The following is a 144179-nucleotide window of genomic DNA, read 5'->3' on the forward strand; positions in this document are numbered from 1 at the left end:
CCTTGCCAAAATTGCTGATGGCTAATGCGCTGATAAAGTACTTCGCTTCTTCCTAGATCCAGCCAGAGCGCCTGTATTTCTATTAGCATTACCCTTGGGTAGTACTAGGTGTAGCCAATTCAGTCGCCTGCCTAGTTGATAGTCATTCTTCCTTGTCAATCATTCCCTAATTTGTTCAGTGTGTATCCTCCTCCCTGTAGCTATGTCTTTTAGGTAGGGATGACCTCATGCCAGGATGTTAATCTTGGTTAGCCTTTGTACTCTACAGGTTTGGACATGATTCTAGGCACCAAGAAGTGAGAGATGTCTGCTGGAAGAGTTTTCCTTCTGAGAAATATTTCTTAGCTCTTCAAAAGAGACTTGAGGGACTGAGCATGGTGGGTCATGCCTGTAATCCCAGTGACTCAGGAGGATCACAAGTTTGAAGGCAGTCTCAGCAATTTAGCAAGGCCCTGTCTCAAAATAAATGAAAGGGGTTGGAGATGTAACTCAGTGGTAAAGATACCCCTGTGTTCAATGAACACAACCATGAAGGAAGCAATCCAACCTAATGTAATTGGCAGAACCCAAAGATGGCAACCTTGATCCTTCTTAATAGCATTGAGAATTAATCATCCCCGTCTACAGCCATACCACCCTGAACGTGCCCGATCTCGTCTGATCTCGGAAGCTAAGTAGGGTCGGGCCTGGTTAGTACTTGGATGGGAGAATTAATTATTCCTGAAGTTTCTTTACGTCATGGTTTCTTATTATATGAGATAATAAATCCCTTATTGTTTAAGTCATATTAGAATTTGATTCATCATTCTTTGCAGTCAGGAGCATCCTCTATAACATGACAGTCTTTGAAGTGATCTCAAGGTAACATCACTCTTTTAATCCATAGGGGCCTAAGGGAGAAGATTAGAGAGAATAGGCAATGGGAGTATTTAGAAGCACCCTTTCCTTCCAACACTGATCTGCGAGCAGCCGCATAACCTGATCCTCCCCAGAGTTTCCCTTGTGGCGTGATAATCTTCAGGTGAATCCATGATCCTTTATAGAAAGAGCCTCTCCACACATGGCTGGCCTTTTCTGGATCCCAGGATATGGTGGAATAACTCAGGTTCTATTTAGACGTGCTCCTGAAGCGTGGAAAGAGGCTCGCAGTCCAAGCAACTTACCTGACTCCTTTCCTCTGGGTATTTCTTTGGAAGTTCTCCAACTGACTGCCCAAGAGGGATGCTAGTCAAGCTCCAAATCCCAGTGGTTAGACAAGGGATTCTCAGGGTGGTCTCCCAACCAGTAGTATCACCTGGAAAGTTGGTAGACATGCAAATTCTGGAGACTTATCCCAGAACTACTGTATCAGAAACTGGGGATGGGACCTAGCAATCTGTAGCTTCTCAAGGACTCCACTGTGTTCTGATACATGCTCAAGTCAGAGAATGACTCACCTAGACTTTGGATGCTGCCATGGCTGCTAAATAGGGATGCAGTGTTCCTAGGGTTGTAGCTGGATTCTTCTGCACTGTGAGGGTCTGATTTTCATCTGCAACTAGACTTTGATTGCTGTGATTGATTATCTAATCTCTCTCGCTAGTGGTGAGCTCCAGCAAGTCTATTTCCTTCCTTGCTGCCTCCCAGTACCTAGCACAATGCTTGGCACACAGTATGAACTCCACCAGTGTTGGTGAAATAGGTGAAGTAGGTCTGCCATGAGACACATAAATTTCTAGGTAACGTATTTTGCTCCAAACTAAATTCAGCAAATTCCTAAGGCAATTACCTCATTAAGATCTTTAATTTTTATAGTACGTTTCCTCTCTAGATTGGGTACAACTGATAAATTGGCTTTCAGATTTTCCCAACCTGAACTCAGCAATAAAGACAACTTCAGCTTATTCCAGAAAGTAATCGCCATCAGACAACTGTCACGCTAAGACATCGTGGATCAATGTGTCCTGAAGGATACTTCCATTGTTTTCACCAAAGCCTTGAATGTGCAAAACAGTAAAGACCCAGTCTAAGAGGATATGTGTAAATTCTCTAAAGGGACCAAGAGGACCTTTGGATGACACCAACTCACTTGTACCCATCCCCCACTTTCAAAGACCACTTTGGATCCTTTAGGGGAAAATAGATGGGAATCAGATACTGAGAAACAGTTATGCATAGCTTTATGCCTTCTTCCTGTCAACCCTGGAACCAGAGAAACTGGTATAACTTTTCTGTGCAACCAGGAGAGAAGAACTTTAACTTACAAAGAGGATGACACCTTCCCAGTAACTCAGTCTGGTAGGAAATTGGTGGAAGGGATGGGGTAGGAGAATGAGTAATCGAGAGACAATCACCTGAGTTTCCTGCCTGCCTCCTAGGGAAGAGGCTTAGCATGTAGAATTCTTTTACCCTAGATGCATTGATAGAAAAGAATAGAAATGAGGAGGCTGAGGCAGGATTGTGAGTTCAAAGCCAGCCCCAGCAACATAGTGAGGCCCAAAGTAATTTAGTGAGACCCTGTCTCTAAATAAAATATATAAAAGGACTGGGGATGTGGCTCAGTGGTAAAGTACCCTGGGTTCAATCCCCTAATACCTTCCCCCACCCCCAAAAGAAAAAGAGTAGAAAGAGGTATGTGTTAGGGATAGAGGAAGGTGAACAGGCAGAATAAAGGGAACATTAGAAGTTTTTCCTGTTTGGAATGCCTAAATCAGAAGACATCATTATTAGAGATTTATACTCTTTTCTTGCCAGGAAGAACTAGGCTTCACACTCCCATCTGTTCATTTTCTAGAAAACCTCAGACATAAAGGTTTGATCTGAATCAGCCCTCCTGGTATCACTTGGCAATGACAGGTGCACACAGACAGGCTTTGCAGGCAGGTTGCATTCTAAGTGGTATCAGTCCAGAGCCCAGAGAAAGGTGCCAAGAGTACAGATGGGGCTATGGTCTGTCTCAGAGTCCCTGAAGCAAGAAGTTCCTTTCTGCCTAGGAACTCCACTAGTGTTGGTGAAATAGGTGAAGTAGGTCTGCCTGGGGGTGCTCAGTGGTCAGGTCTCAGAAATGCAGTCACCTCCACATCCAAAGGCCTGAGGGGCCATTATACCTGGTGAGCAAGGCACCATAAAATAGCCACTGCTCTGGGCAAAGCCCTATATTAAAGCACCTTGTGACACTCATGAAGGGCACACCTTACCTTGAAGCACCATTATCCTTCCAGGTCCCAAGGGTACTGTTCTATAGACGTTCCCAGAATATTCTCATAACAACTTTATTGCAGACAGTGCCAGAATTATCCCATTTAAGAGAAAATTCCAGAGAAGTTGTCAAACTGTTGCTTTGTAGTTTTCCAACTATGATCTAGGGTAGAAACCTGCCATAAGCCAACTGGGGCAGAGAGAGACAGAGCAAGCAGGCAGGACTCTACCCCTCCACCCCCTCATCAGAGTGGTTCCTTCTTAACTTGATTTAAACTAGGCCCATTCATCCCTCTAGCTCACTACCTAATGCCAGAAGAGCTTTCCCAACTCCTGTGCAATGCCAGGTCCCTGCAGGGTGGTATCGGAGGAAGCAGACTCCAGGAATCTCTCAAGAGGCAGGAGGCCAGAGCACAATAGGGTCTAGGATCTCTGGAATGTCTCTGGGGGCAGAACTGGTGTGGGGGAGCTGGAAGCAATGTTTGAAGATTTGGGGAAGAATGTGCATGTGGCTGGCCCAGAATTCAAAGGTATGATGGGGCAAGAGATTGGAAGGATCACTTTTAACATGTCTCACTGCATTCCAAACTTGAATGTCTGAAAGACACTCCTTGTGTTGAAATGAATTGTCTTCACCAGAAAGCTCCAAATCAGGATCATTCTGGGGAGGCTAGAGTGTGTGTGGTGTAAAGGGAGCTGAACCCCTTCAGATTGTACAGCATTGAGCACATCATCAAACCCAAGGATGACTCTTTTTTTTAATCCCTTTGTTGATTTAGTTTTTCTATGTGGTGCTGGGGATCGAACTCAGTGCCTCATGTGTGCTAGGCAAGTGCTCTACCACTGAGCCACAACCCCAGCCCCACAAGGACAACTCTTAATGCACCCTGTGCATCATGCCAGGTTCTGCTCAAGAATCTGCATTAGAACCTGCCCACTTGAATTTTTAGTGACCTAGCTTGGTTTTTAAGGGCATCAAATTCTAATCCCATCGTTCACAAGTTTTATACTAGAAAATCCTTCACTTCCGTCTTTTAAACACATATCCTTTCTTCCCCCTCATAATCCACACCCATCCCACTAAGCAAACCCAGACATTTAGCCCCACCTCCCCCCTTTCCCCCTACAATCCCAAAGCAGCCAGGGCTTTATCGACTGTGAGGCAACAGGTAACACCCAAAGAACAGGAAGAACTAGTGATGGGTCCTGCCTACAAGGAGCTCCAGAGACAATCCCCTTCTCCCTTTTCCATACTCACTGAAATCCTCCCCTTCTAGCTTGAGCCTTGCCTCCCTCAGGAAGTCATGGTGACCATTCCAGTGTGCACTGCCCAGTGTCCTCGACCTGCAGACCAGCTAAGAGCAAGTGCATTCACTGGCAGGTTTCCTGGGGAGCTTTGTCTCTCCAAGGACCTTATGGGCTTCCCAGGGGCAGAGACTCCATCTTACTTACCTTCCTTCTGATACCCCATGCAGAAACCAGGGTAAGACATGTGAGAAATCATAATACAGCCTCAAATTCCACACATCCTCAGTGCTAGCTAAAGACTGGCCTCTGTAGACGCTTCATCTTGTGTGTGTTTCACTGTGTCAAGGGTATAGGGCCTTCGAAGTCTTTGGTAGGAAATTCATTACAATTCTCCAAAAGGGAAATTGGTGGACAAACTATGCAATGTGGGTGATGCAAGGGTCCATCAGCCCTGGCTTACATGTAGGCCGATGGCTCAAGGAGCACGATGAGGCAGTCATTAATCCCAATGTCTTGACTACCCCTTCAGATGCTGCCTCCCACCCAATCCCACTCAGACTCTCCAGAGATTCTGTTCACCATCACCTGATCACCATCCACCTACAGGATCTTCGGTTTGCCCAGTCACCTAGCTCAGTACTCGCTGAGTAAGGCAGAACTTCTGTTTATTCAAAATGGATCATTTACTCTTCTAAGGGGCACACAGTCCTGATTCTATAGGTTGGAGATGCATGGACTGTTTCTCATTTCACACTAATGAGGTGGAGCCCTCTATTCCTGCTGCTCTATTCCTTTCTGCTCCTCCCTGGATCCAGTATGAAGGTGGAAGCCTAACACTGGAGTCCAGAATCTCCCGAGATCAGATCTTTGCCATTCTGTTTGGCACCTACTGCCTGATGGCAACGCTGGTACCTGTGTTCAGAAAACCAACAAAAGCACCTAGTTTCTTCTCTGGATAGGAAATGGCAAGTTAAATCTCTCCTCCCTAAAACACGGGAATGGTCTTTAGGTGTTGTCTCTTCTATTGCACACTAAAGCCAGCCCAGCAGAAACCTGTTTGTTAGACTCCCCAGCTAAGAGTAGTGCCTGTTCCTCTTCTTTTGCCCACTCTCTGACCCAAGTGTAGCTTTCAAGATGGGATCTTGTCAAGGGCCCTTTAAGAAGCCCAGATTGTTTCCTGCATCCCACTTATCCTGAGATGGAGCCCCAGCTGATTAAGCAGGTATGAATTTTCCCTACATAAACCATGGTGTTTTTCTCAGCAGATTGCATTTGCTTAATTATTAAGTGACATGAGCCTTCCCAGCACCGCAGCTGACAGAGTACCCCTGGGACCTTTCACATAGGGTCCAATGAGGTCGTCCTGGAGAGAGTGGACAGGATCACTTGAGTTGACATTGCTTCTTCAAGAACTGACATGCAGATGTCACTTAGGCCCCATGCATGATCAGCCCCAATCAGTTTTGAAGTTGACAGAGCAAGGAGCCACTGTGAGGTTAGAAACCCTTTCCATCATCAAGCTGTCTCCTGGTGGCCCTTGACTCCTTCACCTGGCCAGATTCAGGTCAGCCCAGTCAACCTGGGCCTTCCATGGCCACTAATCTGACCCTTCTTTAGGGCCAGGACAGCTGTACAGGTAGCAAACATGACAAGCCTTGTCTCTTTCAAATAATTCAGACAACATCGAATAACTTTGCAACCTTTCTCTCATCTATAAAATGGAGTGATTCCTACTCTGCGGGGTTGTATGAGATAATCAAAGTGGCCTGGCTCTAGTGCCGGGCACACAGTTCTTCTCAACCCACTTCTCATTCCAGATCTTACAGGTGAATAAACAACAAATAACTCAGAGTTCTTTGTTGTTTTCTTTTCACAATAAAATATGTCTAAATGACTGTTTATTGCTGCTGCCAGAGCTTGTTGTGAAGTATTCAGCACAGAAACAGCAGACTAAAAACCTTTTTCATTCCACTTTAAAAGAGGTAAGAGCAATGGCACGAAGGACTTTTAAACCCAAATGCAGTGAAAGAAGGTTGAGAAAATCAGCCACTGACAATGATTATGTCTTTGTGGACAACCTGGCACCAATATGCCCTGTACAGTGAGTCACCATCAATAGTAGGTTATAGTCAGCAAATCCTAGGCAGTGGTAAATCTAAGAAATTCTATTTGGGCTCTGGAATGCATTTTATGTGTGTGTATTTTTTTTCCTGGCAGACTTACCTTCCCAATTATGTTTGCCTTAGGCTATTATTAAAATTAGTCTGCATTCCCTAAGCGAACACCACTGACAGTTAGAGGGAGGCAGCCCGTAAGTGACAGGGTTAGGCCTACCTGGGACTGAGTGTCGGAAAATACACATCAAATAAATAAATGTATGTATGGAGGGTGCCTGTGTATTCACACACCCACAAAGATGCTTTTTAATACTAACACACAAAAAAGAAAGGATTAAGAAAACTATGGAGGAGTGAGGCACGGTGGCACACGCCTGTAATCCCCATGTCTCCGGTGGCTGAGGCAGGAGGATGGTGAGTTCAAAGCCAGCCTCAGCAACTTAGTGAGGCCCTAAGCAACTCAGTGAGACCCTGTCTCTAATAAAAATATTAAAGGGGGAGTGGAGACGTGGCTCAGTGGTTAAGCACCCTTGGGTTCAATCAGCAGTACCAAATAATAATAAAAGTAGTAATAATAATAATAAAAATAGTAATAATAATAATATGGAGGGACAAGGAAATTGTTACAAAAGGTTTCCCCAGAGACCAGAATCACACACCCTTCTTGGATCATCATACATGTGCCTTTATCTTTATTCTGGAACCATACTATTATCTTTCATCAGTTTTACCTGGTAGGATTGAAGCATGAAGATCTTTTTCTTTCCAACAACCCTGTGACTTTTTTTTCCCAAAATTTCTACCAGGGCTGGGATTGCAGCTCAATGGTAAGGCACTTGCTTAGCGTGTGTGAGGCAGTGGGTGAATAAAATAAATGTCCATCAACAACTAAAAAAAATTCTAAAAAAATTCTACCAGTTAAATGTCAAAAGAAGCCAGGTGCAGTGGGGCCCACCTATTGTCCCAGCTATTTCGGGAGGCTGAGGCAGGAAGACAACTTGAGCCCAGGATTCAAGACTAGCCTGGGCAATATGGAGACTGCATCTCAAAAAAGCAAAATATCAACAGTAGAGTGAAATGTGCATTTAATTCCACAGGTGGATGCACATGCTGAGAAAGGGACTTCTATATATTTTGTGGATTAGTGGTGAACCCAGAAGTCTCTTAAAACATTGATCCCCAAAATTCAGATTTACCTAAAAACTGAACTTGGTCCTTTTTGTTTTGATTTTGTTTGGTACTGGGGATTGAACCCAGACATTCTTCACCAACTCCCAGGCTTTTTTATTTTTTGAGACAGGGTTTCACTAAGTTGCATAGGCTGGTCTCAAACTTGTGATCCTCTTCTCTCAGTCTCCCAAGCCACTGGGATTATAGGCATGTACCACTGAGACCAGCTAAAAACTGAACTTGGGAAAATCACTTGCATATTCTAACAACTCATTGACCACTGGATAGGAAATTCACAGTCACCAAGATCTAATTACACATCTTCCTAATATTCTCATCTCCATTCTGTGTGGTGGCTGGTGCTCTTTTTAGGTATCCAGACTTGAGAAAGCAAGAAGGGTACTTTATCCTAGCCAGGTGTGGTGGTGCACTTGGGAGGCTGAGGCAGGAGGATCACAAGTTCAGCCTCAGCAACTAATTAAGACCCTGTATCAAAAAAAACGAAACAAAACAAAATGGGTTGGGGATGTGGCTCATTTGCGAGTGCACCTGGGTTCCATCCCCAGTACCACACACACACACACACACACACACACAAAGAGTACTTTGTGTTAAAAGAATCTGCCATACCCTCCAGGTCAGAACAGTTCCTCTGATCCATATCCAAGCATTACCAGTGGTTCTAATGTACTGTTTTAAGAGGATCTTCCCAATTGCTTTGGTCAATGTCTTCTTCCTCAACAACAAAAGGAAAATGAACTACAAAGACTGAACTAACAAAAAGAGGGCATTCCAACTTGCAGTCTGGGATTATAGTACCATAATTCCAAACTGCTCCTCATTCTGGTCAATGTTAGTTTCCTGAAAAACTACCTAGATTAATTTGGGCCAAAATACAGTAAAAATCAAATTGTGGTAACTTCAAGCAGTCAAGCTTTTAGAATAGAATTCAAAACTTACTGAACTATATGTCTGTATCTTTAGGGGTTCCTACTTCCAATATTTCTTTTTAACTAACCCAAAGAAATAGGACATGTGGTGCATAAAAGACTACCTTTTGTATAAAAGAGAAGAAAAATCAATATTGATATTTGCTTATAAATGCAAAAAGAAACTTTGAGAGATGACATACATAGGCAATTAATACATTTAGTTGGAATGTGGGGTAACTGGGTCAATGGGTACAGAAATGAAAGTCAAAGTAAGTACCTCTATGCATGTTTTGGCTTTTAAATCCTGTAAATATATTACCTAACTAAAACCTAAAGTAGACAAGTAAATATTTTACGCCATTTGCCTCACTGATGGACTAGAATTCCTATTGCCATGTTATCTTTCAGATATTTTTCAAGGGATTTTTTTCAAAAAGATTTTTAGAAGAATTTGGAGTTACAATGTAGAAAAACCTATATTCTTAAAGTACATCACAGAAAGGAGAGTTCCATTTTCCCCACTAAATTCTAAGTTAAAAGAATTTTCTCTCATTTTGAAAAAGGTAGGATGTTGTATTTTCACATTTGTTTAGCAGTGAGATCACACACACACACAGACAACCTCCTCTAGCACATACTGCTGTTACTACTACACTTTAGTAATTATGTAAATAGACAAATTCTGCTAACACCAAAGGGGAAGTACAATTTTGTATAGCACCATTGTACACCTACTTTAATTTTGGTTCTGTGATCACAAATGACAATTTTTACTCATGTAAACTGTTAGGTTTCTAACACTCTAAAAGTGCAAGTCAAATTCTTGCAGCTCTTTTTCTTTTATTAAAAAATAATAGGTGTTAGTGCTGGGACTATAGCTCAGTGGTAGAGAACCCGCCTAGCATGCATGGGCTCTGGGTTCCATCTCCAGTACCACAAAAAGGTGTTAATTACTATTTTAAAAATAAAACATAAATCTAAGAGTCATAAAATGTTTTTTTCCGAAGGTAAGAGTGGGTGAAGTGTTTGAAAGAAAAATAATTTATAAATGACTTTGTAAAACACAGCCCTTTCACATGCTATTAACTTTGGAAAAGTTAGGTCTTCTCCTAACAAGGCTTTTATTCTACCTCATACTCCAAACTCTTAAGGCTTTAAAACATTCAACTTGCCTTTATTCTTTTTGGGGGGGAGTGAGGGTAAGCCTGCCAGCTGGTTAGAAGCCAAGAGTTATCCAGTCAGACCTGAATGGAAAAATCTATGATTTGTTTATTTCATAGTTCAAGTTCAAAAGCAAGAGACAATTTAAATAATAAAAGGGTAACAGGAAAAAATGCACAGAAAGAAAACAAATCAGTAAGAGTCCAAAAGAACCTTCAAGAATATTTAATTCGGAAAATGTTATTGGTTTAGAGAACTTGACTGAAAGAAAACAGCTGGACAGAGTTCAAGGTTTTAAATTAAAAACAATCTAACAAGGTCTATGGGGATAACTCTTTGGGCCATATTTTGGAGACCAGATTCATTTCTACCAAGTAAAAGTAATAGCAGTCTAAGCTAAAAAGGAAATTCCTCACAACTGAGGTAGTTACTAAGTATCAGCACATTTTCCAAGTTCTCTCAAGGCAGCTTAGCTATTTACAATCTATTTTTCCTCATACATAAATGGAGTGCCTTTTCAATTTTATGTCCTCTGTGATTTCTTAGAAAAAAAACACTTATACACACCAGCCAGAATATGCCTATTTTATTAACATCATGCTTTAATAAATAACTGGCTACTTCTAATAAAATTAAGCCTCTGTTTACAACAGCCCCCAATATTTTATTTTGACCATTCTGCAGAATTTGGTGTAAAAAGTTGAATGAAATGTAGACCCTGAGCTATCAAGTAATTATGTTTCAATATAAAAATAGAGAATTACTCTTACAACTGAAGATTGAACAATAACACAAACGACTTCTCTGTGGGTTTTCGGTTCTGTAGAATTGCTTGGGATCTTAATGGCTGTCTAAAGCAGGAAGAGACTTGCAGAATTTCAGTCTTTCTGAAAGGGAACCCCTTTTAAAGTGATTTGTTACATTCTCATAGTTTTATGAGCTGTCATTTGGTAAGGACACAAGGAAAGGGGTCCTAAGGGGGCAAGGCAGTTGTCAGTCTTTGGCCTGGGACGACAGATATGGCCTTTGCCAGTTCACCCACATGGCTAAGGGTCACTGCTAAGATGTGGTCTTCTTAGCTCTAACTACTCCCATCCCTCCCCCACCCCACAAAAATAACATGAAAAAAATCTGGACACCTAGTTCTCTCCTGAGGGGGTTCCTTGGCTGGTATGGTGAGCACACAGCTGCAAACCATGACAAGTCCATGCTTTACTGATCAGAGGGGGCTGGGCAAGAAAAAAGGCTCAAATCAGACACCTTACACTCTTAAAAAATGGAATCCGGAAACAAATGCAAATACACATGCAGAGACAAAATCTTTGCTCGGGTGTTGACAGCCATTCCCTGAGCCCAGGCTGTACCCCAGTTCTGGCTAGCTCCCAGACAACTCCCTTATATAGCTGGGTTTGAAATTTGGATCATTCTGACAAAGGGGGGGGGGACACCAAATGAGACTGTTGGTCACTTACTGCTGCCCTTAGATAAAAAATTAAAGAGTGTCAGTGTGGACATGAAACGTGCACACAGTGGTTTGCTAACTGCCTGATTTAAAGAAAAATGGACTCCCCCACAAACCCAAGGATGAACGTGTGATGACCGGAACATCCTGAATGCCTTTTACCTTTCAAGGGAGACTACAGCAAGAATCTTTTTTTTTTTTTTTTAGATAGGCTACACTCTAGGTTTAAGAAGGTTCAAGAAACAGAGTGATGCATGGTCTTAACTTAAGCAAATCAACTCAACCAAAATGGGTAGTCTGCAGTCTCTTCCAACCACCTGCTATAAATGAAGAGTAACCTTCTCGTTGTACAGATGCTTGAATATAATCTGACAAGTGGCCCAGAAGCCCACTTGTGCCTTCACATTCTGTCCTAACTTAATAACAACAAAAATCCCCCAAATCACCTCCACTTCTCTCCAGATAAGGCAGCTAAAATAGCAGGGATAAATGGAACTTTTACTGCTTGTTGGGCTTTTTCTTTTAATAAGATAACATGATAAATAAAACCTGCTTCTGTACAGCTATTTAATATTTCAGAAATATGTACGTTACATGCCAAGAAATGACCCTGGTTTTCTTGTAAGAAACAAGGTGAGATTGTAATTGGGAAAAAAAAAAACCCACAAACAAAATGAGGAAAAAACAAACAAACAAACAATAGAGTGATAAAATCACAAATGCACAACTAACTACAGTTCTGTACCTACACTGTTAGCCACGTTTAACATGATTTTGGAGGAGCAGGAACCAACTTAACATAGAAGTCCCTTCTGCCCCCAAAACTGAATGAAAAAACAAAGTCAGCATTTTTTAAACCAGTGGCCACATAGTAAAAACTGTACATTGTTGTCCATTCATTTTAAAAAGCAAAGTCACTAGGATGGTATAAAAGTGATAAATGGTGCCTTTTAACTTTCTGATGATGAACACTTTTTTCTCAGAGTTTGAGAATTATCTCCACTCTCTCTGCATAAACAGGAACGAGATGCAGAAGATGAGGAGGAGGTAGAGCTGCGGCCCTGCACGGGCACCAGCACTGTCGGCCTTCTCGCTGCCACTCTTCCCAGCGTGGTCAGTGGCATTGTACTCAAACTCCGAAGGACACTGCTGATACTCACATCCACTTCCACTTCCTTCTCCACTGTTTTCGTCACCTGTGTTTATAAAAAGGAACAGAGATTTCATTCCACTTGTTCTCATCACAAGGCACGTGAGAGCAACGCAGGTTTTAAAACAGCAAAGGCTTACTGATATCAAAGAAGTCCACATCATTCCCATTGTAAGCATTCTTCATTTTACTAGTCATGACGCGAAGAGCCATAATTTGACGAAGAATCAGTGTGTCTTGTTTGCTGGTGTTAACCTGGACCTCTGGGTTATTGCCCTGGTTGGCTAATCCATTTCCTGTCACTGCAAACAGGTACCTGAAGTGAGAAACAACCCCATTAAGATGATCAGTAAAGCAAAAGATAAGAGACCAGGGAAGATTTCTGCCACATTCTAGTAGTTACACAGAGCACGATTAAGTGGAAGTTCTTCCTAATGAATTCTAATTTCTCTGTATCCTGTGCATATGTCTTCTTTCTCCAATTTGACCATGACCTTTTTCCAAAGGTGTCTTCTTTGTGGAGGTTGATGGGTCACAGTAAAGTACCTTCGGAATGGGTACTTATCTAAGTTACAGAGTGTGGGGAGGTGTGGGGGGGGGGAGGGAGAGGGGGCACCCAGGCCATCACTAAGAAAGAGAATGAGACCTTCTGAGAACTGGTACTTTATGAGGCCAGGCCACTGGGCATTAAATTTCCTTTTTTAAATAATGACACTAATTGGAACAGCCTAATACTAGAATATAACCACTGTCAAACTTTTGACCCAGTACTCTGTAAGTCACTGGGTGCCTTTCCAACACTTCTACTGCAAAGCCCATTTCGAAGAACATCTAGAAAGCTTCCATGCTATTGCTACCTACTGTGAACTGCTTCCTGATGCCTCCACCAAAAACTGGGACGCCCTTCTCGGAAGGTCACCCAGCCACCTAGGAAGAGGGGGCCTGCCATCCGCTCAATGGCGGCTCACCTGCTTTTGCCTTTCCCATTCCAGCAGTCGTCCTCATTGCCGTTTCCTGCAGCCATCCTCTCATCATTGCAAACATTGGTAGGGAGAGAGGACCAGAACTTCTTGGCTTGTTTCAGTTTCTCCTTGACATCAGTAACCTAATCAGGAACATTAAAAAAGACCTCTGGAAAACCACACGAATCTCCCTACAGATGTGCCTTTTGATTTTCCTAAGTATCTCTGAGTGATAGGCAATTCATTTTCCACTGTAGTCAGAAGGAAAATACGCAGATCGAATTTAGAGGTTTAAGTACAGAATCACACAAAGGAATTAATTTTTGAAATGCAAACTCTGAAATTTCAGAGTTGCCTAGAGCTACTATCTACTCTACCTCCTGACTTCTCTCTGAGGCCCACCATGGCCTGTGCTCTGTAGATACAACAAGAATGCATAGTTTCTTCGCCCACGGATTGTATAGTCATGGTCAAGCTACTGTATTATCCACTCTGGGAAACTTGCCTGCTAGTGCTTTTCCTCCCCGCCCACCACTATCTCCTCAGGCTCTCCACTGTGTGTTCCCTCCTTCTACTATTTTAACACTCTCTTACATTTTTATAGCACATTGCTCTGTATAAAGCAATTTTCCTATATTCTACTACTCTTTTCCCACCATAGCATTTACCATATATCACCTTATGTTAGGAAGCCTGGTCCATCTGCCTCTCTCCCTTTGTTGGAGACTCTTAAGAAAAAAGGACTTTTCTTATTCCTCTGAGCCTCCCTGTGTGTAGCCTAGTGATAGGCACATAGTAGATACTCAGTAAATAAATACATAGTAAAACTAAAGGGAAGTTTTGAGATGAGACTTATTGCATCCCATTCCCTTGACTGTATAGGAACTTTCTGAGCTAGAAAATACCATCGTCATACAATTTGCTTGAAAAGTTACACCTGAAAGACCCCTGTTTGTAAGCCTTCCAAATAAAAATTCATTTTGAGCAAATGTTCTCAGTTCTTTGTCATTAAACATGGCCATTCCTGCCAAAGCACTCACCAGTCGGTCCAAACTAGTGCCAGCAGCTGTGGTTGGGCGTTCCTCGGGATGATATGGTCTGAAGCGAGCACTGAAGGCACTTTCAGAGATGGAACGAGAAATTCGTCCAGCTGGGAGTGGCTTGGGGGGTCCACATCCCTGGAAAACCTGCACAGGAGTAGGAGTAGTCACATTAGGGAAGTCACACAGAAGTACTGGGGAACCTCCAGCTCTCCTCAGTATCCTGCCTTCATTACCTTCTGAGACACCTGCACACTATTCTCCTGCATGTTCATTATAGCATCAGAAATCTTCACATCGATGGGATCCATGACCGACTCAATGTTGAAAGGACCCTCCAGCCTCTCTGCCACCATCAGCATGGCATCTAGTTAAGAGATGTGGGGAACAGCCAGGATAAAAAGTAAATCATTAGTTCAGCCTTGGGTGATACATCTGATAATATTCCTGCCTGTGTTTCTTGCATAGGGTTGGTGGGGAGTCACTCATCATGATTAATTCTTGCTTTTACATCTATTTCTACACCAAACTGTGTTTAGTCATTAAGTATCACTAGCTCCCTAAAGTGTGGAACGGCCAGATGAATGCTTTGTTCTACAGTAAGGGAACCCAATCAGGAATCTTCCATTATACTGATTATTCATTCCTTCGAGTGTCAGCAGCTGTCCCTATAAGGCTCTGAGCTAGCACCCAGTTCACAAACCTAAGGCCTGAGGCAGAATGACATGCCACTTCTCCCAGAGACTTCCCTAGGATCTTTTCATTTCAGGTTCCTTATATGAGAGATGAAAATGAAAATCAGTTAAAATCCTGGTGGTACCAATTCTTTTCTTTCATTTTTTTAAATGAAACCTTTCAAACCCTTGAGTACATAGTTGGAAAAATAAAAATGAAAGTGTTCTAGGCATTCTAACAAACTTTCAAATAATGAAACTTTGAATAATGCAATTTTTCTGTTAAGATAAATTTCCTTTTTCAAATAAGGGCCTCAATTTATTTTAGAGTAAAATATGTACCTCTTTTTTATTCAAGTGAAAAGACAACACAAGAGACAGTACACAAAAATTGTGTGCTCATAATGTATATCTCCAATTACTTACAAGTCACTTTTAAGTTTTGGAACAGTCTAACATATTCTAGGAAACATTAAAATCCCTTGAACAAATTAACTGTACTTGTTTCCTTGACGTATGTGTTTGTTGGGATTAAGAGGACTAGTGTTATTACTGATACCCGTTTGGGCAAAATTAGAAGAACATGGAAATGAAACCCCCAAAAGAGAAAAAGGACACTTCATTAATGACAAGTAGCAGACTTTTAAACTAGATTTTCCACTTTGACACTCTGGTGCTGAATGCATGGCAAGAAAAATAATGTTAGACCCCCATGATCCCCTGCCTTCGTGTAGTCCAAGGTCAACTACTAGAAAGAAGGGCTACTTTCCAAAAGATTGTGTGTCCTTCTCCACTGCAGCCCCAGCTGAGCTTCTTCTTGAGCTTTCTAGTGGAAAGGAGTTTAAGCATCAGCACACCGATGAACCCAAATTTGGTCATCAACCTTTCCACCTTTCACCTAGATCAAATGCTACACAGCATTTTAAAGTGTGAGCTCATTTCTCTAAACTACAATTCTGATGTCACAAACAACAAATAAATTTCCATGAAATGCATTTTTTAAAAAGTAATAACAAATGAAGTTTCAAATGGCATTGTGGTAAGCGCCAATAAAGTGACGCTTCTAACCTCGAAGTAAAGGCTGACAGCATGAATATACCATTGTGCTAGAGGAGAGAAAAATGCTTTTGATGTACGAGCAAAAGGAGACTTTTGTAAACAAGTGGAGCACAACTTAAATGTGTTCATCATTGTCAAACATCAGGGCTGCCACGTACAGAAAGCACATTCTTTCATAAGCCAAGAAGAAATCGCTGGCTCCAAATAAAAATATTATGAATAGACAGATAATAAACATCCAAAATGCAGAGGTTTAAACAAGAAAAAACAGGGCATTTGGTAACCACTTGTTCCCCTAGTGGCGAGAAAAGGCCAGATCACTAATGTGTTTGTGAAAGACTGAAAGGAAACATAAACCCCAATTCTTCTGGCTGTTTGGTGTCTTTGTAAACTCTGAGCCTGCCGGCCATACACAAGGGCCTGGGAATGGAGAGTGAAGCCGAGCCTTTGTTGGGGCCGGTGCCATGGCGTCGTGTGTTGCGCAGCTGAAGAATGCGACTCAGGACGCGTTCTGCCTGCACCCCACAGCCCGGGAGCCAAAGCTGCCGCTAACCCCTGCGGGAAGTCACGATTGGCTATCAATCGACTCTTCCGTAACAGCAACCAGCCCTTATAAGAAGCCCCAAGAGAAATTCAAAGATGTTTAGCTTGGTGTTTTGGTTTTCTTCTGGTTGATATAAGCCACAGGTCTCTTATTTGTGGGATATCCAACTGGCTCCTGCCTCCTGCCAAGAACTGGCTGGTGTCCCTGCCAGCAACCCCGATACTAAATTCCCACTGGCAGCAACATGTGACACTAATAGTGTTGTCTATGAGTCCAATGAATGTAACGCTGCTCCAGTACCTGATGGAGAACAAGCTGCACCCAAGAGTAATCTGTGATTCTCTACGAATGGATTGTTTGTTGTTGCAGGTTGGCGGGGGCAGGCATTTGGTTTAGTTTTCAAACTGAAGGTTTCAGGTGAGTCCAAGGTGTTTCAACTATTTGGATCCATCTTGATAAAGACTGCCAAGACCTTCACATTTACTACAGAGTCACAGTTCATGGCAATATGCAGATGCAATTGGGAGGACAGAGCAGGCATGGCAGTGAGGAGGCGGACTTGGAAAATCCTTCCTTAGTTTTCTAAAGGGTCTAGTCCAACTGCAGGGTTGTGGTGCTCAGCATACTGGCATTGAGTTGCTGCCACCCCCCCACACTCTGCCCTGCAACAAAGCATCCCCTTCTCACTAGGGAAAACAATTCCTTTTGCATTGTACTGCCAATAATCAGAAACCCACATCTTCAGCCTCCTGACCTGACTGGAAGAACAAAAGGCAGTTTCCCGACTTAACTCCAAGATCTGATTTAAAGAAGGGGTGAAAAAAGCCCTTGACCATTCATTAACTGCAGTCATTTAAAGGGGAAAGAAAGATTCCTTGCAGGGGCGGGGGAAGGAAGAAGACAAGGAAAAAGAGAATTTACAGCAGAGGCATGTAAATTGGGACTGAATCCTACAACCTCAGAGCAGATTAATTAAACCCTTGTTAAAAATTAATGAAAAAGCATTAGAGATTAATAATGTCTATTACTCTTGGCCTTTTATATCAGCTTATTAGAAATAAAGACTAGTATGCCCATTAAAAATGAAGTTTAAATACAATTACATACCTCATCCCTCCAAAATGTACCATTTGAAATGACTGGGGAAAATTGATTCAGAAATTCCATCCATTTCCACTTGGGTTTAATTGTACTTCTTCAAGATAACACATGTGCTTTTTAAAATACACTACAATAACATCAGCAACTTAAGGCCTCCTTGTTTTAGAGTAACTGGCTGAAAACATTAATTACGAAGCCAGAGTATGGTTCTGATTTGATATGGATTTGTGAACTCTTAGAAAAATATTCAGAAGAATTTGTATTTTAATACAAGGATATGAGGATTTTTGTGACAGCTGTGGCTGGACATGACAGAATAATAGAACAGTATGAGGGAAATTCCCCTCCGTACCCCATACCAGATGTGTGTGTGTGTGTGTGTATATATATATATATAGGAAATTAGCAAAGCTGGGTCACTATTGACATACAGCAGTTTGTACTGTATGGCAAATTCTACTCCTTTTCCCAGAGAAACAGATGATTATAGGGAAAAGTGGAAAGGCTTACCAACTTTCTCTATAAACCCAGTTTAGCAAAAGTGAACTGAAAACCTGACATTTTGGTGTGGGGATAGGGTGGGATGGGCAGTGCTGGTGTGGGGGGGCAGCAACTTTACATCTGGAAATGCCATGGGCTATTATTTTCATGAGAAATATTTTGAAGCAACAATTTCTCCCCTGGCTTCATTCTGGGCATGATGTGCTATTTGTTCCCGTGTGTATTTGCTGGTCTTATGCTTTCCCTTTCATGGGATTCTGCTTTTCTGTGTGTAGAAGATTTTTTTTTTTCAGGTCTTCCAGCTTTGAGCTATTTAGGCTACAATTGTGCTGAAGTGTTTAATATTCACATCTTTTTTTTTCCTGTGTCACTGTTCTCAAGAATCTGTTGGAGCCAATTTATTGATGCACTTTCAAACAGAGTTAATATGGTAATTAGCTCTCATGCAGACTAAAAAGCATTCCCTAACCATAACCCCCCAACCAAAAAAAAAAAAAAAAAGCCAGTAAACTGCACACATGTTCCCATAAGGACAAATAACTAAAAAGTAGGTGCCTATAAGACAATCAAATTCTGCAATTATGCAAATGTGACCTGGGGGTGGAAAATGAGTTTGTTTTGGGGAGGTGTTAGTATGTGTGGAAGGTCCTACTAACACACAGCACTAGGAGTTCAGCACTGTCGCTGATGTTTCAGGGCTAACAGGCAATAAGTAGGCATCAAGGTAGTTGATGGCTGGCTATTTCAATTGTGCTTATTTTGTCTTCCCATCAAATCATAATTAGCCATTTCAGGAATTGGCCACTGTTGAATGTTGTCTAGGTTCTAAGTAACGGTTTCCCAGATGGAAAGTCTATGCAGGAACACTCGTTTCTTAAATCGTCCGGGCAAAAGTCCTTCCATTCTCACCAGAGCAGTCTACTATGGCTAAATTCCCTATAGAAACAAAACCTTTAAATTTTCATAATCATAATTCTCTTGATCCAAAGAACAAGTGAGCACTGGGCAAATTTTAGGAGATTTGTTTGCAGTGTGACAGACAGACCATTTGAAAAGTCACTTGCGGCTCTGAGAGGGCTGTATACCATCATTTACATAGATACAAACCTATGATAAATAAGTAAAACTCATCTTTAGGCAGAAAATACCAAAAAAGCACTTTCTCATTAAAAATTGGTATTCACTGTATCTAATGTCTTGAGAAATGCCACCAATGGCTCAAGGGAACTTTTATTTGAAGTATGATTTTTACTATCCTCAACATACTGAGCACAGCATGGTCAGGAATCTGGCAAACCCTTAAACAGCTAACACTAAAATGAATAGAAATTTCACAGCTGGCAATTACAACATTCTTCATGGCCAGAAGTGGAGCCATTTCCAGCAACACAAATACACTGATCACTTGCTCACCTATGAAATTGTTCCACTCGATATCAAGATCCCCTTGGTTAGCCAAACAGCCTCTCATGATGTTTGAGCAGTAGTTGTAACATGGTTTCACAGTCACGAGACCCTGGCAGTGGGAGCAGTAGATCATCTTCAACAGGGCGTGGGTACACTGTGCTGTGGGGTTTACCTAATGTGCAAGAAGAAAGTCAGTAGAGGGGTGGGTTAAAATAGTCATAGAAGAAATTGCAAGTCTAGCCAAGTGACATTGAAGCCTTGGCCATGAATTTCATTTATGGATATGATCACAATTAGCAGGCCTGGACTACCTCCAATGAAGTGAATGAGATTGAGATCAGATAAATGGAAGATCTGTGCTGAAAAGTGGAAGAGGGAGGTGGGGAACATCACACCACCTTCAGCAACCAAGCTGCATATTATCTCCCACTCTATAAATGACCAGTACCCCCTGATCCCCTCCTTCCTGTTTCCCAATCTCTCATACACACACACTCTCCATACTCATTTTCAATTGCTCAATTACTTCAAAGTTCTTTTATAAATAACCTTCCAGAATCAACCATGAGACACAGTCATGGAGGTGACCTTCTATGGCCACTACGATCATTACTGGTCTTTGCCAGACTGGAACACAGGCACATCTTTACAAACACATTGACTCTAAGACTACCCTTTAAACCTTGACCCCATAAGTAGGACTGATTGAAAAGGGTACAATGTGTGTACTGTTTTATGTCAAACGCTGTGCAGAAGGCAAAGGTAATGTATTCTACAAGGCAGATTGTGAGTAACTTTAAACTTGGGAGTATGTGAAGGCCTTCCAGGGTTGGGAGCAACAGAGCATGAAGTGCTCAGGGAACAGCTGACAGATGAGGTGAGGCTTCTGTTAAATTTTGAAGAAGGGGTTGGATTTAAGTGGAGAAGAAGCAAAGGGAGATCTTTTCAGATGGGGACAACAAAATGAATGAAAGCCATTAGAGAGTGCACTGGGCATATCGTGGAATTTCAGAACAGGGTTGAGAAATTTGGGGAAGTAATGTTGAATGCATAGTGTATGTGGCCAGAATTCAGAGGGGCCTGAACATCAGGCAGAAACTGAAACACCATATGGCAGCACACAGGGCGACTCAAAGTTTGTCAAGGAGGGATGCAGCATGGATGAAAACAGTAGTGAAGTCAGAATGTCCTAGCCACTCTCTGCACAGAAATGGGACTTGGTCCCATCTTTCTCATTGTAGAAGATGAAATTGTCTTGGGCACAGAAGATTCCATCCCATTCCCACTTGTTTCCATCAATGCTTAGAAAGGATCATGGCTAGGTATCCCAGGCTGGCAGCCGACTGAAAGTTCCTGCCTTACCCTTTCTGTCCCTCTCTCCTGCTTGTCAGAGATTAGTGCAGTCTTCCCTATTCATATCAACCAGTTTTGCAAAGTCTTTTAGAAGCAGATACCACCTCAGGGAACAGATGCTGGGATACAGGGTAACTGACAATGTACTTCACTTACTCTGCTGTGTTACTTTGGATACCTCTTATCAACAGTGCCCTTAGGAACAGGAACAGGGGATTATCAACAGTGCCCTTAGGAACAGGAACAGGGGATTAGTACTGTCAGGAGAAAAACTTAACATTGTGAGGTTCCTATCTGGTACACACACATCGCACACACACACACACACACACACACACACACACACACATACCCCTCCCACATCCCAAATAGAACTCTAGCCTAAAAAAAGGAAATACATAAAACAACAAGATGGTAATTGTATACACTAAGGTCAACATTCTCTACAAAGAATTAGGACTTTTCCATAGTTTTTATTTTTGGGGGGGAGGGGGTGGGCAGTACCAGGGATTGAACTCAGGGTCACTCAACAACTGAGGCATATCCCTAGTCCTATTTTGTATTTTATTTAGACACAGGGTCTCACTGAGTTGCCTAGTGCCTCACTTTTGCTGAAGCTGGCTTTGAACTCGCAATCCTCCTGCCTCAGCCTCCCAAGCCGCTGGGATTACAGGCATGAACCACCAAGCCTGGCTGGACTTTTCCATAGTTTTAACCAGTCCTAAATGTTTTCCTAGGAATTAAATTAGTTCTTTTAGCTATGTATTAATGTACAGTAAAATGGTGGCTAACCAATACCTTGGAGGAATGGCCCTCTGGATAAACAGATTTTCTGGATAGGTAAAAGTTCATGCCTTTAAAGTCACAGATTGTTAGGACTTTGATACTTGTCCACCTCTCATTTTACAGATGAGCAAACAGGCCTCAAGAAGAGAGGTGGCCAGAGAATCACAGGATCACAGGCAGAGGCCTTAAAGATCACTGTATGCTCTGCTCACATTTAAAAGATAAGAAAACTGAAGCCAAAGACTTGCTGACAGTCACCCTGCTACATTTGATTCCAGTACTGCATCTTATCAAACTTTTGTGACAAAAAGATTTCCCAGATGTATCACATTTCCCTGCCTTCTTAAACAGAAGATAGGAAACTCTATTCTTAGGCATTGGTTATTTTCCTATTTTAGCTGGGGTCCACATTGGTGACTCTGTTAAATGACTGGATCTTAAGAGAGGTGAAGAGTTGTATAGATGACTATGAAAAATCATGCAATGGCACTTGGCATTGTTGACTGTAATGCTTAAGAGCAGACAATGCCCTGGTAAGAAGAAATGTAAAGAGCTAAGTGTCAACAAATAGTTACAGAGCACTACTCTGTGCCAGCGATTATTCTGCAATGTATCTGTGTTAGGTAGTAAGGCAAGTAAGAATTTCTGTGTTGAGATATGAAATCTGTTCTACAAAACACAAAGTACCATGGGCCTTTAGGAAAGGAGCAAAAATTTTAAACTCAAGGGAGTCATATTTGAGAAACATTTTGTTTTCAAACAAATCCTTTTTCCATTCCTCTTGTTTTCTGGCATGGGGAGTAGGAGGTAAGCAACTCTAGAAAGTAATGCAGTGTATTCAGTTACAAGTTACATCATATATGCAGTAGATATCGCAGTACCCTCCACTCTAACAGGCTGATGAAGGTTTCAGTTCGAAAATCAGAAAGAAAGTGAAATGATATAGTAGAGTTTTATTAAAGGAAGATTATTGAAGCTGGGTTTGGTGGAATTTTTCCATTTCATTCATTGTGGGGATGGATAATGGTGATGGAACCTGGGGTACTTAACCACTGAGCCACATCCCCGCCCTTTTTATTTTTTATTTAGAGACAGGGTCTCACTAAGTTGCTTAGGGCCTCACTAAGCTGCTGAGGCTGGCCTCGAAATTGAGATCCTCCTGCCTCAGCCTCCTAAGCTGCTGAGATTACAGGTGAGTGCCATTCCACCTGGCTCCATTTCATTCTTTGATTTTGTACTGACTCATGTTCTACTTGTCATTTGTTGTGTAACTACTAAAAAAGATCACAAGGAACTTGGCTATAATATGCTGTGGGAACACCAAATAATACCAGAACTGAAAAGAGAAATGGAGAAGTTATAAGAAAACTGGGATGCGAAAGAACATATAAACTACCAAAGTTAGAGAAAATCAGTCTTTTGTCTCACAACCACTAATCAGGTCACCATGCATGAAGGGAATTCAGGACCCAGGAAGCAAATCCCATGTGTCGAATGAAGTCTCAATATACAGGGAATGCTCCTACCCCTAACACTGGGGATTGAACCCAGGGGTGCTTAACCACTAAACCACATTCCCAGCTCTTTTTATTTTTTTTAAATTTGAAGACAGGGTCTTGCTTAGTTGCTGAAGCCTCAAACGTGTCATCTTCATCATGCCTTAGCCTCCTGAGTAGCTAGGATTATACCATACTTGGCCAAAGAGAAGACATAATTTTTTTTTAATTTTTACTTTTTATTAGTTTATTATAATTATGCCTAATAGTGGGGTTCACTCTTACAGATTCATACATGCACAGAATTTGCTCCATTTCATTCCCCAGTAAGGAGGATTTGAAAACAGTCATGAAGTCAGGTACAGTAGTGTCTGCCTGTAAGACCAGTGATTCAGAAAACTGAAAAAGGAGGATGAAAAATTCAAAGCCAGCCTCAGCAACTTAGTGAGGCCCTGTCTCAAAAAAAAAAAAAAAGTAAAAAATAAAAAGGGTTGGAGATGAGGCTGAGTGGTGGAGCACACCTCAGTTCAATTCCCAGTACCAATCAAATCAATCCAAAGAAAAAACAGTCAGAAGACCTAAAGAAAAGAGGAGTCTTGCGAGGCCTCATCCCCTCAGAAGGAGGGTCAATAATGCCAGCACTTCAGGACGTGGAGCCCCACCCTCACTGACCTGACCATGCTCACGATGGTCAGAGTGTCAAAGGCTAGTTCTACCTCCTGACTGTGTGTCTGCCCAGTGGGTAAACCAAATGGCTGCCTCTCTTTTGGATTCTTCAATGGCTTCTTAGTAAGAAGCAATGTAGGTTATAAAACAACCACAGATGTGCCAACCACCATAGAGAAGAAAGAGCCAGATAATGGGATATGGTATTATAATTTAAATTACCTTGGAATTTCTGGCAAATATCCAAGGCTTCTTGATCCAGGGATGGCTCTTGCTGTCACATGCTGATATACCACATACTGCTGGGTATTCCTATGTAGGTTCTCAGTCGTCTCTCCACACTCCCAGGGACATGTTTCACCCATAAGCAAATACAACCCATGTGGACCAAGTCATACTTTGTTCTGCGGCTTTATTCATTTTGAATAGAAATTCAAGTTCATTCTCATTCTATTCCCTAGTAACCATCAAAATCAATTACTTCCTTTGGGTCCCTCAAAACTTATTTACTGAAGTAGATTTACTTTGGAAGACCAACGGCCAAGTAGTAGATGATGCCACATAGGGATTAACAAAATGGTAACTATACTCCAAGGTATCCTTTGATCCAAAAGTATGCATTTGTCCTGGATGGCATGGCATGCCACTTAAAACATGCAATTTGGTTGTTACTCTGGGGCATGGTTCTTTTTTAAAAAATATTCTTTTAGTTGTTGATGGACCTCTATTTTATTTATTTATATGTGGTGCTGAGAATCAAACCCAGTGCCTCACACATGCTAGGCAAGTGCTCTACCACTGAGTCACAACCCCAGCCCTGGGGTATGGCTCTTAACTAACATTTGATGTGCTTTTCTTTTATTTAGAAGGGTCCACTGAGTCCACATGTCAGTAACTTCCAGAATCCTTAAGGCTGGGGATTATGACTGCCTTTTACAAAAGCCATGTTTTTCAGGCTTCTCTTAGAGATTTAATAGTTATTTCTCAAAATCATATGAAGAAAGAACCAGAAAAGAAGAACTTTATACTCTTGCCCTGCCCCACTTTCAACAAAAAGAATGGCCTAATGCTCTCAGAGAGAAAATGCTTACATAGCTTTCCTAGTTTTGTGGCTATGAGGCTCTTGATACCAAGATTCAAGAGAAAAAATGTGTTTTCTGAGAGTTACTACTGATAGTTTTTTGGGATTTTATTGATTTACAGGGTACCATTATAGAGTACTTAGTATGTGTCAGGTTCTTTTATTAGGACCTCACATGTATTAATCTATCTAAGCCTCAAAATAATATCATGAGGCATTTATCATCTCATTTCAAAATGAATCAGAGGAAGGCTTAATGAAATTGAAGGACTCATATGAGGTCTTCCAGTAAATGGTGGAGCCATGATTGAAACCAAGGAGTTTGGTTTCAGAGTATGTGTCCTTAACCTTCTCGAGTTGTGTCAAGTTTTATTTGTTTTTTGTTTTGCTTCTGTAGAGCTAAGGACTGAAATTAGGATCTCACATGCACCAGAGAAGAACTCTATCACTGACTTACACACCCTCAGGCCCCTTGATGTGTGTCTAAATGGCTTTTTTTGAGTGTAGACTGTAGGAAGCTTGAGGGCAACACTTGGGTTTGGTCCCTCTCCACAGCTCCCAGACCTAGTATAGTATTTCCACACACAGTGACCACTTAGCTATAGGGCTGGATGCTTTCTAGTGATAATTTGTAGTTTTCAGAGTTTACTGACCAAATGAACAGTTTTTATGTTGGAGGGCAATTTAGGATATACCTGCTCTACATGGAGCAATACTCACCAGACATTTGGATGAGAGGACAAATTGTTTAATAAAATAATAATGACTTACTAAGTCCCAGTGCTATGCCTTTAGAGCTGCTCAATGTGCTATAGAGTGAGGAAAAATATACAATTATAGTGTGCTACAAACCAGCCCTTGCTCACAAAGAACTCAAAGGTTCAAGAAAACACTGCAGGACATGGAGAGAAAAGAGCTCCCTTGAACAAAACAAACTGGAAAACAATTCATATTTTACCAAAGTTCTAAAATTTTGAATGAACTGCAGCTAAGTGTAGCAGAGATTATCAATTCCTACTAAAATGCAGAACCTCATTTACATAACAAAAAGGTTTCACATTATTCATGTTAAAATGAGAAAGTTTGTTTACTTTTGGAGGGAGGTCTGATAGAAAGGATATGTTATTTGGACTGAAGAGTTCTACATTAACCCAAACATCAAAATCCATTTGAGTTATTGACCCATAATGACAAAATGCTGAAACTCTGAAACTCAATTTCCACGTGTTATAGATCCCTTCAAGTCTGACCAAGGCCTTTCTAAATGTTAAGGTCATTCGAGGAGGTGACTTAGAATCTGAGATTTTCGGAGCGAGTCTATGTTCCATGGTAAAAGTCAGTGGGGAAAGAATTCTCATTTTCTTTTTAACTTAGTAAGACTTTTTAAAATAATCATTGTGGGCTGGGGATGTAGCTCAGTGATAGAATGTTTAGCTACAATGCATGAAGCCCTGTGTTCCATGCTTAGTATATCAAAACACAACAAGACAAACAAACCACACCTCCTTTCTGCCTTCCTAATGATATACATTTAACATGACATCTGCATGCCATATCTGCTATAAAAAGCCTTTGCAGAAAAGTTTCCTTCTCTGCAGAGACTTTTAACATAGATTGAGCTTTTCAACCAAATAACCTGCATTTCCCAAACACCACATTAAAAACTACTGCAAGCAGCATGCAAAGAGAAAAATGTTGGAGCAGAACTGCTCATGCAGCCTGGATTTCATTTCAGTAATTCAGAACGAGCCTTAAGCCACATTACACAGCGATGGCAGTCAACATGCTGCACTCAAGTTAGAAACACATTTCCTTTTAGTTTATTCCAGCTCCTAACATGCATTCGTTGCAGTAATTTTATTTTTTTGCACAGCCAATAGTACCAAACAAACAGAAAAGGTCTAGATTTTATCTGTTGCTTGGTAACATAAGTACTCAATAAAAATAACAGGAAATATTTCCCAAAATTATGGTAAGAGAAAGAGATAGGGAACCCACACTTGTCGTGGGATATGATGAGTTTATTCAGCAATTTCCCAGCTAGTTTTTTTTAAATATCTTTATTTGTTTTCATGTGGTGCTGAGGATCGAACCCAGTGCCTTGCATGTGCGAGGCAAGTGCTCTACCAATGAGCTACAGCCCCAGCCCTCCCAGCTAGTTTTGAATTCAACGTGCACACGCGCGCGCGCACACACACACACACACACCAAGAAAGGAGGATGAGAAGTTCCTATTTATCTGATAATAGAATGTTGAAAACATAACAAAATATATGGACCAAAAGAGGATTCATTCAGAAACATTTGTGTGCATGTTGTAGATGGAATTGAAGATGCATGAATACCTGAAAGTGCATCTAATTTTTGTCTGAAATGATTTGACGCAGTTATAACCTATGTATTGAAGCATCAAAGCATTATCACATTGTCCCCCTTTAAGAGGTCTCTATTTTTGTTTTGAGCATGTGCAATCTCAATTTATTAATCTCTGACACCTCCTACACACCTACCATTCCTAACCCCACTGTAGTTTGAATCCTACCTAGTCTAAGACTGTAAGCAACATTAAGGGTTGAATATATGTCTGCATTTGATTTCTTAAAAAGTTTTTTATACTGACTGATTTTTTTAAGTTTACATTTATAATGATTTTGAGAAATGGCAAAAGAAGCTATTTAGTATTCTTGTAGGTGTTGGGGCATTGCGAATAGAGAGAAATGATGAGAGAGTGAAGCACTGTTTTCAAAGCAGGACAGTCATTTAGACATCTCAATGGTAAGGCACAAATTTCTAATTATAGTCCCTGTAGTTTGGGGTGGGAGTGTAGATATAGTCCCATTATGTCAGTGTTAATTGAAACCATGAGAATGCAACTCTCTTTGGCATAGGAGCTATTAATTTTCATGGTGCATGTAACCACTTGTGCATTTCTGAAAGACCACAACAGACTTCATCCTTCCAGGCAAAACTGCTGCTATAAGCAGGTAAATAAGAAATGTATCATGAACCATGACAAATAAAGATGGAATAAGTAATACAAATACGTGCAGCACTAGGGTATTCTTGAACCATCTGCTACTAATTAAGAGGACTTTTCTGAAGTTTGAATGGAAAGCTCAATGGAGTGCGTTGAAATCACTGGATGTTTGGGTCCAGAAAACTGAAGCAAGGCAAGTCTATTTCAACTAAGCAGTGACTTTCTCTTGAAGTAAGTTAAGCTTGATTGTTTTAAAGGCCTTTCAATGATTTGGTTATGATCAAATCATTGCTCAGTTTAAAACTGCAAGCTTTTTGTTGCAGAAGTAAACTATAAGAGTAGAGCATGCACGTATAAACAGAAAGTGGGAACATCTCTGAGTTAAGTATGTAATCAGTAGCCCCAACACCAGGATGCTTGCCATATTTGACTTTAAAGACCTCTTTGTAGATAAGTGGGAAAGGTGGGTCTCTTCAATTAGCAAACATATTCCCTACTCTGAAAGGTCTTTTTCAGCTCAAGACAATTAATTTTATTGGGCACCAAAGAAGGTATGTTTATTTCTTGGGTTGCCCTAGTTGCACATGGAACTTGCTGGTAGGCAGGGGTTGGCAGGAGTGGGAGTCCCTATATATGAAAAAATAAAATTGCTTCTAGGCCCAAACTGGTAGAAGATTTTGATTATAAATTAATCAATCACATTGATTTTTTTTCAACATTTTCAATAGGTTTTAAAAACCAGGTCATTCATTGTCTTCCTCATGTCACTATACCTTAAATTCTGTTTAACTGGTAGTCATATTCCAACAATTCATGTAGTATTTTCTCAAGTGTGCAAGTATGCTTGGCATGTTTCTACACACAAACAATCCACAGATGATATATTTTGATACAATTCTTGCTTATGTACCTTTAGAAACTGATGTGATGCCTATGTGTCTTATTATTGTGCAATTTAGATAACATAAACCAACTTAGTTGAAGGATTTGATTTCAAGTCAATCCTTAAGTCTAGAAGCAGCTCAATGGTGAAGCCAAAACAGTATTTTTCTAAAAAGTTTCCGATTACAAGTACAATGCTTAAAGTAGTCAAAAAACATTATTTCTAACCTTACTGCCTTTTCAGCTTAGGGAAAAAAACAGGGAATTGTTGAAAAATGGCAAACATAAATAACTCTGATCTGGATTAACCACACACTATTTTAGGGACTCTGACATAAGTGTCTCCAAGATTAATAATGACATTGGGGTTGGCGGAAATTCAGGAATCAAATTATTCATTTACTTATAACAATAATCCCCTTACCCTGACCCCAGCCTCATATACCCCCACAGATACTTGAAATTTACAATAAAAAATATCAGAAGGAAAATGAGTGAACCAAAACATAGTGCAAAGAATTACTTTCTGACAGTTGATGGCCTGGAGATGAGACAAAAAAAAAAAAATTGAAATGCAAACAATCAACAAATCCTTATTATCACCCAATTCTAAGGTGGAAAATTCTATCAGCATCTAGTTCTCATAACATACTATGCTTTAGAATAATTTTCTTCATTCTGGTAAATAAAAGCTTCCTCTTTAACTAGGGTGACTATACATCCTGGGCAGTCCTTGTCACTTATTAATAAATAGTGACACCTGTTGCCTACTTATAGTTGCTAATAATAAGCACTTCCTGGTTTAGACAATACATTCTATGGGTATGTTAACTATATGAATTCTCTGATAGAGTCAGGTGCCTATTTTAGTGTTTGTAGTCCTGTCAGTTATTCTGTTGACCAGTCCTTAAAACAACCAAATGGTCTAAGCAGAGGCTGCTATCCTTATGTAAACAGCTCTTTAGCACTGACCTAAACTTTGACTTTGAGGGCCTAAAGGTAACACTAAGATCAGTCTTGGAAAGATAACTTTGCCCCAGTATATCTGTTTCTTCCCTGGTGTTGGGGTCATGGAAGTGGAGTGATGGATTGGCCTTGCAAAACTTTTCAGTGATAGAGGGCTTGCCTAGCATGCGCAAGACCTTGGGTTCCATCCCCAGCACCACACGCGCACACACACACACACACACACCATTACCACCACCAACAACAACAACTACAACAAGCTTCACTGAGGAAGGAAAGGGGGAAGGAGCAGCAGAATCTTTTGCACTTCGAAATCTTGCTCAAAACCCTACTGCATAAAAGCAAAGAAAACAAAGCTTCTCTGGTGAAAGTAGGAGGTGAAGGCAAAGATGCATAGTCTCACCCACTAAAAGACAGAAGATTCCTTCACCCCTTTGGAATCCCAGGAAGTACCTTCCAAGCTGACTTGAAGAAACATAGTCTGAAAAGATACTGCTCTAGTCTAATTCACTAAATTTACATTTGAGGAATCAGGTTCATTCCATCATCCTGCTTACAACTGCAATTGTATTTCCTATAATGTTAATCCTGTACATAATGTCATGGTCAATAGCTGTGGGGCCCATATTAATTGTCATGGGAAGCTCTGTCTACCAAAGGGCTCTGAGTATAACTTGTAATAAGGAAGCATGTGCTCATGGGTTATAAATTACTTTCTAGACTGTAACTCATAGCCTTCAACATAGTCACTCAAAACAACCAAATGTGGAACCTGTGTGCATATGTTTCTTTTCCAAGATGGAGAGTAGAATAAGAACTAAAGACTACAAAGGTTATTAAGCTCATTTTTAAAATTTAGAATTCCAGAGCAAATACATATCCTACTTCTAAGAATGGTTGCTCAGGAAACCATAGAAAAGAATAATAGTGATATATAAAGATGTTCATCATGGTATAGTTTAGCAACTCTAAAAAGTACATGTACAAGGACAAAGTGTGAGAGAAGAGGAGACAAGAGACAAAGAGAGAAGACTGACTTTTTGAACCAAAGGAATTCTAGTGATTCATTTTTGCACCTTTCCCAAACTTGCTTTTAGAATGAAACAAAATAAAAACACACACACAGAATGCGAACAGCACTTACCACAGAGACTTTGCTCACTACATCTCTTGCAACTGCTAAGCCTTGAGCAAAAGTACGGGCTGCTACAAATGCACGAGTAACCTGTAGCTTCAATTTCCGAGGGACGTCTCCAAAGGGCTTGAGTTGCTCAGTATACTTGCTCACACATTCCAGATACTCATCTGTGAAGTGGTACTGGGAGTTCACCAGGCGGAACATTCGCTCAAGAAGGCGAGCCCAGAAGTCATTAAGCATTTCTTCTAGGTTCACATTTCCCACCACATAGTAGTGCTTCAACTCCTTGAAGAGATCTTTAAATACCTCTGAATTTTGCATGTATAAGCGGCCATATGTCTTCACAAACATATCATTCAGGGATTTCTCTGCATTTTCAAGTAGTTCTTTGAAAAATTCTAAAAGCAAAACAAAAAAAAATGAAAGAAGCAAAAAAGATTTTTTAGTAATTAAATAATGAAGTGCTTTGCAGATAAATTTGAAAACTGGAAAGAATGAAGAAATTAAATTGGAAAACAAGTTTGCATACAGAGCAAATGTCTTCTGGGAATCTGTCATCTCAAATCATTTGTCAATGAAAGGAAAACCTCTGTCACAAAGTCACTTACACATGTATCTCTTTTAAGAAATGGGAAAAAATGAAACTTTAAACCAACAACTGCTCAAGAGTCAGTATAATATATACACATTCTCTCTCCTTCTGAATGAAAACCTGGACAAAAACAAACAAATGTCTAAAATATCAGATTTTCAATAACTTTTGATTGCATGAATCTAACCCCAAAGTGAATCACACCCCCTAATTGTAACCTAAGACCTGGATGGACATTCTCAAAAGTTGTTTTACTTGGGTGTCAGGCTTTTTCTTTTCTTCTCCTTATGTATCTATGTAGTGGAAAATTCTTGAAGCCAAGAAACACTGTGAAATAGCCATAGAAGCATGCATAGAAATTTTCTGAAAGTAAGTTCTTGGGTTCTCTGTGATATTAATATAAATTGGGGGTATCCAAGTTAATCTTGGTCTCCTAAAGATTCATACAGTGTCCTTTGTATGTGAAAGACAGAAGAAAAGAAAGAGACACAGACAATAAGAATATAAATGCAGGGCTGAGGCTGGGGCTCAGAGATGAGCACTTGCCTACCACATGTGAGTTACTGGGCTCCATCCTCAGCACCACATAAAAATAAATAAAAGTATTGTGTCCATCTACTAAAAAAGAATATAAATGCATAATGGACTTTATGCATCCTTTGTAAGAGGAAAAGGAAAAATAACTGAAAAAAATACAAACAGGAATAGCTATTTATTTCAGATTTATATTTTGGCTACCACACAGCCATGGCCTAGTGTTAAAGATTTTAATCCCTCAAGTACAAATGATGAATTAAGTTTTCTCCTCCTGAAGCTATTCTCAGGAAGTTCAGTAAAAAAGAGGAGCTAACACAGTATCTGTAACATTAATCATTCTTAAAGAATCTTTTGCCTGGTATAAAAATAAACACCTCATGATATCAAGTTTATAAGCCGGAAATATAATAAATACCAGAGCAAAATATAAGGACCACATCAAATAAGAAAAAGTGTCTCTAAGTGAACATGGAACAGAAAGAAAATGTCACATACTTCAAAGTCAGAACATTGGCAAGCTTATCAAGATACAACACAGCTACAAAACTGTTCTCTTCTCACACTGGGTGGACAAACCAGAGACTGATAACTAATTCCAAATAGTTTTCCACAAAACCTGAACTGAGTAACCTAAAGCCTTTTGGAAGGAGATAGAAATGTGTGACTTTCCTTACATGCTAAGAGATTCTCTAGTCTCTCAAGTTCCTAACTCATCACTTCGTGTTTCCTTGAGGCTTGGGGATAAAGTCCATAGTTTTTTATGGTACCAGATTTTCATATTTTGAATGTGTGTGTTTGTTTGGGTGGGGGGCTCTCTCCTTCTTTCATCTATTTTTTCTATTATTGCTGGTCTTTTATTTCCTGGGCTTGGATTCACTCTGCAGAGTAAACGAACATGCAGATCAACTCATTCCCATTGGCCTTTTTACCAAAGTGAGAGGGCAGAAAGTACAAAAAAAGCTAGAGGAACTACATTAGTCAGGGTTCTCCTAAGGAAAATAACCGATAGAATATATATAAAGGGGGATATATTAGATGAACTCACACAATCACAGAGGCTAAGAAGCTCCACAATGGCCACATATGGGCTGGAGAGCCTCAGAATCTGATAGCTGTTCAGTCCAAGAAACCGGAAGCCTTAGAATGAAAGAGGGGTCAATGATGCCGCCCCAGTCCTGGGACAAATGCCTGAAACTTCCCTAGTGCAAGTCTGCATTCAAAAGCTAAAGAACCCAGAGTCTGACACCATGGGCAACAGCAGCAGAAGAAGGGTCGAATGTGAGCAGTACCAACAACTAGCTTCCCTGCTTCTTTCATGTTTTTGGTCCATCTGGGCCCCCAGACTATTTGATAGTGCTGCTGTCATTCAGAACATGTCTTCCTCCACTCAGTTCACTGCTCCAAACACCAATCTTCTCTGGAAACATTTTCACAGACATACCCAGACGTATGCTTTACTAATCCTCTAGGCATCCCTCAATCTATTTGATAACCAAAACTCACCATCACAGGAACCATATGAGTAATCAACTATGTGGGAAGGCCTTTTATTCTCTCCAAAATCCTGAAGAATTTTCAAAGTGAGAGCTGGGGATCAGCAATGCATCAGGATCAGCTAGATACTTGTTAAAAACATAGGTGCTTGGTCCTACCCCAGGTTTACTGCATCACAACCCCTGGGGTTGGATCCAGCCTTGTGTGATTCTGCTATAGCCTGAGGTTGGAGAACAACTGTTCTACCTGATAGAACTTCTCCCATTTCACTTCTCACTAGCAATCACCAGCAGCTCAGGGACTACTGTGTTAAGTGTAGAGCATTTGGAGCAAGCAGTACTGTTTTAATCAAGGGGAAAGGTCTTTCAAATAAATTGCACTTAAAAAAATTTGTTGCAGCCCTAGAAGTTATTTTTATGGTGTCTTGGATTAAATGCAGCATTTTTCTACAATTCAAAGTTGGGCAGTCTGAGGATGAGAAGGAACCTTAAATGTCACCTGATCTATGTCTCGTACTGTGCTTGGATCACTAGCTTCCTTGCTAAGTGTTGTTAGTTGATCAGAAAAATAAAGGAACATGTGGATTGTGTTGTGACACATCCAGTGTGTGGCACACATAGCACTCACATATTGGAAAAATAAAGCCTGGTCATTGAGAACAATATGCAAGCCTTGTGTCAACTCCACACTAATAATGCTGCATGATCTAAAAGAGTGAATTCCAATAACAACTACAGGCTTTTCCCTTTATTACATTTTTATTATATTGCTCATAAAATTGGTACACATCAGAAAAACTGGGTGTTAAGAATTTTTTGGAAACAGAGAAACAAGATGTATCCCATTTGTTTACAATAAAAATGAATTTATAAAAAGAATTTTTTGGCTTTAGCTTTCATACTCATTTAATAAGTCATTCTCAAGACTTAACTTTCATTTTTAATGAATGGCACCTATAGTCATGGCTTTTTGGGGGAACTATGCATACAGAATGGCACATCAAGCTTAGTTTTAATTTAAAACTTCTAAAAATGTCAAGGTTCATCCTTTAGGTTTCAAAGTGCTGCAGGCCAAACAAACACTAAGACACTGAATGTTCAATGGAAAAAGTAAAACATTCTTAGAGTTCCTTGTTCAAGTCAGGAGTTTAGCAGTTGATATAGCTGCATAAAATATAGCTACTGTCAGTGTAAGAGAAATGATCTTATGTAGAGGAGACTGATTTGAAACTAACAAGCGCACCACCATGGACTTTATATTGGTTCCCATGACTCACAATCTGTCTAGGAAAATCTTATAGTGTGCATGTTTAAGTTAGTTTGTACTTTAAAAAAAATCAGCTTGGTGCTATATGCATACTAAATCCTAATTCATTTCATCATTCCGAAATTTTATTTCCTTTCCTTCACATTTTAAAAGAGTCTTTAATGTGTCCATATAAGTTGCAAATATAAAAACCATTTGAGTGGACATGTGGTTAATAAATGCTTGAGAAATTCTATAAAACTGATATAACAAGCTAAAACCTCACAATTTAATCTCTCCAAATGGCTATGCAATTTGACAAATATGTACTGAGTGGAGATTATGGGCTCAAATCAAAGCATACAGTTTAACCATGCATCTTAACCTTCCTTCTGCCCAATCAGACTGTAATGAAAATTTCTAGAAAGACAAATCCCCCCAATCCAATTCACCTTTATTATACCACCACTTTGCACATGTGGTTTTATGAGTGCACAAGAGATTTTTAAAACATCTGTAAAATTCTTAATCCTTTCTTTCATATAGCAAGTTCTTAAATATTCATCTATTTTGCCTATGGGAGTCAACAGAACAAAAATGATGAGATCCAGAAGACTCAAACTCATTTTTCCTTAGACTTATTTTCACTGGCCCTGTTGAATGGGACTATTCTGCCTGTGCTTTCATAGGAGATCTCACAGGATGGCAGATACAATTTTAATTTTAAAATCCATACCAGTTAGGTACAATGTCAGCCAGAGCTTAATAATTTCCTATTAGAAAAAAAATCCTTTGTATCTGTTCTTTCTATTAAATTAGCAGCTGTTCCCCTATGTTCTTACATAATTCTTTCACAACCTTGCTCCCCCACCCCTTTTCTTCCCATGACATTTCCTTCTACAGTGAAGAATGGACCATGAATTAGATGTTCAGGTCCTGGTCCAAAGCCATCAATAGCCACTTCATCAACGGCAGCGTTATTCATCTCCATTCCCACCCTGCATCAGATTCTAAATGATAAATAAAAGCTGTCTGAGCCAAAACACCTAGCAATCTTCATTCAGAATCATTATGCCTGAAACCAATGACAATGTATATGGTAGCTAAGAGAACCAGCCAAGAGTAGTGTAAACCAGAGTACCACAACAATCAGAAGCCAAACTCATTGGAAGTTAGATCTCCCTTGCAGCGATTGAGTGTACTCAGGAAAAAAAAAATGCTCAAAGAGTTTGATTTAAGTGAAAGTAAGTAAGTCAAGGAGGAGGTGTTCAAGGAGCACTTGAAAGATGGTGTCTATGATGAAGGTTTTTTTGCTCTTCAATTTTCAGTCTGGAGGCATAAGTACATATGTTCTAAAGATCAAGCAGCTGCTATTCCTTGAGCTCATGAATGGTCACTTAACACTAGAAAGGAAATAAGCACCGTAACATGCTATGAATCTAAAATCTGAAGCAGCATGACACAGCGCAGAAAGCATGAGATTCTTACTTGGAGCTGTGTGACCATGGTCGGGCAATAAGGCCTAACTTCTCGGAGTCTCTGCTGCCCCATCCACAAAATACGGCTACTACTAATGCCTGGTATGAAGTAGATGTTCAATATATAGACACTGTTAGAAGTACAGGAAATTATGTGATTGTAACCTTTTGAATTTCTTCATATGAATAATCATTTTTTTTAAAAAATGATCTTTTAAGACTTTTTATCTTTCCCAGTAGAGTTGAACATAATCCATCAGGGGAAATAAATGAAGCTCAAGGCTGCTGGAGGTCTGTTAAGAAGACCCAAGGCCTTATAAAACTGAGAGCTGTTTATCCCAAGGGAAATGTTTAATGGCTCTACCTTCCAAGGTTGTGAAATGTCCCAGACATCTAAGAGGGTGGGAACAACTCCTAAGCAAAAAATAAGGAATGGAGAAACCTCAACCCTAGCAAGACAGCTTACATTTCATTAAAAGAAAGAACACCATACACAGCATACACATGTAAAAATCACAAATTAGTCATCCAGTCAATTCTCACCCCTTTTTCATGTATTTCATTGGCATATTACCTTGTTTGTGAAAAGGCTGCTAGATACAAAGACTGAGTTAGGTGACTGTTAAGTATTTTTCAGTTTTAAAATGTAATTATTCTTAGTAGAAGTAGTATTGATTTAGCATGGGAAAAACTAGAGTGAAAAGGCAAAATTTTTCCATATAAAATTTTTCTATGTAAATATCCTGTCTTTTAAAAAAGAAGAAGAACATCATGTACTTCTAGAACGTCTATCGCCAGCCACTTTTCTTGCATCAAATAAACATTCAAAATTCTTCAAAAAGGTCAAAGGACCTCCAGTTCTGCTATTAAATGCCATTAGTTACTTTTTATAAACATTTGACTGGCCATTGATTAATGAGCTAGAATATATTCTAGAATCAACCTGTGACCTTAAGAGACTGGAAATGCTTTCTATTCAATCCATTTGCTTGGTGCTATAAACTACCACCTTGTATTTACATTATTAGGAAGCTATCTTTACATACAAGGATTAATTTCCCCTTTACTATAAATGCTGTTTTTCATAGCCCTGGAGTGTCATGCAAACATTAAGTCACCATATCAACAAAATTCCTAAGAAAAATAGCCTCTTGGTAAATGCTACAAATCATACTTTTCAAACCATTAAAAAAGGAGTTATACTCATCTATTCCTTAACCCAAGATCAAATATCTAATGAAGAACAGCTTACACAGGCATTTACAAATATAAGGGAGAAAGAAGAATCAGCAAGCATTTTACTGAGAAACTGAAAGTTTGGTTTATATATTACCTCCTCTTCTGTCTTGCCTTTTTGGGAGTGTGTGAAAGTTTTTAAAGAGCACTTTCTTCTATCATGGCAAAATCTCACTCTTCAAGAGTGCCTGATAGTGTATGGTGTGCCAAAAGGTCACATACTCAACTAATGTTTATCAGTGGAGAGAAAATTAATAGGCTGATCCTAGGTTGACAGGTCAATTACCAGCTGTGGCCCTCATTAGGGGCCGTTAGCATATCAAAGAATGCTAGGGGATCTTGCCAAAGTAGGATCACCCTTCCTTTCCAAGGTTAATTTTATTCCTTGAATGCATTTTGAGTGCCTCGGTTCTAAGGAGAAAGTACAACGTTTACCTCTCCCAGCTCCTGTCTTTGGCTAACATGGCCAGGGACACAGGCTCAGTACTGTGTACTCAGTACTTCTGCTGTGCATTATTCCACTTTATGAAGGGCACTCCCAGCACCAACTAAGCAATTCACTTCGGGACTCCCACAGCTGTGGTATACATACATAAATCACACACACACACACACACACACACACACTCACATTTTCTTTAACCATTCCTCTATTGATAAAAACTGAGTTTGATTCCATATCCTGGCTACTGTGAACAGTACAGCAATAAACACTGGAAAGTAGGTATCTTTTTGACATGTTGATTTCAATTCCTTAGAATACATACCCATCACCACAGCTGAACCAGCCAGTAGCAGACTTGCTTTCAAGCAACAGAACAAAAAACAACAGAGCCCAAGGAAACCCCTAACATATGATAGGGGCTTCCATTCCCATTGTAGGAGTAATCACAGACTGTGCACCCCATATACTCTACTGTCTACACCACACCTGCCTAAACTACCAGAGGAATTCCATTCTTAAAAGACCTACCAAGAAAGATGGTCCCTCAAGCTCTAACACAGTATGTCAAAACTCACCGATCACAGCCAAAGAAGTTTACATGATGAACTCCAATTGGAATTAAAATCAATACAACACAACAAGTTGATATCCCAGGACACATCAAAAGAAGTTTACTAAGAAGGCCCTCACATAAAAGTGGAAGAGATATGCATCCTAACACATGAAAATGTCAACACAGACACATAAAAAATATGAAAACACAGGCGCTCTGACACCTACTAAAGTTCCTAACTCTCTAGTAAATGGATGACAAAGATATCAAAATGAAGAAATGCTAGAAAAAAATTCAAAAGAATGATTTTTTAAAAAGTTTGATGAACTCTAAGAAAATCCAAATAAACAACTGAATGAATTTAGAAGATAATGCAAGTTATGAATGAGTACTTCAATAAAGAGATATATTTTGGAAAAAAGAACCAAACAGAAGCATTAGAAATGAAAAGTTCAGTAAATCAGATTAAAAACTCAGTTGAAAACCTTACCAATACACTAGTTCAAGTGGAAAAAAGAATATCAGGCTTGAAGACAAGGTTTATGAATCACCACATTTAGAACATGATAAAGAAAAAATAAAAATGAATGAATAGAACACAGAAAATCTCTGGGACATCATGAAAAGATCAAGTGTCCAAATATTTTGCAAAAGAACTACATGATGAGGGCACAGAAAACCTATGGAGTGAAATAATAGCAGAAAATGTCCCAAATCTTGGAAAAGACATGGATATCCAGGAACAGAAGACATTCAGAACTCCTAATAGGTGCTGGGGATAGAGCACAGTGCTAAAGAGCTTGCCTAGCATGCATGAGGCCCTGGATTCCATCCCTGGTACCGCATACACACAAAACGAGAACCCCAAGTAGATGTAACCAGAAGAGAATCTCTCTATAATTTATAATTATATTATAGATTGCCAAAATTACAGTAAAAAGAAGAAGTATTAAAAGCTACAAAAGAGAAGCACACGTCACATTTATAAGCAAACCTACAAAAATAACAGATTTCTCACTAGGTACTCTACAGGTCAGGAGAGCATGGAATTGTATATGTCAAGGCTTGAAAGAAAATAATTGTAAACAATATTGCTCTACCCAGTAAGACTATCCTTCAGTATAGATAGAAAGAAAGAAGGAAGGAAGGAAGGAAGGAAGGAAGGAAGGAAGAAAGGAAGGAAGGGAGGGAGGGAGGGAGGGAAGGAAGGAAACAAACAAGCTTCCAGTGGGTGTGGTGGTACATGCCTGTAATCCCAGAGGCTCAGGAGGCTGAGGCAGGAGGATCACAAGCTCAAAGACAGCCTTAGTAAGGCCCTAAGCAACTAAGCACTCCTGGGTTCAATCCTGAGTACCCCTCCCCAAAAAAGACACCTTCTATAATAAGCATCAGCTAAAGAAATGCATGACAATTAGGTCAGCATTAGAGAAGATACTTAAGGGAATCCTCAATCCTTACTCAAGAAGAGAAAGAAAGATTAACACAAGAAAGAGCAGAGAAGAGGAATAAAACATGAGAAGAACAGAAACACATGAGAAACAGTAAAGAATCATACATTATCAATATAGTAAACCATCAAAAGTGGCTGTTAAGCCATTAAAGTGCCCTTGTTTGAATTTAGATGTGCAGTAAGTATAAAACACAGACTGAATTCTGAAGACATAGTAAAAGAATGTAAAATGTCTCAATAATTTTATATTGACTGCTGTTGAAATGATAGTATTTCAGATATATTAAACTAAAAATACATTATCAAACTTTTTTAAGTCTAGGATGAAGGCAGGGGAAGGGGCATAGGGGTAGGAAGGATACTAGAGTGAAACAGACATTATTACCTCATGTACATATATGACTACATGACCAATGTCACCCTGTAATACATACAATCAGAAAAATAAGAAATTATACTTCATTGATGTATGGCTTATCAAAATGTATAAAGGCATTCTACTGTCATGTATAACTAATAAGAACCAAAAAAAGTCTAGGATGAATAAAACTGGAAGGAATGAACAAAGTACTCAAAAAGAACCACTTGAAAAAACAACAGTGCTCAGAACAACTACTCATCTTTCAAAATAAAAATAACCTTGAATATACGTTAGTATGTATATGTGTATGTACATAATGCATTTTTGGTGCTGGAATCCAACCCAAGGCCTTGTGCATGCTAGACTAGTATTCTGCCAATGACCTATGCCCCCAGTCCAACTCTGAATGTAAATTGCAACAGGTAACTGCTGAAATTCAAAGGATCATTAGGGAATATTTTGAAAATTTATATGCCATAAATGGAAAAATTTCTGGACATATGATATACCCAAATTGAACCAAGAGTAAAAAAAAAACAAAATAGATCAAAAACAGGTAATGAAATTGAAGCAGGAAAGAAGTTTCCCAAAAAAGAAAAGCCTAGGATTTAAGGGATTCAGTGCTGCACTTTATCCTTTTAAAGGAGAAGTGATACTACTGTTTCTGAAACTATTCCACAAAATAAAAGGAGAAGGAACCCTTCTAAACTCTTTCTATGAAGTTAATATTGCTTACCAAAACCTGACAATGACACAATATAAAAGTAAATTATAGACCAATATCCCGATGAACATAGATGCAAAAATCTTCAACAAAATACCTGGAAATCAAATTCAATAGTACATTAAAAAGAATATGTATCATGACCCAAGTTACTTTTATTCCATGGATACAAGTATGATTTGACATACATAAACCAATAACTTAGTACAGCACATAAAGAGTCAAGAGAAAGCAATCACAGTCATCTTAATAGATGTAGAAAACACCTTTGATGAAATTAAACATCATTTCATTATAAAAGCCCTGAATAAATTAAGTACAGAAGGATCATACCTCAACATAATAAAGCCCACAGATGACAAACCTTTAGCCAATATCATACTGAATGGGGAAAAATGATTTCCTCTAAAACCAAGAAAAAGCCAAGGATGGCTACTTTCATCACTCTTATGCTATATTGTACAGAAATTTTAGCCAGAGAAAAAACATAAAAGGGCTACAAATAAGAAAAGATGAAGTCAAATTATTCCTTTTTGCTGTGAAATTCCTTTCTTAAAAAACATGAAACACTCCACCAAAGGACTCGTAGATCAGATAAACCAATTCACCAAAGTAGAAAGATCCCCAATCAATAGATTTTTCTATACACCAATAATGAACTCACTAGGGAAAAATATCAGGAAATCAATCCCAATCACAATAGCCTCAGAAATGTAGAAATAAACCTAATGAAGGAGTAAAAAGACCTGTACAAAGCCCTGAAAAAAGAAAGATAGTAGAAGATGGAAAGACCTCCCATATTCATGGACTGGGAGCATTGATATTGTTATAACAGCCATACTACTGAAAGTGATCCGCAGATTAATAAAATCCCTACCAAAATGCCAATGACATTCATTATAGAACCAGAAAACCAATTCTAAAATGCATCTGGATGCACAAAATACCCTGAATAGACACAGAAATTTTGACTAAAGGGAGCATTGTTGGAGTCAAACCAATACCTGATTTCAAAATGTACTACAGTTATAATAAAGGCAGCAGGGTAGTGTCATAAATACAGAAACAATGACCAAGGGAAAAGAATAAGAGACTTGGTAATGAACCTAATTCTCAACAAATGTGTCAATAACACACACCAGTGAAAAGGACAGCCTCTTCAACAAATGGTGCTGGGAAAACTGGATATTCACATGTAGAAGACTGGAAAACTAGACTCCTATATCACACCCTGTACAAGTCAACTCAAAATAGATCAAAGATCTTAATGTAAGACCTGAAACAGTGAAACTTCTAGAAGAAAATATAGGGTAAACACCCCAAGATATTGGTATGGGCAACAACTTCCTGAATAGGACTCCAAAGCTCAGGAAAATAAAACAAGAATTAACAAATGAGATGACATCAAATTAAAGAGTCTACCTAGCAAAGGAAACAACTACCAGAATGAAGAGACAGCCTTAGGAATGGGAGAAAGTCTTTTTTTTTTCCTAGTATGGGAAGATTGAATCCAGGGATGCTCAACCACTGACTTACATCCCAAGTCCTTTTCACTTTTTAAGACAGGGCCTCACTAAGTTGCTGACGCTGGCCTTGAACTTGCAATCCTCCTAACTCAGCCTCCTGAGTTACCTGGATTATATATGTGCGACAGTATGCCCATCCAGATGGGAGAAAATCTTAGTAAGCTATTCATCTGGCAGAGGATTAAATATACTGAATATATAAAGAACTAAAAACTTAACAAAAGAACAAGTAATTCAGTCAATAAATGGGCAAATTATCTGAACAGACCTTTCTCAAGAAATACAAATGGCCAATAAATATATGAAAAAATATTCAGTATCATTAGTATTGGGGAAATGTATATCAAAGATACATTGAGGCTTGTTCTTAGTTCAGTTGGAATGGTTGCTATAAATAATAACAACAACAAATGTTGATGAACATGTGGAGAAAAAAAGAACTCCTTTGAACTACTGGTGGGAATGTAAATTAGTACAGCCACTATGGAAAACAGTATGGAGGTTTTCCAAGAAACTAAAAATAGAACTACTATATGATCCAGTTATCCTGTTCCTGGGTCTACCCAACTGCAATAAAATCAGTGTAGAAAAGAGATACCTGCACATTTATGTGTATTGCAGTACTATTCACAGTAGCTAAGATACGACATCAGCCTAGGTATCTGTCAAAAATAAATGGATAAAGAAAATATGGAATATATGCACATTAGAATATTATTCAGCCATAAAGAATAATAAAATGCTATCATTTGTAGAAAAATGGATGTAACTGAAGGACATCACGTTAAGTGAAACAAGCCAAACAGAAAGACAAGTATTGCAAGTTTTCACTCATATACGGAAACAAAATAAAACAAAACAAAAAAGATGACCTGAAAGTAGAAGACAGAAGGGGAAAGAGATTGGGTGACAGGGGAGGGTAAAAGAAGGCAAAAGGAGGGTAGACATGAACAGGGTGCAACACACAAGCATGTAAATGTTATGTGAAATGTTAGTAAAAAATTTAAGATAAATTATGGTGCCAAATATTCTTTTAAAAAGAATATTTTTTCTAAATATATCTTCCTTGTAAGAATTAAAAAAAAAACTATTAAAAGTATGAAGATACAAATTACCCATAATCCCATTACTGAAAGAGAATAACAATGATTTATCAGATTTCCTTCCTTCCTTTTCTTATAAAAATATCTTGTTACATAGGTGACATCATGCTACATTATTTATACCTTGTTCTCATGTGACACTGCCAACATTTCTTATGTGACTAAAAATTCAGAAATGTTATTTTCAATGACTACATACTATGACATCTTAAGGCCAGGTCAAAGTGTAGTGACTGTGGGGTGTTTATATTTATTTCCAATTTTTCACTCTTGTAAATAATGCTGGAATAGACATGCTGTTAAGAACCTACATATATCTCTATGCAGATATTTCTTTCCTTGGAATACATATACAGAAGTAGAATTACAAAATTATTCAGACATGTTGCCAAATTCACTGCCTGATAAGATGTGCCCATCGACTACCCTTGCTGTGTGAGACATATTTATTACAAGTGTTCTTAACTGCTCTGCTAAGAGGATGGAGATATGGCTGGGGACAACAAACAAAAAGGAGCTGAGGTGCAACTGGCTTGGGAATTCTCTAGGTCCATCAGTCCAAGTCAGCAGTGGATCAAATAAGTTTTTCTTTTTAAGGACAGAGAAAATGCATAGAAAGGGGGTTGCCAGAGACAAACAACAACATCCCAAACTCCCAGTCTAAAGCACAACAGACCAACAGAGTCAATAAAAGCAGTTCAGAGGAAGTTCTTCTATGTATTTACTTGCCTGCAAACAGATCAGCTGATTCTTGCTGATGTCATGACTTCTGAAGAAGTTGAAACTAATTGCAGAGACCCAAAGTAAAGTACTTTGAGCTCCACAGAAGCTGCACAAGCACTTTCAATCCAAGAGATAGCCAGTGTTAGAGCCACAATTGGTCACACTTCACATAACAACTCAAAAGGCACAAAACCTTTGTCAATAGAGAAATGTGTGCGTTTTGTCTGAGCTCTTGATTTGATTAAAGTAAGCTGGCATGGCTCATTCTCATCAAGTTTCACAGAAAGATATAAAAGAGATAGCAAAAATACTGTTTTTTAGTCTTTTTCACATGGAAGGAAATGAAAATAGAATTGTAAAGGAAAGAGTAGCAGCGCTTTCCAACTAAATCAAAGACAATTAGCATGCTCTGGAAGGAGCACTGCATCTGCAGAGAGGTCAGACAGCCTCATGTCTTTCTCTGTACTTGGGTGACTATTCAGCCTGTGAAATGTTACCCAGTACACTACAGCAGAGGTTTCAAAAAGCAACAAATCAAAAAAGTCTTTTTTTTTTTTTTTTTGCTGTGCTGGGGATCAAACCCAGGGCTTTGTGCTTGTGAGGCAAGCACTCTACCAACTGAGCTATCTCCCCAGCCCCAAAAAAGTCTTAATAAGCAAAATGTGAACCATGAATTAATAACCAATTCATGTTATGTTACACATTTCTATGACAAACTTATTTTGAGGAGGTTTTAGACATTTTTCAACCTAAAAACCTCCCAGATGATCTTTAGTAATTATAGCTGCAGGATAATAACAAATCCATATAGTTAAAAAGTAGTTAATGTCAGGGGTCTGGAAAATTCCAGAAATTTCACTTTGGCTGATGACCATGAAGGTGGATATGTTTTGTCTTTTAAGGTGAATGGAAGCTCACTTCCACTGAGGTCATTACTTTTACAGGACTATGAATTCAAATGCTTTTGACTCACTGAGCCTTTACACTGGATTTCCTACTGGCTTAATGAAGTAATGACCAATATGAACTACAGAAAAAATTCAATCAGTGATTAAAATACAGATTCAGCTAAAAGTCTGAAGAGTGCTTCATTCCCTGTCTCTGTGAAATGATAGGCAACAAGGGGGGCTTGAGGGCTTAAGAGAAGGGTAGCCACTCTGGTTTATACAGCCCATGTAGATAGATGGGACAGACAATTATTTCTTTTATGTGTGTTTTAAGCTAATTCAGAAAATTTCTACTATTATTCAAGTTAACAAGCTGCAGGCTCATGGGAGGGTTTTCAAAGACCTGGTGAGAGTAGCTGAGGGTTAAGAAATGATAGGGCAAAGAGACGGTACCATACAGATGGCTAATTAACATCTTATAAGACCTTTCACTAAAGCAGCTGGTCTAGTCACATGTTTAAAAGATTCACAGAATTTTTAGAATTGAAAGGGTTTTTAGAGAGCATCCAGCTCAACCCCCTCATTTTATGGATGGAAAAACTGAGACCCAGTTAATTGCCCCAGGTTGCAGAAGGTTCACTGCAGAGCCAGCCTGACAATTCATTGTGTTCTGCCACCCATCCAAAGGTGTTAAATTTGCTCCTTGATGACAAATTAAAAGAGTTTCTCCAGTAGACTACTATCAGAGAACATGTCTATTTTCTTAAGATTTCATTTATCATGTAAAATACATAGGAATTAGTTTGATTCAGGGAGATGTTTAGCAATAATACTTCTTCATAGCCATTTTATCATTTTACTATAAAATTCAGACATTTTTAATATAGCAGCTTTAATCATCTTAACTTATTTAGGTTTTTTATTTAACTATGCTGCTTTTAATAAACATTTAGTCTCTCACAAAATGCCAGATATTTTGGGGTGAGTCCTTTTGCTGTGATCCAAAACACAGATTACGCCCCACTTCTACTGTTTTTATTCCCTTTACCAAGCAATTCTTCCTAGCCCTTCTGAACTAAGTATTTGATTAGCATATTCATGAGACAACTGATTCAGCGATGTTAATTAAAAATTCTATCAAAAGCAAATTCCCAAAATTGGCCAACAGGGGGAGCAGTTAGCTCTGTCACTATCATGTTCTGGCTATATGTCTACAGCTTAGGAACATGCTAAGGTAAACAGTGCAAAAAAAAAAATTATAACTTAGAAAAACATTAAATCAGGTCCTTAAACCCAAAGGTTCATATTTAGAACATAAGAAACCTGAGAATTTTGGTGGTTTGCAGGGTGGGGGGTTCTACCAAAGGAAGTGTTCTCTTGTACTTCACCCAGGTTTAAACATAACATACATACATGGTTTATAATGTAAAAACTAATTTACAGACTCTACAGGCACCTGATAACTTGTAAATAGAAATTTTAAAGTATAAAACCAAAAAAGGACCTTAGAGATAAAGAAAATGTAACAGAGATCCATTCCTCAAATCCAATGACTCTAAAAATGCCAGGAACTAACACTGACATAGAGTCAATCGAGGCAGAATGATGGAAAACTAGGGCGATGGGATGATTTCTAGCAACAGAAGGTTAATTCCCTACAAGCCTTATTTTTAGAAACATTTATAATTTTAAAAAATTCACAATGAATCAAAATACATTCTGCTGTCATGTATAACTAAATAGAACAAACATTAAAAAGTAATTCTTCCTACCTTAGAAGGGAGGTGTATCTCATAGACATAGATAAGTTTTGATGATATAGGAAGTTGTCTTAGCTGAGGGTCACCACTTTGTATTACACCATAGGTTGGACATCAGAACAGATGCTCCATTGAAGTTGTCTCACCTAATGTTTCTGTGGGTCCTTTTGCTATGTCTTCACTACAGGTCCCCAGCTGTCTTTGTGCAACTTTGTTGCCCTATCTTGGTTCCTCAGTTGCCATCTTGTTAGTCTGCCCAATTTCCTTTCCCATTCACATCAAAGAGGCAGGGTTTGGCTTTTATAATAGTTTGGACAATTCTTGACCAAAGCACCCACCCTTGGATTTTGACAGTTGAGACACACCTAAAGCACTTAACTCAACATCTCTAGATCTGTAGCCTTGAGAAGTGCTGGCAGGTCCTAATAGCCAGTCTTAAAAATCAGTCAGTCAATCCATGTAGCACCCACAAGAGGAATTTGGTTTGCTGGGTGCCAGTCAACTGACGTTTTATCATTTTAAATTATTTCATCATCTCAGAAAATCTAACTTTAAGAAAATGTGCAAAGTATTCCAGCTTTGTTCTGATCTCCATACCAAACACATTTCTGTAACTACCCTGTCAAAAAATTAAACCAATGCTCATTAACTTTATTGGATATGCCATATTTTAATATGAAATCAGAATAAACCAAAGTGGAGTTTCATAAGCATTTCTCTTGATAAGTTCTAAAACTGATAAAGGCACAACTCTAACGTATTTGTTGAATGTGAAGCATGGTAAGAAAGGGCAAAAGAAATCGTTTTTCTGTCCTTTTTAAAAACATATGCTAACACTTACTGATAAAGTTTCTCTGTATGGCTTTCCAAAAAACCCCTACACATTGGAATCATAGAAGTAGTGCTATAAAACCATGGAAAGAGAGAAGGCGGAAGAATAGCTAAGCCAGCAGGCCCATAGGCTAGGACTATGGGCTCTGCTCCAGAGACATGGTCTAACAAGAAATGGGGTGACTTGGAGAAGGTGTCCTTGGAACTTGGAAACAATTTGTCTCTACTGGACCATGCTGCCAACAGGAGAGCCATTTCTAAAGAACAGGATTTTTGTTTCCTTCTGAATTTCATTATGAAGCCTCAAAATGATAATTTTTAAATCTCAAGTTTTCAAAGATGACCATCTGATTACCTAAGTTTGCTCTGCAGAGTAAAATAAAGTGTTTAGATTATTACCTTGAATGAGAAATGCCAAGTAAATACCATTTTTCCCAACAGTAATATAACAATAATTTTGTAATCAAGAGAAATGGAAGTGGTCTAATAATGTACTCTGCCAATAACACCCATTCTCAAATAGTGCTAAAATATTTCTAAACAGCCCATGTATAGGGAGGTTGGGGTAATAAGGAGGATATATAAATTTACTACCATCCATGTAGGAAAAGGGAATAGATCTAAGAATAAACATACTTTTGTATGCTTGAGAAAATGAGTAGGGTCACTGGTACATACTAAAATACACAGACAGTATTTTAGTTCAACTACATTATAGATTAAATGGGCCATTGTGGTCTAGCCTGGAAACTTAACTAACACTTATTAAATCAGTTATAAGTTTCAGATAACAAATCTCAAAGCCGACATTTGAAATACAACCTGTTCTATAGCTGGGGACTGCCTTATCAGCTATATCAAATCTAATTTAGTCTAACTTCTCACCATGGTAACAAGCCCTTTGCAGAAATACTCAAAGACATTTCACATCTAGAAAATTTGCCTTGTACTTCTTCACCACACATAATGTCAAGAAAAGCATGCTTCAAAGGTACTATGTAATTAGAATGGCCTTTAAAACAGGCACAAAGGAAATCATTCCTATTAAAATTAAATCTACTTCACAACAATCTTCATACTGAGTGAGCAGCACCAAAGAAAAGAATCCTGAGATGTTTTGGACGTCATATTCTATTTTTAAAAGTTTGTTATCTGTAACGTTGCTTCAGATCAGATTGAAGTACCTCTCATTTGACTTGTATTGGATATTTCTTAAAGTGTGCCTGTGAGAAGCCACGTCTGGCACAAGGGATTAGATAGAACAGACTCTGTTGTGGCTTTCCATGGAAAGACTATGCCAGACCCCTGCTAAGAATGAGGGTGGGGAGGGAGCCCAGCTTAATAAAGACCGTAGTATGGTAGCCACCTCTTGGTTGCTACTGCATGGAACTCAGGAGCTGAGCTTTAATCCTGTGTTCTACAGAGTTTCTAGAATTCTAGATGTCTTTGAGGATCCATTTTGAAATTTAGTTTGAAGACTAGCATCTGTAGAATCTCTAAGCCTACTCTGACAAAGACAGTTTTCAGATGCTTGCTTTTTATTAGGAAGTTCTTTTCTTAATAAGTGACTTGCGTCAACACTATGTTGTGTTCACCCAAGAAAATAAAGCATTTAAATGGAACGAATCTATTTTTTGGTTTCTTGTGACTATATTTCCACAATGACTACTATACAGATTCAGGTGCATCCAAAAGGGTTCTAGCAATAAAGCTGCAGGGCTTACTTGCACTTGGAAGCCAACAAAAGAACATCTTGGGATAAAATTTAAGCACTGAGGGAACAGAGGAGCTCTGAGAAAGCAATCATACAAATTTAACTGTCAGCTCTTAAGTGTGACTTGAATAACATACCATCAAACTTCTTGTAACGAGAAGCAAAGATGGCTTGCAAATGATTGCACTGTTCACTGACCACACTTTTGAAATCATCTTTACTTTGCAGGCTGTACTTCTCCTCCATCTCTTGAGAGCAGCAGGTATAACCCTGGAGACAGATCTTCAAATGATCACCTGGAAGATCAAAAGTAGGATGGTCAGTCTCTATCATCATTCATCAGGTCCAAGAGGGAAGGGTTTGATTTAGGTGCACACACGCTGCTTTTCACTCTGTGATATTTCTACAGAGGCCTAGGCATCATGTACATTGAAAAAAAAATCTCATGATGCCTAAAAATATTTATTCACTTCTTAAAAAAATATAATAAAGCCCACTCCAAAAGACACAAAAGCCTTCCAATCAGGGCTATGGATAAACCACAGACGAATCAGTGTGGCCAATAAAAGAAACACCACTCATTATCGATCAAAGTCTCTTATAAATTTGCTAAGATTTTATGAAAAATAAGTCACAAAAATGAGACATAGTTTTTCTGGATTTTGGATCTTATATTCCAAGAGAGACAATCCTTAAAAGAAGAATGAGTTGCCAGGTGTGGTGGCGCACACCTGTAATCCCAGCATCTCAGGAGGCTGAGGCAGGAAGATCACGAATTCAAACCCAGCCTCAGCAAAAGTGAGGAGTTGAACAACTCAGTGAGACCCTGCCTCTAAATAAAATACAAAATAGGGCTAAAGATGTGGCTCAGTGGTCAAGTGACCCTGAGTTCAACCCCTGGTACCCCCCAAAAAATGAGTCATAAAATATGTAATAACAGCCAAAGACTGAGCAAATACATGAGCACAAGTTAAAATGGGGAAACAAAGGGAGCCATACATTTCAAGTGGTTGTCAGCACAGAGGAAATTGTGGGAGTTTGTGCTGGATAATCCAAGTTTATGATAAATCACAAAGAGGTGATAGTAAATGATCCTCGATTTTAAGATTTCCTGTCCAGCATCTGTACAGATGTCAGACTATCTTACAATTCTATGTGGTGTAGCCCCCCATCCCAATATGTACAGTGATTTCGAAAAACCGTAAACCTTTCTATAGTGATACAGCCCTAAGAGTCAAGGAAAATGTCAAAGACACATCACTTCATAGCAGCCCAAGACATGAAGTATCTCCCACCTCTATATCAACTGCATTATGCTTGTAGTTTGGTATCTTAGGGTTTGGAGGGGGGTTCTTTCTATATGTCCCAGAGTTCCCTCATTATTCCTCCTCTGTCACAGAACAAAAATTAGGTTTTAAAGAGACAATCACTTTCTCCAGACAATAACCAAGAGATGTAGTACTACTCAAAAATAAGAACCAAAAGCTGGGTGTGGTGGTACATGCCTATAATTCCAGATAGTTGGAAGCTGAGGCAGGAGGATCACAAGTTTGAGGCTAGCCTCAGCAACTTAGAAAGACCCTGTCTCGAAATTTAAAAAATAATAATAAAAAGGGTTTGGGGGATATAACTCAGTGGTAAAGTGTCCCAGCTTCAATCTCCAGTACCACAAAATTAAAATAAAATAAACAACATTAATTGGCATAGTATAATTTTGTACATGTTTACAAAGATTCACTTTAACTATTCCTTCTTCTGCTATTACTATTCATATTCCATGTAATACAAAAGTGATCTGAAAAGAATTAAGATCTTAGGAATGTTAAGCCAAGTGTGGTGCTGCATGTCTATTGTTCCCAACTACTTGGAGACTGAGGCAGAAGGGTCACTTGAGCCAGGAGTTTGCAGCCAACCTAAGAAACGTAGCAAGACTCCATGTAAAGAAAATCTCAGTAATGAGTTTATTGAAGATATGTAAATCTGTCAATGGTAAGCGTGTTCAATAAATAAAGGGTTACGGAATGCAGAGCAAATCTTCCCAAAGAACACTGACCATGGAGAACAAAATGGGACATAAACTGGCCATTAGTGCTGCTTGGCTGTGTGTACTTACAGGAAATAGGCCTTCACCTAACACAGATGTCAAAGGAGCTTTGGGTCTGGGTGAGGATATATCAGTGAAGATTAGTTTGGCATCTTATTATCACTAGATTAGCAACTGCACATATGTGAATGATTATAAAATCATAATGTTCCACATTATTCTTCCTTGTAACAGAATAAGGAGGGTGAGGGGAAGAATAAAAATGCAGTAGATTAGACAATAGGGAATGGAGGGAAGGGAGGGGTGATAGGCAAAGGAAAGACAGTGGAATGAATGTGACAGAGTTTTCCCATGTGCATATATGAATATACCATAGTGAATCATGTACATCCATAATAATGGGGTCTTAATGTGAATAAATATATCCCATGCTTGTATAAGAACATCAAAATAAATTCTGCTGTAATGTATAAATAAAAAGAGCAAATAAATTTAACTTTTTTAATTAGGGAAAGTGTTACTTCTAGAAACAATGAGTATTCAATATTAAAGAATAATGTTCAAGTAAGTTCCCCATCCAGAAACTGCTAAGTTTCTTTTGGCATTTCTGAAAATCTTGGTCAACAGATAATTCAACTAACCCTCCCTCCTCAAAAAAAAAAAAAAAAAGATTGAAAACAGATCATGTAATATAATTTAGAGATATGAAGTTACAGAATATCTTAGAACTCAGAAAAAGAAGGGTTAGTAAAGCTCAGTTTTATGGGCACACCTTTGTTACAACCAAACAAAAGTCCCTCCTCTCTGGCTTAACAACTTTGCAGCAGGACTTTAGTCTAGGACACACAATTAATAGGGAAATACCCAGTTGTCTTCTGGTTTCAGGGTTAAGGGTTTCCACCATTAGTTAAGTCTTAACACATAAAACAATATTAAGGACTCTGAGCATATAGTGCTGTAGCTGTATTAAATAAATATCACACTCATACCCAACATAGAAAGTGAAATGGGGTGCTCAGAATGAGAACTTAGCAATTTAAGTAAATTACTTCACAAAAGGGAACAGATACTTTTTTAAGATTGTCACAGGCTTAACTTCATCCTAGGACATGCTGGTTTTCTACTCCTTGCAAAGATTCCATTGTGAAATGTATTGAATTTCCAAAGCAAAGCAATTCATGAGTTTGGAAAGTCATCTATGTGCATCATCTATGTGCACCTAATCTCAACAGAATTCACACATGTAACAAAGGATCATTTATTTGATGCTATCAAAATGGGCTTCTAAGTTCAAGGAAAAAGATCCCCTTTCCTAATGTGCATGTGCATGAGGGTGTGTTCACGACCTGAAGTCAGAAAATATTAAAAGACATCAGGAAAGAATCATTTTCTCCATTTTAAGTGTTAGACGTTGAGAGGTTTAAGCCTACCCACAGGAATTTTACACTGAGGATACACCCTTCAAAAATGGGCAAAAGCAATAAAAGTTTTACTGGTAACCTGCTGAAAGCAGACAGTGCAGTTTACACTGGCACACATAAAAGGCCCAGCATGGCCCAGGGCACTCCACCCACCTCATATCCACTAAGGCCTTCAGGAGGGCTTTACGGGGACCTGCTTATATTTTAACACTGGAGCACATCTTTGTTTTGGCAAAACCTAACAGAAAGGAAAAATGCACTTTCATAGAAGAGAGAGAGATCTTCCCAGGAAGACTTAGTGTAGTGGCTAAAGGCTTATCCCTTGTAAAGAATGACAACAGGGTAGGTAGTTGGCTGCTTCAGCTTGCAAAGTCATTTTCCTCTCAATGCTAAGATTCTCCCTCCAACATGCTACTTTTGGCCACAAAGCCTCAAGTATAACACCTATTATGTCTGCATTTATAAGAAGCATTACCTGAAAGTATAATTAGACATTTTTGTCCAAATCCCTGAGACACACACAGTTCAAGACACACTTATGAATTAAATCCCAAGACATACTTAGGCTACTGGGGATTCAGTACCATATCCAGTTACTGATGATAAGACATTCAAGAAAGAAAAGGAGAAGAGTCATAGTTCATTTGGAAACAGAATTACACATCTGTGCTCTGGTACGAATCTCTGAGAACTCGAGTAACTTGAGTTATTTTAAAACTTGAATATTTCAGGGCTGGGGGTGTAGTTCAGTGGTAGAGCATTTGCCTAGTGTGCATGAAGCCCTGGATTCAACCCCAGCACTGCAAAGATAAAAATAAAAATAAAAAAAAAACTCTGAGTATTTCTACTTTAAGCACTCAAAAGGTTTATTTTGAAAACCAAGGCGCACATATTTTTTGAAAGACATTCTATGTGTTTGAGACTGCTTCTAAAATGCAGTGTCTGAATGAGAAATGCTTTATCTTTCTGGAGATCTCCTTTCTAAACCCAGTGGTCCCATGGTTATTTAAGAAAAATGCCACCACTTTTCCTTTAGGCTTACAGAACTGAACACTGGGACAAGGGATTCAATATGGGACAGGTAAACTGCCACTGTGAGGTACCACAGTGCATGCACAATTTATTTATTTATATTCATATTTATTTATTCATTGATGGTGGAGTTGAAATCCAGAACCTTGTGCAAGCTAGGCAAGTGCCCTCCCACCAAGTATACTCTCAGCCCATGTGTACTTTTTAAGAAGGGACCTAGGTGATTCTGACACACACCTTTCATTAAGAATTACAGGGCTGGGCTGGAGATATAGCTCAGTTGGTAGAGTGCTTGCCTTGCAAGCACAAGGCCCTGGGTTCAATCCCCAGCACCGCCAAAAAAAAAAAAGAATTACAGGGCTGGGGAGATAGCTCAGCTGGTAGAGTGCTTGCCTTGCAAGCACAAGGCCCTGGGTTCAAATCCCCAGCACCACGAAAAAAAAAAAAAAAGGAATTACAGCTGAGTTGGGCACCTGTAATCCCAGTGGCTCGGGAGGCTGAGGCAGGAAAATCCCAAATTCAAAGCCAGTCAGCAACTTAGCGAGGCGCTAAGCAACTCAGCAAGACCCTGCCTCTAAATAAAATACAGAAAAGGTTGTGGCTCAGTGGTTAAGAACCGCTGGGTTTAATACCCAGTACCAGAAAACAAAAATTATAGCTGGGCAGACTTCAGGATTTGAGCCTCAGAAGATCTGAAACAGCAGCTCACCAATGAATCCAGTAGTTCAGTGAACAGTTGGTTATGATTTATAAATATCATTTGTCTCCCCTATTTCCCTAATTCAATCTCCTGCTGCATATACATAGTTCATTCTCCATGTAGTTCTGGTCCCTTCTAATTCTCCTGTCTGCTTCCCACTCTTTCTTTACTCACATTGTTCTTTTTCACTCCACCCCACCTCTTTAACTACACATAATATGAAACTGAAGGGCTTTTTTTTTATTTGTTGTACTTGCTGAGAGTTCCTTGTTCTTAATTTTAAAAGCAGGTGAATTGAATGCTTTATGGTTTTCTAAGGAAGCACCTAAATTAAGTTGCTTTTTGTACATGGCCCTTGATTAGTTTTTTTCTTTGTGGGTCAGTGGCCCTCAATAGAAAAAAGGTCCCCCGGCCCTGTCCTAGGAGGCTTGGATGGGGTTCAATGAAGCGTGCTTTTAAAGCTTAACTCTATGGCATTAAAAACAAAAAAATCACTGGAAAGAGCCAAACTTTTTTCAATTGCACCAGCTCTATGTAATTTCTCTTTAGTCTTAATATCAATGCCTTAGTTTTCAAAGCTGAACAAAGACAATCACAATAAATTACTACTCGATCCTGCCGAGTGTGTATTGGTTCTTTCTTTTCTTTTTCTTTCTTTCTTTTTTTTTTTTTTTGAAGCACTTCAAATCAATGGTTAAAGAAGAAGGCATTGAATATGAGGAATCTATTCCGTCCTTTAACAATGCTCTGTGGTGAACGATCTGTGCAAGTGTGCTTTCTCACTTTATCTCATTTGCTCCTCTCACCAAAGGCTGGCTCTGATATACAAATGGGGTGTGGCTAATGTCTGTTTATTTTCAGTTGCTCATAACCCAGCTTCCCATAGAAAATGTTGTAAATGGAGGTTAGGTTCTCAGGTCAGCCTTCAGCTTATTGACGACTAATGTGACTTCTTTCAACTCTATCTAATACACCATTTTCTACATCTCTCCCAGAAAATTCATTTTCATATCTAGCTCAATGCCAAGGAAATATCTCTGCAATCCTCACACTTTTGGGGGAGAAAGGGGAGGCAGTAAGGGGAGGCACTAAGGTGTTAGCTTTCTGTACCTGCAGGAGAGAGACAAAGTAAATCTCTAGGGTTTATTCCTTCAGTGTCCTACATAGAGAAAATGACAGTCAGAAATCATTCCAAGACACCAGCAGAGAACTCAGCCTTGCCTGTACCTATGTGATTTGAAGGGCAGATGTTCTCTGTACCCAAATCAATTTTACCAATAAGGTAACCAAATGCCTTTGGGAAACAGATACAAACTGCAACCTAGGGGAAGAGGCTCCAGTGAGGCACATTTGAGAACAGTCTGGAAACACTTTGTAAACTGCAAATATAAGAGACCATGATTTTACATTGGTCTTTCTTGAAGAAACTCTTCAGAGTTTCACTTGGGTTATGAAGAAAATCTGGCTCTTTATGAGAGAAACAAAAAGCATCTTTTATACTCTCTCTGATCAGCTCCTGAAGTTCTGAACAAAAACACATTTCTGAAAACTTGTACTGAGTGTCAGAGGGGGACCAGAAGTATAACACCTCCTTCTTGCAGCTGGTTCAGGGTGATTTCTGATTGGAGATGAGAATGCAAAGGACCAAAGCATACCAAGAAGGAATTGAATGGTACACATGTGTGATGGTGAATGGATGGCAACCAAATATAATATTTAAAGGGTCATTAAAAACAAAGTGTCTGGGGCTTGGGGTGTGGCTCAGTGATAGAACATTTACACAAGGTCCTGTATTCCATTTCTATGAACAACAGAAAAATTAAAACGAAATAAAATAAAAAGAATAGAGTCCTGGGAGACTAAGGAGCCATGACAATGAAATATAATGTGGTATCCTGGATGGGATATTGTAACAGAATGAAATCAGGGAAAAAATAAATCACACAAAAACTTGTATGTGAATGTTCATAGAAGTACTATTGATAATAGTCACATTTCTATCAACAGATGAATGGATAAACAAAATGTGACATATATAATGGAATATTATTCAGTCATAAAAAGGAATGAAGTTCTCATATGTTACATGATTGAACCTCAAAAACACTGCTAAGTAAAAGCAGTCAGTCACAAAAATCTACATCGTATGATTCCATTTGCGTAAAAAATATCCAGCAAATGTAGAAAGAAAAGGTCAGTTAATGGTTGCCTAAGGCTGGGAGGAAAGTGGGGGTGGTAGCTAAAAGATATGGGGTTTGCTGTTGAGATGATGTTCTAAAATTTGATTTTGGTGATGGAAGCACAGCTCTGGAGTATATAAAAATACCATTGTACACTATAAATGGATGAATTATTTGTTGTATGAATTACACCTCAGTAAAACTATTAACAAAACAAAGAACTAAGAAAATTGGAATAAAGTACGGATTTTAGTTAATGATAATGCATCAATACTGGTTCTTCAATTGTGACCAATATACTACATAAATATCAAGTGTTAATAATGGGGATTAATTGTAAGGAGAATATATAAAAAAAACTGTGCTATTTTTTCAACTTCTGTAAATATAAACATCTTCACCTAATATAAAGTTTATTTTAAAACAAAAAGCAAGCCTTGGCTTTCAAAGTAAAAAAGGATAAATCGATGTGGCCAGGGTAAAAAACTTTCAGCTTGCTTTCAAAAAATACAAATACTTGATATAATTTGAGTATTGGGGAGTTACATTAAACTATTATTTGCTGGGGCAATTTTCCTAATCCATCAATTGCTACTTTACCCTTCTTCTAATTTTTTATTTGTTTTGTAAGTAAAACAATTCCTTGCTATTGGTCTAAAGTATTACCAAAATAGTTTCTGTTCACTTCTTAGATCTAAATTCACATAGCTATAAAGCGATGTAAAGTGCAGGTTGCTATATAACTCCAGCCCCTCTAAGCTACCTAAGAACCCCATGAGGAACATACAATGCTCTGCTTCATGGGAACAAAGAAAGAAAATCTCTCAAGGTTTTGAATAATCCCAGGGGGTGGGGGAAGGTATACATTAATCCATCCTCCCCACTTCCAAAAAGGAGTGAAATTACTGTATATAATGTGCTATGCACATCGAAAGCCTGAAGTCATCTGACCTAAACCTTAATAATAAAGCACATAAATTACAGTCATTATGCAGATGTATGATTTGAGATCACCTACCAATCAGTAGGAGAAATGCAGCTAGTTAGCATTTTGCAAAACCTTGCCAAAATATAGCTCTGGTGGGCTTAAGACTGCCAATTATTTTAGGTCTACTAATCCTGCAAGGTAGGATAGAGAAGGCCAATCCAAAACACATACATTTCAAAATCGGGTTTATTATGGTTTTCTAAGAATAACTTTGTGTAAGTGTAGTTGGGAGAATTAGGGCTATTACTTTAAAACTCCACACTTCATTTCAGTGAGCTTACAACAGCTTTAAACTGCACTCCAGTTAGAAATCAAGCAGGGCTTCTTATTGCTTCTTAAATGATAAGCGAATTATGAGCTGGTTATTATCTGTCGATCTTAGATCTCCATTTGAACTGCACCTAAGGTTTACTGAGTGAGTAAACTAAGGGAGTGAGTGGCTTGAAATGCACACCATGTGTTTCCATGACCTTGTGTTGCCAACACCTAGAGCAGCTAGAGCAACTGCATCTATTTTGCATACTTAGAACCATTACCTCCAGGGCTGAAGTTGTGGCTCAGTGGTAGAGAGCTCTCCTAGCATATGTGAGGCACTGGGTTCTATCCTCAGCACCACATAAAAATAAATAAACAAAATAAAGGTATTGTGTTCGTCTACAAATATGTGTGTGTGTGTGTGTGTATACACATACACACAAACTACTATCCCTAGGATTGAACAAGTATAATAATACTAGCCATTAATTCAAAACTCCTCAACAATTCTCAGACTCTGATAGACACTTCCTAAATACTCAGTGCTAATAAAAGGCCAAGGGAAATGCATACAGGACCCTTGGGAGATGGCCAGGGGCAGGCAGGAAAAGATCTTTTCTGTCAATGATTCAGGTGCACATATCTTGGTGGCATCAATTGAGAATGTCACTTAGATACTAATTTGTAGTTTTCACTGAGTTCATAATTTAACAGAATGCTTGGGTATAAATAAATAATTCCAAATGGACTCTATGGACTTCAAAATCATACAAATTATCTGAAAGAGCCACATGTGAATTTCAAGTCCTTTAAGAGGAAAAAGACTGAGGATATTTGTTACATGGTACCTGTGAAATTAAGATTTCCACAAACTCCTCAAAGATCTTTCTGTTGTCTCCATTTTTTTCATCTTCCCCATCACTCCCATCTCTGAGGCTTCCTTTTTATACAAATGGAGATATGAGAGACCATTGAGAGACTGAAATTCCCACGGCTGATCACATCTGTTACAGCAACTACAAATAAACAGCTAATAGAGAAAATGCTGTTGACTAGGACATGTGTTTCTCTGGTGCCCAACAGTATCTGTTGAATCAGTTTCCCCAACCTATACATCATAATTCCTGGTAGATGGAGGTTTGGGCAGGACCATTTTTAAGACATCTGATCAGAGCAGTAAACGGTCGAGGGGGTGGAGTAGGAGGCTGTCCACCAGCAACTTGCCCTTCCTCTGCATCCTCTGTGATTGCCACTGTGGGCGGTCTCCTGTGCAATCCCAGAAGACTTCAGAGAAAGGGAAAAGAAGAATGTATTCTCAGGAAAAACTTCGGGGACACTCCTTCCCTCCTCCCTGCAGGGAGCTGACTGACTTCCAACAGGGAGCGATTTTCCTTATTATTTCCAAATAGTCTTTAAAGAAGCCCCAGGATTCCCATTCTCAGATAGCCTGCCATGGCCATTTAAGTGTCACAGCAAGATGGGAGGAAAGGGTCAGCAGTTGAGTTTACTGTATCAAGTGCAGAAGAAAATGCAGTGAGCATGTGAGGACATATACAGATAACAGCAATTATTAATGCCTTTCATTTCATATACATTTTCATGGGTTATGGGAGCATGAAAAATTTTAACACTGAATTCATTTCTCTTTTTTAGTAATTGGTTTCAGTTTGGGAAAAAGGGAAGCTAAAAACTGTCTTCAAATTCATTCCTTCCCTCTCTCTCTCTCTCTCTTTCCCCCGCCCCCTTTTGGATGCTGGGGATGGATCCAAGTGCCTTGGACATGCTAGGCTAATGCTCTACCACTGATACATTCCCAGTCCTTTCTATTCATCCATCATGACTTCTCTACAAGATATTTCTCCAAACAGCAAGTTTTTACACAGAGTGACAGCAAAATCAGCTTGCCCATGTGAAGAAAACCAACTCTGTAATATCAGATTTCAAGTCCCTCAAACAATTCTTTAGAATTCTGGCCAGGCATCAATGAAATGGTGGAGGGGAAAGAAACATTTAGGTTTTCAATGTGTATGCTGAAAACCCACTTCCACGAAATTCTTGTTAAAGGGCATAGTAAGTTACAACTCACTCTAGTACAGATCTGCATTGAAGGACTCTTAATTAATTCCAGTTCCCATGAACGTGGACATGAGCCACAATTGAACAGGGCTTAATTCTGTAACACAGGGAAAAAAGTCTTCTGAACCTGAGCAGGAACAGATGGGGGGGGGGGGGCAGAGCCTTGCTCAGTCCCCCTCAGTTTTGCAAGGCTGGGTTTCCCCAATCTTCCCAATTGGCCATGAAAAGTCTTTAAATAGCATATTACCCAATATGAATCGTGCCATTTCCAGTTTTTTTAAATCCTTTCTCCTCACCACTATCTACCACCCTAGCACCTAGGCCTGCCACCTGCTGCCACCCTTGGGGAACACACCTTGAATTTATGTCCATTAAATGGGCTCTTTACTACTTGAAAAAGTTTTCTTGACACACATAAAAGTTTCAGTGTACTTTCTCTTCTAGGTTGTTCCCCGGAGCTTTAAGTAAATCTTGTCTCAGTACTAATTTTGGAGACAACGCCACTGCTGATTTTGCTGTCCAGAGAACTACCTAGTTATCCCCTCCCCTTTACTTCCTACTTCAAAGCCAATCATAATATTTGATGGACAGGCTCATATTTTGATAGGGATGCCAGTTATTTTGAGTCTCCTTCACTTGGTGTCAAAGCCCATGACAAGTTTTTTGAAAGCCTAAACATGCATCAGTTTCCCTTTGTCCACGTGTGCATTAGCCCTATGAAAAACACAAGGTTATTAGCAAAGTATGAATTGCTCTCACCAAAATAAGGATGCCTTCTCAGAAGACTGAATTTGTTAAAGTTTTCAGTGTTCTCAACATTTAGTCTAGGTTCTATCAGTTTGCCTTTATTAGTGAGACACCCCATGTTTGATTGGGATTTTTTTTCTTTGGGCAGTGCTGGGGATTGACTGGGATCTACATTAGCTCCTTGACATCATTCAATTTCCCAATCCCAACTTTCTGAATCTTTCCTTTAGAATAAGACCTGTTGATTGATTTGTTCATTAATATTAGAAAATCCAGTACATTTACCACTTCTTGACCTAGTTCCTTCAACTGGTCCACCTCAGGAGATTATATGGGAAGAGAACCCTCTATTCTAACCTTCTTCCCCAAGTCTACATCAAAAAATTGATTCACTTCTCCCAAACTAATCTTCATCCCAATTTGGCAACACAAAAACACTGATGGTGCTTAATGCAGTATTTATCAAGTACCTCTTATATGCCAGATGCCATCAGTGCCAAAAACACATAAAGGCGTGGTTTCTGCCCTCTTGAAAATTACAAGATGAAGAGACACGGATTTTATTATTGTTCTATAGGCTTTTCTCTTTCTTTACCCTGTAATCTGAATTCTGCTACCGCTCAAATATCTCTGAGGCCAATAGACAAGTGTTATAACTGATAATTAGAAATTCAAAGTATCAGACAGTTTTCCATTGCCTAAAACAACTGGGTAAATGGGTGTTGGTGCCATTACTTTAATACCCAGTTTGCCTTCCATAATTCATTTGGGTCATAGGATAACTGCTGAATCCACTAAGTTCCAATTACTTCCCTACTCCTGAATGTGGCCTATCATGAAGGCCCATCAACAACTTTAGGATAAGAAACAACCCTGAAGAATAGGAGGTTCAGGCCTGTAGCCACTAAGAGGGAAGAGTGAGAAACAATGGGAAGAAATGGGCCAAGGATGAGAGAAAGAAAAGGAAGATGGTATATGACCTAGGCCCCAGTAATAGAAAGGTCACCTACAAGTAATGTAAGTGGTGATCTGGCACCAGGGCCTCAGGTTCCATGGTAACTCCCAACAAGCAGAAGGATGTGTTTTTCTCCCTAGTTTCCATTACACAGAGGCTGCAGATGGCACACAGCGTTACTACTGCAATTATTGACTATAATTATCATGAAGAGTCTTTGATGTGATAGCAAAAAATTATTAAAATGGCCCTTCTTAGAGAAGAAGGGCAATAAATACAGCCTCATTTGGAAAATTCAAGGACCCAATTTTGTACCAGGACCTTCTGCCAGAAATGAATAAGTCACTTTAATATACTTGTTTTTGGCTTCTCTCCTTGAAGATGTTTTATCCTATGTGGGAAATGAATAATGGTATGTACTTCAAGATATATTTTAAGAGTATACTTAAAGGTACTTCAAAGGAAAATGAAAAACTAAAGTAACCTTCTCCCTGTAGACACATGCATGGTTACATAAGCTCCCAGGTTTTCCTAGTGCCACGATAGCCAAACAGAGGCAATTAAAAAAAAAAAAACTGCCATCAAGAATGAGAACAAATGACAATTGAATTAAATGTTGGTCTTGGTTTAAAGATAATAGTTGGCAGCACTATGCTTATCTGCTTGAATTAGTAAACACTGTAGTGTACTCTGAAAAGTATCAGTGACTAGAAGTAGGAAAGAACAGAGAATAGCCTACTTGTTCCATTTGTCTTTCACAGGATCATAAACTGTGCAAGGTCATGTTTTTTTTTAATCTACCTAATTGTATGTTTTAACTCTCAGTCAAAACATCATAATCCCAAATTTCATATATTGTTACAGCAGCACATAACTTTAATCATATTCTAGAATCAATTTCAATGTGGGAGAAAGACTTTCAAAAGCTGAAGCAAAACTAAACACCCAGCTTTATAAAGACCTGATTTTTGCAAATGAACTAAATTTGAATGAGTTCAAACAGTTATCTGGAAAACATGCTCATATTTTGTTCATGAGTGTTTCTATTTTTAACATATGACAATAAACACAGCCCAATCAAAAGAACCAACTAGCTGTTATGGTTTGAATTTGTCCCACAAGGCTTGGTCTCCACAGTAGTAGAGGAGAGGCACACCATTGAGAGGTGGAGCCTATTGGGAAGTTTATTGGAGAAGTGCCCTCAGAAAGGGAGTATGGGACCCCCAGCCTCTCTGGCTTCCTGTTTTGAGATATGATTTCTTCCACCTACACATGTTCTCGAGTTTTGAAATGCCACCTGCCATGAGGTCCTCACTGCAGCTGAACTGATGCCAGTGTCATGACTGAGTCTTCAGAACTATGAGCTAAATAAACCTCTTTTCTTTATAAAGTTAACCTGATTGAGGTATTTCACTGTAGTAATAAAAATGGACTAACATACTAGCCTGACCCAAACATACTATTAGGTTATATTAAATCATATAGAATGAATATACTAGTATTAAATGAGCTTAAAAGAGAACCACAGTTCAATCTCAGGTCTCATAAATTAACAGTGCCTGAAAGAGGTGCTCAGTGGCACCAAGTCCAAGCTTCCATCTGACCTAATGCCTTGACAGGTATAGGTAAGAGATATAATCTTATAAAATGAGGTTGTTTCATTATTATGAGATGAACCTTCATGATTCCATGAATTGTGCCTGCAAATATAAAAGAATGTATGTTAAGAGACTATTACAAAATGAGCCTATGTTTAAAAATAATCCCAATGTTGCTGGGGCTGGGGCTCAGTGGTAGAGCACATGCATATTAGCATGCAGGAAGCCTGGCTTTGATCTTCAGTACCTCCCCCTCCCCAAACCACAATGCATTTGGCTAAAATTCTTCTGATAGCACTGACCCATTAGTAGCTCTGGGATAATATAAGGAACCCAAACTTCCTTTTATCCCACCAGTGAATAACAATTCAGGAAGGGCTAGGCTCTTCAAGAATCAATAGCTTTAGTTCACTCAGCATCACCAAGGATCCTTGATCAGAGCAGGTTTGTACAAAACAAAGTCCTAAAAAGCAGGGGACTCTTTCTTGAGAACAGAAAAGCCTGTGTGGAACATAATTTGCTATCTAACTTCATACACACGTTATACATGTTAGAACAAGGTAGGAAAAGAACGATAAATGTTCTGATTAGATGCTTTCTTTTCTTTGTCTTTGAGCCAGAGAGGCACCAAGTAATATGGTAAGCATAAAGGATTTAGAGTTGAATAGACCTGAATTTGTGCTTTGTTGGGTTGCTTACTGGGAGACCTTCGGTCAGTCTCTTGTCTTCTGAGACTACTTCACCTTCAGTAAAATGGGGACAAGAATAGAATCTACCTTAAGAGCTGTCAGAAGCATTTATGTGTATAGTTTCTCAGTCAACATTAGCTACAGGCTGGGATGTGGCTCCGTGGGGCAAAGTGCTTGCCTAGTGTGCACAAGGTCCAGGATTCCATTCCTGGCATGGCAAAAAAAATATATAGTAGCTATTATTATGAATACTGACACCAGAAGTTAATATATAGTTCTCAGAGAGGGGATCCTTTTTATGCTTCAGGGTTCAGCTATATTTAACCAATGGAAGAGTGTTTGGGTTTCTTGTGGCTGATATTATCATCACTATTATTATTAATCTTAGGAAGCATTTATTTCTAGAAATTACAAACCACACAAACTGTCCCTTGATAAAAATTCAGACTACTGCCTATACTAGTGCTCTGGAATGATAGGCTAGATAATCTTTTCTTTAGTTTTAAAATAGCTGCTATGAATTTGGAAAGTAAATGAGAAAATATTAAAGGTTGATTTATGGCTAGAGGTATGGCTTGGTGGTAGAGTACTTGCCTAGCATGTATTGGGTCCTGGGTTCAATGCTCAGCATCATAAAAATATGTTTAAAAAATAAATAAGTGAATAAATATATAAACGTCAATTCTTAGGAAACTGCAATTATTGTAGGTCAAACATCAAATATCAGTCATTTCACACCGTCTAACCAAGTATTTTGGAAAATCGATTTTGCATCAATATTCAAATTTTTCTACACATAAAACATGGTTTATTTGTGTCCTAGAATTTATGAACAAACTTCGAGATTGAAATAAAGAACACTTACTTACTTATATATGCATCTGACCTTTTATAGAATTTTTGTGTGCCCAGAATATGCACTATGCCTACTGCACTGTCCTGACAAATGATCAGTTTCTTCCTAATAGCCAATCATTTGGTTGAAAGAACAGAGATTCAGAAATTTAGACTGTCTAAGGATAAATGGATGTCAAAAAAAGTTAAAAAAAAAAAAAAAAGAAAAAAGAAAAGAAAATCCACCCTGAGATGAAGGGAGTTTGTTCCCTATCACATCAAAGGAAGGGAGAACAAAGATAGAAATGACAGCTCCCTGCACAATTGGGATGCATTTAAGTGCTGATTTTTTGATGTTGCTGATGAGAGTACATCGACCTCAGAGCGTCTGTCAGTTTATTACCTGATCACCTCCTTACACTCTCTTTATGTCTTAAATATTTCTGTCAAATAGGTGTTTCTCTACTCAATTTTAGACTGATACCACGGATTCCCCTCCATTATCCTTTCACATTTGTGCACATGACTCACAGACATGCACAAGAAAAAAATACATCAGTGTAATGCTTACCTGCCAAGATGTGCAGGCCAGCTTTGGAGAGATGAAAAATGACTGCTTCCTGAACAAGTGTTTCTAGAACATGGTGGGTAAGGAAGGCTAGCGGGGAGGAGGGGAGGACAGGTAATCCTCCCTGGCCTTGATCTAGGATTTAGAGCACCAAGGAACCATGGATAAACAAGTATGTAATGGTGATCACAGTACTATTAAATTCAGTGACATGATGGAAGAGGAAAAGAAAAATATGAAACCCATTATGTGGTTTTTCCTACATCTACATAAGAAGCTATGATAAAACAAGGGTATTATGGAGAGAGAAAGAAAGAGTTCAAAAAGTCAACAACACTGGTGGTACTGGAGAATGGTTTAGAAAGATGGGAAGAAAAAGTACCTATTGTTATTCCCAAATAAATGTTCCTAACTACTTAGATTTTGAGGGAGGTGTCTAGAAAGAGAGCTTTCAGAGTGGGCATGGTGGCACACTCCTGTAATCCCAGTCACTCAGGAGGCTGAGGCAGGATAATCACAAGTTGAAGGCCAACCTGGGCAACTTAGCAAGAGCCTGTACCAAAAAAAAAAAAAAAAAAAAAAATTAGAAGAGCTAGGGGTGTAGTTCAGTAGTAAAATGCCCCTGGATTCAATCCCCAGCAAAATACACACATGCACACATGCATACACACACACACAGACAGACACACACAAACTTCCATGTGGTTAATAGAATAATGAATAGTTAAGGTATCTCTCATAATATAAAAAGCTACTCCACACTGGGAATCGAGAAAATCCCAGAAGAAGGTATAGCAGGTGGAATACAGAAAAAAAAATTGACAGGAGCAACTCATAAGAGACTGTAAAGCCAAGAGTAAGAAGCTCTTTCACTGTATCAAAGGGAGGAAGCCATTTAGAGGAACCACTTAATCACCGTCACAGGCCTAAAAAAGAGATGGCCGATAGAGACTGAATGAATTCTTTGTCTTATAAGGAGATTCACATTCCCAAACCAGAACACTGCACTCCACAGGTCAGAGGTACTAGATCAAATAGTGGTAAACATGATGCTCTGCATCTAATCAACAAACCAGGAGTAGATAAATCACTGGGACCAGATGGTATCCACCAGTCAGTTCTGAAGTAACTCAAGGGTGAAATTGTTTTGGCCAACATGTATAGGCCGTCTTTACAAATAACTACTGTACCCAAGAGACTGGTGCTTGTCAATGTGATTCCTATTCATAAGAAGGGTTCCATAAGGGATCTTGGGAAGTAGAAGCCAGTACGACTCATTTCCATATCAAGCAGGCTGGTCAATTTTACAATAAAAGTAAAATCACGGCATATTTACAAAAATAAAGCCTATAAGAGAGGGGAAATCAAATATTATGGAAAAGGAGAAAAATTGGGCTCATTTAATAAACCAAACCAGAATTATTGGGGTGGATAGTTCAAGGAGAATATATGAATAAAAGGGACCCTGAGGGTAGAAGTTAAAAAAGGTGCTAAAAACACAATAGAAAGCTTTACCATGTACCAATGCTACTATGTTCTGTAACTGAATCTTAAAAGACACAAAGGAGAGAAGGAAAATTCAGAAGTTGGACAAATGGATCAGGGCAATGATGGCAGGGAAGACAAATAGAAATAAATTAAGGTTCAGTGTGGAAACAAAGAAATATTATTTGTTTTAATCAAGCACATGTGGAGGCTTTGAAAACATTCTATTTATCACCTCTAGATATATCAATAAACAACCCTATAAGCACAGCAATGGCTCATTTATGCACTACTTCAAATTTTGGGAAACCTCATAAGCAAGGGAAGCCTTGGTCTACCTGCCACTGCCCCCCACAGAAAAAAAGAAAAGAAACATTCAGCCTGTGAAATTTACTGTAGAAGATGGAAGCCACCCTTTGGAACATAGCTTTTTATTTGGCACACAAATATTCCAGTGGCATATTTAACCAACTCTGCTGTCTGATTTCTAGATGTTCGGCTCTGCCCTGGGTTAAAAAGGGACAAAGAGTGAACCCAAATCAATGACAGTAGAAGTGACAGCTGAAAAGGAAGGCAGAAGCAACAGCAGCAAAACAGTCTGCGGCCATTTAGCTTAGGGGCAAACAGTTCCTCATACTTCAAAGAGCCCTAAGGCCGTTGCCGTATTAAGAGTGTCGTTTATTAAATCATTTTCATCTTTGGGACATCATTGGGACATCTTTAACTGATTATGGTTTTTATCCTTCTGTTTAGTAAGGTAGGGGAATAAATATTTTAGAAATGTTTTCACTGAAATGTTTAAAACATTTTTAAGAGATGGTTTAATATATAAAAGGATAATCATCTGGAAAAATCCTGTATTCAAAAATCGTCTGTTTTCAGACAAAGCAGAGTTAACTAAGACATTATTTCAAAGCCACAAGCATAAGGTCAATGGTTGGTTGGTACAGGTTGCAACTCAAGAGCTTCACAAGAGTTCTAGATGTATTCAGAAAGAACCCTATGAGGAGATTTATTAGGGAAAACCGGTTCGTTTGGTACATATGTATAACCTTTGAAGTGTTCCAAAAGAGAACCTTCATTTTCCTTCCACCTGAGAGTATCCTTGCCAGAGACACACCACCAGAGGACTGACTCATTTAGCAAGGTTATTATTCTTTTCAAAGACCATCAATCAGCTCAGTCAGTTCATATTACCAAAAATACTAATCTCAGAAGATTTAGAAAAAAAGATTTAAATAGACTTGAAAAAAGGTTTGTTTCTTAGAATGGGCTTACTTATTTCATCAAATGCATAGTTTCCCAATTGGGAAGAGACTATGCTAAATACACTTCACACCTTCACACCATTCTTTATTTCTCCCAAGACAAATTGAATTCAGTGAAGGAAATAGATCTAAAACATCCACGAAGAAAACAAAAATATGATGCTTGAGTAGAGCCAATTCTCAAACCACATGCCTTAGAATAAGCCCCTGCACACAACAGAACTGCACTATTACTAGTCTTTGTTATAAAATGTATTGAGTACTGCAGGGAAATAAAACAGAACAAAACCTGGGTAACACTGAAACCAAAATAACAGTTTTCTGGAAAACAAAACTGCATAAATTATATCATTCATTTTCCTGTAAACTGAGTGCTCCAAAGCCAAAGCTGCTGTTTTGCAAAGGAGAAAATGTGATAACACAAGATTCTGAGTAACAAAAAGACCCACAAACAAATGAAATACCATAACGGAAACAAAGAATTAAAAGAATATGGACAGAGGCAGGAAAAAAAGCAGCAGGTCACTCTTTTTTAATTCTAAAATCGACAATGTACAAGATGTCACATCCCATAGCAATACGCTACATGGAACACACACCCAATACAAATATTCTACATCTGAAAGAACAGACCAGTTTTACAATTTTAAATGGCCTTGATGTGAAGATGATCTTTGATATAAATTCAGGTGCTTCCAATCTCATAAAGCACTTCATAAATGGACATGTGTGTAGTCATAGATAGCATTTACCACTGATATTTGGAGATCATCTCTTTAAAACAATGCCCTCTTAACATTTCCTACCTCTTAGCAGGATCAGATACTAAAAATCCCAGAGTAATGCCTTGCTAAAGAAGGGATGAAAAGCTTACAGTACTGCCAGCATTTCTGGAAGGAACAAACATTCTCTGTAAGAGCTGTCCTGAACACTGCCCTCTGTGATGGCACACAATATTTATTTCATGAAAACCTACACAATGATGACTTTTCAATGAAAGCTTGTAAACTCCTTGTTTCCTCTCTGAGTGATGAATGAGTGCTGCTGTGCTCCTAGGACGGGTTTCTGGACCCCCTCAAGCTCCCAACCATCACACAGCTGTCTCCCACTGGAAAAAAACAGGTAAGTTAGATCAGGAAAGCCAGGCTAGTGGCAGAATGGAGGTAAATGGTTCTCCTTCTGGAAAACAAATGTTCACTGCGGTTTGCTATTCTGACAAGAGAGCTGGGAATGCCAAGGCAGAGAGGCCTAGGGTGCCTGGTTAACTTGTCAATATCCTGCCTGGATATTAACCACAGATGCATGCCCTCATCCAACAGGCTGAAGAATAAATTTTATAATTCTAACTGGCTTTGAAAGACAGCTCTTTTCTTCTCTTACCCTTCCCTAAACACCCTCAAGCCTTTTATTATGAAAAGGATATATATACGGTTTTTTCCACTCCTAAACTCCCAACATCACCCCTCCTTTTCTGGATGTGGAAAATACTGTTGTGTGCAAGTCAATGATCACTTTGCTATAAACGTTTCCAACCACTAAAAAATGGAAGAAACTTGGGCTTGGGATGTAGCTCAGTGGTACAATGCTTGCCTACCAAGTGCCAAGGAGGCCCTGGTTTCATCCCCATTACCAGAGGAAAAAATAAAACTAATGGAAGCAACTTAAGATCTTGAGATCTAAATTTCTCAGTTTGCAGAAAAGGAGATGAAGACCCCGGAAGTGCAGGTGAAGTTATACAAGATTGCACACTGGAAACATTTGGTTAGGATGAGAACCTTGTTTTCCTGTGTTCACACCTGTGACTTTGTGACTTTTATCCATCTCTTACCAGTCACAGCAAATCCTGACACTTGCCATTAGAGTATTACAAGTCCAAAATTTATGAGAGCCATGTATTGCTGGACGTGTTCTTGCTCCTACCCTTGGCATTTACCCCAACCTTTTAAAATTAAGTTTTAATTCATACCCTATATAATGCATCCATTTAAACTGTACAATTCTGAGAGTTTTGGTATATTCATAGGACTATCTAATCCCAGAACATTTTCATCACTCAAAAAAGAAATCCTGTAATATTAGCAGTCATCGTCCCTTACCACACACAGCAGCCGCAGGGAAGCACTATTTTCTGTCTCTATGGATTTGCTTATTCTGAATATTTAATATAAAAGGTATTATCCATATTGTCTTCTTAACTGTTTTTTTTAATTTTTTTTTTTATTTTTTTTTTTCAGTGCTGGGGATTGAACCCAGGGCCTTGTGCTTACGAGGCAAGCACGCTACCAACCACGCTACCAACCGAGCTATATCCCCAGCCCTTGAACTGTTTTTTTTTTAATGAAACAATGTTTTTAAAAGTTGTAGCATTTATGCTCTTTATGGCTATATAATATTCAATTACACAGACAAACCATGTTGTTTGTTTATCAGTTGATGGATCATTAGGTTGTTTCCACCTTTTGGCACCTGTGAATAATACTATCAATATGTTGATATTTATTGTATGTTTCATTCTGATGCTGGATACAAATATTGATAAAGAAACCTCTTTTGAACACTCAAATTTTAAGTCTCCAAAGTCAGAATGAGTGCAATTCTCTTTGGTTACATACCTAGGAGTGGGCTGCTGGGTCATATAAGCCAAATGGTCTACGTTGACCTTTTTGAGACCATCCACAGATATTTTGGAGTAAAGATTCTATCTGGACTGGCCTCAGACAGAGGATTAACAGACATTATTTGGCTCCACAAACTGATGTTTCCTACTCCTCAGGACACCAGAAACAACAGCAACATTTAAATTGGGAGCAATGACCAAAACAAAACAAACTCCAAAACAAGGGTTTTAATCTCTCAAATAAGAAAACACACTTAAATTTAGTCACTATTTCCTGTTTTCAACCTAAAATTTAGACAGTGCCTTCTGAACTTCAATACACACACATAATTGTAAAAGTGGAATGAAATAGTAAATAAGAATCAGATAATGCCCCTTCTTTAATAACTTTCATGTGAATTACATCTTTCAAAAATGGTCAAGGGAACACATAATCAACTCTCAGGATCAGAACACAACAAATTATACCAAAGATATCTAGATGTGAATGCTGCTGAAAATCTAAGAATACCTACTGTTCTAAACCCAGCTAAAAAATGTGCTCCCTAGTAACTAAAACATTTAAGGCAGTCATGGTCTATATCAAGACATTCCACTGATACAGCAAATACAAACATTATCAACTTATTTTAGAAGCCTGGCATGGATGGGTAAAATGCCCATCTTGTGAAAAGAAGATGGGAGGCAGCAATTGGCCTTTCTGGGGAAAGTCACAGAGCTTGTTGATTTCTTTTCACTCTGAAAATTCTTTTTATTCATTATGCAGGCTGCTGGGCAGAGCATTTTCCCTGATTACAGCTGCAGTATTTTAGCCCCAAAGCCAAAGAATTTTTTTTTTTTACAACTTCCCAAATTTCTTTTTCTGAACATTTTATTTTAACTGCAGTTCTGGGTGGCTGCCTGTGGACATACCCTGTGGTTTCCACCTAATTTTTAAAGTTTCATCTTTTCTTTATCACATTTCCATCAACCTTTCACCACGACCATGCTTGTTTTTCCTATACCCTCATCAGCTTTCTTTTCCTTCTTTAGTCACTCAACAAACATTTATTGTTTAAAATATATCGAGCAAAGTGCCAAATGCTGAGGATAAAAACAAACACACCCTCTACTCTCAAGGAGCTCAAAGTCTAGTGTGGATCATTCCACCCATCCATCCCTTCCCAATTCCACTGCCACCCCCATTTTGAAAATATCTCAACCCAGCTTCTAAATCAAGACTACTTGTCTAAAAGCCTGTTGAGTTTGATGTGGCCCTCCTGACCCTCTCTGCCCCTAGCAGTCCCTTCTAAACAGTTCAATCATATTCAACTTATTCTGATGCTGGATACAAACACTGATAGGGAAGTTTCTTTTGAATACTTACATCTTAGCAATCTCCACCCTCCTTAAATAAACAAGAACGTAGAATGAGTTTATCTTCAAAGATCTTCCAGACCTACCAACTGGGTTTTGGGGAGTGATAAAGGAAATAAGTCTGCTAAAACTTGCAAATATGTACTATTTTCTGTATTACTCATCTTTCCTAAATACTTGCAGCTGTCTTGCATGCATTTCTCTGCAAAAAGATGGAACAACATCCTCTACTGGATGTTAGAGGGCATGTTTTTTAGTCGGTAGGATCATAAATGCCAATGACTGGATAATGAAATGTTAATAAGCAATCCCTCAGGAGGACAGGAAAGCCATAATACTATAGCAGAATATTCACTAATCCTTCAGGTGTATACACACTATCAGAGCAGCATTCTCAAGTCCTTATCAGCTTCATGGATTTCAGAGGTCAAAAATACATAATGAAGGCATGAATCAGGTTCACAGTGAGATGATTCAAGTACAAAAGCATTTCAGACCATAATACAAAGTTTCAAGACCAAAGCTCTAAATGTTATCATTACATGAAAACATGCATGTTTTCAATGGTTCAGTTCAGTGATGCTCAGTCTGTGGATAGTAGAGGTATCCCAAAAGTCTATAGATTTATAGATCTGCCAAGTACTTTCTGCACCATGAATATTCCTTGCTGATTGAATATGCCACAATTTTTTCAGACTACAAAAGGTTGAGATGTACTTAAGCCAACACAAACCACCAATGTGCGTGGGATCTTCAGGGATTAGAACACACAGGCCAGTTCATGAGTGTGTGGGCAGAAAAAAGAGACAGGTAAAGCTCTGTGAACCAGTGCACTTAAGAACAATTATCAAAGTGATTTAGGATAGGATGGTGAATCCTCCTCTCTTATGTACTCAGCAAATGGTCACCACAGATGACACCAAACTTAATATACTGTTGGAGTGAAAAATGAAAAAGATCAGAAACTTTGGCCCTCAAAACTGACAGTGCCAAAACGTGACTGAGCTATCTCCCTTTCTGGGTCTCAGTGACCTAGTCTATAAAATGACTTGAGTTCCAACACCCGTAGCAGCTTCAATATACAATGTTCCCATGATTCTGTTTCTCAGGAGCACTCAGGAGTCTCATGGGAGAGCAAAACTGATAAGCTCAAGTTAGCTCCTAGACTGGGTTCTCCTCCAGTACCTAAAGCCTGATTCCCCACCCCACCTTGGGCATCCTAAAAGCTTCAGCACCTGGTTAAGTTACTCTCAATAAGTACTTGTCAGATGAATGTCTGGGCTGGCAAGGACCTGCAAAGCACAGGTTGACTCATTTCTTGGTCAACTGAGGTTTTTAGTGGTTCTTAGGAAGGCTTTCTAATCCTTTGATTCCTTCCACATTGTACTTTTTTCTTTCCTAATTCTGCCTCTCCAAGGTCACTGGTGATTCCTGTATTATGCATTTAGTAGGAGACCAAAGAGGTTAACTATATTTTTACAGATCATGAGATTAACTCTATGGCTAACTCTGTAGGGTTGTTCAGTCTGTACATTTCAATCTATGGGTGGTAAAAGCTGTTGACCAGCAGAATTTTCAGTCCATAATGTCTACAGGCTGAGGCCTGCCAAGGCCAATTGGGGGGAGTTGTATTTTTAGAGATAACCAACAGGGCCCTTTTGCAGACTTTTGGTTCATAAGTCAATTTAACCTTACAGCACTGACAAACAGGAGGATTCCCACTCTTACAAAGGGTAAAAGAATGAAAAACAGTAATAAATTAAAGCAAAACATTCTTCTCATTGCCACTGCCAGACTAACCTATCCTCAGCACAGGCCTAGCAGGATAGAAGAAAGTCCAGGGGACCAACTTCATAAACTGTACCCTGGCAAAGCATTTAATCTTGGGGTCTGTTTCCACATCTTATGGGCTACTTCCAGCTTTAATGTTTTTTTATTTATAAAACAGGATATCTCACTATTTTCCAATTCCTGGGCACATGCAATCCTCCTGCTTCAGGCTCCCAATAGCTGGGACTACAGGTGAGTGCCACCATACCCGGTTTCTACTTCTCATGTACTGTGGTCTTTATGTAATTTTTCATTTGAAAGAATCAGGTGCTCCAATGGAAATCACTTGTAACTGATGAAGGAAATGAAATCCTAAAGAGTGTTCAAAAACCCACTTAAAAGGGAAGTTGGTAAGACTAGCAGACCCTGCTCACAAATACTGTAAAGGACCCTGAAACCATGAACTATAAGGGCATGAATAGATAGTCCAGAAACTTCGAAGCACCAAACTGAGACTGTATAAACTAAGGTACTTTCTTAAACCCTGAGGATCCATGGTTCCATTCTTACCACTTGCTCTGTTCTTTATCACTGTCACTCTGAACCAGATTACTCAGGAAGCACTTACCAACTGCTAAAACGTAATCCAGTTATCTACACTGTGATATTCTACCGGTAAGTAAGGAACTTAGCTGTCCTAACCACTAGTGCTCAAATAGCTAAGTTTTACTATACTCAGCCAGGGCTGGTCTGGGACCCTATCCTGACCTGACTTGAAGCTTGCCCAGAGGGCCCTGCCACTCAAGGCTCCAGTGTGAAACTGTCCTGGAAAGGAAGCTGATCCACCCTAGTGCCCCTGGAACTAAAAATAACCCTTATAGGCCTGCAAGTTAGCCAGGTCGAGGCTGGGGAAGTGTTCAGGCCTTTTTGCCTCCTACTAAGATTGTACATTCTTGCCAAAGAACACTCTGCACATTCTGAGTCTCATTATGCTCATAGTAACGGTTGGGGCTGAAGTACTTATAAAGCCCTCCACGACCACTCCTATTTTATCAAGTAAGACACACGGGTGAACAAGTGAATATATCTTCAGGAAACCAGCAATTCATTTCTTCAGCCCCAGGAGAGGATTTCCCGTGGCCTTGTTAAGCCTCAGAAAGTAGAAAAGGGACATAAGGCACACAGGGATTAAGTGAATGATCCAAGGTGATTCAACATAGTCCAGAAATCAGTCTTATAGTTCCAAGTCCATTAAACCACATACCATAATCATAAACACATAAATCTGATTCCAGAACACCTATTCTACACAATTTGGACATTTTTGTACATTTCTGGGCATTATGGTGTTCTCTGGGCTGACAATCTTTGATCACTGGACACAAAATCGTAATTCATACTTTAGCCCATAGCTCTGTAACCAGTTGAAAAAGAAAATGCACTGATAAGACAGAAAAAGGGTGCTTCTTTCTTTTGCAAAAAGATTCACTTTATCGGTTATATCAGAAACAGAAATATTAGCAGGCTCTGCAGTTATGTATTCTTCATTCAACTTTCATGCAAAAGTGGTACATGGAGGCAGATATCTACAGAGGGGTCCATCTACAGGATTCCTTCTAGGGTGCAGGCCCTGCCTTTTATTGCATCCGTGGAGCTGGGGAAGCAATAAATGATGCTCATAATGTGGCCCTGAAGTGCCATCAGATTCAATTCTATTCTTTGTGATTCTTTATAGACTTTGGGATATAGGTTGAGTATCCCTTATGCAAAATACCTGGGACCAGAAGTATGTCAGATTTTGGAATATTTGCATCTTCCTAATAAGATATCTTGGGGAATGAGTTCTAAGTCTAAACATGAAATCCATTTGTTTCATGTTATAAATAGTTTTATATTTATTTTTAGTGGGCCTGCATTTTGACTGTGACCTGTCAAGTGAAGTCAGGTGTGGAATTTTCCACTTGTGGTGATGTCATGTCAGTATGCAAAACGTTTCAGATGTTGGAGCACTCTGGATTTTCAGTTTGGATGCTTAACGTGTATATGGCTTTCTTGCCCCTGCTCTCTGACAGTATGTGTAACCTGCTAAGCCAGGAGATAAGCTTGGTGTCAACTCATTCCTCAACCTAAGGAATATCTAGCAAAGAATGTAAAGTTCTCTTAACCTTTTTAAAAACTACTTGAAATTATTGTCAAGATTTTTTTGTGAGCATACCATTTCCAGTCCTTAAGGAGACCACACTATAAAAAATCAGGATATACTGGCAAGTGAAAGGAGGCACTATTGCTATTACCAATGATGCTGGGACCTCAAGTGTGCCAGGTAGACCAGAACAATGAGCCAGTCCTTAACTATAATCATTTAAGAAAAGTATCTACTTGCTGATATTCTTTTGAATAAAAATGGAAGAGAATACATACCTGTTAAACTCCATCTCTCTCCAACTGTGAATCACCCCAAAACAATATTGGAGATGGATTTGATTGGATGTGTAATTTTCCCCTTAGGAGCATATCAGCCTTGACAATCTGAATAGCCATCTAGGCCCTTCACTAAGGATGCAGGACTCTCAGAACAAGATGCCCTGAAGACTGCAACTCAGCTCTATATTTACACAGCTCTACAGCACTTTTCCACAGGTCCACAGTGACTGTACACTCATTCTTATCCACTTCCAAGTCTAACATAATGTTTTTATTTAAAAAAAAAAAAAACTTGTTGGAGCTTGTGGATACCTGTAATGTCAGCAACTTGGGAGGCTGAGGCACGAAGATCGCCAAGTTTGAGACCAGCCTCAGCAACTTGGTGAGTCAGAGCAACTTAGGGAAACCCTGTCTCAAAATAAAAATTAAAAAAGGGCTGGGGATGTTGCTCAGTAGTAGAGCAACAATAGGTTATCCTCAGTACCACAAACCTAACTAACTAAATTAAATAATTAATAAAAGCCCTATTGGGCTGGGATGTAGCTCAGTGGTAGGGATACATCTAGCTTGTATAGGCACTGGGTTCCATTTTTTAAAAAAAGCATTGCTAATAAAATTAACCACCTTTTCACATATTTTCTACTGTCATAACATCATCTAAAAGATCTTGTTGGCTCATTGTTACTCTTTAAAGAATTTCTAAGAGCATGGCAATTTCACTAAAAAAAAATTAAAAAGTATTTCAATACTGAGTAAGTGACACTTTCATTCATTGACATGGTTTCTTAATTTTGTTCACATATCCAAATGTACATTCCACCTTAAACAGTAATTATGGTAGATGTAAATTACAGTCCCTTATGATCTGCAAAACCAGGAAACTGATTGTATTCTACTTAACATTAATTGTATATAAAGTCATTCCTTCTATCCCCCAAAGCGAGGCACATGATTCAATCCTTGTTAGTACTGTATGTTTGCTTTAAATCCTGTTACTGCATTCCTTCATGCAATCAAGTGCCCTTTAAAAAATAGCATATCAGTTACACTTGCCTTCTCTGAGAGAGGTTATGACCCTTTTATACCCTATGGGGCTTTTGACCCTAGTTCCTGTTTTTCTTATATTTCTGTTAAGTTACAGTTCTCACAGAACCATTGTCACTTACATGAGATAGCTAGTCTGTCTTAAATAATCTTGAGCTTTTCCCCATTACACAATGTGAGCTGAGCAAAGAAATCTAATACAGTATTGTGATGGCATTTCATAAAGAGCGACATGAAAACTAGTCAAGAACATCAAAATATTTCTTAAATACTCCACTCAAATGGTAAATTATAATGCAGCCATTCAATCCATGGCACTATGCTCTTCATAATGAATCTAAATGGAATTAAACACTACAGTCCTTACAAAGCATTCTTCCCAGGATAATTATTTCTGCATATGATATGATCATTTAATTGAGGAGTCCTGAACATCGAGAAACTAGTTAAGGATACAATACCAGGCATTTAATTATCCTAAGGGATTGGGGAAGCAAGAAGTCGAGAATTAGGACTTAAATAAATCATTTTCATCCGAAAATTGTTTAGTGACCTATGAAACATCAAACCAAGGAATCTGGAGTGGAGCACTCAGAGACCAGCTGGGACTAATATTACTATTAACAACCCACCATTCAAGAGGCAGATCAAAATAATTAACACTCAACTTGATAAAAAAAAAAGAAGCCCAAATCACTCCCATATGATTGCTTTTCAAATAAGCAAGTTATGTCAACTAGTTGATTACTTAGTTAAAAATGAAAGTTGACAAGGTAGATTGAGTGGAGGTGGGAGGTCAGCTCTCTCAAGCCAGTATATATGAAAATAAAATTTCAAAGTCAAGTGTCTTCTTACCAAATGCTTTAAAACAGAAACAGAAGAGCTCCTCAAAACCCACCCACATTGCTCCAAAAATAAGTTTTGCCCTGAGAATAGAAGATATGCAATCTGAGGTTTTTGTTTCGTCAGAAGCAACAGCAGCAAAATCTGTCCCCAAAATTGTCTGGTAAAGTCAACAATCTGTTTTGTCTTTTACTGTTAACCCAAAACAAAACATGGCTGGAGGGAAGGGAGGTGGGAGCTATTTTGCAAGAGCTGGTTAAGAGTTCCGGGGTTATTTTATTTGATGGAGAAAAGCAATTTTCTAGTGAACCACTTGAAATAAAGAAGCAAACAACTAGACTAGGAGGACTGGAAAACCTCATCATTTTGGCTAATCTGCAAGAACCGACAGTTCCTATACCTACAAAGTTCTTCTGGGTGTTTGTTTTTGAGGTTGGAGCTCATTTTTTCGTACCTTCAACTGACCCAGTGGGACAGTTCCATCATCTCTACTTTTCAACTTGGATCACATTTCCAGGCTTACACAAGTGATGCTTGAAGTGCTCCAGTTATAATAAGCCTTTTTTTTTTTTCTCTCCCTCCTTGGATGTTCTTCAGCCGCCAGCAGCCACTTGCAGATTTAACTAATTTCCCTTCTAAGGATGAATGACCACTAGCTCAATAACCATTTGAGGGCCTAGTTCTACATTCAGAAGGAAAAATCCATACAACTGCTAACCAAAAGAGATGTCCTTTAAAGACTGTAGCTCTTGGGGTAGGGGGAGTGAGCTTGAAGCAAAAAGGAAGTTTCAATTACTTTGTGAAGTGAAGCAGAAAAATTAAGTGAGATCTAAGCAAACTTTATTAGCTATGACAAGCAATCCTTAATGCTTTTGTTTCATGAGTGCTCTGAAACCTTTGCTAAAATATTTGAAAAATTCATCAAACTATAGCATCCCAATTTGGTCACTCTGCAGCTCTGGAAATGTACATATACACACACACACATAAGAAATTAGTCTTTAAGCAAATTTCCACTCGGTATGTTTTATGAGCGCAATTAGGAAATTAAACAAAGTCCTAAGCCTTCTTCCTGTTCAAATATAAGTGTAATTGGAAACTATGGCAAAGTTTAAAACTGTTGACTAAAAGCTGACTTTAATTCTTCTAGGCCTAGGACCACTTGCCTCAATAGTTCTCTCAGTTTGTCATGACCAATGGAATAAATAAGAAGGGGTATGACTACAATTTGCTATGAAGCAATTCATTCTGTTATATTGTTAAGACAAATATGCAGTCCTTTGAATCCTGGTGTTCATTATTTTAAATTACTTTCAGTTTTAGGACTAACTACTCACATACACATACATGATAACAAACTCTTTTGCTTTACTCAAATCACTGCATCTTTGGGGGAAAATCAGCAGGCCTTCTCCCCCACCCCAATGTTAAAATATGGCTCAGGTTTTGTAATCTAAACAAACTCATCAAGTAAAAGCCTGCAGCCATCATTTCTAAATATAAATAAAGCCATCTTTATACGTGAAATTTGCCCTTAATGGGTATACCATGTCTTTGAGAGAGAAGAAAATATGCTTGAGTTGAATTCTCTTTTTCCAAATTCATTAATATAAATATAACAAACCTTAGGCCATTATACCAGATACGATGTTTTACATAAGGGGAGGCAATGAACTCATCCAACAGAAAAGGGTGCCCTAAGATAAGCCATTGACTTTCCAGGACAGTCTAAATGTCACTTAAAATTAAGCCAAGGGCTGCAGGTGATTTCATAAAAATGGGCATTGCTCTGATGGTAAAGGAGCACATTCATTCCTTCAACATCCAACCCAAACACCAAGCCTCCCCACCCAGACCCTGGTTCAGTAACTTGAAAGAGGTTACATGATACCCACATGTTTCTTTTAATTTTCAAAAAATCTTTGTTTTGTAAGGGGTCCCCAAGGGTATAAATTAAGGGTAATCATAACATGCTGGCATTTGCTTTCTGGATAGATAAATCTTCTTACACACCCTAAAGCTTAACGCTTGGAATATGCTCTCTAGATTCATCTGTATCTACTTGTGGCCAAGGATCTCCAGAGCCAATCAACTTCAAGGTTCTTCCCAACAGCCACAACTCTCAGATATTCACAGAGAAAACACCAAAAATGCCAGGTGCAGTGGCACACACCTGTAATCCCAATGGCTCTGGAGGCTGAGGCAGGAGGATTGAGAGTTCAAAATCAGCCTCAGCAATTTAGCAAGTCCCCAGTCTCAGTGAAACCCTGTCTCTAAATTAAATATAAAAAAGGGCTGGGGATGTGGCTCAGTGGTTAAGCACCCTGGGTTCAATCCCTGGTACCAAAACAAAAAAAGGCACTGTCTGGTTCAGTAAGAACTATTTATGTGCTCCTTCAGAACTCTTCCTGTCTTCCATTTTCTGGGAATGATTAAAAATCAATCAATACACATGACATTAAGGGGAATGTGTTCTCTTTCACATCTCCTCAAAAAAAAAAAAGTAAATTGTAAATGTTTTCCTAAATGCCAAAATATAGTAAGAGATTTTTACTACATTGCCACATCTCTTAGGAAAAAAAATAAAATAGCAGCTGTGGTCTCCATTTTCTGATAAAGAAACCATTATCCCTTAACCTTCCCTGAGGAAGATGGCATTAATTTCAAATTCCTGGTTCCAGACTGTTGTGTTTACAAAGACAAATACATTGCATCTCCTAAAACATTGCTGCCACCATGTCTTTGTAATCTATTTAAAAGTTTCTCCTCAAGAAAAAGATCCTGTTTCTACAAAACCAGGGTCTTTACTTAAAGGTTGTGGACACTCAGTGGTGTGTTACTTATTCTCCTAACAAGAAGTCTGTCTTCTTTACCATTAAAAATCATTAATAAGGAAACTGGAGTTGGCTCCATGGCACAGCACGTTCTTAGCAGGCATGAGGTCCTGAGTGTGATCCCTAGCACAAAAAACAAACAAAAAACAAATGACTGCAATTTTTAAAAGGCTTGGTTTCTAGTTGTTTTATGGCTAAATGGAGCCTGAGATGGGAGCAGAGACAATCCAAAGTCTCAGCTGAAGCCAGTTTTCACTGATGGGTTTGATGTGTTTATTACACTAGCTCTCATATGTTCAGTAGGAACAGTGCTCATGGAGGGAGAGTCATGCCAGCTCCAAAAGGAGGAGTCCCCTCAAGCTCCCTCCCTCCCTTTTCTTACCAATTCTGTTTCCACTCACCCACTCTCTGCTTACAAGGTCCACTTGCCTTGGTGGCTGAAGTCAAAAGAAATGACAATTCGCCACTCACCACCCTGTGACTCAGAGGTTAAGCTCAACTAATACTCATAATCGCCAAACTGGAAGTTTTGCAAAGCCCTTTGATAAGGCCTCTGGTATAAATTAAGAGCATTTTAGGCGTTTGCATAAGAGCAAGCACATGTCTTATGAACTGCTGCACTTCTTGCTTACTGCTTTTTGAAAGTTGCTGGGATAGTCTAGATAGTAAGCTTTGAAAGTTCAAAGCAATTTTCAATATTCTACTCCTTAGTGTGTGGCTTTTAATGTCCTATCGTTGGGCAACATTAAAGCCAAATGACCCTACAGGTTTCACTTTTGAATTTTTGCTGATCCCAGAGGGATGTAAACATGTGCTATGCCTGAAATGTCCTGAACTCCTTGAGTACCTCCATTAACACTTTAATGACACTTACAACTTCTTCACCAGGCTTACTGTTATGGCATTAGAAAGGATTTAAGATACCATCTCTTTACTTGAAGTTATTTTCTGACAGCACTACAGGAGTGTAGTGGATTGCAAGTAAATGCACTCCTTACCAAATGCTCATCCTCAGATAAATTAAAGAGCTAAGTCTGGGAGTATAGCTCAGTAGTAGAGTACATGCTTAGCACGCACAAGGTCGTGGGTTCCAGCTCTAGCACGTGGGTGTACACACACACACACACACACACACACACACACAGAATTAGAGAGGGGGAAAAAATCAAAGCAGCAATTCACAATACTGTAGCGTTAGAAGGGAAGAATAAATAATGTTCTCTAACCCTTCTATTTTTTCTCCTTAAAATTTAAAGAAACTACAGTGTTGCTTTCTCCTGAAAAGACACCAAAGGTGGGCAAAAAAGCATCAATTTTGCCTGAGAATACAATTTGGGATACACCAAGAATTTATTCTGAAATCACCTTTACTTGTTCTTTTTAAAATGATTCCAATTTGGGTTATTAAACACACACACACACACACACACACACACACACACAAAAGCATAAATAAGTTCAATCAGTTAAAAAAGAACAGGGTAATTTCATCATTAATATTAGTGCATAAGGGACTGGGGTTGTAGCCCAGTGGTAGAGTGCTTGCTAGCACATGTGAGGCACTGGGTTCAATCCTCAGCACCACATAAAAATAAATATAAAAAACAAAGGTAGGGCTGGGGTTGTGGCTCAGAGGTGGAGTGCTTGCCTAGCATGTATGAGGCCCCGGGTTCAATCCTCAGTGCCACATAAAAATAAACAAATCAATTAAAGATATCGTGTGCATCCACAACTAAAAAATATTTTTAAAAAAAGGTATTGTGTCCACCTACAAATAAAAAAAGTTTTAAAAATTTAAAAAAATATATTAGTGCATAAGTTCACCATTCACTGAACACTTTGTGGGTCTATGGACAGGCAGGCATTGGGTTCGGTGCTTCAGGTACAGAATTCCTGCCCTGAGGTTTTTCCAGGGCTCACAGGCAAAGGGTGGGCAATTGACTGACAAAAATGAGGTTGCAGAAAGTCAGACACTGGAAAGGAATTCACTTATAAGTTTGTCCATGTTCCCTTTCTGGAATCTCTAAAATAGGAATCAAAGTGCACTGTAACCCTATTTCAGTCCTGTATTGGACTCTAAAGCAGTTAGCAACACATCAAGCTAACAGAGGAAAATGGGCCAAAAAATCACAGGCCACTGATCAGGTGAGCAAAATGAGCAGCTGTGTGACTCCTCTTATGATAGGAAAGTGATGACTGACTGGACCCCAGAACATCAGTGTGTAGAGAGAAAGCAGATTAGTGGTTGCCTAGGGTTGAGAGGGAGAAGGAAATGAAGGGTAACTGCTAAAGGGCACAGGATTGCCTTCTGGAATCATAAAAAGGTTCTAAAATATATTGTGGTGACAGTTGCACAATTCTGAATATACTAAAACCACTGATTGCAAACTTTAACAAGGCAAATTTTACAGCATATGAATGATATCTCAATAAAGCTGTAGCTGCGAGTATTTGGCAACATGTGGAAGGATTTGAAAAACCAAGACAAAACCCTCCCACTGCAGCCAGAAGAACAAAATAAACCCTACTTTTATACCAAAGGGTAATCTGCTTGTCCCTAGAATACCACACACTATTCTAAGACTCACAGACACTAAGGAAAGTTCTAGAGAAGGGCAGCAAAAACAAAAAGAAACAGAAGGGAGGAGCTCCATCAGAGAAACCAGTCAGGTGGAAAGTAGGTGGGAGAAGAAAAGGGAACTGTGAAAAGTCACAAAGAACATGGCCAGGATGAGCCAAGAACTTCTTTGTGTTTAAAGGTTTCATTTTGGAAACCTTTAAAAACTTCCACATTTTCAACGGGGGGTAAGGGGAGGGCAACAGCAACCTACAGCCTATTATACATGTTGAAAGGAAACAAGGCCTGGTGAGTCAATCTGACTCTATGACCTTGAGAACAAATCAGTGACCTTTCTTAGGCTTCTACTTCCAGTCTTCAAATGCAATATGATTCTCAATTATGCCCAAATCCTCTCTGATTAATCAAATGGAGCCCTTAAAGAACTAGGAGCTCCTTGTAGGTGGGCTATCATATTCCATTCTGTATCCACAATACAAAAATATACTCCAAGTCCTTCTGCAGGTAAGTGGAAGACATTTAAATGGACTAGCATTTCATATGAGACCCCTAACCCTCCAAATATACACAGGGTTTTAAGACCTTGGCAAACCTTTGATGAACCTTGCTGGTTTAGGTTGAAGAAATTCCCCAGGAACCTTCAGGTTTGTTATGAATTTGTTTCAGTCTATTATGAGACTGTATTTTTTGCTGCCTGGTTGGCCAATATAGACTAAAACAAGCAATATAAACTCTTCCATTTCGACATACAGAATAAAGCATCCTCAAAGCTTCTGACCATTTTCAGATCTTAAGTTATAAATATAGTCTATCATGCATGACAAAGTATCTCACAGGATTAATACAATCATTGGAATTCTGCCAACATTTGTGTATTGTGGGATTACAGGAACTGAACTCCCCACCCCCCATATGTGTACATGTAGTAGTTCACAGCTTTTAGATTTCTTAACGTGTCCTCTGGGAAATAATTCTAATGGAAGCAGTTCACAATAAAGTTCTCCCCAAGTACCAAAAAAAAACATGGTAACAAGATGGATAAAGGTATTTGTTCAAATTTACACCAGAGCAGTTTATGAACAATTAAAAAATCTGTCCATCTATTGAAAGCAATCACATTTTTAAAAAACAACTTATTAATAATCATAAAATAGAGTACTTTTTAAAGGTAAAAAAAAAAACCCACATTGACACCAAAAAAAAGAAAAGAAAAGGAACTTTAAATGGAGAACCACTTCACGACTGAGGGAATTTCCATTTCTTAACGATGTCAAATTGGAGAAACTACAAGTAGTCACACATTTTTGAAAATGGACCGCTTGTACTTGGGAATACCATGGCCTTTGGTCATTCAGCAATCCAGTTCTCAGGCTCTCCTGAGAAGAGCCAAGCCTTCTTCTTTCCTTTTCTTTCTGGCTACTGAAAAACAGACTCTTTTTTCTTTTTTTAAGAATGAGAAACGCACCCAGGAAAGCAAATAGTGGCTCAAATTGGTGCAACTTTTAAAAGCAAGCACCTAGATTTGAACTTTCCTTCATACTGTCCATTTCAATGGTCCTTAAAATATTTTATTGGTCTAGATACTGGTCTAATCCTCCTCCCCATAGCTGCAGAATCACAAACACACACTAAGGGATTATGCCTTAGGGTTTGTAACTGTAAAAACTCGTTTAGGAAGGGAGAGAAGAATGTAACTTGAAATCAGACAGAGAGAAACGGGCTCTCTTCAAATTTCCCAGCACAGATTTGAGAGCTGTCCTATAGCCAAATCTCCCTGGGGTTCTCCTAATCCTCGGCAGCCACTGAAGAGAGCCAGGATGAAACTTTTTTCTGAACAAAGAGAACTGAAAAGGGCCAAGTCTCAAAGTCACAGGCTCCCAGCTCGCCACTGGCTCAAAGCCAAGAAGAGCCCATGTACTTCAGCCAGCAGCTCTGCAGCTGATGGACAGAGAATGGGCTGACAAGGGGAGGGGGAGGTGGGGGGAAGGGAGGAGATACATAAGACCCACCCCAGGTTCTCTCCTGCCACCCAGAAGAAAAGCCCCAGGGTCACAGGGTCTGTCCTCCAGTCCTCACCAATGGCATTTCACACTCACTGGACTTCTGGCAATTAATCTTCCTATCTGACATGATTGTCCAGGCCACATACACCCATCTATGTTCATGTGTCCATGTGCTTGCAGAGTTTCAGCTGACACAAGCATTTCCACCTACATGATGGAATCTAACATAAACATCCCTGCAAAAGCAAAAATTAATATTGAGAATTCTCTTGGAGATGACTGACTTAACATGTTAGTAGCTCATGGTTTTCCCAGCTGTAAAACAGAAATCAGTCCATGCACTACAGCAGGTTACTGAAAGAAGCATGGAAACACAGCAGTAAAGCACTCTATGAAAATCAACCAGGACCCATATTGCCTGGGCACTTTGCACACCTGGGTTTGTAGTCCCAACCACTTGTACTTAGGCACCTGTTCTCTGGAAGTGTCATTTAGTCCATTCATGTGTTTGCTTTGGGTTCAGTCTCCTCAAGGACCTGGTGGGAGGAAGTTGGCTTTCTTTCTGTCTTCCCCTCACACAGGACACTGCCTAGGAAGTGCTGGGCAGATATTCACTGTCCAGAGCCTGCAAGTGTAGACACAGGCAATAGTAGGGCTATTCTTCTAGAAGGACCTCCAACCCAAAAGCAACTGGACAAATTGAGCAGCTTAGGGTTTTGTTCGTTCTCCTTCGCTCATGAATTAGTGTCTCTTAGACACCTGTCTTCCACCCTGTCCCAGCTCTTTCCTTGTTTCCCTCAGAAAGCTGTTCTTTCCCATCTCCAGGGGCTTGAAGAACTGTAGATAGAATTGAAAAGGGTCAAGTGTCAAAGTTACAGGCTCCCAGCTCATAGCATAAGTTCCTATCTACAGTTCTTCAAGGCCCTGGTGATGGGAAAGAAAGGAAAACACATCCAAGGAAGCTAATCTGTACCAGGGCTCTGCCAACCATGGGATCATGACCTCCAAGGGAAGTAGAGGGAATTTCAAGGGGGTCAGAGGCCCTGGAGTCCAGAGCACAAGACCTCCCAACATCTGTTGTCAGTGAGGGTTCAGCAGCCTTTTTAATACAATTTCCTCTCCCATATCAGTCCCAATATTCTTTTTCTAGCCTTTAGGTGTACCCAACACCCCCTCCCATATGACCTCATCTCTTATTACTGTCCAAATTATTGCCTTATTACATTGCCCTGTATTGCTCATTTCCCATGGCAGCTGGATTGAACTAAGAATTTCAATTTTAAGGGGAATTCTACCTATTTCCTGTCTTCATTGCCCTATCACAAACACCATCTTACCTAATGAAACTTCAAAAAGGATTTTATGGTCTGAGGACGCAACTCAGTGGTAGAGCATCTGCCTAATTAATATGTGCATGGCCCTGGGTTCAATTTCCAGTACTCCCCCCAAAAACGGTATGATGCCAACAGTAATAGCGATATACATTGGGCACTTGTTATGTGCCAGGCACCATGCCAAGCACTATACTATCTGTATTAACTGCTTGTCACAACCCCATGAGGTAGGTACAGAACTAAACTGTCATGCACCACCCTCCCCACTTCTCACACATAAGAACACTGAAACACAGTCACTAAGAACCTAAGTTCAGATCTAGTAAGTGGTAGTGAAGTTCTAGAGTCTATACTTTTCATGCCTTAGTGGGATATAATTCCCATGCCACAAAGTTCATCCACTTCAAGTGCAGCATGCAAAAGTTTCTAGTGTATTCAGTAATTCAAGTACCACTGCAACCAATATTAGGACATTTTCATTACCCCAAAAAGAAACCCTACACCTTAACCATCACTCCCTACTTGCTGTCTCTATGAACTTCCCCATGAGGGACATTTTATAGAATTGGAATCTACAAAATGTAGTTGCAGAGCCTACAGTATACCACTACCTGATATGGAGGAAAAGGCTTGCCCATTGACAAATCTCTAACAGCTGTCCTTTCCCCAAGCCAGAAAAACATAATACCAACAACTTCCCCTTGCAACATAAGATACCCTGCGACATGATTCTGTTACTGGCTGAAGGTAAGGCTTGGCAGGGGAATGCTGGAACCCTTGGGGAGTTCTTAGGAGATGGTGTGGCCTAAGAAAATGAGCAGAGCCTCTGGAGTCAGAAAGACCTGTATTCATCTCATACAGTGAGAATGTAAAATAGTTCAGCTACCACGGAAAACACTTTGGCATTTCCTCTAAAGGTTGAACATCAGATTACCACAGACACAACTCAACACCTGGAAATATGCCCAAGACAACTGAAAATAAGTGTTTGAACATAAATGTGTAAACAAATGTTCATAGGAGAATTATTTACAGTAGTCAAAAGGTAGAAATAACCTAAATGTCCATCAACTGATGGGTGGATGATAAAATTGCAGTATGACCATACAAAAGAATATTATTTAACCACGGAAAGAATAAAATGCTCAAAGAATCAACAATGGGATAACCTTCCAAAAATTATGCTAAATGAAAGAAATCAAACACAAAAGATCATAAACCATATGATTCCATTTGTATGGAACATCCAAAGTAGGTAAATCCAGAGACAAAGCAGATTCATTATTGCCAGGGGTTGAAGGGAGAGAAGAAGTAGTGGTATCATAATGGGTAAAGGATTGTACATTTTGAGGTAGAACTACAAAATGCTGATGGTTGCATGACACTGTGAATGTACTAAATGACACTGAATTGTACATTCTAAGCAGGTGAAAATGACTAAACTTATGTGATATGAATTTTATTTCCAAAACAAAATATAGCTTCTAAAAGAAAGACCTGAGTTCAAATTGCATACTGATTTTCCAGTACATAGTGACATAGAGAAGTCTCAATTCCCTTATGTGGAAAATAAAATGGGGGTGAGTCATTCCACAAGATTTTGTGAAAATCAGTGTTGGCACACAGGAAGTACTCAAGAAAAAAGGAATGGTTAGGAGCCAAAAATCAAAACAACTGTGGTCCTTGCTCTCCAAACAGTTACTATCTCCCATTCTCTACCTAAACCAGTGACATTTTTGTATACTTCAGTGGTCCCAAATAGGAGAAAACAAAAATCTAGGCATCTGCCAGACATATGGTGCATGCCTGTAATCCCAGGGACTCGGGACACTGAGGCAGAAGGATCACAAGTTCAAAGTCAGACTTAGAAACTTAGCGAGACTCTAAGTGACTTAGCAAGATGTTGTCTCATAATAAAAAAATAAATAAAAAAGGTTGCGGATGTGGCTCTGTGGTTAAGGCCCCTGGGTTCAATCCCTGGTATAAAAATAAATAAATAAATAAATAATGTAGGCATCTATGAAAACTGGACCTGGAGTTTGGGAAGTCTTAAATTTTCTTTCTTAAAAACCTTTTAGGGCTGGGGATATAGCTGAGTTGGTAGAGTGCCTGCCTCGCAAGAACAAGGCCCTGGGTTCAATCCCCAGCACCGCAAAAAAAAAAAAAACCTTTTAAAGCATCAGATCCAAAATCCAAAAATCCCATTCCTATTCCATCACAGCAGTTTCACAAATCTGATGAAGCTACTGGGTGGCAAGAAGTTATAAGGATAAGGATCTATCCCAGCCAATCTATAGAAAAGTCCAAACCTTTACAAGAATAATGGAGCCACTTCGAATGCAAAGCAACTTTAGTAGAGGGGTGGAAATAAGGAATGATTTACACAGAAGAGCATTTTCATTGAGAATTCCTCTCTCCAAACTGAAAATAATCATATAAAATTTTTAAATGAAAATAGGGTATTTATTTCCCAGAACAGAAGGGCAGCATTTTATGTTTATATGTAGTATGAATTTCACATCTATTTTTGAGAATCAATTCCTCTTTAAGGTGTTGTTTTCCCTTGTAAACACGTCTTTGACGTGACTGAATGCTTCCCCAGCAAGAGTTAGTTCCTGTAATCCATAAGGGACAAGTAGCACAGAAAGGCAATGCAGACAACTAACTACAGTCCTGCTACCCCATGCCAAAAACTGGAAAGAAGACCTGCTTCCAGTATACTTTAAAAATATATATATTTTTTTGTAGTTGCTGATGGACCTTTATTTTATTTATTTATATGCAGTATGAGATTCGAACCCAGTACCTCACACATGCTAGGCAAGTGCTCTACCACTGAGCCATAACCCCAGTCCAACAGTATACTTTAAATTACTTTATGAAGGGAGTTCATTTGAAGGTTGGAATGAGTAACCAGCCCCAGTTAGCCCAGCTCCAGGAAAGCCTTTTGCAGTTCAGCACTGACCAATGTTCTATCCACACCAGCAATTCCTTGGTAAGCAATAGCTCTTAACAGCCCAGTGCTCCTTCCTCAATAGAAAACCCAAGTCTACTCCTTGCATGCTAACCAGCTCTTCTAAGCAGCACAAGGCTCTTTGATAAAAGAAGCCTTCATGAGTGGACCCTAAATGCCAACACTTCTGAGCAGCACTTGCAAAGGTCACATGTGAGCAGCTACTATGAGGATGAGAGGAACCTATGCTCAAGAATGCAATAAAGGGTATTAATTACAGGTCATTATGCTGTAACATTTATTTTGCAAATGTGAATTTGTTTCAGTGTGATTGATATATTAGGGAACAATTTGAGCATAATGTGAATTTCACATTTGCTTATGCAAAATGCTGTCTAGGAGAAAAATAGGAGGTGAATGCAGAAAACTGCAACCAGCTGTACTGAGCCATGGAGGAGTTCACAAAACACATCAAACATCCACCAGCTCACTGTGGGCTTCCAGTCCTCAGTTCCATGTGTAGTATGAGCCACTCCCAGTCCCGTTATTGTTACATCTTTCCATCTGATTTCAAATAACTCTCCCTCCTGCACTTCACAACAACTCACCAACTGTAACACTTCCAACACCCATATCCACAAGCAAACTTCAGATGTTTTCAGGGTAAAGTGCCATAGTTATTGTAGTATATATGTTATTTCTTAGTTATTTAGAATGTGTAAAACTGTGCTCCTATGTTTCCTAAATTCCCTGTTTTTCATGTGTAAATGGCAAAGATTTTTACTGTTGTTCCCTAATACCATTTTTTCCATAAGCTCCATGGTTTCACTGCAAAATTTTGCATAGTGCAGAAATTTTGAGATTTTTGTTTTGTTTTGTTTTGTGGGTGATGGAACCCAGAATCCTGCATGTTAAGCACATGCTCTACCAGTGAGCTGAACCTCAGCCACCAGTTTTTCGTAATGAATATGCTGCGTTGTAGCTGAACTTAGTGCACTTTCCTTCAAGTTTGTTTGTTTGTTTGTTTCGGGTACTAGGGATTAAACCCAGGGACACTTAGCCACATCCCCAGCCCTTTTCTATATTTTATTTAGAGACAGGGTCTCACTGAGTTGCTTAGTGCCTCACTAAGTTGCTGAGGCTGGCTTTAAACTTGTGATCCTCTAGCCTCAGCCTGCCGAGCTGCAGGGATTACAGGAGTGTGCCACTGTGCCCAGCTTTTTGTTTTGTTTTGTTTTTTACATTCAGCAGGTTAAATGACAGGTCTTCCTTTAGTTGATGGCTCTAACATTTTACATGCCCTTTCACAATAATCATGTTAATTAAAGTGAATTCATCAGCAAGTCTAGGAGAACATATACCAAGCATGATGTGACATAAGTCCTACACACCTAAGTGGGATATATAGGCAAAGTCAAAATGTCCAGTACCAGTTAAAAGAGACCAAATTAATATCTGTCATAGGATGGAAAAGTATTAAAACAAGTAGGAAAATGAATAACTGAGTTATGAAACAAGGAAAAAATCTGAACATACACCTTCATCACAGAAAATAAACAAATAGCAAAAAAGCATGACAAGTTGTCCAACATCATATGTCATTAAGGAATTACAACTTAAAGAGATACTACTACATCCGTATTAAATTGGCCCAAACCTACAATTTGACAACACCAAATGCTGACAAGGTTATAGGACAAAAGTAACCCCCATTGCTGGTGGAAATGCAAAATGATACAGCCATGTTGGAAGATAGTCTGGCAATTTTTTATAACACTAAACATACTCTTAACATATGACCTAGCAATGATGCTCCTTAGTATTTGCCCAAAGGAGCTGAAAACTTCTGTCCACACACAAACTCTCACACAAATTTTTACAGCAGCTTTATTCATATCTGCCCAAACTTAGATGCAACCAAGATGCCTTTTAATGAAGGAATGAATTAACTGTGGTACATCCAGATAATGAAATATTATTTGACACTAAAAAGAAATGAGCTGTCAAGCTATGACAAGACATAGAAGACCCTTAAATGCATATTACTAAGTGAAAGATGCCAATCTAAAAGCTACATACTATATAATTCCAACAATATGGCATTCTGGAAAAGGCACAACTATGCAAGCAATGAAAAGATCAGCAGCTGCCAGGGTATAAGGAGGAATAAATAGGCAGAATACACAAAATCTTTAAGGCAATGAAAATAATTAGTATGATACTATAATGGCAGATACATGCCATATATTTAGCCTATACATCACCAAGAGGGAACTTCCAAGTAAACTATGACCTCTGGGCAATAATGATGCCTCGACAGCCAGGCAAGGTGGTGTAATCCAAGCTACATGGGAGGCAGAGGCAGGATGATAGCAAGTTCCAGGCCAGCCTGGGCAACTAAGCAAGCCCCTGTCTCAAAATTTTAAAAAAATGAAGGACTGGAAATGTAGCTCAGTGGCAGAATACCTCAGGTTCAATCCTCAGTACTGTCAAAAATAAAATGATGGCAATGTGGGTTCATCAATTGTAGTAAATGTACCACTCTGGTGCAGGACGTTGACAGTGAAAGAAGATGTGCCTTTGGGATGGTTGGAGGTGGGCAGTATATGAGAACTCTCTGTCCTTTTTGGTTAATTTTTCTGTGAACTTAAAACTGCTCTAAAAAGTCAAGTGTATTAAAATATATTAAGAGTAACTCTTAAAGTTCAAAAGCCTTTTCAAAATCATTTATGCTCATTATTATAACAATGAAACAAGAGAATTTTCCTTAGAGAACTGAAAAGGAGCAGAGAAGTGCACTTTAATGTGTTTAAATGAACAAATGAACTAGACAATCCCCACTACCCAGAGCAAATGGCCATGCACAAGATAAAAATGTAAAAGGCCTAACTAATTCTGACAATTTTGACTCCTTTGTAAAAAGGAACCATATGACCTTTTTTTTCCTTTTCCTGGAAGAAATAGTGCTATACATTTTTCAAAAGTTAATAAGTCTCAAGCATCTCTGTCAAACAAAGCCATATCCTTCAGCTGAACAGAGGACTGGAGACATACCCTGCTTTTAAAACCTGTAGTAAATTAAAGTCATTTATTTCTTAAAAAATGCTTTTTCCTGAGGATCTCCAAGTTCAAACTTTGAAAGAGGAAAGAGACAGGAGATGAGAGGAACTTTAGCATTACTATAAATGTCTTCAGTTTGAAAGGTTACGTCAGGATGCACAATTACCTGAGTAGGAGTGAAAGTGCCAGCCAAAAGCAGACTCTGGGCATTGACCTTGGTACATGTGAAGCATTTCTGTGATGCGGTTCCTGGGCTAATAAAACTGCAGGTCCAAGTGGGGACCCTGAAAGGTCAGACATCATCCTCAAAGGCAATAGTAGTTCAGGCATAGTGGTCCATGTCTGTAATCTGTAATCTCAGCAGTTTGAGAGGCTGAGGCAGGAGGATCTCAAGTTCAAGGCCAGTCTCAGCAACTCACTGAGGCTTTGTCTCGAAAAATTAAAAAGGACTAGAGACATAGCTAAGTAGTAAAGTGCCCTTGAGTTCAATCTCCAGTACAACAACAAAACAAAAAAACAAAGAAAAAGTCCAAGAATAAAAAGGTGCTGATACTTTCTTCAGTATCTAGGGATGTAGCTTAGTGGAAGAGCTGTTTGCCTGGCATGTGTGAGGATCTGGGGTTGATCCTGAACACTGTAAAAAATAAAATTAAAACAAAACAATAAAATCAGGCTGGGAATGTGGCTCAGTGGCAGAGTACTTGCTTAGCACACATGAGGCCCTGGATTCAATCCCCAGCACTGCAAAACATGAAAAGAAAAATTTTAAAAATTAAAAAAAGAGGAAAGTGCCAACATAGATTTTGCATCTCAGGCATACCTATCCCTACCCACACTTTGCAAATTTCTTCTTAGCCATAATTCCCCTTTCTGACCGGCCACTGAATCCTACCAAACCAGAAAGAGTAGCTGTACTGTCAAGATAGAAAACTGAGGCACTCCCTGCATAGTGTCTAACCCCGCTGGGAAGCAGTGTTCCTTAAAAACCACCCCCGCCCCCAGAAGCCTAATGGAACTCTCACAGGTCTCCGGTCAGGGCCAGAGAACGCAGGACTCAGAATGAACACACATCTGTTTGCATGAAACTATGAAACTACATCTTAATACAGGCAACTGATGCTTCCAGAAGTCTAGGATTACCTCCTTACCAGTTCCCTTCACCTTTCCAGCTGCAGGTAAATAAAATGAGGGTATTTATGTGTAATAGTTTCTCTGTCTCATAGTAATGGTAGACTTGTAGTAGAACATTTAGTTCAAGGACTCAGTGTTGCAAACAGGATGACCTGCCGTGATATTTGCAAGTCATAAATTTTTCAAGGCAAAATATTTGAGGTATGTGGCATCAGGTTGGGGGAGACAGGCAAAAGGGGTATAAAAGTTTTTGTCATTTAGATGGTCTCAGAAATGTCAGAAATACCAAAGAATTTTGGTGGAAATTTTCAGGAACCACTGAAAAATCAGGCAAACTGGTTTTGCTTTTTTACTTGAAAATATTTGTCTTCAGAAAAGAAGTAACTTTAATAACAATGGCAATGCCTCACAAAGCATCTTCACATGTATTATCATCTTTTATCATCACCCTATATAGCCCTTAAAGGTATTATCCTAGTTTACAGTTACAGAAACAAAAGCTTCATTTCTGATCTGATCCTAAGAAGATGGGGGTAGGCGTAGATCAGTGGTAAAGTGGGTACCTTGCACTGCACAAGGCCCTGGGTTCAATATCCAGCATTTGAAAAGAAAAAGAAAACTGCAAAGAAAAAGAAAACTCCCCAAGATGCTTGGGAAGTTAATAGAAGATTCACCAAAATAAGGTTCCTAGTCCTGAGCTTAATGCAAGACAGGCCTTCCAGTCTAGTTACAAGGCAGGTCATCTAACTGCTAAGCTCCTTCTGCCGTCCCACATCACCATACCAAACAGTAAGGCAGCCAAAACTAACGTTTGATTTGTGGGTGTATTACATATGTGTATGTATTACTAGGCTAATGCTAAAATGAAAGAACATTCCTGAAATACCCATTCGGCAGGAGGAAAGAACAGGGATTTAGGCTCCGCTGAGGGTGCTGATACTTCTTTTTTGTTCAGTAGCTTTCCAGTGGTGGGGGGGGCTTAGTGGAAGGGGGGTCTCTTAAATAGCAGTAACAGCGCTGGAGTCCATTTAACTTTTTTTTTTCAAACTCTCAGCAGTCCTTTCAGATGATTCTAGCAGGGCACAAATGAAATAGAAAAATGTTTAAACAAAGAATACATATTTGCTTGTTTAAATTAAAATTATTCTGGGCACATTATCAGGAAACTTTATCTGGAAAGTAATTGGGCAAAGCACAAGGGCTCTTAATTTTAACACATAATGTCTTCAGAGAATGAAAGGGACATGATTTTATTCCCTTTCAAAGAATAGCAATAAAGACCCTGATGATCCTGTATTACATGTGATATGCAGTTCCTAATGACATTAATGGAAATGGGAGGCAGGTGCATATTTTCAGAGACTAAAGAACAACCTGAGAGGTGGCTATTAAGTCAGAGATCTGTCTATTCAGATCCCCACTCGCCTCCCTTGTTTTAAGGACCAGCTCAATAACTAGCAGTGCTGTTAAAGCACTAATAGTCCTAATTCACTCTGCCACACTTGAAGTAAAAGTACCTATTCTCTGAGTACAAAGCACTCCCATCCACCCCCCCCCCCCGTTTCTAGTCCGTTTCAGTTTATGTTCTTGAGACTACAGCCAATTTTATGCAGAATTAGATTTTAGAAAAAAATAACCCACATGTTAATCCACCTGGTGCTTTTGGACCCCAAGCTAATTCTCATGACCATTAGGGACCAGATTCTGTTGTAATACATGAAGGAAGCATCAGCCAAGGCCCGTGTTCCTTTCTCTGAGGGGTAAATCAGGGAATTTCATACCACCTGGCATGTTAGTGTATCAGTTAAGTTGGAATCACCACTACATAAAGAAGAAATAGCTGCACCACTAGGGAACAGGCTGTTTAAATCTGATTTATAATCTGCTTTACCCTGACAAGATCCTGTTTCATATATATCCCCTAAATCTTACTTGGCCATACATAGCACATCAGCCTTGGTTCACAAGCATAAAGTGGCTTTATGAACAAAAGCTGACAATTATCCTTGGGGTGGGCTCAGAGGCTCTACTTTGGAAGTAGTGTTACATGAAAAGACAGAGGGTGGGTTTCAACTACATTCTGCAAATAATTGTCCCAGAGCATTTTGTAGTGGTATTAATTCCTTCTTATTTATAGTGGTCTCTCAGAATGCAAATAGTAGAGAACTGGAAATGATTCTGGTACTGGCAAGCAAAGGTTAATTTTTGGAAAGAAGCACGCACACGTGCACACACAGAAGACAAAATGAGATTCCCACCTTGTTAGTGAAGTATATAGTTTATGGGTTTAAAATATTATTCTCAAATTCTTTCCTGAAAGGTTTAGGGATAATTACGTAGCACTTAAAGGACAGGTATGGTCAGATAAACCTAATAAGTCTATAATTTGTACTAGAAGCAAGGGTTTCCTGTAAATAAGAGCTGGATTTAATTTCATAATCATACTTCAAAATGTCTGTTGATTATTCATCACATGGCACATCAAACTTGTGAGGTCCTAGCTTATTTTCCCAACTCAAGTGCAGTACTGATACATAGGGGACCAAATGCTTGAATTGAGTTTCCCAGTAACTTCTCCAGCCTCTAACAAGGAGCATCCATTTATACCCAAAATAAATCATCCTTGGCTATATTATTTTCATGTCAAGCCTAAGTTCAAGAACTAGATGATGCTAAAGAGTTCTCCTCAACCCCTCTGTCTGGATTATAAAAGCCTTAATCTTCCTGCAACAAGTCTTCTTCTGGACTCTTCTAGGCTATAGACAATCTCAGATGTTTTCTTAATAGATTTGCAGGTCTGCTGCTGAAGCAACTCTGGCCTTAAAACAGGTGGTGGGCTGGAATATGCACTTGCCTAGGAGCACAAATAGGTAAGATCCTTATTTTTGAAACTTCATGGAGAAAAGACTCTCCCAGTACCTGACAGTGACCAGTATTAACTCTCCTCCATTTGACACGGAGGGAAGAATGTGCTTCAAAGCCTGACACCTCCACTATTGTTCAATCAAAGCACTATGCCAAAGATAGGGCTTTGGTCCCAGAAACCAGTTCCTTTGTTTTAATGGGAAAGAAACTGGGAGTTATTCAAATCAAGTTGATAAACATTTATTGAGTCCCAGTACTGTATGCAAGGCATCATGGGGGATCATAAAGCTGAGCAAGTCTCCATTGACTTTAAGTAACTTACATCCCTGCAGAAGCAGTAAAACCAATAGACGATTTTAACATAAGGCAAATATTATTTCCTTGAAGACTGAAACTGGGTCCATCTGATTCATTTTCAGATTCCTAGCTGGGCACATAGAAGATGTTTAATAAGTGCTTACAGAATAAATAAATGAATTCTAATGTCCATTCATTCTTAGCAAAATGCTATGGGGCTAAAAAGTAGATTATCAATCATGGGTCTCTGAGAAAATAGATACAAAGATCAAGCAGAGATGAGCAGAAATTTTAATTGGCAGAAGTAAGGAGGGGTAAATTTAGGCATTAGGAAGAACAGATGTATAAAGACCCAGGGGAGGACTGTCCCAACTGCTTTTGGGGAATCAGTAGTCTATTTGACTACCTGTAAAGTACAGGAAGTTGGAAGGGGGACATAAGATAGGAAAGGTAGAAACACGGGGAGACATAACACATGGTTTCTATCCAAAATTACAGCTGTGGCCAGCACTACAGACTGTGGGCACACACCTTCAGGCTATTGGCCTGAGGGCCTGAAAGACTGTTCTGAACATGATTGTTATCAGTTATATTTTATCTAGAAACAGCTGAAAGCAAAGTTGGAGTAAGAGAACATGTCTAAATGTTAATGCCTCAACATTGAACTTTCTGAAGGAAGAACAATTAGGTTCAAATTCACACTCTGAGTAGGCACTGAGACAAGGGGAACAGGGTCTTTGTGGCCTTTCAGAAGTTAACGCACAACACTCCAGGAACCAGCCAGACAAGGAGACAGGCACGGTGGCTGAGGCAGTACAACTTCAAGCAGAGAGGCATACCCAAGCCAGCTCGCTCATTAGGATCCAAGCTACAGATCTGACTCCAGCTGTCTCAAAAAGCTCCAGAGTCTAGCTGTTCATTTTGTACTGCTTGTTTGATCTTCTACAAAATAAGGGCTTTTCTAACGTATGTATACTATCTCATTAGCCCCCTCCCCAATCGAAGCACTTCCTTGCCTCCTCCCATCCACCTACTTGTCTTTCTTAATGAATTATTATATTAACTATACTAATGTCAAGTAACACATTACCTATCTGGAACCTAAAAGTAAGCCCCCAAAGGTCCTGAGCTGCCCAAATCCACAGGCTGGAGCTGTATGAAAGGTCCTCCCCACACAGCTTACGTACACTTACTTTGCCACAGAGTTTTGATGAGCTTAACGGTAAGGTTCCAAAGACCACAGGGAAGCAGCCAAGGAGGGATAGGAGTTGCTAAAAGCAAGCATGCTAACAGCAGTACAGAATGACAGCTGACAGCAGGGAAGGAGACAAAAACCATTCAGAAAGCTCACTTACCCAGAACTGCTCATTTCAAGGTTTTATTGTATTCAAGAATACATATGCAATGAGGAGAGGACTTAACTCATATTTCCCTATCTTTACAGATCATCTCCTCAGCTCTCAACACACTTGTGGTGAGACAAAGAACATCGGGGCTGGAAAAGACCTCCGTAATCACTGGGTTCAATGCCCTCATTTCATGAACACCCGGAACAAGACCCATCCTCCAGTCAGTCAGCTTCTGGACTCCCAGTCCAAGGCTCTCTCTCTTGCCTAGTAGCAATATGTTGATATGCTTATGCTATAAGCTTGTATCTACTTAGAGAACATGAAAAGACTGGCCTGAAGTCTAAGGTAAATATTGAAATTTGATAACACCAAACCAGAAAATATCGAAGAACTTGTGAAGAGGTCAGTAAAGAGAATTCAAACCTAGGGATATCATCGACCCTTAGAAACTTAACCAAAACCTATTTTTATTATTATGCTGTTTGTCATGCTTGGCCTTCATTAGGAGCTTGAGACAGCTTCACTATGGTGAAGGCTCTGTAAGTTACAGTGAATTCAAAAAACACCCTGCAACAAACACCCCTTCCTGGCAGAATGCTTTCTGTGCCTTAGCAGATGGCCCTCTTTCCAAGTAGTCTTTGTTACAACAGTTCTAGTACAAAAAGCAATGTGGACTGCTCTCTGCTCCCTGTGTCTACCCTTACTGATCACTTCCTTTTCTCCCAAGAGGCCGCTTATAAAGTCAGGACTGGGATAGAGCAAGAAAAACGGGTATGAAAAAGAACTGCCTGGATCCCAAATCCTTTTAGTTCTGTATTGTTGTAGCTTCAGTGGTTTCTGTTGGTTAATTCTTTAAATCGATTGGAACCTTACATATTGTTCTTAATTATTAACAGACTTTAATCCGTTAAATGTACTGGGAGTCAACAATACAAAAATTTGCTTCATGAACAGAAGGAGGGGGAATGGGATGAAAACAAAACTCTCCTACTTTTCTGCAAACCACCTGGAATATTACTGTATAATTCTGGGTTGTGCATATCAAGTAAGATATAAATTGAATGGAGGGCTCACCAAAGGATAGCTGAAATTATGGAGAACCAAGGGATAGGGTGGGATGACAAGTGAGGGGAGTCTTATACAGAAGACAAGACTTAAAGGGATACATATGTGGTTGTAACTTTTACAGCATCATAAAGGCACATTAACCCTAGAAAGTGACAATCTAGGGAAGAGAGAAACAACGTAAGGTTAAAAATTGACAACTAAAAATATATTAAAAAAAAAAGTAGGGAGTTATGTTCAGTTAAAATGAAGTGAAGTATTAGATTATCTAGTAGGCAGTCAACAGTCATTTGCCATCCCCAGAGGTGGTATAAACTGAAAGTCACATGACTAAAACAAAGCAGGGTAATGGGAGATATCCCTGAATACCAGGGTCCCTGGGACTCTGGGTTATTCACTCTTACTGATAAGGACACCTAGCTTTTGAATGATTTATCATTCTTGCTCACTATAGGAAATTAATCTACACAGGTACATCTTAGACATCCCAATTCTGTTTGCATTAGGGGTGCCCCGGCCTATAAGGAAAAGAACCAGAAATGGTCCTAAAAGGGTTACAGCCATCTTTTGAATCACAGACCTCCCTGGCAAACTCTGCTTTTTTCAAGGTGCCACTGAGGAAAAGGAGAGCATAAGATCACTCCCCATTTGTCAGACAGCCCCAGAGAAGCAGCTAACCTCTTTGCTCTCCTTCCACTTATCCACCCCTCCTCCTTTACGCCACCCTTTAAGCACCTCTTTCACCAGCCACCTGTCAAAATAAAGCAAGCCTCGGATCTTTCAAAAACTGGCGCTGCAAAGAAGCCGTTGGATGATTTCTTTCCAGGACCTGTTGAAAGATAAAAGATGAAGCAGACAATTTAAAAGGCGAGACTGTACCCTTTCGATCACAAAGCTCAAAGCAGACAAACCGTGGAAGCCAATGACACAGGAACCGCCCTTTGACCAGAGATAGACACTAGGCAGAGCAAAGTAATTTTCAGTAAAGAATAAGAAAGCTGAATTAAGCCATTTCACAACTAACAATCATAGAATCATTTCATTGTAAAAAAAACTGGAAGAGGAGGGAGAATGGAGGGTGATGACTAGTCCCTCCTTTAAGAAACAATGACACTGCTTTCTAGGAAGTTATGTACAGATGACAAATGTTTTAGGAAGGGTTTTGTTTGGGTTTTTCTTTGTCTTTGTTTTGTTTTTACAAGTAAGACACACAGACTTGCGGGAAACCCTCCTCCAATCAAAGGACAGAAGCAGCACCGAGAAAAGGTACTGTCCCTGCCAACCATCAAGTATACCAGTCTTCGGATTTATTCCTCCTCCCACAAGCCAATGCTTTAGCTTTTTCTGGGAATATTGTTGAACTAGATTTTTAGAAATCGAAGTAGATGTGGGTTCCTGGCAAAAGCTCAAAGAGGGTGAATGTGGGAAATGCAGCAGGGGTAGGGGGTGCAGACCTCTTTAGAGTTAACTTCCTAAGTTAAACTTCAAATCTCCTTCCTTGCACACCTGTAATAGACACATTTGACATGTGCTGTGGTTATACTAGGCTTTAGGTACAAAGGGGAAGTTTCCCTCTTTGACACCTTCTCAAAGTAGAAAAGGAAGAAATTTACTGTAAAATTGAACTTAAGGAAGTTACTCAACGGAAGCCAAACATATGGGAATGAAGATGATCATTGCTATGTTTCAATAGAAAACCAAACACTGGGCTGGGGCTGGGGCTGAGTGGTGGAACGCCTGCCTAGCATGTGTGAGGCCCTGGGTTCCATCCCCAGCACCACAAAAACAAAAACAAAAAAACCACAGACACAAACACTCATACATTCAAAACACCAAAAATAACCTAAACATCCATATGTGGTTGATATAAGAGATCATGGTACACAGATTTAAGGGAATATTATTGAGTCATTTGAAATTTTTACCTGTATACAACTACAAAAGCATTTTATAATTCTATGTTAAAAATAGCAGATGTGCCCAGTCGTGTACTACAATTTAAACCATTTAAAAACATATGCATGTGAGAAGGATTGGACCATGATATACAAATGATACAGAACTCTTTTTACTGTGGTTATTATATAATTTCTTCTGGAAATTATTTCATCTATCATAAACCATAATCTCTGGAGGTCAAATGTCACTGTGACAACTCTGAGTGCCAGGTACAAAGTCCTGAGAGCAGAATTATGAATCAGAGTAGGGAGGGAAAAAACGGCTGAAGAAAAGGAAATACTGTCTGGGTTCCCCAAATCATTTCACTTCCAAGATCTCAAGGGGTATCTGGGGGTGTAGCTCAGTGGTAAAGTGTTTGCCTAGCACACACAAGGCCAGGATTACCATCCCCAGCACCAAAAAAGAAAAGATAAGAAAAGAAAGCTCTCAAGTGGCTTTAGCACACAGGCTCACTTTCCCTGGAGTGCACCTCTTTCTGGTTTTTGGCCATTGCAGGTCGCTGTATTTGCAGTTATCACAGTGTTTCATAGGTACTTATGAGAGCACTGACTCAGGGACCAAGAGATATGCACTCATACACACAAAGGACACGGTTACCAGTAAAGACATAAAGAGTGTGATTGTTTAGTCTAAGGACCCAAGACAACACCATGGGCCTGAGGGCCTGACCGAATTTCTCAAATGTTATTTCTTTGGGCTTCCTTGGAAAATCAGAAAAAGAAATGGCCACATGAAATCATGTTGACAACACTGATGATTACCCTTTCTATTATCTTTTATGAAAAGAACCTGCCATAATAAATTCTTTCTAGATTTAGCAACACTAAGAAAATAGCTTGCCTGAAGAATGCTTCTTTCCATCAGATAAGGAAAAAAATGCATAACCAGCTGTGTGTCCTGTTTTACCTCAGCTACCTGGAAGCCCACAGCTCATTTGCTGCAACAGCTTGGTATAAAATTCTTTATTCCATTTAAAATTCTCTACTTCATTCTCCCTCTTTTTATTTTCTTCTTACATTAAATGGGTTAATCTGCATAATGTAGTCAAAATAAGAGCAGAGTGAGTGCTCAGTAAATGTTATCTATCGCTATTTAAATCATTGCTGTAAAAAAAGTAACAAGTCTCACTATGATTATAGGAATTCTACTGAATGTGGATAAAATAATTTTAAGTATGTAGAGTTTATGTTACAATTAAAATTTTTTAAGCCTTGGAAGAAAATGATGTGATTTTTTAAAAGTTTCAGGCCCTGCCAGATTTTTAAAAATTAAAGACATATGGTTCAAGAATCAGTTACCAGTTCCTTTTAAAACGGCACCCCTGATGTTTGAGGAACTAACAGATTTCCATTAGTAAAGCAATTAGAAGGCTGATGAAATCATGTTAGTCTCTTCTTGGTTTTATAATGGGAAAAAATGATCAATATTGACTGATTAAAAGAAAGCAAATATTAGGGAAGGAAGGGAAGAGAGAGATAGCAGATGAGAAAGACAGGGTCAAGGTTACAATAAACTGTTTAAAAAGGAACATGGGCACAAAGGCAACTGCTTCAGCGAACAGAGTTCAGTACAAGAAACCTAACTTTGTGGTACCTGAAGAAATCGCCAACATTTTACGTTTACTAAAAGTAAAACACCCTGCTATTCTTTTCTTAATTAAATAATCAAAATATTCCTTCATCTCAAAAAATGACTATTACAATTGAAATACTTCAAGAACAAATTAATGTCCCCTTGGAAACTGCCTGCAGTTCAGATAATACTTTCTTCACCAAGAGCTTATACTACTAAACATACAGCATTATTAAAATTCAAGGTTTGACACAACTCTCTGATTACATATCTAGTGACTGTTGAAAATGGTGAAAAATCCCTTTATGTTCAATTAAGAAAAATACTTAAAAACTTCAGGCAATTTATATTTGGCAAAATGCAGGATCTAAATCTACATTTCTTAAATGTCACCCTAGGAAGCCACAAAGCACTGGCATAATGCTCAAGCATATAGCACAGACTCAAAGACATTTCTGAAATTAATAACTGTGCCAAATGCAATCATTTCCCTTTATTCTTCGTGATCAGCTTGCATTCCCCTCACATTAAAAACACATCTCAATCTTTTTAGTTGTTTTTCCTGTCTGCCAAATATGAGGGTACAACAGCCGCTAAGACTTCGAGAAGGAAAACAAATATCCTGTCTAACAGCAGAACTACCATTAGTCTCTCATGTTAATATGGTCAATTATGGAAAAGCTGTCCATAAATTTGACTAATTTGAAGGAATATGGGTTGAATTATACAGTATTTTTAAAGAAATGCATAGTGGCTCCAGAAGTATTGCCAACTAAAGCAATTTAGAGATATGCTTTAATAAACAGAGATATTATTGTAATGAACAAAATGGTTTTGATTCAAATGGTGGTTCCTGAGGTGTACAGGAATATTCTTTTACCCAGTCTGTGTTAAACATCTTCAAATGTCATGTTTACATGACTCATTTGCTTAACAAACCCTTTTATTACACACCTAACAGAGACGTTGTCTCCAGAATCTTATTGTATTTTATCTCATTTCTGAGCTTACATGCAACCAAGAAAATCTCAGGGTTCCAAGAGAAACACTAGGAGATTACTGATCAAAGTGGTAAATGTATGTTTTAAAAATAAATATAGATATCATGAATCTCCTCCCCTAAGCTTAAAGTTTTGCTCTATCAGGAACTCAATTCAGCTTAGTCCATCTCATGAGTACTTCACAACCTATGGACCATCTGAATGGTTCAATTCAAAGAAACAAAACACTTTTATTCTCAACTGAGCAACTAATTCTTTTTATTTAGTCTATTATTTTTTATTGGTTCTTTTAAATTATTCATGACAGTTGAATCTATTTTGATATCATGGACAAGAATGCAATATATCTTATTCTAATTGGGACCCAATTTTGTGGATTTACAAGCCTATAGTACTATAAATAGGGCATATGCCATAATCATATTTAAATGTAAAACAGTACATACCTCAATCTTCATAGTTAAGCAGGACTTGGTCCTTGCATACAATCTTGTACATCCAATTTACTACTACACAGACTCAAGTCACCACATTAAATGGAGAACTCAGGGCTTTAGCCTGTGTCATTGTAACACAGTCCAACCTTTCAAAGAGGAAAGATCTGGATGAGCAGAAAGCCAAAAACATTTCCTTGTAACCAGGAAACACTGGGAATGCAGGGATCTCAAGGCTACTCATGTATCCCAAGGTAAACCCGCCAGGTATGTGAGCTGGTGTCTGTACATACTTCAGCTTCAGAGTTAAGAGTTCCTCATTATGACTTTGAATTTGTGGAAAAATTAACAAACAGGGACTTACTTTACCCACAATATCCATCTAAAATTCTGGAAATCAAGGTTGGGGGTATAGTTCAGTGGTAGGGGCACTGGGTTCAATCTCTACTTTTTAAAGAAGGAAGGAATTAATAATAAATAAAGTCAAATAAAATTCTGAAAAGCAATTTCTCTTGAAATAAGGAAAGGCCTATTCTCATAGCAGGGCCATGTGGCAAGGAATGCTCCTTCCCATCCTGTTACAGTAAGTGCTAGAACACTTATCACTTGGGCTCCACTTGTTTACAATCCTAATCTCTCTGACCAGCATCTGTACTTGCTCTTGGTGGCCAGGGTCCCCCTCTCTTTCTAGAGGCAATCTGCCCATTTGGTCACCATTAACAAAGGCTTGGGAAGGACAGGAATCCTATTACCAATTGACAAGAGATATTCCATCCATATTTAGCTGAGCAAGAATTCTACTGTAACAATCACTGCTAGGCCAGAGGGCATCATTTTGAGCCACTCGCCATTCAAATAATCAGTATTTCTGTGGTCTCTATGGTAATGAAAGTAGACTCTACCCTTTCACAAAAAAACCCGAAGGCCTTAGTATTTATAGTCTGGTTCCTCTGCAGACCACAACAGAAAACAATGCAAAGTGGTCTAACAGTTAATTTTTATGTTTTCCAGTTCCTATGCAAAGTCAACATCTATACAGATGGCCAGAGTATACAATCAGAAAAACTGCTTCTTGTAAGCCTTGAAAACAGGCTCATGTCCCCTGCATTGCTCTGACATGTACTCTAGAATCTGCCTCAGGAAGCACTGCCAGAAACAAGAACTGTGACCAATCACTGGAGGGGCAGGGGCTCGTGATGGTATAAATGCAGTGCTCCTGGAAAATAAGAAGAGCCTCCATGGGCCTGAATATTTGAGAAATCTTTGCTGCTGGGGGCATACCTCAGTGGCAGAGCACTTGCTTGGTATGTAATAGGTTTCCACCACAAAAGAATTCATTCTTAGCCAGGTGTATTGACATGTACTTGTAATCCCAGTCACTCAGCGGGCTGAGGCAGAAGTATGACGAGTCTGAGATCAGCCTTGGCAACTTTAGGGAGACCCTGACTCGAAAGAAAATGTTTAAAAAGGGCTGGAGATAGAGCTCAGTGGTGATGCTTCCCTGGGTCCAATTCCCTGTGCCCCGCCCCCTCCAAAAAAGGAGGAAATGTAGCTCAGTGGTAGAGATTTGCCTAGCATGTTCGAGGCCCTGGATTCCATCCCCAGCACTGGGAAAAAACTATACTTTGGTCTGATCCCCTTCCCCCAGCCTTATACTCAATTCCAAGGGCTTCTCCAAGGAAGTAGTTCTCACAGTGAACTAAATACTGATCTGTAGAATTACTGAGTCAATATCTGTCTCACCATTTCATCTGTGAGCTCTGTGAGTATGAGGCCTGGCTTAAGTCCTCTATTTTCACTGCTTTACAACAAGTGCCTGCCAAAGAACAGTCATTCAATACTTTCTGAATGAATGAATCTTCAGCCTAGACACCCCCTTTCTACAGATGGGGGTTCAGATGTATAGTATCATACTCACAAGTCCTGAGGAATCAACTATATCTTCTGCAAATTTTTTCCTAAGAGCATACTATTTGCAAGAAGTACTCAATTTGTGCAACTCAACAAACATTTTTGAGTGCCAATGTGCTAGACATTGAGTATAGGACAGTGAATAACAGGCAAAGTCTCAGACCCCAAGTTGGATGTTGATAACTCCAGAAAAGAAATCAGTGAGGAAGAGGGACAAGGCTTCTCTGTAAAGGTGATAGGTAATCAAAGTCCTAAAACATGAGGGAGTGAGCAGTGCTGCTATCTGGAAGCAGGATGTTCCAGGTCCTACAAATAAGCTGGGGATATGTCCCAGTGGTAGAGCCTTTGCCTAACATGCATGGCTCTAGGGCCTAGAATCAGACCCCAGCATGAAGGGAAGGAAAGGAAAGTGCAAAGACCCCAACTGCGCCTGGTGTGCTTGTAGGAAAAGAAACCAACATGGCTAGAGTGAGAGGGCTACTGGTCACATCCTCTAAGGCTGCATGAATGGGCTCTCGGTGGCATGGGAGCCACTAGAGCCTTTTGAGCAGGGCAGTGATGTGATGTGATCTGGTTCAGGTTTAAGAGATGATCACAATGGCTGCTGCACTGAGAGCGCAGGGGAAGGAGAGTAAGAGTCAAAGAAGGGAGACTGGTGGAGGCAACTGCGAGCATCCAAGCAAGAGGTGATGGGCACTGAAGTCATGATAGTAATTGCTGACGTGGTCAGAAGACAGGAGATTCTGGACACATCTTGAGAGCATGAACCAAATGCAGAGTTTATGAAAGGCCAGCTAAGCTGAAACACTTCTCAACCAGCTATCTCAATCTTTGTTCAGATAACAAGAAAACTGATGCAGTTCCTTATTTTGAAAGGTTGTTATTTCTTCCTCTTCCCTCAAACCTGAAGAACACAAAAATGTTGTCTAAGATTGCCACACTGCTTAATGATCAATTGACCTCCCATCAGAAGAGCTTCCAGGTCCATCGGACCTGGGGGGTAGAGACAGAGTTCCAAAACGGTAAACAACAAAGCAGAATATTAACCAACAGGCCAGCTGGGGGCATTTCATTCAAATTCAGTTTAAAGGGAACTCCTTTCCTTCTTCCCTTCTGAAAAAAAAATCTCCCCATTAACACAAAGAACTATAATCCTTACCATAGTTTCTGACATCCTAATAAGTGGGTGACTTTTAAGGACTCTTTTGAAAGGTACACTGGTAAAAAGTCATCTTGTTTAGCTTTTTTTAAAACTCTCAGCATGGTGGCACACATATGTAATTCCAGCAACTCAAGAGGCTAAGGCAGGAGGATTCCAAGTTCAAGGCAAGCCTCAGCAACTTGGCGAGGCCCTGTCTCAGATTAAAAAAATAAAAAGAGCTGGGGATGTGGCTCAGTGGTAAAGCACCCCTAAGTTCAATCCCTAGTACCAAAAAAAAAAAAAAAATCTTAGTATGGGGTCAGCCTAAGTTCCAGCTACTCAGGAGGCTGAGGCAGGAAGACTACAAGTTCAAGGCCAGCCTTGGCAGATGGGAAGTTCAAGGCCAGCTTTGGCAACTCAGTGAGGCTCTGTCTCAAAATTTTTTTACAGAGTGGTATGGGGGTGTAGCTCAGTGGTACAACACCCCTGAGCTTAATCCCCAGAACCAAAAAAAAATCTTAGCATGGAGAAATATTCTATAATTAAGGCAATTTTAACAATAGTAGATAATAATTTGACGATAAATTGGAAGGAATGTAATGACTGCTTATTCTGGCACCAAAAAAACAGGACTTTCTGTGAAGTAACTGCCAAGAAAAATGATACTCCCACTCAGACTGGACCATTGCAAGTAGTAACTGCTAACCACATGCTTTACACTACAGTTTGCAAGGACACGGTGCTTTGTTTTCATCTCTAACCAAACACCAGACTGAAAACTCAATGGAGACAACTGTGTGGTAGAATAGAAACAATAACTTAAGGAGAAAAAAACATATTCCAGAGTTAATGCTTGCTCGGATGCAGACATCAAGGGTTTAGTGAACTAAGAAAAGCTCTATAGTCCAAAAGAAACCACTTGCAGCCAGCTCCTGTAGACAGAGACTGGAAGTTTAAGAACGAAGCCAGGCTTTAAGAGGCTAGCAAAAGACAAGCTGACAAAGTAGCTGTGAGAAGGACTGGCAAGGAAAGAATGACCAGGATGAAGTGGACACCAGGGCCTGACCCCAAGGGCCTTAGGGGAAGAGGTAGGAAGTATCCTGGTAGACAGGAGCAAAGGTAGCCAGTTTCTAACATACCTGGGCAGGCACAGCCTAACAGCTGAAACAGGCGAATTCCAGAAGTCTACCCAGCTTAAAACAAACCACATGAAACACTGAGCTCCCTCCTCTAAGCATGCCAAGAAATAGCACTGTGTTCTAGGTTAAGGGGAACAAAATGATACTTTCCTTTTCCCTTTTTTTCTTAGGCATCTAGGTCAAAGTGTGCTAGAAATTTAAAAATAAATAGCTTAAATTCATTAAATTTAAAAAGCATTGTCTTAGTCTGTCCAGGCTACTATTTAAAAAAAAACAGCACACTGGGTGGCTTATAAATGACAGAAATGTATTTCTTACGGTTCTGGAGGCCGGGAAGTCCAAGATCACAGTGCTGGCAGATACAGTGTCTGATGAGGGCCTCCTTCCTGGTTCAGAGATAGCCATCTTTTCACTGTAACTTCACATGGCAGAACAGTCAAGGCCCTTTGATCTCTTATAAGGGCACTAATCCCATTCATGAGGAATCACCTCCCAAATGTAGGACCTCCTAGTACCATCAGCACCCAGGAGTAAGGAGTTCAACATATGAATTTGGGGGAGGTGCATGGGATACAAATATCCAGACTATGGCAGGGATGAACAGAAATATATATTCTTAGGATACAAAAATCAAAAATAATTCTTGAACTTGTTTGAACCACAAAACATTTTTCAAGGAAGGACCTGCCACCTGTCATGCAGTGTGACAGGAATTAAGGATACATGGTCTCTGAGATTAGGCATAACAGGGCGAAGGGGCTTCTTTTTATTAAGGTTCAAACTGCTATCTGGTCAGACAGTATCCTTAACTTCTAATGTTCCTTTTCTTATGATTATACATTTACTTAGTTTAGTAAATGTTTAAAAGGGAAACTAATATTCAAATATTTAAAACCTGTCACCCCTAACTAAGAACCAACTGTCTTGCCTCTTGTGACTTCAGGTCAGAATGTAAGTTTCCCAAGGTGAACAAAGCAGGCAGTTTATCTAACTCAGATGTTCCAGAAGGCTTGAAAGAAAGGTAAAGAAGAACAAAATCATAAACCAAAGGCTCTCAAGTGGATAAGCTACCAAATTAATGATATACAGTCTTTAACTTTTTTCATTTTTGTTTTGTCAGTACTAGGGATGGAACCCAGGACATTGTCCATGCTAGGCAAGCACTCTACCACTGAGTGGCATCCCCAGTCCTTTTAACATGCATTTTTAATAAAAAGACAAAGTGATACATAGAATGGCTCCTCATGGATTTAGCACTGTTGAGAAACTGGGTGCTCTAAATAGGTAAAAGTGTAAATTAACTGAACTTTCCCCCTTCAAAGAACAGCTTTTATATTTTTGAGAATAGCCAATGGAACTCTTTCTAAAATATACGTTCTGAAATTTTAAATCAGAATATGCCAAACATAATTCTTTACTACTTCCCTGAAATATACTAGTGCTCTCAGATGGCTCTGAGCATTCGTTCCATCCTAAAGGGTTTCAAACTGCCAAGATTAATCAGCAAGTTTAGAGGGTACTGTGTTCAACTTCTGGTCACCCCCTACCCAGTTTTCATGCTGTCCTTTCTTAGTTCACCCAGATATCAAGTCTTACCTGTCTCTAAAACTATCCCTTCCTAACCCCTCCATTCCCCCAACACCACTTACTACTTCTAATCAGCCATGGATTGGGAAACCAGATAACCAAAGTGCTTTATCTTCTACCATATAAACCCCATCTACCTAATTTGAATGTAAACTCCTCAAAAGCTTAAATCCTGTTTTACACGTCTTGCTGATGATACATTTATGAAGGTCTTTTTCCAAGTAGAATGCATGGGCTTTGTAACAGCTGTTTCCATCATTTGGCTTTTCAACTCACTTCCACATTCCCAGCTGTGTCTGGATGGTTGTGCCGGGCAGAAGCCTAGGGATTTACTGTACTTCTATTTCTTGATAAGATACTTGAAGAGAATAAACACATGGCAAAGAGGGCATTAAAGTAAGGGATAAAGAGATTTTTTTTATTTTACCAATAAAGAGAAAGGGAAGAAATATCACCTAGCATACTGACATTTAATCAATAAATGACAGCACAGCTGAATTCCTTTCTAATTCTTTCCAAAGTACTCTCAATGTCCTTGTCTTCAGTCTCTACCTGCAGCAAAGCATGACTGATTGTGGTTTATACTTGTATCTTGATTTTAAAACATCTTTCCCCAAATTTAACAGATCTTCTCTTAAATCCAAGTTAGCCAAAATTAAAATAAGCATGCATAGAGACTAAATTCAAGCTCTCCCCTGAGCCAACACTTTATGATGAATTTCATTGCAAAGTTCAGAATCACAGAATCTCAGAGAGGGAAAGACCCTAAGGTACCATGTAGGACAATGGTTATCAACTGTGGGAAATCATTAGAACCACGGAGGAACTTTTTAAAAGTACCATGACTTAGCTCCGCCCCTAGAAGGTACCGACGTAAAAGGTGCGGGGTGGTACTCAGGCATGAGTATATTTTAAAAGCTACCCAAATAGTTCTAATGGGCAACCAGGGCTGAGAATCCTTGGTCTAATTCATCATTCTAGCACCCTGCCATCCCCATTTTTCAAAGAGGGTAGAATCTCATCAAAGGTATCAGGGAACTAAGTATCACAGAGCTAGGCTAGAACTACTCATTACGAGAGAGCTCTTCTTCTCCATGTAAACTACTACACATAGGGCAGTGGATCTTCTCTCCCTCAATTACTTTTCTATCATCAATAACTTGATACACCAACACCACTGCCAATCCCAAAGTAAATGTACTTTCTAAATATTTTTTGTCTTGAAATTCCACTGCATAATATTTTTGAAAAAAACTATGTCTGTTTCCTTGTGTGTGTGTGTATGTATGTGTGTGTACTGAGAATGAAACCCAGGGCTTTGTGGATGCTAAGCATGCACTCTACCACTGAGCTATACTCCCAACCCTGCCTACATGCTTCTCTTGCAAATAATTCTAGGAGATTGGTCATGCATGGTTTCCCCTTAAGGAAGCCATACTGTGCCAGGCACAGTGGCACACACCTGTTAATTTCAGCAACGCAGGAGGCTGAGTCAGGAGGATCACAAGTTGGAGGCCAGTCTGGGCAATTCAGGAAGTCCATGTCTTAAAATTAAATCAAAAGTAAAAAAGACTGGGGATGTAGCTCAGTGGTGAAGTGCTCCTGACTTTGATCCCCAGTACCAAAAAAAAAAAAAAAAAAAAAAAAAGGTAGCAGCGGCCATACTGCTTTTCCTCTGATAGGTTGGACTCAGCCTACCCTTTCACCATCATCATCACCTTCATTGAGCTTTTTTCAGATCTCTCACAAGGCTCACTTCCAATTCCCTGTTGGCCCATTTAATCTCTGGTTTGTACCTTCCTTACCACACATAGTGGACTTCCCTATCAGTCTAAACGCTTTCCATTTTGTAAAAGATGTCTTTTTCCCTGAAACAGCCTCTTTTACTCTGCCAGTTAGTCATGCCGGGTTCTTTTTTTCTTCCCCCAAGCAGCTGGTCTTTTTGATGTCTGGCACACATTTATCTGGGCTTCCAATAAGATGTTTTTACATAGTTTCCAGGCTTCCTGGAGGTTATTGACTTTAACTCTTCCATTCAATTTTTTTCCTAATTTCTAACATTTGTTAGAGTTTCTTTTTCAAAAGTTGAATACCTGGCTGATGGATCTCTTTGATTTTTCTCTCCCACCAGATTGCTAAATTAAATGCATCAGAACTTAAATATAATATTTCAAATTACCTCCAGGATGGAATTGCTTCATGAATTTTCTGCACTTTCATGTTCTCTATAGCAAGCAACAGATGTTTAACCAAGTGGAATTGAAAATACTAGTTCTTACCTGTACTTTAGTGTGCCTGCTTATTTATATAAAATATTCTGATACTCTTAAGCCTGTGTTCTTCTACTTGGTAAAGACAATAAACTTAAGGACTTTTTTTTTTAGTTAAAAGGTATCTGATGTGCATTGAATAAGCTCCATACTCTGAATCTAATGTGGTAAAATACTTTCCTAAATGTGTTATAAATTGCCTAATCACAACCATCTCAATTGTTCCTAAAGAAGGTTATCTCAAAGCATGAAGAAAAAAGAGAATTCTGAATCTTTCTGAAAAATTCTTATAGCACTCAGTTATTAATGAAGCAGTAAAGACAAGCACTCCCCTCAAAGAATAAAAATGCTGTCCAAGTCATACCAACATATCATGGAGATTTACTCTAAATTTATTTTACTTCCCAAGTGTTTAGATCCAGAGATTCCTGGGAGATCAACAGATCATGGGATCACACTCTATCATGGAAGCCATATATAATCCCATTACATCACTGGTGTCCTGACAGAGAAAGTAAGAGAATTATCTATGTCATCCTCTCATTTGTTTAACACTCTTCACTGAGGTACCACACTTAGAACTGGTGGACAAAGAGGTTGCCATTTCTGCCCTTAGGTTGCTTTGGGTTCAGGAGAGAAGACACACATGTGCCTGCATACACTGTTAACTACACGAGGAGACATGCAGCGGGTTCAAGCAAGGAACTTGGAGGAAGAGGGTACAGAAAGCTAAGCAACTCAATGAAAGAAGGATCACTTGAGATACCTGGAGCCACTGAAGCTCAAATCAGGGAAATGACTCCATTCAAAGTGGCATCATAAGGAAACTAAGCTGCAATGTTTGGAATGGAACAGGAAGGCAGGAAGACCAGTTAAAAACTATTTAAAACAGCCTGCTAATAGATCCTCCTGTCTTTATCTCTTACCTCACCAATTCCAAGTGCCACTAGTTTTCTTCCTAAAACAACTTGACTTATGACATTTTCCTCCTCAAAAATCCTCTCTGGCTCCCCATGGCCCATGAACAATTCACATTCCTTCTACTACTAACACTACATTGTCTAAGTCTGGGTTTGACATTTTTGCCTGCAGAAGATATGCCTGGATCCTCTGTACTACAGTGTAAGGACAGTTCTCTTACGATCTTTTACCAGTCAGTTGAAGGTCACCCCACAACTAACATCTCTAAACCCCTCTACAAATAGAAAAGGTACTTTCTTGTCTCATGATACATCATGATACATCATTATTAATACCCCTCCAGAGTGCAAGTATGCACACAAATGCGCTCTCTCTCTCTCTTCTCCTCTGAGATAGAGAGATGTGTGTGCACATATTCATGTGTGGACACATGCTCATAGGTGTAAGCTCATGAAAATAAATAGGAACAGGAAATGAAAACTCCAAAATCACAACCACAACATAGCACAGATTATATTCCATGCCAAGTAAGACCTGGGTTCAAAGTCCACCTCTGCTACTCACTAGCTATAAGACTATGAATATATTTCTTAATCCCTATGAATTTCGGTTTCCTTGTCTTTTTGTAAATAGGGATAATGATGTTTATGATTTGAATGGTGGCTGTGGCCTTCAAATGAGACAATCATGTAAAATCCTCAGTATGGAGCAAGACCAAGAAAAAGCACTCAACAGCTACCAGCTTGTAAAATAAGGCCAAGGTGCATTTTTTATAAACATATGTGGGAACAAAACTCAGTGTTAAATCAGTTAATGTTACTAGGGAGCCAGAAAGACAAACTTCCAAGTGACTCAGATTAACACCAATGTCAGTTTCCCTTGTATAGATAACAAAAAAACTTCCTTTTTCAAATTCCTCAGTCTAGTCTCCAGCTAATCCTGAAATTGCATGCAACCTGATGTGAATCAAATAAAAAAGGAAAATAGTAATTATGCTGAATCAAACATTTTATATTTGTATGTTCTAACTAGAGACTGAGCTGCATAAGCCAGAACTTTTACTAAGTTCTTTTTTGAGCATGTCCAGGAGATAGTTCCTGTAACACATGGGACAGTTTCTAAAGTGATGGGTCCTGTGGCTCACTCAATTAGACCCTCTCCTCAAGTGAAACACAGAAGCAAAACTGATGATTGCAGAAGAATAAGACATAACAAGTTCATTGCAAAATCCAACCCAGCTATTTGAATTGGAGAAGGGGGAATACAAATCTTGAAGACGTATACATAATAATCAAATCAATATCAGAAATTATTAATACCCCTCCAGAGTGCATGTATGCACACAAGCGTGCTCTCTCTCTCTCCTCTGAGATAGAGAGATGTGTGTGCACATATTCATATGTGGACACATGCTCATAGGTGTAAGCTCATGAAAATAAATAGGAACAGGAAATGAAAACTCCAAAATCACAACCACAGCACAAAGTTCTCCTTGGTATCATTCACAGCCACTATGAAAGGGACTTTTGGCAAGCTCAAAAACATTTCTAACCAACTCCCCACTCTCAAACATAATTTCATCAAAGATCAGATTAGTAACAATACTTCATCCTCTTTCTGAAGTCATAATAAAAATCATTAGATTTTTAGATTTATTAATATTTTTAAAAAATTTTTTTTGTAGTTGGACACAATACCTTTATTCATTTTTTTATGTGGTGCTGAGAATCGAACCCAGTGCTTCACACATGCTAGGCAAGCGCTCTACCACAGAGCCACATTCCCAGCCCCTAATATTATTTTTTTAATAATGAACTAGCATCATCTAATTGATACTCTAATCCCAAATCCCTTCTTCTTATCTTTTTCCCTTAATGCTGGGGACTGAACCAACGGCCTTGCACATGCTAAGCATGCGCTTTACCATTGAGCACACCCCCAGCCCCCACTTCTCATCTCTATCACTCATAGCATTTGTCACACCCCATGGTGCACTCCAGTGATGTGTGTGCATGGCTTATCTCCCTACTAGCAGGCAAGGTCCTGGTGGCAGAGGACCCTCCTACCCTTCCTGCTGCCTTCATGATGCTGAGCACAGAATACTGCACATAGTAGGCACTCCAAAAGGATATGGCCACCAAAAGCTGAACAAAAATGTATCTTTTATGTTAATGATCCCTTTTGGTCTTGGCATCTGAGCTCCCCATCATTTAAGAAGTACAGGGGTCAGGTCAACAGGCAATGCAGGACCTCAGTTAGGAGCCCTGACAGCATGATATACTCCCTGACACCCTTGAGAGCACATCAGATTGCCCTAATTATGACCTATGACTGAGGCTCCTTCAGAACATGGAGTATTCTTAAAGTCTGTTCAAACCTGCAGAAGGCAAGTGCAAGACCACTGAGAAAAAAACCTTAAACTTGGACTCAATGAGATAGGCATCCAGACATTGTGACCCTTTGCCTAGAAAACAATCCTGGATGTTTTGAATTGAATATATATATCAGACCTAGACTGAATACAAGTCACTATATTGACTATCCCCCCCAAAATGACCTAAATTAGATTCCTAATAAAAGGAGATAAGGCTAAGAGGCTAATGTATGCATCTGGAGAGGCCAGGGCAATGGTAAAGATTACCCCTGTTTCTATACTGGCCTTCTAAAGGTATTTACTTGGGTCTGTCTGTGTTGTGACAGTGTCCTAGACTCAAACGAATGCCTCTAACACTCCACATTTTTGAGCCATTCAGTCATGCATTTTTGTTATTGTTGAAAGTGGTGCGAAATTGCACTGCATGAGCTAAAGTCCTTGGTGGTCTTCCAAGGATTCCAGCTAAAAAGGCACTTCCTTTGTTCCTCAGGAGAATGCAGTCCAGTAGGTCATTCAAAAGGGGAAATAAAAGCAGCAGCCCTGGGAGGGAGATGAAGGACAAGACAAAAAGAATAAAATGTTTTGGGTGTGAGCACATTAGCTTCCATTTCCTGCTGCTGGTCACTAATAACTCCCCCATCTGGGGCGGAGGTTCGGACAGATATTTATGCAAAACTACCCCCTCAGGTGTGTTACAGGGACCATGACAATCAAAGGGAACACCTAGAGCACGGAGTCCCTGAACACCTTTCAAGTTTCCTTTTTCCTGAGATGCTGTCTGGGAAAGATTCCCTGCCATTTCTAGAGACTGCACACAGCAAAGTTGGAGAAACTGGGGAGGGGGATTTCACAGCCCACTCCCTGAATGCCTCCAGTCCATCTCAAAGGCTCATATTGTTTGCATGAGCAGAAGATGAAAACTTGTCACTTTCCCATTAAGTTCATAGCTGCATCTGTCCCTTCAAAACGTGGGAATGACAACTGTAACCTTCACGCCAATCATCTCCACTGCACCCAGGCCCAAACTGTGCAGGGCACAAAGACCCCAGGTCTGACCTGCGGAGCCCCCAAGCTTCAGTGGCTGCTGGTTCACGTCACTTTTTCTGGCTGGGCGGGAGGAAGAGGAGAAAGAAAGAGGGCTTTTCAGGGCTATACAACCAATAAAATCATGCGGCTCTGAGGACATACTTGAGCTCCCAAAAAGACAGGCAGCTGAAGGGCAAACAGTCTTTAATCGGTAGTGTGCTAGTTATTTGATAACTGCCAAGGTGCAGTGGGCGCCTAGGCTACTCCAACAATTTCTTCAGTTCTATTTCTAGACATATGCCGGTTATACTCCAAAAGTGCCCAGCAACTTCCCTCAATTACCTTTGTAATTTATATGTAATTGATGACTGCACTTAATCTCCAGGGTTATTAATAGCCCTTCCAAAAAATGGCCCCCAAGTCTCCCTAAGCCTTTGGAAGCGCCTGGTTAAAATTACAGTTATTTGCTTTGCTGGCTGCCGGCCCCCTGCCTGCCCCACCCGGGCAACCAGCAGGCGAGGCTAAGGCGGGCTCTGCTCACTTCCATGAAAGGTTCGGAATGGAGGCTTGGCCCCCAGGGTAAGAATCGCTCACTCCTCCGTTAGGATGTGCTGGCCACCAGCCAGCTAGATCATGGCTCTTTTTGAGCCCCAGGGGCGAACAGGCTACCTGCGCCGCCGCTGCCGTCACCAGCCCCAGCGCAGCCCGCAGGGCTGAGCGCAACAGTTGGCTGCTGTGAATGTGCGAGTGCGACCCGGAGAGGACCCACCCCGGCATCGCTGCCGGCCTCGCGACGAAGGGCGAGGGCGCCCCCCCGGAATGCTGCCTCCCCAGCGCTCAGAGAAGGGTTTTCACAAACACCCCTTGCAGCCCCCAGCGCTGAAATCCGGTGAACTTTTTCAGAGGCTAAGCCGTCTTCATTTGCATAAACATCTCCAAACTGAGATTCAGGTTTCCTGTAATCAGTCCTTTCAAAGGTCTGTAATTGAATGTGCAATTAACCCTTAAAATGAGGTGAGAAAAAAGAAAGGGGGGAAAATACCCTTCTTGTCCAGCACCTTCCGGAAAGCAGGAGAGTTCGGAAAAGTCAGGGTTTGGAGGGGTAGAGAGTGGGGGGAGAGTCGCTCGCTTTTTAAAGGCGGCTTCTAAAGCCTTTGCAGCTACTAAAACTCCTAATCCGTGTCAGCGGTGGAAGAGAGGCGGGGAGAGGGGTTTTAAAAGAACATCAATGAAACAGCAAGTTCCACGTCTTGCGCCCCCGGCATCTGCAAGCTCCAGGAGGTTCCCCCCACCCCCACCCGGCCTCTCGTCACCCACACAACAAAGCGGGGAGCCAGTCAAGAGTGCAACCCGGAAAAGGCGAGAGAGCCAGTGACACGCACTTTGAGGGCCAGAGTGGCTTCCCAGGTCTGGGAAGACCGCGAGGGGTGTTAGAAGCGGTGCGCGGGAGTGGCACTGGGCAAACCGGCGGCGCCCCTTCACTCGCATTGCCTGGGGGCCGCCGCGCCCGCGAGGCACGTTCTTCGCGGGGCTGGCTCGCTCTCACTTTCTCCCGCCTGCCCATTCCTCCCTCTCCACTACCTGGGTCCCGGTCCCGCGCGGGGACCTGCAGGGGAGGGCGTCCGCGGCCCCTTTCTCAGGGTGCCCGCCTCTGCACCCGCCCCGGGGGTTCCCACCTACCGTTTATCTCGTGGAGCGGGGCATCGTTCTTGTTGAAGCCCTTGGACACGTAGAGACGTCGCACTTCCGAGCAACTTTTCGACTTGAGCTCGGCAGCCAGCAGCGCGGCGCTAAGCACGGCCAGGGTGCAAAGAAGTGCGGGCAAGCCGAGCCGTGCCATGGTGCGGGCAGGGACGGACACGCTCCCCCACCTTTGGGACTGGATGCGACGGGACGCGAAACGGCGCTGCAGGAGCGGGCCGAGGGGCGCGGAGTCGGTGGCTCCCAGTGGAGCGAGAGAGCAAAGGAGTTGGAGTTGGTGAAGGGAGGAGGTGGAGGAGAGCAGGAGGAGGAGACGCGGGGCGAAAAGTAGAGCTGGGCCTCGCGTCAGGCAACGGTCCCCGGTGCCAGGCTCCCGGCTGGGGGAGAAGGAGGAGGAGGAGGGTGTGAAGACGACGGCGCGCGGCCCAAGGGAGCGGAGGCACTGGCCGGTGACCTCGGGGGCTCCGCGGGGCAGGGAACCAGGCACGCTGACCGGGCGGCGGAGCAGGGACAGGGCGCGGGGAAGGAAGGGAAGGTGGCAGACGCCGCAGGACCGCGGAGGGTGTGGGCAGCGTCGGCTGGCGCTCCCTGAGCGCTGCTCGGGTTGCCCGGCGCTGGTCCGCTCGCCTGGCTCGACTCGACTCTGCTCACTCTGCCCTCGGCCGCACCGCTGTGCCCTTCTCAGCTCTGCCGCTGATTGACTGGCCGGCTTGCTCAGCGACGCTCGGCAAACTTGGCCAAGCGGGCGGCACTAGGGGGGAGGGGGCGGGCGGCGGGGGGGCCGGAGACAGGCGGGAGCACGCAGGGCCGGGCCGGGAGAAAACCTGGAAGCGGGGTTGGATCCGGAGCGGCCAAATCCACTTCCTAGGGGGCCGCACCGGGCGCGCGGCGCTCCTTCGCGCGACACGCCCCGTCGGACTCCTCCCTCCTCCCCTCCTCCTCGGAGGCGGGGAGCCTACCCGCCGCCCCCCACCCATAGAGGAAAGGTCAGTTTCTCCCGGCTGAAGGGTCCAAGTTCTGGGGAACCAGGAGGCCTGGGATTTGTCCCCTAAGCCCACTTCTGAGCCATGGGCCTTCTTTGCGCGGCCACCTGACCGGCCTTCCGCCCACCAAAGCCGCGAGGAGCCCTCCTGCCACGATACCTGGCTCCCCGCTGCCACCCCGCATCCGGGAATGTTCCTAACCGTCCAACTCCTGGGCTGGGCGAGGAAGGCGCCCAGGTTACTCTCATTGTTTCGCGGCTAGCACCAGAGGGTCCTGAAAATGCGAACTGGCCTTAGAGCCTCACCTTACCGCCTCAGACCTGCTTCCCATCAAAAGGGCTCATGAATCTCAGATTTGTCCCTGACCCTGGCGGGCATTCTCTACCCTTACCCCACCCCATGTCACCCACCCTCACCCAGGTCCCGGTTCGGAGAAAAGTCTAATCAAACCTGAAGCGGGAGAAACACTCAACACAGGAAACTCAAGCCTAGGGGACAAAGTCAGGGTTGATTCTAGAAACCTTGGAGACCTTCAGGTCCAACCCCATCTTGTGTATGTAAGGGAACTGCAGCCCCCCAGAAAGAAAGCCACTTGCTAATAGCACTTAGGGGAAGTGAGTTCAGAACCCTGGACTCTTGACTGCAGGGTCACAGTGATTAATGGAGCAGAAGACCCCAAATCCTTCTTCCCCCTCAGGGCACTTGAGAGAGACTGACAGCCCTCTGGGTTCCAGTCTCCATTTAGCCACCAGAAAACTGGGAATGAGCTAGTCTTCCCACCTTCCGAGCTTTGTCAGATTCCATTAATGAGTGTTTTTGAAGCTCCCAGGGCTCCTTTAATGAAGGGAACTGTGCAGATTGGGAACTTGTCATTACTGTTGTTATTGTTACAATCTGCTTTAAGAGGTTAGGGTGAGAAGTGCCTCAGACACCTCGGGAGTGTGCTGGGAACTGGGCAGATAAAAAGGGCTGGAACTTATTATTTGGCTAGACTCTCAATTCCCATAAAATTACATAGGGTGAAGATATGAACCATCATTACAATTATCACCCTCAGAGGGTTTGTTGAGAAGTCCTCCACTGTTGTTTGTAAACCACGTTGACATGGTTGGCTATGAGGAGCTGTAGAAATCAGCTTAGCTGTTGTTTTGAATGCCCACTGCAGGCTCCTCTGCATTGTATTAACTCTTGGAGATCATCCGCATAAACAGATTGTGACCTGTCTGTAACTGAGACTTCCAATTTCTGTGGGTTGGCTGAACATTTAATTCTGAAGACAGCAATTTTTCTAAACACGCAAACTCAACTACCATCAAATACCAGCCATCTTCAAGCTTGGACTTTCAAATAGTCCAAGTTTTCCTTATACTGATAATCATGAAGTCCTCAAGGCGTTGCTAGGGCTTAGCCCAGCACTTTTAACTTTTATCGATGCACTTATTTAAAGACGTTTTTCACCAAGGAGAATATGATCTGAGATGCAACCAACATTAATAAAATGAAACCCAGTGACTATAAGAGAAAAATGTTTCTCCTAAACCACAGGGCCAGATTAGAAAGCTGCTTCTCACATCAAGTCCAAGAGGAACTCATTCCTTCCCTCCTTCAGATTTTACTCCTTCTATTCCTCCTAATTTATTATTAACCAAAACTTGAGGCTTTTCCACCAGAAACAGTAACATGTGACTACAAACAGATCTCAACAAGTCTGAACTTTACCATGGGAGCCAGTAACCCCAAGCCCTGTTCAGAGGCGGCTCCCACTTCAAAGCCTCCTTTCATTTAAATACAAACAGGGTGAACAACTGGCAATCAAGGAAACAAATATCTATCATCCAGAAGGGAAGCTGTTCAGGTGGCCCTGGCTCCTTCTCCCTCCCCTCCCTGCCTCCTCAACTCTTCTCTTCCTATGAGGCTCTGGGTGGAAAGGCACCTACTCCTTATAAATTCTCTGGATTGGAGGCTGAGTTCAGAATGGAAGATTGAATGAGTTCTCAGACCATTATAACCCTTTTAAAGTGCCATTGTAAGGTGGCATTTAGTATAGTCAATGTTGTACAACCACACACCATATCTAGTTTCAGAACATTTTTATTATCCCAAAATGAAACTGTGTACCCTGCAACCCCTGGAAACTACCCAAGTGCTTTCTTACTCTATGGATTTGCCTATTCTGGACATTCTGTATAAATGAATCATACAATATGGGACATTTGTGTCTGGCTTCTTTCACTTACCATCATGCCTTCCAAAGTTCACCCATGTGGTAGCATGTACCAGTACAACATTCCTTTTTATGAATGGATACTATTCCATTGCACAAATATATGTCCACCATATAATACCTTACAATTTGTAGTTTTTCCAGGTATACCCATGTAATTCAGAAAACTTGGGTATTTTGGTGGGACTTGGGGTATAGCTCAGTGATAGAGCATGTGCTTAGCATACCCTGGTTCAATCCCCAGCACCTTCCCCGCCTCCACAAAAAAATTTGGAGTTTAAAAAAAATAGATATGCAAAGTTATGTGACTTATCTGCAGCCACAGAGCTCTTTTTTTAAATTTATTTTTATTGTAAACAAATGGGATACATGTTTCTGTTTGTACATGGAGTAACAGCATACCATTTGCGTAATCATACATTTACATAGGGTAATGATGTTTGAATCATTGTTATTTTTTCCTTCCCCCCCACCCCTCCCACCCCTCTTTTCCCTCTATACAGTCCCTCCTTCCTCCATTCTTGCACCCCCCCAGCCCCCATTATGTGTCATCATCCGCTTATCAGTGAGATCATTTGTCCTTTGGATTTTTGAGATTGGCTTATCTCACTTAGCATGATGTTCTCCAATTTCATCCATTTGCCTGCAAATGCCATAATTTTATCATTCTTTATAGCTGAGTAATATTCCATTGTATATATATATACCACAGTTTCTTTATCCATTCATCAATTGAAGGACATCTAGGTTGGTTCCACAGTCTGGCTATTGTGAATTGAGCAACTATGAACATTGATGAGCCACAGAGCTCTTGAGTGACTGAACTAAGACTGATATCTAAGGTCTCTGACTAAATCCCATGCTATTTTTGGTCAGAAAATACAGTGCTCTAGGTTTCACTTAGGGTCAACAGTAGATGTGCAACTTCCCAGATCCTGAAGAAAGTGTCCTTGCTTCATATTAATAAATATGCATTGAACACATACTACAGCAAGACTGCTCAGTCTTAGAGAGAGGAAAGATGTATAAGCCAAAAGGAGTTTAAAAGTTCATATACTATATGAAAAGGCTGCTTAGATAAAATGCACTTATGGTAGATTTGGTTTTCCCAGGTGAGGGATTTCTCCTGATGTGGCATGGTGTCAGGGGGTACGTTTACTGGTGGGCAGAGAGAATAAAGAACATAGTTACATACAGCTATCCTTCAAGCCAAGAGAAATAAGAATCAGGTCCTCTCTCTCTCAACTTTTGGGGCACTTTTGCTGACCTGTGGGGAAACACCCTGATAGTTACATGTGAGCATGGGGATAGATAGTGGCATCCCCTCCTTAGTTAGGATAAATTGTTGGCCTGGCCACACAAGAACATGTGCTTCTCCATCATGGCACAGTTAGTGGCACTTTTACCCTCCCTCTTCTAGGAATGCTCTTTCATTCCCCTCTATTCCTCCTTCAAGACTCAGCAGAGATATTACCTCCTCTGGAAAGCTTTCTTGGAGTCCTACAAGCAGAGCTAGTGGTTCCTGTTTCTAGGCCTTCAAAGCATGGTCTTCACAAAGTGACTACCATACTTGATCCTCAACAGAAACCATACTTTCTTTGAGGATCCCTCCACCCCCAGCCTCCAAGAGCTCCTGTAGGCTCTATTTTTATTTGCATGACTGTTGCCTGAAAGAGTACCAGTTTACCAGATGGGTGCTTTCCCAAAGGAATAAAAACCTATGTTTGTATTTGAAATCTCTGATTTTTAAAACTTAGCAACTACTTCAGAACACAAACTCAGTGTGTCTTCTGCTCAGACTTCATCAACTAACTTTCCTCTGTCGCCCGTTCCTCACCTTTTCAGGCAACCAAATAAGCTGTATTTTCTGACTACTTGCTCTGTATAAAGGTTGATTCTAGGGCTGGGGATGCTGCTCAGTGGTATAGTGCTTGCCTAGCATGCAGAAGGCTCTCGGTTTAATCCCCAGCAAGGTTTCTATGAAGACTCCAGAAACTTGAAAGACCAGAAGCCTTTGAGGATCTGACAAACTGCTTGGGGTATAGGACCCAGGTTTACTAAAATCTGCAGATATTCAAGTTCCTCATATAAAATGGCATAGGGGTTGGGGATGTAGCTCTGTGATAGAGTCCTTGCCTAGCATTCGAAAGGCTCTGGGTTCAATCCCCAGTACTATAAAAAAACAGATTTTAAATGTCAGAATATTTATATATAAACTACAGAATCCCCCTTTTCGGGATGTTATTCTGTTTTCATTTGGGGCCACCCTGGGGATTGGAACTGAGTGCCTTGTGCATGTTAGGCATGTCATGCTAGGTAAGTGCCCTATCATTGAGCAATATCCCCAGCCCCCTCCTGTATGCTTTAAATCATCTCGAGATTACTTATAATACCTAATACAATGTAAACGCTATGTAAATAGTCATTACAGTATATTGCTTAGGGAATAATAACAAGAAAAAAGTCTCTACAAGTTTAACACAGTCTTTTTAAAAAATATTTTTGATCTGTGGTTGGTTGAATTCCCGGATGGGGAATGCACAAATATGGAGGGCTGACTGTACCAGTTATTAAAGGATCAGCCACCTCCCAAGAATTGAAGTGTGTAGTCTGTTCCTATCTGCAAATTCCATGATCTCCCTCTGGTATTCTTTCTCTACTTCTGAAGTTTGCCTACTTTTTTTCCTCTGCAGAGAGCTCATCTGTGTTTACAGATTTAACCACCAGTTCCAGATCACCATCACTATACTGTCCAATGTGTGCCAGTGTTGTCTATTCCCCCAGAGTCAGAATTGTCCCATTTGTTTTCTCTTCATTAATCACCAGAATATATTGAATTTTCATGGATCACTTGGATCCATTGAGTCTCCTTTCGGTTCTATGGTCATTAACTCCTCTCAAGATTCCATTACCTCTTCTCTGGACTGTAGAGCTAACCACCTAACAGGTCCTCTGGTGTCTAAAACTCTCTTTATCCATCCATCCACCAATGGTCACAAAATTTTCCAACAACATCATTTGTAAGTGTCACACAATAATAACCGATATTTATTTAGTACTATGACGTTTAGGAATTGCTTTCATGTACTATTATCTGCAAAAATATAATTCCCCCCTGTTTTGGAAGAGAGAGTACATTCCAAAATTTAAATTGAAGCTCTCAAAGTCCCAGTTCAATAACAATCATTTTTCACTATGCCCTAAGCCCAAAACTTGCCCTGTCAGGTCACTACAGTCTTCTCAACAAAGTGATAAAGTCCCAACATTTTTTCATCCCGGGGTTCTGTTTGAAGGCAAAAAAAAAAAAAAGCAAGTAAAAGGAAGGAAGAAAGGCAGTGTGACACAGTGAAAAAGACTATGGAGCCAGGCACACTGAGAGATAAATCCTGGTTCTACTACTGTCTGTGTGTCCTTAGATAAGTAACTTACCCTCCCTGAGCCCCTTTTCTCCTGTGTCATGCATACACTGTGAGTATTTTAAAAGAAAATATATGAAAAGCATTCTGGGCTGCAGATGTAGTTGAACAGTAGAGCCCCTTCCTAGCATATGCCAGGCCCTGAGTTCAATCCCCAGCATCACAGGGAGAAAAAAGGCATTCCTCTGGGTCTAGTGCTGTCTAATTCATTATTGTGTCCTTGGCACCAGGCATGGAGTAGAAAAAGCATATACCTGAAAGTAATGGGAAAGCATTTAGCACAGTTCAGGGTACAAAGCATTCATTCATTTATCCATTACTCTTTCTTTCATTCAACAAGTGTCTGTTGCTGGGCAAATTGGCACACACCTGTAATCCCAGTGACTCAGGAGGCTGACTCAGGAGGATCACAAGATGAAGGCCAGCCTAGACAATTTAGTGAGACCCTGTCTCAAAATAAAAAGAAAAGTACCGGGAGTATAGAGAGCCCCTGGGTTCAATTCCCAGTACCATAAAAGAAAAAAGATTAAAAAAGCAATCAAGCAAGTGTTTGTTGAGGTTCGGCACTCTTTTAGACTTTGCAGATACCCTTATGGTTTTTAACAAAGGCCTCCTCCTAGAACAAAATAAGGGAAAGAAGTGTGTGGGAGGATGGGGGGCAGGATCAAATATTATAAAGATATAGGGAAGATCAGTGGAGTAGGAGATCCCGAGGGAGGGAGAAGGCACAGGAAATGGGAGGAAATGTGGAATGAATGTAACAAAATCATGTTATGTACATATATAAATATACCATAGGAAATTTCATCTTTATGTATATGTAGAAAGCACCAATCAAAAATAAATAAATAAATGACCAAAAGGAAATTCATTAGAGTAGAAAAAGGACAACAGGGACAGGGAGGAGAAGAGGAAAGGCGGAGAACAGGGACTGAAATGGAGTAAATAAAATTTCAAGCTTGTATGATTTTGTCAAAATGAACCCACCTACCATGTATAACTATAATGCTCTAATAAAAAAATCAATTCTCTCGTGGGGCCTAAAATTAGGCTCAATAAACAGTAGTTGTTATTATCATTATTATGATTATTATAAATTCTACCTACTTTAGAATTTGCTCAGACCCACCTCTGCCACCACTAAAAAATTCTAGTTGGTATGATAGTATATTGGTCTAATAATTTTGTATTGGGGTACAAGAATTATATCTTTATTGATCCATAATTAGTATTTAATTATATAGGTTGTAGAACAGAAAGAGATCTGAGTTACTTTTTTATTTGGTACTGGGGATTGAATCCTGGGCACTTTAACACTGAGCCACATCCCCTGCCTTTTTTTATTTTTTGTTTTGAGACAGGGTCTCACTGAGTTGCTGAGGCTAGCCTCAAATTTGCTATCCTCCTGCCTCAGCCTCCTGAGTCGCTGAGGTTACAGGCATGTGCCACTGAACCTAACTTGGATCTGAGTTACTTTCATATAATATGTTCCTCAATACCAAGAAGATATTTCTTATTTTTCCCACTTTCTTGATGACATAACTGGGGCCCAAAGAGTAACATGACTATCCTTATACAATACCCACATATCTACTGCTATCAATACTTTCTCATGCTTTACAACTGAGGCAAAGTTTGCATGGAGTTCATCACTTTCATAAAAATCACATCTCATATCCATGTTCATAAAAGAACAAAGAACAAAGATGCTATAGGAAGAGAACTGGTTAGTCTTCTTGGCACCTAAGTTTTTATTTATAGTCTGAATTCTAGGGGACTTTTTATGGTACTGGGGATTGAACCCAAGGGCACTTAACCAGTTAGCTACATCCCCAGCCCTTTTAAATTTAATTATTTATTTATTTATTTATCATTACTGGAGATTGATGCTTTACCACTGAGCCACATCCCCAGCCCTTTTTTATATTTTATTTAGAGATAGGGTCCTGCTAAGCTTCTTAGGGCCTCACTGAGTTGCTGAGGCTGGCTTTGAACTCATGATCATTCTGCTTTAGCCTCCCAAGCTTCTAGGATTACAGGCATGTGCCACCTCGCCCAACTGGGTCTTTTTATTTTTTATTTAGAGACAGGGTCTCTCTAAGTTGCTTAGGGCCTCACCAAGTTGCTGAGACACCTCTAATTTACAATACCCCTGCCTCAGACTCCCAAGTTGCTGAGATTACAGGCATGTGCCACAGTGCCCAATTAACATTTCTAACTGCTGACAAAAAGTCCACTTTTCAGTGAGTACACTTCTATGTGATGGCAAAATGGTTGCCGTAGATATTCATTATTCTAGCTTATTGCATACAATTTGATCTACAACTTTAGAAATAAAATGTGCATTTCAGTGTAATTGGGAGAGAATTCCTTCTCTAATTTGCCCACTGGACATAAATGGTTCATTCATGGAAAGAAAATTGTTTCTTCATATCCTTTTTATTAAATAAAAACACTCACACCGGGAGTTTGTCACTTAGATTGTGAAGGCACTTCTGGAACACTCGTCTGTCCACCATGTTTTATTCCTCTTCCGCATCTCACCCAGCTGATGAGAAAATGGCACAGGCAGAAGGCAGGGAACTCAATAACATAGGTAACTGAATACAAGATCTGGAAGGGACCTTGGCATTCATCTAGTCAATCCCCCTCAAACCTGACCTTTCTTTCCTTTTTTGTTCAAAATTTCAAGCCTAGGAAAGGCTGTCAGAGGCCATGCTCAGGGGCCTACTAGAGTAATTGTGGCAGTAATGGTGTTTTCCAACCTGGCTTCTCCTACTTGCCATTTTGTCTGAGAAAAAAGAGCTCCCAGGAATCAGACACATTTTGGCTCAAGATTTCAAAGGACATCAGGTGACCTGTGGTATATACAGCTCATTGCATTTGTGTATGTGCCTATGATGCAGGTGATGGAAATCATGGCCTTGCTCATGCTGGGCAAGTACTCTACCACTGAGCTACACCCCAGCCCACATTACACTCTTAATCTCTATCCTAGACAGGCAACTTTTTTTTTTTGGTACTGGGGATTGAACCCAGGGGTGCTCTACCACTGAGCAACATCCTCAGCCCTTTTTGTTTTGCTTATTTTGAAATGGAATCTCACCAAGTTGCTGAGGCTGGCCTTGAACTTGCAATCCTTCTGTCTCAGCCTCCTGAGCCACTGGTATTATAGACGTGGGCCACAGCTTCAGGCCCTACACAAGTAATTTGGTGTCAACTTCACTCTCCCAAGCCTCCAAGGAGCTGAAGGGCACCCTCCCCCCAACTCTGACCCTGAACTTTATGAAACCTGCTCCTCTGCATTGAGGATCAGGAAACTGAGCTACAAAAACAAAGCTTAAGTTAGAAAGCAACAGAGTGTTTTTAATGGACATGAGAAAGTTCCTACTGAAGAGCCGATTTAATCTGACATGTTTTTGGACTTGAACTTCAAACCTGAGAAGTTGGAATAAATTCCTTCCTTTTTTTTTTTCTTCTCTTCTTCTTTTTCTTCTTATTTTTCCATAGCACCATCAACCTCAGCCTTTATGTGAAGAGACAATATGCATTTTTAAGAAGACCCAGCAGGGAGCGGGCATTTTTATTCCAAAGAGATACCACAGATAAAAAGAGTTGGAGAGCGGGTCAGACATAGTTTGACATTTGTCATTTTCTGACCACTGATGGGCAATGTCTGCGGAACTGCTGCAGTTCCTGCAGCTATAACAATACCATATTCAAATGAGCATGGAAACTATGAAACCTGCACAGACATTCTGAGCACGGGGCTGAATCCAGACCGTACACACAGTGCAGGGGGTGGGTAGCTTTTCCCATGTCCCTCTCTGCTACCGTTTGCAAGCTTCCCTCACCCAGACTGACATTTGATGATAATTCTAACCGGCATTTTCTTAGTAATTCTGAATATGTGGTGCCTTATTCCAGCAGGTTTGAGGAAAGAGAGAATTCTTCCACCTCCAAAGAATCCCTGCTTTTCTTCCTTTGACTTCCCAGGGTTAAGGGAAGGAAGTAACTAAAAAATGTGTTCACAAAAATTTCTTTTCATACTCAAATTTCCACTGTTAAACAATCTAGTTTGATTTCTGACACCTACCTTTATTTCCTTCAGACTGTGAGTTCATATGAGTCTATCTGCCTTTAATAAATATGTACAAATGAAATTTTTTTATTGGGTGATATTTGAGTTACTTTGAAGAAAGGAATTCCAGAAAACTTTCCGGGGTTCTAGAAGTATTCTGTATCTTTGATCCAGGTAATGGTTACATGGGTATATACATATATAAAAATTCATGTCTTCAGATTTATGCATGTTACTGTACGTATGGTAAGCTGAAATACTAAGTGGGGAAAGTCCAACAAACCATATTATGATTTTTTGAGCAGACAGGCAAGGGGAGGTCTACACATGCATATACACATATAATTTATTGATTATGTAATTATGAAATCTGGGGACTTTTCTGCATTTTATGCTAATTATATGTGTCTTTTAACATCTAAAACTATATATTTAAGGCAGACACAATGGTGAATGCTTATAATCGCAGTTACTCTGGAAGCTGAAATAGGAGGATTACTTGATCTCAGGAGTTTGAAACCAGCCTGGGCATAATGAGTGAGGCTCCATCTCAAAAAATATAATACATATATGTGTATAAATGTATATCTGTAAACTATATATATATGCATATATGTTTGTATGCATATGCATGTATGTGTGTATGTGTGTGTATATATGTATATTGTATATATATAATTTAGATTCATTTCATTGTCCTGTTGAAGAAAATTTCACATTTTTCTTACTTCCTTCTTTTTTTTCAGTACTAGAGAATTGAACCCAGGACATCATACATGCTACAAGTGCCTTACCACTGAACTATATTCTCAGCCCTTTTTATTTTGAGACAAGGTCTTTCCCAGTTGCTGAGGCTAGCCTCCAACTTGCCATCCTCCTGCCTCAGCCTCCTAAATCCCTGGGATTATAGGAGTATGCCACTGTGCTCGGCTACTTGGTTTTTTTCTTACCTGCCTGATGTTTCCTATCTTTTATTTACATCATATCTCATCTCAAAAAAAAAGCCTTCTTCTTTTTCACATTATCTTCAATTCTTTACCAAGCAGCTACTCTCTAAAACTGTGGTTCTGGAGCTCTAGGGTGACCTTGGATATGGAAGATGATTATAATTCAGAGCTGAGTTATCAGGAACTGCTGAGCAAGCTCAGGAACTGGAAGAGCTGGAAAAGCGAATGGATTCAAGTCCAGAAGAGAGAACTGAGGATCAGGAAGAAGTGACTGTAGAGACAAAGGCATCATGGGGGCCGACTGGAAGACATTGCCAGCTACAGATCCACTAGTGGAGAACCAGGTAGAAATCAGATAAGTATGAACCATGGTGAGAAATCAGAGAGGAAAGTCAGGGAAAGACACATACGAATTTTGTTGAGGGGTCTATCCCTTCTTTACCAGTCTGGAGAAGCTGGGTGCCTGGCTCTCAGACTGCTAACAGGTGATAAACTGAGATGATCATCTCCTTTGAGCTGAATACTGCATGCTGTTGCATTCTCAAGACCCAGTGCTGGTTTGGCTCATTCACTGTTCCTTTCAGGCTGGTGAAAAGGGAAGCTGCCCAACCCTATAAGCTCTTGGCACCTAAAACTTTTATGCATTGTCTTTGGAACCCTCCTTATGTTTTGTTCAATTTTCGTGACAACTCCATGAGTAGGTTCTAGAGTCATCCCCATTTTATAGATGAGGAAAGTGAGGATGAGACGGCTAAATAACTTGCCCAAAGGCACCCAGATGGCCATTGGCAGAGCCACGAGTTGTGTCCAGTTCTGATACTAAAGCCTATACTCTAACCAACATGCTTGCTGTATAACACTACTTCACCTGTTGCGGGGACACATTCAAAGTTGCCCAGTGGATGCATGGAACTGGCTAGTACCACACACTACACATACTAGGCAGTTTTGCTGGTTCTGTTTTATTTTTGGTTTTGGTGTGTTTTGTTTTCTTAGTGCTGGGAATGGAACTGGGGGGCTTGTGCATGCTAAGCAAGTGCTCTGCTGCTGAGCTGCATCCCCGCCCATACTGTTGTTTCTTATACATAAATACCAAAGCATAACTGATACGTAATGCACAGGAAGAGATTAACAGCTAATAATAAAATAGAAAAATTATAGCAATATGCTGCCATAAAAATTTTGTGAATGTAGTCTCAATCTCTCAGAATACGTAGTTGTACTATACTCACCCTTCTTGTGATGGTGAGGTGAGTGAGGTGACAGGCATGTAAGCTTAGGTTACTGTTTACCTTCTCCATCTAGCCCCAGGAAGCTATTCTGAGCAACATAATAAAATCTCTCACTCTCCTGCTTCATCTCATCCTGGATGTGAAGGATCCCTTTGTCCATGATCCAAGCTGTATTTGATACCAACCTGTCAGTCACTTAGGAGCCATCCAGGTTATCAGATCAATGGTTGCACTATTGTGGTGCTTGTGTTTGTGTAATCAACAGAACTATATCCAATTTAAGACTTATAAATTATTTCCATTTCATATGTCTTTGTATGTGGTGCTGGGGATGGAACCCTGGGCCTCACACATGTTAGGCAAGTGCTCTAACACTGAATGCCATCCCCAATCCAGCTAGCATAATGTTTTTAATGTTCTCCCATATGGTAACATATGTTAGCACTTTGCTCCTCTTTATGGCTGAATAATATTCCCTTGTATTATATACCACACTATGTTTATCCAGTCATCCATAAATAAACATTTGAACTATTTCTATTTTTTGGTTAACAGAAATAGTAGTGCTAAGAACATGAATGCACATTATTTGTCCAAATACCAATTTTCAGTTCTTTGTTATACTGACTTACTTTTCATTGGATTGTGTGTGGGTATTATAAGAGAAAAATTCCATGCCATTTCCCTCTGTGGGGCACTAGTTGAGTAGTCCATCTGTGACTGACTTTGGAGAAAAACGTGATAAGAAGTCATTGGGCTCTGAGTTCAGAATCTTCTGATTGAGTTCAACTCTGTCACTTACCACTTTCTTGTCCCCAATTTTCTCATCCCCGGTATTTGAGCTCCGGAATTCCTTCCAGCTCTGACACTCAATTTTTGCACTGGACGTTAACCTGGCCTTCAAGAAACTTACAATTTTACTGAACAGAGAAGACATGTCCCCCAAGACACAACAGGTGACCCACAGCAGCCAACATGGGTGCCACAGCAGTAATTAGTCTTACAGGTGTTGGCAGAAAGAAGTTTTTTCTGACTCTACCTTCCCCAGGCAACATGAGGAAGCCTTTTTACATGATTTTCAAATTTCTTACTGTAACAGCTCCTGCTGCCACTAGTAATTTAGACATCTTGGGCACTGCTAAGTCTGTGATATTACCCATAGGGACTGAGGGCAGCTATGAAAACAGAAACGTTATAAAGGTTGAATTGCTGAGCTGTCAGCAATGCCCAATTCTGGCTGCACAAAGTTAGCTCTTTCCTAGGAAATGAGGAGCAGCTGTCTTCCCCCATCTGGAGAATGGCTGCTTCCCTGAACTGAAGGAACAGCAGCCCCAAATGTGACCCCAGCCCACCCCCTTGAAGAAACACTGCCCGACCACCTGCCTTGCAGCCCCTCTGTTCGTTCCATGGAGACACACTGCACCACGACCTGTGCCACAGCCTCTCTGTGCCCCGCCACGTCCCCTCTTTGAATTCCATTTCAACATTACTTGACAATTGGAAGAATGTGCTGGACAACATGCAGCAGGGACCCATTAAAACATTGCTTTGGTAGATACAAAAATATACTCATTTTCACAGATTTAAATACTTCTCAGTTCTCTCCAAAGGGCTGCATGACAGATGGTTTCAAAGCGAGTCACATTTACAAACAGCAGACAAAAATATTATTTAGCAGATTCTCTTAAGAACCTTCCAGAACCAGTCTTTTGCCATGGGTTCTTTTATTTCTAATTTGTGGGGATCCAACTCAAAAGTCTCTCGACTTCCTAGCATCATCTCCGTGTATTTTCTTGGCTTCTAGAATTTGAAAGCTGAAAGCAGTTCTAGAGCTATGGAGTTGGCTCTTGTGTTATTTTAGAAAATGTTGCCTTGGCTGGGCAGAGTAATGCACGCCTGTAATTCCGATTACTCAGAGGCTGAGGCAGGAGGATAGCAAGGTCAATGCCACCCTCAGCAATTTAGTGAGACCCTGTGTCAAACTAAAAATTAAAAGAGGACTAGGGAGCCAATTCCATAAAAACAAAGGCTGAATGTTTTCCCTAATAAGTGGATGATGATATAAAATGGGGGTGGGGGTGGGGCATGAGAGAAGAATGGAAGAACTTTAGATTACATAGAGGGAAATGAGAGGGAGGGGGGTATGAAGAATGGTGGAATGAGACAGACATCATTACCCTATGTACATGTATGATTACACGAATGGTATGAATCTACATCGTGTACAACCAGAGAAACAAAATGATGTACCCCATTTGTGTGCAATGAATCAAAATGCAGTCTGTATAAAAAAATAATTTGAAAAAGAACTGGGGATGTAGCTCAATGGTAGAGCACCTCTGGGTTCAGTCCCCAGTACCATAGAGTAAGAAAAGAAAATATTCCCTTGGTCTGAAAAGTATCATTTAGCCCAACGCAAACTCTAAGCCAAAAATCTAGGGGGAGAGGAAGAAAGAAATAAAAGTGGAATAAACTGGTAAAGGAATTGTCATAGGAGTTATGAATCATGTACACAACCATTTAGTAAATGATGCTTCAATTAAAGTCATCAAAACTAGAACTATCACCTAGACAACTCCCCTGCTATTGAAGTTTTGAAAAAAGGCGTATGTCAAGCATGTGTCATGAACAGAAAATAAACCATAGTCCTTACCGGTCCTCCGAGAGCATTCACAGTTGGTGAGAACGTGAACATTAACTCACATGGAAGGTACTGTGAATTAGATAACTGATAGCATGTGGTCCTTGTGAACAGAGGAGGGTTGAGTTCACTGGCCCAGCTGTAGGTAAGTCCAGGCAAGGGTAGGTATTCACACCAGAGAGGCCTCAAAGGGGTTGATGAGGGGTTAAGAATATTCCAGATAAACAGATGCCTTAAACAAAGGCCTAAACTGGTGGGAGGATCAAAAATTCAAGGCTGGCTTCAGCTACTTAGCAAGAACCTACCCCCCCCAAAAAAATTAAAAGAGTTGGGGATAGAGCTCAGTGGTAGAGTGCCCCTGGCTTCATCCCCAGTACCAAACAACAGCAACAACAAAATCCAAACCAAAGGCCTAAATGATAAGGAACATTTGGGGATGGGCAGAGGGAGAAGAGTGGGAGACACTTCAGCTTGAAGAAAGAGTGGAAACAGAGAAGCAAAAGAACTGAGCCAGCTGGATACGGTGGCACATGCCTGTAATCCCAGTGGCTTGGGAGGCTGAGGCAGGAGGATCAGGAGTTGAAAGCCAGCCTCAGCAAAAGCAAGGCCCTAAGCAACTCAGCAAGACTCTGTCTCTAAATCAAATACAAAACAGGGCTGGGGATGTGGCTCAGTGGTTAAGTGCCCATGGGTTCAATCTACGGAACCAAAAAGGAAAAAAAAAATGGAGAGAGAGAGAGCTGAGCCTATGGATCACCAGCATAGAGTCCTAGCTGACTGGGAAGGAAAACATGAACAGCAATATACCCCCCATCAGGTCATGGACTTGCTCTGCCAATGAAGACTATCTTCTTTCTCTTACTATCAGCCTGATTGTGAAAACCAGCAGCCTTTATACCATCTTTTCACATATGTATGTGGGGCTGGGGATGGAACCCAGGGCCTCGTACATGCTGGACAAGCACTCTACCACTGAGCTCTGCCCCCAGTCCTATTTACATCATTGTGAACACTTGTATGGAAAGGGAGAAGTGAAAGCCTGAGTGAAACAACAATATATCTGGCCCCATTTCTCATTAATAGCACAACTGTGGCTTGTCAGAGTGAAGCCATCCACACGGAGTTGCTGCATTTTCATCTTTCCGTTTATTCCTCCCACTCATGTTCTAGAATTTTATTTATAACACTTTTTGGCCTGCTCTTTAAAGTGTGTGTGTGTGCCTCTGTGTGTGTGAGACTAAAAAACTAAAGTACTCTATTGAGCTTTGAGCTTCTGGAAACAGGCCCCATATACATTCCAAGTATTATAATTATGATTCATTATGCATAAAGAGAAGCAATGCAGACAGTGTCCCCTCTTCTGGCTGCACCATCTTGCAGAGCTGCCTCCAGACTCAACTTCCTGTCCTATCCCGGTGGGTCTGCCTACCCCCTAAGCCATGGAACTTTCTAGAAGCCTGACCCGTGTGCTGGTTTGGGCTTCAGAGAGTCCCCAGATCCAATCCCATGCTACCAGGCAGGTCCCGGATGAGACCTCCCAGACAGGTGGCTAAAGGCGTCAAGGGAGGGAGAGGCCACTAAATGTGCTGGGCATCTAGCCAGGGTTGACCCAGACTGCCAGGAAGGCAGCATTTCCCCAGCTCCCATGGAGAGGAACAGGTTCCTAACCCTCTTTATGGCTTGGAGGTAGTGGCCAAAAATTATGCCTACATTGAGGCCAAGGTGAGCCTGGGCATCTTCCCTGGGACAGGGCTGCCATTTTGGTGCTGACCTGAGTCTGGACAATCCCTTGTCCTTTCATTGGACAAACTCATGTTTGAATCATAGCTCTGTCATTTTGTACTTATGTGACCTTGGGAAAGTAACTTAATTTTTTGAGCCTTCAGTTTCCTTTGGTGTAAAATGGTAATAAAAAGTGTCCTTCCTCAAAAGGTGGTTGTGAAGATTGAATATACCTTGAGCTAGCTGGGCATGGTGGCACATGCCTATAATCACAGTGACTCTGGAGGCTGAGGTAGGGAAATCACAAGGTGGAAACCAGCTAGTAACTTAGAAAGACCCCTTCTCAAAATAACTTTTAAAAAAAGTGGATAGGAATGTCACTTCGTGGTAGAGCCATCAACTAACATGTCCAAGGCCCTGGGCTTTATCCCTATTACCACAAAAATAAATAAAGGTACCTTAAACATGGTCTGTAGATGATTTAAGTATTAGCTTCCTTCATTTGTTTACCCTGAAGTGTTATACAATTTAAAAAAAATGTTCCTGCAGGGCACAGTGCTGTGTACCTGTATTTCCAGTAACCTGGAGGTTGAGGCAGGAGGATCACAAATTCAAGGCCAGCCTGGGCAACATAGTGAAACCCTGACTCAAAAATAACCAAGGAAAAGGGCTGGGAAGTAGCTCAGTTGTAGAGTGCTTCTGGGTTTGATCCCCAGTATCAACAAAACAAAAAAGCATTTGAAAAAGCATGATGCATCTGTCTCAATTTCTGTTGATCTAAACAATTCTTTAAATAAATGTGTCACTGCCTAGGCATTCTGCTGGCATTTTGCTCTAGGGAGATGTAGTTGTGATGGCAGTTGTTCCAGCAGGATCTGACCTGTATATTCAGAACATTTCATGTCTTTAGTGATCCTCTTTAGATTTATTTGCATCGAACTGCAAGTAGGACCCACAACTCTGGGTAAGTTTTCATCACTGCCGTATCAAGTGGAGGAATGAATTCTTGTTTTTGCTGATAAATGTTTTGGGGCCTATAAAAACTAGATAGTCGTAATTGTCTTCATTTAACTTAAAAAGAATTCTTTCCTTTGGATGATGCATAAAGTTGTGTTAAATGAGATACTATGTATGGGTAAAGCGCCTGCCATAGAGGAAGTATTCAATAATAAGCTGCTATTATTACTAAGAAGCAGGAGGTAAAGGGGAAGACACTCAATCTGAGACTCTTATCTTTCGGGTCCCTGTACAGAAGGCTGAGCTCCGAATGGATATGCACCACATCAAAGGCCTGTTTGGTCATCTCAGCCTGGTTGGAAAATTCTCCAATCTGAAGTCATTGAAGTCTCCAGATTTGTCAACTCAATTCTTGAGCCAGAGACCAGAGAGAAAGAGGAGACTGCCCAGTCTAAAGTTCCTAGTGATTGGTGCCAACAAGAGTTAAAGACCACATGGAGAGGTCCTTCCTCAGGAGACACTAAGGCGGGGCCCTCCCCTCAAGGAACAGAGACTGTCCCCTGGGCTCACTCCCCTCCTGCTTAGACTCACTTGGATGTTGCATTTTAAGTGTCCTCCAGAGCTGCCTGGAGATCCTAATTAGGCCTGTAAACCCATTGGCGACAAGGGCCCTGGGCTTTTATTCCTTTTGTTTCGCTCTCCCTCTCACAGCAACTAGAAAGGTACTCAGCACAACCCAAGGCCTCAATAGAAGTTGCTGACTGTCTGACCTTGGGGACTTGATCAGCAGGCTTTGTTAGAAGCCCCAGCTTAAGTTGTGTTAAGTGGCATTCACTGATGACTGTGGCTGGCTGGTACAGACAGAGCCAAGGGGACCACAAAGTCCAAGCATGCCAAGGACAGTTCAGTAGGAAAAGCCAGGATGTGAGCAGATGGGGGCTGGGGGAGGTGGCACAGGGGGTGGCTTAGTCATCTCCCTCAATAGATTGGATGTAATTACCTCTACAGCATGTGCCCAGATTACCTTCTGTGAAATTGAGCTTTTGACAGTAAACCGCCTGGTAAAAGTGACAGAAGCCAAAGGGAGTGGGGGTGAGGTGGTTGGGGCCCTATTTTGAACAGCCTGACCTTTGAAGATGCATTTAATGCTGAAAGCATCTTTTGGATGCTCCTGCCACCACCGCAGCAAAGACACGAACTCTGTGGGCTTTGACATGATATTTGCTTCTGCGCACTGAAAGATTCATTTCAAAGCAGAGCCTTCTGGTGGATAATAGAAATTCAGGGCAGCCTTATTTGCAGGAGGTGGAGGAGAGCTACCTGGAGGCATGAAGGTGTCCTAATGGAACCACAAGGACACTGATTGCCTTGGTGGTCTGTCATGTCCTTGCTTAGGATCAGTTTCTTCCCCACCTAAAATCGTAAAAACCCAGAAGTATGCAGTCAGTTAAATATCACCAGAGAAAATGCTCAGCCAAATCTAAGAGTTGGGAAATAATGTTGCTGAGACCTGTTGGGGGAGGAGGGAATAGATTTCATCCATGAGGCTCCCAAAGGTCAAGCTGAGAACAAAGGGAAGAAGTTACAAGGAGGCAGATGTCAACTCTATATCAGAAAGGGCTTTCTAACCCATTATAGCTGTTGAAGTGTAAATAGGCTGCCTGCTAAGGTAATGAGCTCTCCACGCAAGGAAGTGTTTAAGTTTCCGATTTACTCCTCCTAACCACACATCCTGCTTGGCTGCCCAAATTTGCAAAACCAAAGCCTTAACTGCCCATGATTCAAAACAGCTATGAGATCCCCCCAGCTTCCTATACTTGCTGGCTATTGGTTCCAGGACTTGTTGGCATAATGAGAATTTCTTCCCCTCGTAATCAAAGCAGGGGCCCCTAGTAGGTCTCCTGGTTGGTCAAGGCATGGCTCCAGATCCAGAACTTCCTGGAGTGAGTTAAGATGCTCCTGCATTGACCCTCAGGGTGTCACTCCAGGTGTTGGCCTACAACTTCTGTTGTAGGTACTTTCCGGGTGCCAGGAGGACCCTGCATCCCACCTGTTCAGCCACCCTCCCAGGCAAGTTCGTTCCTCTGTCCCCAAGGAAGAGCTTCCACCAGGAGAGCTTGGCAAGGAAATACAAGGTGTTTAAAAACTCCAAATCATTTTTCACTAGCTCGCCAGTCCCCTAAAGGTACTCTAAGACTAAAAGACATGAAATTAGCATTCTTAACCTTTGACCCCACACAAATCATCATTCCCCTGTAAGAGTGGCTGGTCACAAAGCAGATTTTAGCCATTCCAGCCTTATAGACACAACCTGGAGGCGTGCATTTTAAGAAGCAGATTTAGAGCCCTCCTGAGTTCCCTGTAAACTTTAAATGTGTTTTGGTCCTCAGATGTACATACATCACAAAGAAAGTGTTTAAGACTTTTGAATCCCACTTTCAAAAATAATACTTTTCATCAGTGGGGAGGAGTAATCTATTTACAGTTCACAAAGCAAAATATCAAGAACCTGGAGTAAAGCAGCAAAAGACTCCATGTGCTACTGTGCATCATGTGTTCAATGAATGTTAAGATTTTGATAGAAATTTCAAATGCACAGCCCTACTGGGGTGTGGTCAGAACAGATATTATTATCCATCCCTGGTTTACAGTTAAAGAAACTGAGGTCTATGGACATTCAGTATCTTGTCCTCCCACCTCATCTGCCACTCTGTGTATGTATGTGTGTGTGCATGTGTGTGTGTGTGCGTGTGTGTGCATGCATACAATACTAGAGGTTGAACCAGGAGTGTTCCAGTACTGTGGTATGTTCCCAGCCCTTTTTACTTTTCATTTTGAGACAGGGTCTCACTAAACTGCCCTGACTGGCTTCCAATCCCCACTGTAGCCTCCGGAGTAGCTGGGTTTACAGGCATGTGCCACCATGTCCAGATTCGTCTGCCAATCTTAACAGAGAAAGCAAAAGCCATGAAGATTAACTGACCTCTCCTGTGTGCTACTGTGTAAGGCAGATTTTGTTATGGGGGAAGGGAGGCTTCATCCCAGTTCTTTCCTATGGCTTTACACCCTGCCTGACCTCTCAGCCACAGAGGTGTGGCTGTCTAGGAGATTTGGGATCTGAGATGTCTTCTTGCACTGCCAAATCAGCTGTATAGGAACAGGTGATTTTCTTGAGTCTGCTCTTTTTGTTCAATTTGAGACAGATTTTATTATTGTCAGGTTCTTTCTGGTTTCCAGAGCTTTTTAAGGTTTACATTTCACCCTTTCAGTACTGGGGATTGAACCCAGGGGCATCCTACCACTGAGCTACATCCCCACTCCTTTTTATTTTTCAAGGCAGGGTATCCTAAGTGACTGAGGCTGGACTTGAATTTACAATCCTCCTGCTTCAGCCTCCTGAGTCACCTGGATTACAGGCATGTGCCAGCAAACCTAACTGCCACAGGCACTCCTACTCTGCCTTATCTAATAATGGAAAACTCAGAATGAAATAAAATAAGACTTTCAGGGACTGGGGATGTAGCTCAGTGGTAGAGCACTTGTCTGCCATGCACACAGCCCTAGTACCATGAGAGAGAGAGAGAGAGAGAGAGAGAGAGAGAGAGAGAGAGAGAGAGAGAGAGAGAGAGAGAGAGAGGGAGGGAGAGAGAGTTTGAGATTCAAAAAGGAATCTGAAATCCTTGCTAATGTGTGTGTGTGTGGTGCATTCCCATTCGTTGAGGGCTTGTAGATGCTTTCTTATGCTATCTCATTTAATCCTTCTTTTGAGGACTCTGAGGCCCTGAGATGGCATAGCTGATTCTCCAGGTGCTGCTGTGTGTCTAACTTCAGCGCCTGTGTCTTCTGCACTTGGCCGCGGCATGCCAGCTACCCACCGCTGCCTGACAGGGAAGGAGACCCCAGGAGAGGCTTCTCATTCCTGGGATCTGGTTGTTGCCATGCATACATTGAGCCTGGGAGGGTCTTGAGCTACCTTGCTCCTCTGTCATTGGTGCCTGTCAGCTCTTCTAGTATTTACCCCCCAGATACCCCAGGAATATACAAAGTCTTTAGTGTGTGTGGCTGCCCCTTCCCTCCCCCCTCACATCCAAGCTGGAGCTCTTATCCTAGAATTCAACCCTCCCCGGAAGCAAGAATCTATGTGCTAATGTGTTAATCCTCCTATTCAAAAGGTCGCTACTTCCCTACTGTGGGGACCGGCAGCAGTCTATAACCCGCCCCTTACAGTATTTCTGTCCTGGGGTGAGCCTTGTTCCAGCCTAATTATTGCACAAAGGGGAGTTTAGACCCACTCAGGCAGTTGTTTAAATTTACTGGGAGCAAATGGGGCTAGGGGATTTGGGAGGTAGCAATAGGGTCCCGACTTCCAAATGACTGGAGACCATGTGACCACTGGTTCTCTAAGAGAAATCAGGAGGGCACAGACAGGAAAGTCATGCCTGCGTGCCCCAGTGAGAGGGATCCTCCAAAGGGGTGGGAGAGTATGGGCAAACTGGCTCCAGGCCCAGAGCCAGTCTCCTGGAGGAATGTGGCCCTCCCACTGTGCACCTCCAATGGTGGGACTCTTTCTTTCCTGTGTGGGAAAGACCTGGGTTCATGTTGCCACCTGGCTATTCCCAGGAGGTCCAAAAAGAAGGGAGTGGGACGCAGGAAACTGGGGCCTTTCATCGTGGTGGCAGGTGGGGAGGAAATGCAAAGGTGGCCTTGCTACCTGGCTGCGTATAACCATGGAGCACTGACTCCTGCTTTGCTGAGCCAATGGTACAGGAAGAACATCTGGGAGAGTTAGAGCGTGACATTACTTTGACCTCTCCCCTGCAGCTTCTCAGCAGTGGCAGTGTGGCAGTACCAGTAAAAGGAGAGGACCTTGGTCACTGAAACTGGGAGGCAGCCTAGAAGACCTACGATGGAGCAGGACGAGCATTGAACGGAGTAAAGAGCCCGGGAGTCACTTTCTTTCAGGCTCTGGCCCTGGATCTTCATCTGCACTCAACGAGTTGCTGGGGAGCTTTCCGGTTCCCCTATTCCAGAACTTATTTCCGGAAGAGAGCTTCTGGAAATTAAAAAAGTAGGATAGGATGTGAGAGTGGAACACACAAAGAATCCTTGCCTCTAGTGAGTCACAAATGGAACACCTTGGTGGATGCCTACTGCCTAGCCCTCCTGAAGCACTCTTGTGAGGCAACAGCTACCTCTGAGGGACCCTGAAGCCCAGCGAAGAACACAGGTCTATGCTGTTGCTTTGCAAAGAACTTTTGATTGACCAAGACCCAAGGTCCTAGTGAGCAAATTATGTAAAGTGGGGGAAAATGTACCGACATGCTCCAGTGTTTGTTAGGATCCTGAAATTAAGCATGATAGATTCCCCCCTCCTTTTCCCATTAGTTAGTTTCCAACTTTTCAGAAAAGTGGTTATATTGATTTTTCTAAAAATTACTTTGCTAAAAGGAAGTTTTCTATGCGGCAAGGTGACTACGGTTTGAGCTGAGGTATACTTTGGAATTGGTCTGTCCAATAAGCTAACTAACTCCATGTGACTCTTTAAGTTGAAATTAATTAAAATTAAGCAAACTTGAGGTTTAGTTCTTCATTTGAATTTCAAGTTCTTAGCAGCTACATGTGGTCAGTGGCTGCCATATTGGACAGCACAGGTATATAATATTTCCATTGTCTCAGAAAGTTCAACTGAACAGCATAGTTCAGAATAGTTTCAAAGGTGAAATTATATTAAATGTGTGCTGATGGTACACTACCCCTACTAAACAGACCAAATATCTTTAAAACACCTTGGAATCTTTTGCCTATAGTAAGATGACTGTTCCACATTATTTTCTGATATCCATTTAAAGAGGCGAACTCACTGGGTGCGGTGGTGCAGGTCTGTAATCCCAGTGGCTTGGGAGACTAAGGCAGGAGGATTGTGAGTTCAAAGCCAGCCTCAGCAAAAGCAAGGCTCTAAGCAACTCAGTGAGACCCTGTCTCTAAATAAAATACAAAATAGGACTAGGGATGTGGCTCAGTGGTCGAGTGACCCTGAGTTCAATTCCCAGTACCTCCCACAATAAATAAATAAATAAATAAATAAATAAATAAATAAATAAATAAACAAACCCAACCTCTTCAGGCAATAATGTGTTAGTTGTTACTGTGATTGCATGATTGAAAGTAATAAAATTATATTTCTGGAAAGCATGACTCTTACTTCTTCTAAGGCTGCAACTGACCTGGACTTATCTTTCTGGATCCCAGCTTTCCTCATCACTCTGTAAGAAAACTGACCCATTTGAGAAGTTACTATTTGGCACCCTGGGTGGGACATTTGGTAGATCTTGAAATGCCCGATAGAATCATAAAGTTTATTGTTGCTTACATCCGCTACTCACAGAAAACTGGCCTTTTACGTGGGGACTGGTGGTATGGGGCAGAATGGAAGTGGAGTGCAGTGGTGGGAAACCAGGAGAAGTGCAGGCAATGGTGGCATTTATTTTATGATGACCCTAATGGTTCTGGAAAATGAAAAACAATAGTCCTTAAAAGGAAATTGGAGTCAAACATCATTGCCCTAGGTAAATGTATGATTACACAAATGGTATGCCTCTACTTCATGTACAACCAGAGAAACAACATGTATCCCATTTGTTTACAATGAACTGAAATAAAAAAATTTAAAAAAAATAAAATTCAAATAAAAAAAAAGGAAATTGGAAGCCTATAGTCTTTCACTTTTGACCACTTTTCAACCAAAAGAGAGAAGCCTTACTGGCATGGTGCTGCCGTCTCACCGGTTAAAACCCCTCAGGGCAGTGCAAACATCATTTAATGGATGACGCTACTGGACCAGGCCCTGTGCAATACACAGTCCCTGCTC

The 144179-nt window shown here is 40.3% G+C and overlaps 1 protein-coding gene across 1 annotated transcript; it reads right to left on the reverse strand.

Moving 5' to 3' along the window:
* Window positions 1-10375: 10375 nt before the first annotated feature.
* On the reverse strand, window positions 10376-119822 carry Gpc4 (glypican 4). The gene is made up of 9 exons (XM_047537152.1): window positions 119088-119822; window positions 49847-50005; window positions 31057-31448; window positions 19712-19877; window positions 14656-14786; window positions 14420-14566; window positions 13386-13522; window positions 12558-12733; window positions 10376-12463 (listed from the first exon to the last, which is right to left on the reverse strand). The coding sequence occupies exons 1-9, from the start codon at window positions 119245-119247 to the stop codon at window positions 12261-12263; spliced, it is 1671 nt and encodes a 556-aa protein (XP_047393108.1). The 5' UTR covers window positions 119248-119822; the 3' UTR covers window positions 10376-12260.
* Window positions 119823-144179: the final 24357 nt, after the last annotated feature.

This window comes from Sciurus carolinensis, chromosome X (genome assembly GCF_902686445.1).
Source record: "Sciurus carolinensis chromosome X, mSciCar1.2, whole genome shotgun sequence".
NCBI classification, from domain to species: domain Eukaryota; kingdom Metazoa; phylum Chordata; class Mammalia; order Rodentia; family Sciuridae; genus Sciurus; species Sciurus carolinensis.

Excerpts from the sequence above, each read along its gene's own strand:
- Gpc4 (XM_047537152.1), bottom strand. The coding sequence starts at position 119,247 with ATGGCACGGCTCGGCTTGCCCGCACTTCTTTGCACCCTGGCCGTGCTT. Across the intron at positions 14,787-19,711 it reads CGAGTGGAACAATTTCATAG|ATGCCATGCTGATGGTGGCA; the intron begins GTGAGCAAGTGA and ends TCTCTTAACTAG. Across the intron at positions 12,734-13,385 it reads AATGGGAAAGGCAAAAGCAG|GTACCTGTTTGCAGTGACAG; the intron begins GTGAGCCGCCAT and ends TTCTCACTTCAG.